The 144,179-nt window shown below is 45.0% G+C and overlaps 1 long non-coding RNA gene and 1 pseudogene across 1 annotated transcript; one reads left to right on the plus strand and one right to left on the minus strand.

The window, feature by feature from the left end:
- Nucleotides 1–10,039: 10,039 nt before the first annotated feature.
- On the minus strand, nucleotides 10,040–105,896 carry LOC134911760 (uncharacterized). Its single transcript, XR_010176822.1, has 3 exons — nucleotides 105,503–105,896; nucleotides 11,192–11,931; nucleotides 10,040–10,216 (listed from the first exon to the last, which is right to left on the minus strand). It is a non-coding gene; the product is annotated as an uncharacterized LOC134911760 (long non-coding RNA).
- Nucleotides 105,897–109,324: 3,428 nt separating this feature from the next.
- Nucleotides 109,325–109,443, plus strand: LOC134912666 (5S ribosomal RNA; annotated as a pseudogene).
- The last annotated feature ends 34,736 nt before the right edge of the window (nucleotides 109,444–144,179 follow it).

Genomic DNA, 144,179 nt, shown 5'->3' on the forward strand with positions numbered 1-144,179 from the left:
CTCTGTTTTAACCCTGTTTCTGTAGTGCAGTGCAGGGGAGAGCATGGGAGCCTTCCCCTCAGCCTTTCTGTGAGGGAAAATGGCGCTGTGTGCTGAGGAGAATAGGCCCCGCCCCCTTTTCGGCGGGCTTCTTCTCCGGAGATTGTGATATCTGGCAGGGGTTAAATACATCCATATAGCCTCAAGGGCTATATGTGATGTATTTTTCGCCATACAGGTATTCTACATTGCTGCCAGGGCGCCCCCCCCCGCGCCCTGCACCCTCCGTGACCGCTGTGTGAAGTGTGCTGACAGACAATGGCGCACAGCTGCAGTGCTGTGCGCTACCTGAGGAAGACTGAAAGTCTTCTGCCGCCTGGTTCCGGACCTCTTCAATTTTCAGCATCTGCAAGGGGGGTCGGCGGCGCGGCTCCGGGACGAACCCCAGGGCGAGACCTGTGTTCCGACTCCCTCTGGAGCTAATGGTGTCCAGTAGCCTAAGAATCCAATCCATCCTGCACGCAGGTGAGTTGAAAATCTCTCCCCTAAGTCCCTCGATGCAGTGAGCCTGTTGCCAGCAGGACTCACTGAAAATAAAGAACCTAAAAACTTTTTCTAAGTAACTCTTTAAGAGAGCCACCTAGATTGCACCCTACTCGGACGGGCACAAAAACCTAACTGAGGCTTGGAGGAGGGTCATAGGGGGAGGAGCCAGTACACACCATGTGATCCTAAAAGCTTGCTTTTGTGCCCTGTCTCCTGCGGAGCCGCTATTCCCCATGGTCCTGACGGAGTCCCCAGCATCCACTAGGACGTTAGAGAAAATGTAAGGGTCCCCCATATTTTTAATACCAGCACCGGGCTCCACTTGTCAGGGAGGTAATTCCACAACCAGGGAACACGTTTATATTGGTCCCTGCGACTGTAGCATTACCCCCCAAACTAGACAGCCCTAACTGGGGCACCCTGTGGGAGTGGGACCCCCCCAATAAGGCCCCACCTCTAGGGCACCCAAGGCCAGGACTGAAGACCGGTGCTATGCCCAGCACCACTGAGCTGTGGGTGCTGAGTTCATAGCTTTAAAGTGTAAAAAATAGATTTAATATTGTCTGTTACAGGTGGAACTAGAACTACAGGTCCCAGGAAGCTAATCCTGCATTCTGGTATTTGGAAAACCACAAGTACCAGCATGCAGGGCCTTAAAGTGCCCGCTTGTACCTATAGTCCCCCTGTAAAATAAATATTACAATAAACACAGACACACACCGCACAAAGTACAACTTTAATAAAGCATACAGTACATGTACACTCACATACGTACTCACATATACTTACCTACCCCAGTTGCCCTCTCGGTCCTCTTGTCCAGTAGAAATCCACGACACCTGTGCAGAAAAAAATAAGATTTTAAACCTACCGGTAAATCTTTTTCTCGTAGTCCATAGAGGATGCTGGGGACTCCATAAGGACCATGGGGATAGACGGGCTCCGCAGGAGACAAGGGCACTTTAAGAAAGACTTTAGGTCTAGGTGTGCACTGGCTCCTCCCTCTATGCCCCTCCTCTAGACCTCAGTTAGAGAAACTGTGCCCAGAGGAGATGGACAGTACGAGGAAAGGATTTTTGTTAATCCAAGGGCAAGATTCATACCAGCCACACCAATCACACCGTATAACTTGTGTATCAAGTAAACAGTTAACAGTATGAAAAAATAACGTAGCATCAGTCCAACCTGATGGAACTATAACATAACCCTTATGTAAGCAAAACTATATACAAGTCTCGCAGAAGTAGTCCGCACTTGGGACGGGCGCACAGCATCCTCTACGGACTACGAGAAAAAGATTTACCGGTAGGTTTAAAATCGTATTTTCTCTAACGTCCTAGAGGATGCTGGGGACTCCGTAAGGACCATGGGGATTATACCAAAGATCCCAAACGGGCGGGAGAGTGCGGATGACTCTGCAGCACCGATTGAGCAAACAGGAGGTCCTCCTCAGCCAGGGTATCAAACTTATAGAACTTTGCAAAGGTGCTTGACCCCGACCAAGTAGCAGCTCGGCACAGCTGTAGTGCCGAGACCCCTCGGGTAGCTGCCCTAGACGAGCCCACCTTCCTAGTGGAATGGGCCTTAACAGATTTCGGTAACGGCAATCCTGCCGTAGAATGCGCCTGCTGAATCGTGTTACAGATCCAGCGAGCAATAGTCTGCTTTGAAGCAGGGCTGCCAACCTTGTTGGCTGCATACAGGACAAACAGTGCTTCTGTTTTTCTGATCCTAGCCGTTCTGGCCACGTAAATTTTCAAAGTCCTGACCACATCCAGGGACTCGGAATCCTCCAAGTCACGTGTAGCCACAGGCACGACAATAGGTTGGTTCATATGAAAGGATGAGACCACCTTAAGTAGGAATTGAGGACGGGTCCGCAATTCCGCTCTATCCATATGGAAAACCAGATAGGGGCTTTTATGTGATAAAGCCGCCAATTCCAAAACTCACCTAGCCGAAGCCAAGGCTAACAACATGACCACCTTCCAAGTGAGATATTTCAACTCCACTGTTTTAAGTGGTTCAAACCAATGTGACTTAAGGAAACTTAACACCACGTTAAGGTCCCAAGGCGCCACCGGAGGTACAAAAGGAGGCTGAATATGCAGTACTCCCTTCACAAAAGTCTGTACTTCAGGAAAAGAGGCCAATTCCTTTTGAAAGAAAATGGATAAGGCCGAAATCTGAACTTTAATGGAGCCTAATTTTAGGCCCAAATTCACTCCAGTTTGTAGGAAGTGAAGAAAACGGCCTAGATGGAATTCTTCCGTAGGAGCATTCATGGCCTCACACCAAGAAACATATTTTACGCCATATTCGGTGATAATGTTTAGATGTCACGTCCTTCCTAGCCTTTATCAGCGTAGGAATGACCTCATCCGGAATTCCTTTTTCCGCTAGGATCCGGCGTTCAACCGCCATGCCGTCAAACGCAGCCGCGGTAAGTCTTGGAACAGACATGGCCCCTGCTGTAACAGGTCCTGTCGTAGAGGAAGAGGCCACGGATCTTCTGTGAGCATTTCCAGCAGATCCGGATACCAGGTCCTTCTTGGCCAATCTGGAACAATGAGAATTGTTCTCACACTCTTTTTCTTATTATTCTCAATACCTTGGGTATGAGAGGAAGAGGAGGAAACACATAAACCGACTGGAACACCCACGGTGTCACCAGGGCGTCTACTGCTACCGCCTGAGGATCTTTTGATCTGGCGCAATACCTCTGTAGCTTTTTGTTGAGACGGGATGCCATCATGTCTATCTGGGGCAGTCCCCACTGACTTGCAATCTGTGCGAAGACTTCCCGATGAAGTCCCTACTCCCCTGGATGCAGCTGACAGTGCGCTTACATGATTTTCCGCCCGGCGAAGAATCTTGGTGGCTTCCGCCATTGCCACCCTGCTCCTTGTGCCGCCTTGGCGGTTTACATGAGCCACTGCGGTGATGTTGTCTGACTGGATCAGAACTGGTTGGTCGCGAATTAAGTTCTCCGCCTGACGTAGGGCGTTGTGTATGGCCCTCAGTTCCAGGATGTTGATGTGAAGACAAGTCTCTTGTCCAGAGTCCTTGGAAGTTTCTTCCCCATGTGACTGCTCCCCACCCTCTGAGGCTCGCGTCCGTGGTCACCAGGATCCAATCCTGAATGTCGAACCTGCGTCCTTCCAAAAGGTGAGCACTCAGCAGCCACCACAGGAGAGATACCCTGGCCCTGGGAGACAGGGTGATCCGCTGATGAATTTGTAGATGTGATCCAGACCACTTGTCCAATAGGTCCCATTGGAAAGTCCTTGCATGGAACCTGCCGAAGGGAATGGCCTCGTATGTTGCCACCATTTTTCCCCGGACTTGAGTGCAATGATGCACAGACACTTGTTTTGGCTTCAATAGGTTCTTGACTAGAATCATGAGTTCCTGAGCCTTTTCTATCGGGAGAAAAACCTTTTTCTGGTCTGTGTCCAGAACCATGCCCAAGAAGCTCAGATGAGTCGTAGGAACCAGCTGCGACTTCGGGATATTGAGAATCCAGCCGTGTTGCTGTAACACCTTCACTGAAAGTGACACACTGTTCAGTAACTTCTCTAGTGATCTCGTTTTTATGAAGAGATCGTCCAAGTACGGGATAATTGTGACACCCTGCTTGCGCAGGAGCACCATCATTTTCGCCATCACCTTTGTGAAAATCCTCAGGGCCGTGGAAAGCCCAAACGGCAACGTCTGAAATTGGTAATGACAATCCTGTACCGCAAATCTCAGGTACGCCTGATGAGGTGGATATATGGGAACATGAAGGTATGCATCCTTTATGTCCAGGGATACCATAAAATCCCCCCCTTCCAGGCTGGCGATGACCACTCTGAGTGATTCCATTTTGAACTTGAACCGTTTTAAGTATAGGTTCAGGGATTTTAAATTCAATATGGGTCTGACCGAACCGTCCGGTTTTGGAACTACAAACAGGGTGGAGTAGTATCCCTTCCCTCTCTGAAGTAGGGAACTTCAACCACCACTTGTTGAAGACACAATGTGTGAATAGCATTTAACACTATCTCCCTTTCCAGGGGAGAAGTCGGTAGAGCCAATTTGAAAAAAACGTCGAGGAGGCACCTCTTCGAATTCCAGCTTGTATCCCTGAGAAACAATTTCTATTGCCCAGGGATCCACCTGTGAGTGAACCCAGATGTGGCTGAAAAGTTGAAGACGTGCCCCCACTGGGGCGGACTCCCCCAGCGGAGCCCCAGCGTCATGCGGTGGATTTTGCAGAGGCCGGGGAGGATTTCTGTTCGTGGGAACTAGCTGTGCTGTGCAGCTTTTTACCTCTGCCCTTACCTCTGGCAAGAAAGAACGATCCACACACTCTTTTGCTTTTATTTGAACGAAAGGACTGCATTTGATAATGTGGCGCTTTCTTATGTTGTGAGGGAACATAAGGCAAAAAATTTGATTTACCTGCCGTAGCTGTGGTTACCAGGTCCGAGATACAGGGCTGTTTCTAGCCAATTTGGCTCCCAGTGCGAGATTTCAAAATGCACCCCACCCCCCATTGACATAAAAAAAATGCGCCCCCCCATAGATATTTTTTTTTTAAAGTGCACTCCCGACAAGGGTGTGTGGCCTCGTTAAAATGAGCGTGGTCTCATTAAAATGGGCGTGGCCTCATCTGATCTCATCATCACGCCCACCACAGGAAAAAATAAAAAATAAATAAAAAGTCCCCATTTTACACATTACGGCAGGCTAGAGTCCCCATTTTACAAAGTACGACAGGCAAGAATCCCCATTTTACACAGTGCGGCAGGCAGGAGTTCCCATTTTACACAGTACGCCAGGCAAGACTCCCCATTTTACACAGTACGGCAGGCAAGAGTCCCCATTTTACACATTACGCAGGCAAGTGTCCCCATTTTACACATTACAGCAGGCAAGAGTCCCCATTTTACACAGTATGGCGGCAAGAGTCCCCAATTTACACAGTACGGCAGGCAAGTGTCCCCAATTTACACAGTGTGGCAGGCAAGTGTCCCCAATTTACAGTGTGGCAGGCAAGTGCCCCCATTTTATACAGTGTGGCAGGCAAGTGTCCCCAATTTACAGTGTGGCAGGCAAGTGTCCCCAATTTACAGTGTGGCAGGCAAGTGTCCCTAATTTATACAGTGTGGCAGGCAAGTGTCCCCAATTTACAGTGTGGCAGGCAAGTGTCCCCATTTTATACACTGTGGCAGGCAAGTGTCCCCAATTTACAGTGTGGCAGGCAAGTGTCCCCAATTTACAGTGTGGCAGGCAAGTGTCCCCATTTTATACAGTGTGGCAGGCAAGTGTCCCCAATTTACAGTGTTGCAGGCAAGTGTCCAAAATTTACACTGTGGCAGGCAAGTGTCCCCAATTTACAGTGTGGCAGGCAAGTGTCCCCAATTTACAGTGTGGCAGGCAAGTGTCCCCAATTTACACTGTGGCAGGCAAGTGTCCCCAATTTACAGTGTGGCAGGCAAGTGTCCCCATTTTATACAGTGTGGCAGGCAAGTGTCCCCAATTTACACTGTGGCAGGCAAGTGTCCCCAATTTACACTGTGGCAGGCAAGTGTCCCCAATTTATACAGTGTGGCAGGCAAGTGTCCCCAATTTACACTGTGGCAGGCAACTGTCCCCAATTTTTACAGTGTGGCAGGCAAGTGTCCAGTGGGGGGGAAGGAAGGGAGAGGGGGAGGAAGGGACAACTTACATATGAAGAGGATCTTCCCGCTCCTCGGGTCGGGCCGCCTCTTCTTCCTTGCGCCGGCCGCCTCCTCCTTCCAGCTTGGCTTCCCCTCCTCCGTCTTCCCGAGGGTACTCCCGCTCGGGGGGCGGAGTTTCACAGAATGACGCGTTGCGTCGTGACGTCACGATGCAACCGCGTCATTCTGCGAAACTCCACCCCCGAGCAGGAGTACCCTCGGGAAGACGGAGGAGGGGGAAACAGGGACAAGCAAAGTGCCGCGGCGGGCGCCCCGTGTGGTTGCACGGCTCGCCCGCCACAAGAAACGGCACTGCTGAGAGACCTTCCCCAAACAATTCCTCCCCCTTGTAAGGTAAAACCTCCATATGTCTTTTTGAGTCGGCATCACCTGTCCACTGCCGGGTCCAGAGGACTGGTCTAGCAGAGATTGACATAGCGTTTATTCTGGAACCCAGTAAACTAATGTCTCTTTGAGCATCCCTCATATATAAGACAGCATCCTTTATATGGCCTAGGGTCAATAAAATGGTATCCTTATCTAGGGTTTCAATCTCCGCCGATAAGGAATCTGTCCATGCTGCAACCGCGCTACAAACCCAGGCCGACGCAATTGTCGGTCTGAGTAATATACCAGAATGTGTGTAAATGGATTTCAAGGTAATCTCCTGCTTGCGGTCTGCAGGATCCTTGAGGGTAGCCGTATCTTGTGATGGCAGCGCTATCTTTTTTGACAAGCGTGTCAACGCTTTGCCCACCTTAGGGGATGATTCCCACTGTACCCTGTCCGTTGGCGGGAAAGGATACGCCATAAGAATCCTTTTGGGAATCTGCAGTTTTTTGTCTGGAGATTCCCAAGCTTTTTCACATAATTCGTTCAACTCATGTGAGGAGGGAAAAGTGACCTCAGGCTTTTTTCCCTTATACATGTGTACCCTCGTGTCAGGGACAGGGGGTTCCTCTGTGATATGCAACACTTCTTTTATGCAATAATCATATATCGAATACATTTAGCCACTTTTGGCTGTAACTTTACATCATCGTAGTCGACACTGGAGTCCGAATCCGTGTCGGTATCAGTGTCTGCTATTTGGGATAGTGGGCGCTTCTGAGACCCTGAAGGTCCCGGCGACATAGGGACAGACATGGGTTCACTCCCTGACTGTTCCTTAGCCTCAGCTTTGTCTAATCTCTTGTGCAATAAGTTCACACTAGCACTTAAAACATTCCACATATCCACCCAGTCAGGTGTCGGCACTGCCGAAGGAGACCTCACATTCATACGCTCCCCCTCCTCTCTAGGTGAGCCTTCTACCTCAGACATATCGACACACGCTTACTGACACACCACACACACAGGGAACCTCTTATCTGAAGACAGTTTCCCCACCAGGCCCTTTGGAGAGACAGAGAGAGAGTATGCCAGGACACACCCCAGCGCTGTATGACCCAGGACAAAAACACAATAATATTATGTTTACCCAGATAGCGCTGTTTACATATACAATATGCGCCAATTTTGTGCCCCCCCTCCTCTTTAAAACCCTCTGTCTACCGTGGTATAAGCAGGGGAGAGTCCGGGGAGCTTCCTCTCAGCGGTGCTGTGGAGAAAAAATGGCGCTGTGAGTGCTAACGGAGAAGCCCCGCCCCCTCGGCGGCGGGCTTCTGTCCCGCTGAAAATCTCAAAATTTGGCGGGGGCTCTTATATATGTACAGTGCCCAGCTGTACATATACTTATTTTTGCCAAAAGATGTCTATATGCTGCCCAGGGCGCCCCCCCTGCGCCCTGCACCCTTACAGTGAATGCCGTTTGTGAGGTGTATGGGAGCAATGGCGCACAGCTGCAGTGCTGTGCGCTACCTCAGTGAAGATCATGAAGTATTCTGCCGCCTCTGAAGTCTTCTTTTCTTCTCATACTCACCCGGCTTCTATCTTCCGGCTCTGCGAGGGGGACAGCGGCGCGGCTCTGGGACGGACGGCGAGGGTGAGACCTGCGTACCAATCCCTCTGGAACTAATGGTGTCCAGTAGCCTAAGAAGCAGAGCCTTGAAACTCACAGAAGTAGGTCTGCTTCTCTCCCCTCAGTCCCTCGATGCAGGGAGTCTGTTGCCAGCAGGCTCCCTGAAAATAAAAAAACCTAACAAATATACTTTCTGTCAGGAAGCTCAGGAGAGCTCCCTGAAGTGCACCCATCTCCTCTGGGCACAGTATCAAAACTGAGGTCTAGAGGAGGGGCATAGAGGGAAGAGCCAGTGCACACCCAGACCTAAAGTCTTTCTTAAAGTGCCCATGTCTCCTGCGGAGCCCGTCTATCCCCATGGTCCTTACGGAGTCCCCAGCATCCTCTAGGACGTTAGAGAAAAATATTTACCTAGTCCAGTGTAGATCATTCCTCTTCTTTCAATGTAGACACCCAGGGATTCAAATAAAAAAAATTCAATACCCACATCACCAGACTTAGGAGATCTATGTGAGACCACATAGATCTCTTTTTCCGAATGCCATCCTCCACATGACTTGGAGACCCACTAGCCAATCAGGGAGTGCTGCTCCCCTGATTGGCTATCTGTGCCTGTGCTATCAGTCACCTACTACCATAGACTTTCTTGTGTTTTAGTTTTGGTTCTGGTTCCATCCTCGTGCTTTGGATCTGGATTGGTGTTGCCAAAACCACTCTTTCGTGTTTTGGTTTTGGATCTGGATGATTTTTGAAAAAAAAACATAAAAACAGCTAAAATCACAGAATTTGGCGGTAATTTTGATCCTACGGTATTATTAACCTCAATAACATTCAATTCCACTCATTTCCAGTTTATTCTGAACACCTCATACCTCACAAAATTGTTTTTAGGCCTAAAAGTTGCACCGAGGTAGCTGTATGACTAAGCTAAGCGACACAAGTGTGCGGCACAAACACCTGGCCCATCTAGGTGTTGCACTACAGTTGCAGACAGGATGGCACTTAAAAAACCTAGGCCCCAAACAGCACATCATGCAAAGAAGAAAAAGAGGTGCAATGAGGTAGCTGTATGACTAAGCTAAGCGACACAAGTGTGCGACACAAACAACATGGGACGTGCTGGTATTTGCTCAGATGTAATACACGCACAATGGGGGTGATTCTGAGTTGTTTGCTATTCTTTTCGGTCGCACCACATATTCGCAAAATTGCGAATACGTTGCACAATAGCGAATATCCGCCCCAAAGTATTTTTGCTAATTCGTACGCAGTAGTACACAAAGTAGGCGTATGCCAAAAGACATCGCAGTAATGCGAACCCATCGCATTACCACAAACCTCATCGTAAAAATCCTAATTTATCGTAGATTTACACATTCTTCTTAAAATTGCACACGCTTTTGCTAAAAAACGCACAGCAATGTTTTTTTTTAAGTTAAATTACACCTTTCAGTTCAAACTCAACAAGCCTTCCTCAATTACGTTTCCAATTAGTGTAATGACTAATAATGGTCATGACCAATTAAGTCTTCAAAGAATACCTGCAGAACACTTTGTAGGCATAATTGGCCATCAATATTTTTTTGCTTTGATTTAAAAGAAATAGATGTAAATGTGCCTGGGCTAATGCTATTTTTTTTTTTTTTTTTTGGTGTAGAGGTGTAGTGTGTGAATAAATGTGTTTACATGTTTTTCAAATCAATAAGCTCCTAACTGTCATAAATTATTTTGTTTTGGTGTCATTTAAAATACTAATCTTAAGTAAGATGTGTGAACTGTTTTACGTCACCAATTTCTGCACGCCAATCTGCTGTTCTTTTATAGCATTAATAAACACAACACCCGCTTAACTTGAACAACATTGGTTTTTTTTTAACGAAAATTAACTTTTTTGGAATAAAATGTAAAATAAATTTTTAGAAAAATTATTCTAACAATTCAAAATCGGCCAGCACGGCCCTCAAATTGTTTTTAATCCTGGCCACAATTCCTGGCAAACTTGTGGGATCCCCAACTGCAACATCTGAAATGAAGAGGCAAAATAAACATTACAAACTTACTCACATTACCTATTATACAAGCAAGGCACAAAGCACACTTTAATGGCAAAGGGACTACATCATGGATGTTTGAATGTTAAAACAGTACCATACCAACACACAAGCATTCTCAGCAATGTTTGTTATTGTTAATTTACCAAATTAGAAAGTGTACCACACCATGATGTACATTTACTAAAATGGGAGTTCTATTTAAGATGGGACGTTGCCCATAGCAACCAATCAGATTACACATATCTTACAGAAGGTGCGAAATAAATGACAAGTTGAATCTGATTGGTTGCTAAGGGCAACATCCCATCTGGATTAAGACTCCCATTTTAGTAAATGTAACCCCATGCTGGGATTCATTCACATCTGGAGTGAAGCAGACTTGTATTTTTAGGTGTTTGCCCTGCATCATCACACTGCATATCAACATCTTCAGAAGGACAACATATCCTAGCATGCCCACACTCCCTGAAAGTCTGCCTTACTACATAAGGTCAAACAGGTTTTTAAAAATCAAATAATCATTTTGTGAGTGTAATTTTCACAACACAAATCATTGTGTCGTTAGCCTGGCTAACAAAGTGAAGCATGCGAGTTGAATGTGCAAATATTAGGAATACCCAGGCACAAGTGTAAAAGACCAACAACATACTAAACTCCACTCAGGTCTAACTGTTTCACTGACAACCTAGCACATATAAACCCTGTTGTCCTGGCAACCCTGTCGACCTAATGAGTGTCGACCTAGAGTGGACAGCCTAAACATTGCACACATAGACACTGTACATCTAATGATACTCACATAAATTTACAAGCAACATCTATACCATGAAGAAGAACACAAACATTTTTCCTTGGGCCAAGATTGGTAACAGTACAACACTGCATGTATTGTAATTGTAAGTGTAAATAGGTAACCAATACATTTTAAATGTTGAAAAACTTACTCTCATCTGTCACATGCGGACTCCCCGGAATCTCACCTGGGGCTTCTGCTGCCCATTCAGTGGGTGGGGAAGGCGGCTGGATGGGGGAAGGAGGCTGGATGTGGGTAGGAGGCTGGATTGGGGAAGGAGGCTGGATTGGGGAAGGAGGAGGGATTGGGGAAGGAGGAGGGATTGGGGAGCTGTTTTCAGAGGGTGGGTGTGATTGAGAGGGGGAGGGGGGCGGAGAGGGTGTTTGTGCAACAGGGGGGGAGGGGCCAAAGAGGGGGACTGGGAAAGAGAGGGGAGGTGGCCGGAGTTGTTGTTTGGCCTTCAGAGGGGGAGGGGGACAGAGATGGGTATTGGTAAAGAGAGGGGAGGGGGGCTGAGAAGGGGACTGGGAAGGAGAGGCGGATTGGGCCACAGAAGGGGAGGGGGGCTGAGAAGGGGACTGGGAAGGAGAGGGGATTGGGCCCCAGAAGGGGAGGGGGGCTGAGAAGGGGACTGGGAAGGAGAGGGGGATTGGGCCACAGAACGGGAGGGGGGCTGAGAAGGGGACTGGGAAGGAGAGGGGGATTGGGCCACAGAAGGGGAGGGGGTCTGAGAAGGGGACTGGGAAGGAGAGGGGGATTGGGCCACAGAAGGGGAGGGGGGCTGAGAAGCGGACTGGGAAGGAGAGGGGGATTGGGCCACAGAAGTGGAGGGGGGCTGAGAAGGGGATTGGTCGGGGCTCCAAGCAGCAGCAGCTTGCCATTGTGCTCGCCCTAGAATGACATATGTAATATTTTGGTTGTAGCATGAAAAATTATAACAACAGCATTTTTCTATTACACTGTTCTGTCCCATGTTAAAGACACAGGGGTAACATTAATAGGTTTTTGAAATTTTAAAACTGGTGATGTTGCCCATTGCAACCAATCAGATTATATGTAACATTTATTAAGCTGCTTCTATAATATAATAGATTGAATCTGATTGGTTGCTATAGGCAACATCACCAGTTCTAAAAACATCCCACCTTATTAAATTTACCCCACTGAGCAAGTTATTGGGTTCAGTTGACAGCCTGTGTAGCAACTCTGTACAACAACATGCACTTTTTCAGAAGCACCTTACTACACAGTCAGTACTGCTTGCCCTAACCACACACACTGTGTCATGTTTATTCTACAAGAGTTTATTGTCAGTGTGCAAATTTTCACACTATCACTTAGTGAAAATAGACAACGTTTATGCTAATAATCTCAGTGTTATTTAATGTAATATGAAACTTACTGCGCCTACGTATGTCACGAATTTGTTGGCGGAGCTCCGCCAACTGGACAGGCGTGCACCTGCGCCTCTCCAACTGAATGATGGTCCTCCTGCTCTGGGTGCGGGTTCGCAATAAGCGGCAGACCTCCGCGTAAGCCTCGCGCTTTGCCCTATTTGGGATAAAGGGCCCTGCGCGGCCTACGCGGCGGTCCATTACCGCTACCAAGACGCGCAGCTCGCGGCGGGTAAAAGCTGCTGCTCGCATGATGGCAATGGCGTTTTCCATATATGGGCATATATTTATAGTGTGTGGTGGCATGTGATTGGTTGTAATTGCATGGTGTCATCTGTAATAAACTTTATTGATATGTGTACATTAATGTGCAGGACAGTTTGTACAGTTCGCATGGGCGGAGATTCGCACCCGCGGGGACACACACACACACACACACACACACACACACACACACACACACATATCATTGAGATATGGCTGCAATTCATAAACATATAAGTCTATATATATATATATATATATATATATATATATATATATATATATATATATATTTATTTATATATATATAATTAAAACAACACACACACATTTTTTAAACCCTATTTTTGGACTTATAAAAAACACCACTAAGTGTAACAATCTGTTTACTCACCACATTTTGCTGGAACAAACAGCTACACAAAATCACAAATTTGTGGTTTTTTAGGATCAGATGGTGTGGCATTTTTATGGTAAACAGATGCACAAGCCAAACAGAAAAATAAAAAATAAATAAATAAATATTGTTGTTTACATTCAAAATTATAAAAGTAATTTTAAACAAAATTAAAAAAAAACATTGTATACAACAATCTTACACAGCATACATGATAAGGAGAACATTACAGAAAAAGTCTGTACTGAAACAATATAAAATACTCGCAAAACTCACTCAGAAATGTGCTCACTGAGAAATGTGCACCTTGCTTCAGTAATTTTCTGCATACTCCCACACACACACAGGCTGCATGCAGGGCGTTTATATAGCCAGTGCAACAATTACTGGACCAATTTGCATAATATACACCTGCGCGGATTTCCGCACCGGAAAACACATTCAGCTATAAATAGCTAGACACTCGTGCATACACACATGCCACCAGCAACATGGCTACTCGTGAGCAGATGGCAGCAGAGATGGACGAGGTGCAGCAGCAGATGGCAGCTTTAACACATCGAAACCTAGCACTGCGGAGGCAGATGCTTGAGTTTGGCACTGCTGAGTTAGAAATAGCAGGACCCAGTACTAGACAAACTCCATCTTCTGATACCCAGGAGTTAGGAGTGAATCCCCTTCCAGACATAGATAGTGGGGAAACTGAGGGTGATTCCGGACTAGCAGCTCAAACACAAACTAGACAAGCAGCTAGTGAAGAGGAAGATGGTGAGGAAGGACAGGACGATAGCTCACAGGCTACATCCAAAAAAAAGAAAAGACAGCCCGCCTTCACTAAGAGGGAGTTACGGGTTTTGGTCACACAGGCCATGCAAAAAATACATCGAGAACCCAAAAACATGGGTGCTGCAACCAAAGAGAGAATTTGGAGGGACATCACTGATTCTGTTAATGAAGTCGGCTCAATAGTCCGCACCTCGCAGGAAGTTCGAAGATGGTAAGTCTATATTGCCAGTCCATTTTCTGTGCCAAGTATTCTTAAAAAGTTAGTTAGATGTGATGTTGCCTAGAGCAACCAAATGCATAACATCTGTACTATATATTAAAGCAGGTATTTATAATTTTTCTCTACCTTGCCCCTATTTTTCCCCACATATGTAGTTGGGCTGACTTCAAATCCCGCCTGAAGGGCAAGAGGTCTGCGGAGTGGAATGCCTCGAGGGCAACAGGGGGAGGTCCAGCTGCCACTGTGGAATACACAGATCTTGAGGAGATGGCGATGGACTGTGTGAGCTACGAGGAGGGGGTTGGGGTGTCTCATATGGACACGGACCTGCCTGAAATACTCCATGCACATGACTTGCCAGGTAAGTTTACACACATATTCCTAAAGAAATATTTTTTTCGTTCCAAAAGTCTCATATTGTTTTTTTCTACTCTTTTTCCACTCATTCTTCTATTTGCTTTGAACATAACACAGCACAGGTGGGTGAGCAGGTAGAGTCACAGGAGGGTTATGTGGCTGAGGTGGGGGGACCTAGTGTCTGTGCCAGTGTGGGACCACACATTCCATCTGTCCAGATACCAACTGGCCCCCCCACCCAACCCTCTGCTATCCTGGAAATCCTGACTGAAATAGCCAGGTATGGTGAGAGCCTGAATGCTTTTCAGGACAGGATGCTCTGGGAGGTAAGCCAGATACCTGTCCGGCTCACTGAGCACAGAACCAGTGTGGAGCAAGGTGTAGCTCAACTCTGCCAAGGTCTGGCAGAGATCAGGCAGGGCCAAGATCAACTCTCCTCCTCCTTCCAACAACTTGCCAATTCGATTCGGCAAGGGCTCCAGGAGATCGCTGTCTCCCTTGCCCACAGTGGAAAGAGCCAGCCACATCGGCTCCCTCCCCTCCCCCTGCCCAGGAAGAACATCCCACTGGGCATGGCCCTCAAAGGTCGCTCCGCAGACCGAGCCATGAGAACTACATCAGGCGGAGAAAAAAAAAGAGAAAGTGATGTCTCTCCAGATGGGCAGCACCCATGTTTTACAAGTTGCCTCAATGTATTTTTTTATTTTGGCTTGTGTGGCCAGAATGTAGAACTCCCTCAAAGTGAAAGGTTTTCTTTAAATTGTAGCCTGTGAGTTATTTGGCCCTACACCTGAGCCATCTTCCTCTTCCTAGCATGCTGTGTATGTTTGTGTTTGTGTGTTGATTTCGGAATCTACCTCAGTTCCCCTAAAAGTTTAGTCTGGCTGGGGGTTCACTTAGTTAATTTAAAACATCATATTTTGTCAGAAGATGGGGTTACCATAGTACTGGGTTCTGCTATGTGCATTTTGCCACTGCCATCTGCTTGCTGCTATGTCCATCTCTGTATGTGATGCTCATTTGTAGCCATGTTGTGTTGGTGATTTTGTATTTTCTTTTAAGTAAAAAAAAATTACATTACAATTGTTTGTGTGTTTTATTAAAGGTTATGCACTCAGGAAAACTGTGCCCTGTAAACTTGAACATGGCATATTGACATTTGTGGAACAAGGGAACAATCAGAATATTAAGATAAACATTGCATATTGTAATTTAAAATCTGTATGCCTTGCACAACACTTAATTGGCCATATAAAAAAACAAAAAGTAATTAGGAACTTGGGTTACTAGGGGCAACATGCCATAGTATTAGATATGGACACATATTCCCACAAAAAAAAAAAAACATATTCAGTCAAATTAAATGTAGGCTGCATTATGTTGCTAATGTTATTTCGTATGTACAAAGGAATATGTCTATGTCGAGAAGATTTAGCTGATGTAGTTTATGTTTGTTTAGTCACATTTGATAGTATTAAACAAATAATTAAAACATGCATTTAACATCAAAGTATTTATATTTGTCCCAAAAATACAGTGCATTATTTGTGAGTGTGTCAGATTTATTTGTGGTAACAATACAAATGTTAAGTGGCCATATAATTGCTGTTTGTAGTATTGTGTAAGAGCAGTGTTTGGCGAGTAATTGCTCAACAGGTGAATTCAGTTGCTAATTAATTGCAAATTAGAGCAGACACACACTTGTAACAGTACTTCGCAAGTGCTGAGTAGCTGCAGACTTACTCTTCGGCTGCGTCAAGATAGCGAACATTTGTTATGTACTTTTACCATATGATACGCATTTTTGCCAAAAACACGCCTACTGCTGGTTGCATACTCCCACACTAGCCGCCCACTTTCACGCCCATTTCGTTGGATTGCGAAGCCGTGCCTCTGCCACGCCTCCGTCACTCCCTATTTTCGGTTATGTATTACGAGCAGATTTTCGTTTAGTAATTTTGCACAAGGGTCGTATCGCTCGCTTTGCGCATGCGCAGTTTGAGATTTTTTGCCGTTTGCGATGCGATGAACTGCTGCAAACAACTCGGAATGAGGGCCAATATTGGTGGCACAGGAAAGCGTACACCTAAACCACACACACACACACACACGGCAAAGCCTGTAAAATTAATTTGGATAATAATAACCCTTTTATTTGGAGCTATTATAATAATATGCAGCACAGACAAGCGTACCCCTACACCAAACAGGGCAAACCCTGTAAAAATTATTTGGATAATAATATAAGTAATGTATATAAGCCTTTTGTTTGGAGTAAATGATATACAGCCAGGACACCACCACTGGACTTATGGCAGCACAAGACACCACCACTGGACTGATGCAGCACAAGACAGCACCACTGAACTGGACTTATATGGCAGTACCCCTGGATTTATATGGCAGTACCACTGGACATATACGGCAGTATCACTGGACTGGATTTATACGTCAGTACCACTGGAATTATATGGCAGTATCACTGGAATTATATGGCAGTACCACTGGACTTATACGGCAGTACCACTGGACATATATGGCAGTATCACTGGACTGGACTTATACACCAGTACCACTGGAATTATACAGCAAGATCACTGGAATTCTACGGCAGGATCACTAGAATTATACGGCAGTACCACTGGACTTGATTTATACACCAGAACCACTGGAATTATTTGGCAGGATCACTGGAATTATATGGCAGTATCACTGGAATTATACGGCAGTACCACTGGACTTATACAGCAGTACCACTAGAAATATACGGCAGTATCACTGGACTGGACATATATACGCCAGTACCACTGGAATTATATGCCAGTACCATTGGAATTATATGGCAGGATCACTGGAATTATACGGCAGTACCACTGGACATATATACGGCAGTATCACTGGACTGGACTTATACGCCAGTACCACTGGAATTATACGGCAGGATCACTGGATTTATACGCCAGTACCGCTGGAATTATACGGCCGGATCACTGGAATAATACGGCAGTACCACTGGACTTATACAGCAGTTCTGTTGGACATGTACGGCAGTATCAATGGACATATACTGCAGTATCAATGAACATATACGGCAGTATCACTGTACATATACAGCAGTACCACTGGACATATACAGCAGCACAGGGACACCACCACTGGACTGATGCAGGATAACACAGCACCACTGCAATGGACTGGAATTATACAGCAGCACTGGACATATGGCAGCAGAGGACACCACCACTGTGACAGGACTGATGTAGCACAAGACAGCACCATTGGACTGATGCAGCACAAGACAGCACCACTGGACTGGATTTATACAGCAGCACTGGACATATGGCAGCAGAGGACACAACCACCGTGACTGGACTGATGCAGCACAAGACACTACCACTGAATTGATGCAGGACACTGATGACGAAGACACGTCCTCTCTCTACACTCTCCAATTCCGGAGTGAAAATGTCGGGGATGCGTGGCTCCTTATATGGAATCCAATCCTCGTAAGAATCCGACAGCGGGTTGATGACGTTTTGCCTCGTTCTGGTTTCCGAGTCAGGTGGTAAAACCGGAGCTGGGCTCGGTTCCGGGGTCGGGCGGTGAAGTTCGGGCGGGTTCGGTTCTTAGGGATCCGAATCCACTCATCTCTATTTCTATGGGGCGTATTCTCCCTTGTAACTCTGTTGTGGGAACTGCTGTTAGTGACATGCCTAGCCACCTCTGTAACCTCCCATGAACACCCACACCCACTAAAATCCACTCTCCCTGCATCCAAATTTGTTTTGTATCTCTGTGCGTTAGCTGTGTCTATGCACACAGTGTCAATGTGTCAATGTTTGTGCAGATGAGCGATTATTTGGTACTGCACAAGCACAAAATCTCATAATAAACTAGAGATGAGCGCCTGAAATTTTTCGGGTTTTGTGTTTTGGTTTTGGGTTCGGTTCCGCGGCCGTGTTTTGGGTTCGAACGCGTTTTGGCAAAACCTCACCGAATTTTTTTTGTCGGATTCGGGTGTGTTTTGGATTCGGGTGTTTTTTTCAAAAAACACTAAAAAACAGCTTAAATCATAGAATTTGGGGGTCATTTTGATCCCAAAGTATTATTAACCTCAAAAACCATAATTTACACTCATTTTCAGTCTATTCTGAATACCTCACACCTCACAATATTATTTTTAGTCCTAAAATTTGCACCGAGGTCGCTGTGTGAGTAAGATAAGCGACCCTAGTGGCCGACACAAACACGGGCCCATCTAGGAGTGGCACTGCAGTGTCACGCAGGATGTCCCTTCCAAAAAACCCTCCCCAAACAGCACATGACGCAAAGAAAAAAAGAGGCGCAATGAGGTAGCTGTGTGAGTAAGATTAGCGACCCTAGTGGCCGACACAAACACCGGGCCCATCTAGGAGTGGCACTGCAGTGTCACGCAGGATGTCCCTTCCAAAAAACCCTCCCCAAACAGCACATGACGCAAAGAAAAAAAGAGGCGCAATAAGGTAGCTGACTGTGTGAGTAAGATTAGCGACCCTAGTGGCCGACACAAACACCGGGCCCATCTAGGAGTGGCACTGCAGTGTCACGCAGGATGTCCCTTCCAAAAAACCCTCCCCAATCAGCACATGATGCAAAGAAAAAGAAAAGAAAAAAGAGGTGCAAGATGGAATTGTCCTTGGGCCCTCCCACCCACCCTTATGTTGTATAAACAAAACAGGACATGCACACTTTAACCAACCCATCATTTCAGTGACAGGGTCTGCCACACGACTGTGACTGATATGACGGGTTGGTTTGGACCCCCCCCAAAAAAGAAGCAATTAATCTCTCCTTGCACAAACTGGCTCTACAGAGGCAAGATGTCCACCTCATCTTCACCCTCCGATATATCACCGTGTACATCCCCCTCCTCACAGATTATCAATTCGTCCCCACTGGAATCCACCATCTCAGCTCCCTGTGTACTTTGTGGAGGCTATTGCTGCTGGTCAATGTCTCCGCGGAGGAATTGATTATAATTCATTTTAATGAACATCATCTTCTCCACATTTTCTGGATGTAACCTCGTACGCCGATTGCTGACAAGGTGAGCGGCGGCACTAAACACTCTTTCGGAGTACACACTTGTGGGAGGGCAACTTAGGTAGAATAAAGCCAGTTTGTGCAAGGGCCTCCAAATTGCCTCTTTTTCCTGCCAGTATAAGTACGGACTGTGTGACGTGCCTACTTGGATGCGGTCACTCATATAATCCTCCACCATTCTATCAATGTTGAGAGAATCATATGCAGTGACAGTAGACGACATGTCCGTAATCGTTGTCAGGTCCTTCAGTCCGGACCAGATGTCAGCATCAGCAGTCGCTCCAGACTGCCCTGCATCACCGCCAGCGGGTGGGCTCGGAATTCTGAGCCTTTTCCTCGCACCCCCAGTTGCGGGAGAATGTGAAGGAGGAGATGTTGACAGGTCGCGTTCCGCTTGACTTGACAATTTTGTCACCAGCAGGTCTTTCAACCCCAGCAGACCTGTGTCTGCCGGAAAGAGAGATCCAAGGTAGGCTTTAAATCTAGGATCGAGCACGGTGGCCAAAATGTAGTGCTCTGATTTCAACAGATTGACCACCCGTGAATCCTTGTTAAGCGAATTAAGGGCTGCATCCACAAGTCCCACATGCCTAGCGGAATCGCTCCCTTTTAGCTCCTTCTTCAATGCCTCCAGCTTCTTCTGCAAAAGCCTGATGAGGGGAATGACCTGACTCAGGCTGGCAGTGTCTGAACTGACTTCACGTGTGGCAAGTTCAAAGGGCATCAGAACCTTGCACAACGTTGAAATCATTCTCCACTGCGCCTGAGACAGGTGCATTCCACCTACTATATCGTGCTCAATTGTATAGGCTTGAATGGCCTTTTGCTGCTCCTCCAACCTCTGAAGCATATAGAGGGTTGAATTCCACCTCGTTACCACTTCTTGCTTCAGATGATGGCAGGGCAGGTTCAGTAGTTTTTGGTGGTGCTCCAGTCTTCTGTACGTGGTGCCTGTACGCCGAAAGTGTCCCGCAATTCTTCTGGCCACCGACAGCATCTCTTGCACGCCCCTGTCGTTTTTTAAAAAATTCTGCACCACCAAATTCAAGGTATGTGCAAAACATGGGACGTGCTGGAATTTGCCCATATTTAATGCACACACAATATTGCTGGCGTTGTCCGATGCCACAAATCCACAGGAGAGTCCAATTGGGGTAAGCCATTCCGCGATGATCTTCCTCAGTTGCCGTAAGAGGTTTTCAGCTGTGTGCGTATTCTGGAAACCGGTGATACAAAGCGTAGCCTGCCTAGGAAAGAGTTGGCGTTTGCGAGATGCTGCTACTGGTGCCGCCGCTGCTGTTCTTGCGGCGGGAGTCCATACATCTACCCAGTGGGCTGTCACAGTCATATAGTCCTGACCCTGCCCTGCTCCACTTGTCCACATGTCCGTGGTTAAGTGGACATTGGGTACAGCTGCATTTTTTAGGACACTGGTGACTCTTTTTCTGAGGTCTGTGTACATTTTCGGTATCGCCTGCCTAGAGAAATGGAACCTAGATGGTATTTGGTACCGGGGACACAGTACCTCCAACAAGTCTCTAGTTGGCTCTGCAGTAATGATGGATACCGGAACCACGTTTCTCACCACCCAGGATGCCAAGGCCTCAGTTATCCGCTTTGCAGTAGGATGACTGCTGTGATATTTCATCTTCCTCGCAAAGGACTGTTGAACAGTCAATTGCTTACTGGAAGTAGTACAAGTGGGCTTACGACTTCCCCTCTGGGATGACCATCGACTCCCAGCGGCAACAACAGCAGCGCCAGCAGCAGTAGGCGTTACACGCAAGGATGCATCGGAGGAATCCCAGGCAGGAGAGGACTCGTCAGAATTGCCAGTGACATGGCCTGCAGGACTATTGGCATTCCTGGGGAAGGAGGAAATTGACACTGAGGGAGTTGGTGGGGTGGTTTGCGTGAGCTTGGTTACAAGAGGAAGGGATTTACTGGTCAGTGGACTGCTTCCGCTGTCACCCAAAGTTTTTGAACTTGTCACTGACTTATTATGAATGCGCTGCAGGTGACGTATAAGGGAGGATGTTCCGAGGTGGTTAACGTCCTTACCCCTACTTATTACAGCTTGACAAAGGGAACACACGGCTTGACACCTGTTGTCCGCATTTCTGGTGAAATACCTCCACACCGAAGAGCTGATTTTTTTGGTATTTTCACCTGGCATGTCAACGGCCATATTCCTCCCACGGACAACAGGTGTCTCCCCGGGTGCCCGACTTAAACAAACCACCTCACCATCAGAATCCTCCTGGTCAATTTCCTCCCCAGCGCCAGCAACACCCATATCCTCATCCTGGTGTACTTCAACACTGACATCTTCAATCTGACTATCAGGAACTGGACTGCGGGTGCTCCTTCCAGCACTTGCAGGGGGCGTGCAAATGGTGGAAGGCGCATGCTCTTCACGTCCAGTGTTGGGAAGGTCAGGCATCGCAACCGACACAATTGGACTCTCCTTGTGGATTTGGGATTTCGAAGAATGCACAGTTCTTTGCTGTGCTGCTTTTGCCAGCTTGAGTCTTTTCATTTTTCTAGCGAGAGGCTGAGTGCTTCCATCCTCATGTGAAGCTGAACCACTAGCCATGAACATAGGCCAGGGCCTCAGCCGTTCCTTGCCACTCCGTGTGGTAAATGGCATATTGGCAAGTTTACGCTTCTCCTCCGACAATTTTATTTTAGGTTTTGGAGTCCTTTTTTTACTGATATTTGGTGTTTTGGATTTGACATGCTCTGTACTATGACATTGGGCATCGGCCTTGGCAGACGACGTTGCTGGCATTTCATCGTCTCGGCCATGACTAGTGGCAGCAGCTTCAGCACGAGGTGGAAGTGGATCTTGATCATTCCCTAATTTTGGAACCTCAACATTTTTGTTCTCCATATTTTAATAGGCACAACTAAAAGGCACCTCAGGTAAACAATGGAGATGGATGGATTGGATACTAGTATACAATTATGGACGGGCTGCCGAGTGCCGACACAGAGGTAGCCACAGCCGTGAACTACCGCACTGTACTGTGTCTGCTGCTAATATATAGACTGGTTGATAAAGAGATAGTATACTCGTAACTAGTATGTATGTATAAAGAAAGAAAAAAAAACCACGGTTAGGTGGTATTTACAATTATGGACGGGCTGCCGAGTGCCGACTCAGAGGTAGCCACAGCCGTGAACTACCGCACTGTACTGTGTCTGCTGCTAATATATAGACTGGTTGATAAAGAGATAGTATACTCGTAACTAGTATGTATGTATAAAGAAAGAAAAAAAAACCACGGTTAGGTGGTATATACAATTATGGACGGGCTGCCGAGTGCCGACACAGAGGTAGCCACAGCCGTGAACTACCGCACTGTACTGTGTCTGCTGCTAATATATAGACTGGTTGATAAAGAGATAGTATACTCGTAACTAGTATGTATGTATAAAGAAAGAAAAAAAAACCACGGTTAGGTGGTATATACAATTATGGACGGGCTGCCGAGTGCCGACACAGAGGTAGCCACAGCCGTGAACTACCGCACTGTACTGTGTCTGCTGCTAATATATAGACTGGTTGATAAAGAGATAGTATACTCGTAACTAGTATGTATGTATAAAGAAAGAAAAAAAACCACGGTTAGGTGGTATATACAATTATGGACGGGCTGCCGAGTGCCGACACAGAGGTAGCCACAGCCGTGAACTACCGCACTGTACTGTGTCTGCTGCTAATATAGACTGGTTGATAAAGAGATAGTATACTCGTAACTAGTATGTATGTATAAAGAAAGAAAAAAAAACCACGGTTAGGTGGTATATACAATTATGGACGGGCTGCCGAGTGCCGACACAGAGGTAGCCACAGCCGTGAACTACCGCACTGTACTGTGTCTGCTGCTAATATAGACTGGTTGATAAAGAGATAGTATACTCGTAACTAGTATGTATGTATAAAGAAAGAAAAAAAAACCACGGTTAGGTGGTATATACAATTATGGACGGGCTGCCGAGTGCCGACACAGAGGTAGCCACAGCCGTGAACTACCGCACTGTACTGTGTCTGCTGCTAATATATAGACTGGTTGATAAAGAGATAGTATACTCGTAACTAGTATGTATGTATAAAGAAAGAAAAAAAAACCACGGTTAGGTGGTATATACAATTATGGACGGGCTGCCGAGTGCCGACACAGAGGTAGCCACAGCCGTGAACTACCGCACTGTACTGTGTCTGCTGCTAATATAGACTGGTTGATAAAGAGATAGTATACTCGTAACTAGTATGTATGTATAAAGAAAGAAAAAAAAACCACGGTTAGGTGGTATATACAATTATGGACGGGCTGCCGAGTGCCGACACAGAGGTAGCCACAGCCGTGAACTACCGCACTGTACTGTGTCTGCTGCTAATATATAGACTGGTTGATAAAGAGATAGTATACTCGTAACTAGTATGTATGTATAAAGAAAGAAAAAAAAACCACGGTTAGGTGGTATATACAATTATGGACGGGCTGCCGAGTGCCGACACAGAGGTAGCCACAGCCGTGAACTACCGCACTGTACTGTGTCTGCTGCTAATATAGACTGGTTGATAAAGAGATAGTATACTCGTAACTAGTATGTATGTATAAAGAAAGAAAAAAAAACCACGGTTAGGTGGTATATACAATTATGGACGGGCTGCCGAGTGCCGACACAGAGGTAGCCACAGCCGTTAACTACCGCACTGTACTGTGTCTGCTGCTAATATATAGACTGGTTGATAAAGAGATAGTATACTCGTAACTAGTATGTATGTATAAAGAAAGAAAAAAAAACCACGGTTAGGTGGTATATACAATTATGGACGGGCTGCCGAGTGCCGACACAGAGGTAGCCACAGCCGTGAACTACCGCACTGTACTGTGTCTGCTGCTAATATATAGACTGGTTGATAAAGAGATAGTATACTCGTAACTAGTATGTATGTATAAAGAAAGAAAAAAAAACCACGGTTAGGTGGTATATACAATTATGGACGGGCTGCCGAGTGCCGACACAGAGGTAGCCACAGCCGTGAACTACCGCACTGTACTGTGTCTGCTGCTAATATATAGACTGGTTGATAAAGAGATAGTATACTCGTAACTAGTATGTATGTATAAAGAAAGAAAAAAAAACCACGGTTAGGTGGTATATACAATTATGGACGGGCTGCCGAGTGCCGACACAGAGGTAGCCACAGCCGTGAACTACCGCACTGTACTGTGTCTGCTGCTAATATAGACTGGTTGATAAAGAGATAGTATACTCGTAACTAGTATGTATGTATAAAGAAAGAAAAAAAAACCACGGTTAGGTGGTATATACAATTATGGACGGGCTGCCGAGTGCCGACACAGAGGTAGCCACAGCCGTGAACTACCGCACTGTACTGTGTCTGCTGCTAATATATAGACTGGTTGATAAAGAGATAGTATACTACTAATATTATATATACTGGTGGTCAGGTCACTGGTCACTAGTCACACTGGCAGTGGCACTCCTGCAGCAAAAGTGTGCACTGTTTAATTTTAATATAATATTATGTACTCCTGGCTCCTGCTATAACCTATAACTGGCACTGCAGTAGTGCTCCCCAGTCTCCCCCACAATTATAAGCTGTGTGAGCTGAGCAGTCAGACAGATATATAATATATATAGATGATGCAGCACACTGGCCTGAGCCTGAGCAGTGCACACAGATATGGTATGTGACTGACTGAGTCACTGTGTGTATCGCTTTTTTCAGGCAGAGAACGGATATATTAAATAAACTGCACTGTGTGTCTGGTGGTCACTCACTATATAATATATTATGTACTCCTGGCTCCTGCTATAACCTATAACTGGCACTGCAGTAGTGCTCCCCAGTCTCCCCCACAATTATAAGCTGTGTGAGCTGAGCAGTCAGACAGATATATATAATATTATATATAGATAATAGATGATGCAGCACACTGGCCTGAGCCTGAGCAGTGCACACAGATATGGTATGTGACTGAGTCACTGTGTGCTGTGTATCGCTTTTTTCAGGCAGAGAACGGATTATAAATAAAACTGGTGGTCACTATCAGCAAAACTCTGCACTGTACTGAGTACTCCTAATGCTCCCCAAAATTAGTAAATCAAGTGTCTCTCTAATCTATTCTAAACGGAGAGGACGCCAGCCACGTCCTCTCCCTATCAATCTCAATGCACGTGTGAAAATGGCGGCGACGCGCGGCTCCTTATATAGAATCCGAGTCTCGCGATAGAATCCGAGCCTCGCGAGAATCCGACAGCGTCATGATGACGTTCGGGCGCGCTCGGGTTAATCGAGCAAGGCGGGAAGATCCGAGTCGCTCGGACCCGTGAAAAAAAACATGAAGTTCTGGCGGGTTCGGATTCAGAGAAACCGAACCCGCTCATCTCTATAATAAACCCCTACTGCATTTCGCTGACTGTGCGACTACATATGCTATTGCCTATGGAATAGATGGCATTAGGATTGGTGAGGCAAACCATGGGCACTCTGGAGTGGTAACTGGGAGGTATCCTGAAGTGAACACAAGACAAGACCATCTCATGGGCAACCTGGTTTTGCCTTGTAAATGACTTACAGGAATTCCAGGACAGCCTGCATCTCGCAGTCTATTACATTTTGCCATATGTCTGCAATAGGCTGGTGCCAGTGGTGAGAGCAATAGTGGAGTATTTACAACCGCCGGCAGATTTACACTGTCCATGTGCATTGAAAGTGGGCCTCTCAGGGCTTGCACATTCCGCCATATGCAAGAACCCCAGGGTGAGCCTGAAACTAGCATTTGAATATTACTGCAGCTTTAATTCGGAACAAATGGAATAGCGAATGTAACTGCGTCCATCTCTGAATCGGGCCCTCTGCTCTTACTGGTATCTTTTCAGTAAGAGTAATATCTAAAACTAAATACTGATCTGAAACTGATTCTTTCTCTCTCGAATTATCACTTCGTCTCTCATCTCCCTTGCCCCTCCAAGCTTCTTGACTTTGACTACATTCACCTCACATCATTTCTTACTTAACACAACCTAGAGGACATGGACTTCACAACACTCCTATGAGACTGAACTGACAAAGGTGGTCGTTGACTTGTATAATGCTAAATATACTGTAAAGGCCATTACTCACTTCTAATTCTGTCTCTGCTGCATTTCAGCATCTTCTGCATGCATCGGATACTCAAATGTACTTAACTTTTCTTGCATACGCTGTGTTTGGCTGTTAGTGACTGACTGTCTTGCTGCAATATCATTTTGGGAGTCCTCTTGCCACCTAATACTCAATACAGTATTTCAAAAACAGCGCTAATAATATTCCCAGCAGTAGTTATTATCCTGACATATTGACAACACAACAATAAACCCTATGGGGTATATGCAATTCCGGGCGAATTGCGGCTTTTTTTCGCCCGTTTTTAAATTCGACACAATTCGACGGTCGAATTCCGGCCGGCGGGTGCCGGAATTCGACATATTCAATAAAAAACGGATTCGACAGTCCCGCTGTCGAAAAACGGACCAATTGACAGATAAGTGCGTCCTGAATTCGACTTTTCGGACGGCACAAAAATGGTTAAAAAACCCTAAAAAAAATTGCGTGGGGTCCCCCCTCCTAAGCATAACTAGCCTCGGGCTCTTTGAGCCGGTCCTGGTTGTAAAAATACGGGGGAAAAATGGACAGGGGATCCCCCGTATTTTTAGAACCAGCACCGGGCTCTGCGTCCAGTCCTGGTGCAAAAAATATGGGGGCCAAAAAGCGTAGGGGTCCCCCGTATTTTTTACACCAGCACCGGGCTCCACTAGCTGGAGAGATAATGCCACAGCCGAGGGACACTTTTATACCGGTCCCTGCGGCCGTGGCATTAAATCCCCAACTAGTCACTCCTGGCCGGGGTACCCTGGAGGACTAGAGACCCCTTAAATCAAGGGGTCCCCCTCCAGCCACCCAAGGGCCAGGGGTGAAGCCCGAGGCTGCCCCCCCCCCATCCAAGGGCTGCGGATGGGGGGCTGATAGCCAAGTGACAAATCAAAGAATATTGTTTTTTGCAGAAGAACTACAAGTCCTAGCAAGCCTCCCCCGCAAGCTGGTACTTGGAGAACCACAAGTACCAGCATGCGGGGGGAAACGGGCCCGCTGGTACCTGTAGTTCTTCTGCAAAAAAAATACCCAAATAAAAACAGGACACGCACACTGTGAAAGTACAACTTTATTACATACATGCCGACACACACATACTTACCTATGTTCACACGCCGACTCTGTCCACGTCTCCATGTAGAATCCTGGGTACCTGAAAATAAAATTATACTCACCTAAATCCAGTGTATCCTGTTCTTTTTTTGTAATCCACGTACTTGGCAAAAAAAACAAACCGCATACCCGGACCACGCACTGAAAGGGATCCCATGTTTACACATGGGACCCCTTTCCCCCGAATGCTGAGACCCCCCGTGACTCCTGTCACAGAGGGTCCCTTCAGCCAATCAGGGAGTGCCACGTCATGGCACTCTCCTGATTGGCTATGCGCGTCTGAGCTGGCAGACAGCGCATCGCAAAGCCGCTCCATTATATTCAATGGTGGGAAACCTCACCGCTGACCGCAAAGTTCCCACCATTGAATATAATGGAGCGGCTTTGCGATGCGCTGTCTGCCAGCTCAGACGCGCATAGCCAATCAGGAGAGTGCCACGACGTGGCGCTCCCTGATTGGCTGAAGGGACCCTCTGTGACAGGAGTCACGGGGGGCCTCAGCATTCGGGGAAAGGGGTTCCATGTGTAAACATGGGACCCCTTCCAGTGCGTGGTCCGGGTATGCGGTTTGTTTTTTTGCCAAGTACGTGGATTACAAAAAAAGAACAGGACACACTGGATTTAGGTGAGTATCATTTTATTTTCAGGTACCCCGGATTCTGCTTGGAGAAGTGGACAGAGGTCGGCGTGTGAACATAGGTAAGTATGTGTGTGTCGGCATGTATGTAATAAAGTTTTACTTTCACGGTGTGCGTGTCCTGTTTTTATTTGGGTATTTTTTTTGCAGTAGAACTACAGGTATCAGCGGGCCCGTTTTTCCCCCACATGCTGGTACTTGTGGTTCTCCAAGTACCCGCTTGCGGGGAGGCTTGCTGGGACTTGTAGTTCTTCTGCAAAAAACAATATTCTTTTATTTTAAACAAGGCTATCAGCCGTCCATCCACAGCCCTTGGATGGGGGGGACAGCCTCGGGCTTCACCCCTGGCCCTTGGGTGGCTGGAGGGGGGGAGCCCTTGATTTAAGGGGTCCCCACTCCTCCAGGGTACCCCGGCCAGGGGTGACTAGTTGGGTATTTATTGCCACGGCCGCAGGGACCGGTATAAAAGTGTCCCCCTGCTGTGGCATTATCTCTCCAGCTAGTGGAGCCCGGTGCTGGTGTAAAAAATACGGGGGACCCCTACGGTTTTTGTCCCCCGTATATTTTTTGCACCAGGACCGGACGCAGAACCCGGTGCTGGTTCTAAAAATACGGGGAATCCCCTGTCCATTTTTTCCCCGTATTTTTACAACCAGGACCGGCTCAAAGAGCCCGAGGCTGGTTATGCTTAGGAGGGGGGACCCCACGCATTTTTTTTCCAGGATTTTAACCCATTGCCACCCCTTCCCACTGAAAACCATGCTCTCTCTTTTTTAGTCAGTTAAAAAAAAATATTATTTTAAAAAATATATAAATAATAGTTGTGTGTCCTAATAGACAAACATAAGTACATAATCCCTTCTAATATAAATAGATTTGCTATTAGCAATTAAAAAAAACACAAAAAAAACATGTTTTTAATTTTTTTTATTAGATTCCGCCAGCAAAGTGAGGCGGAATGAAATTGACGAAATTACTGTCGAAAAGCACTGTTGTCGAATCGACATTCTTCAATTGAATATACTTTTGTCGAAAAGCCGCATTTTTACCATTGCAGACATGTCGAATTTGTGAACTGTCGAATTTCAAAAAGTCGAATCTGAAAAGTCATTTTTTTTGTCGAAAAGTACTGTATGGCATTGTCGAATTTTTTTTTTTTTGTGTCGAAAATGCCCCGTTTTTCGACATTTTCGGCACTTAGACCGCAATTGCATATACCCCTAAACCTTCAGATCGCTGCTTGGGTGTTACATTCAATCCTCTTACATACCCTTAAGAAACATCCAGAATATTATTCTCATATGCAGTAACTTTGTGCTCATTGGACCTGATACAGAGATGGGTGCTTCTACTGTTCCACCTAAGAGTTGGTATCGATATCCCAGTACATAGGACCACGATGGTCAGAATGCTGACAGTGCTACACCAAAGTTCAAAATCACAACAGATTTTGGTTAGTATTTTCATCCTGATCCTAACCATTAACCCCTTTCCCCGACTGCAACCTAACCCTAAACCTCCTTCTAGTGCCTAAACCTGTCCCCCAGTACTTACCGCCAGGATCCATCAGGATTCTGACTGTACGGAAGCTGCTGTCGACATTTTGACCATCTGGATCCTGAGCGCCAAGATATTAACTACATCCTGTGGCCAGAGTGGCAGCTGTGATAATATGCTACTTTCAGCCTGCCCCTAGTGTCTCAATTCACTCTTTCAGCATCTCTGCATGCCATAATGCCACCAGTGCTTCTTGACGTACAACCATCAGTGCTCCATCATGTGCCATCAACACTTGGACTTGTCCAGTGTCTCCATCCGAGTATGGCCTCCGTGGTAGAAGTTGTGTGCCTGGGAACACAGCCACTTTCATTAACACACCTGTAACACTGATATATAGATCAATAGCTGTTTTTGGGATGTAGTTCTGTGACCAAAGCTAGGATCCGCCCCTTAACAATCCCGATAGTCTACATGCCGACTAACAGGAACTATTCCCACTCGTGGGTGTCCATGACACCCATAGAGTGGGAATAGAACCTGTGATGAGCACAGCTCGCCACCGAGCCCGCAAGGGGCTTTTTTGCACTCACCCCCCTCCCACCGGGCATCTTGAAGCTGGTCACACATACCCAACCCCTCTTTTCTCCTAATTTAAATGCATTATGTCAGAATTTTTGGTACATTCACCAGGAAATCTTAGAAGTTGCCTTGTGCAGAAACAATCTGTAGGTCTGGTGCCTGCTCTTACTTACAAACGAATCCTACTTCACTGTACCCTTGAGAATACCTGGGACCACTACTTAGGTTACAGCAGACAGGGTAAGCAATAAGCAGAGATAGGATTACACTTTGGGTAGATACAAAGTACAAGGTACAACATATAGACAACAGATCCACAGATTATTCATCCTACCCAAAAGTATACCAGGTGAGCTACCTATCTTGTTCATACTACATATGTCACAACTGAGGGCTGGTGTTGGTGTGTGGCTACCTCAGTTGTAGGGGCTGGTGTAAAGGTGAATCTGGGTGGCTGAATAGGACTCCTAGACATAGAAGACTTCTACCACCAATGCCCGAAGATGTGACCACAACAACAAAGATAAAATAGAAACTTCTTTATTCAAACACAGTTCTGGTGGTACACTGGCAGTTGCATAGTATGGTTTGAGAAATGATTAAAAACAGTACACAGTTCCACAACAGTAGCAGTTGTAACTTTCCCCTAGGTGTGGTATCTGCACAAGACTAGCTTGGGAATAAGGAGATGGTCAGTTCTTACCAACACCTGGGTGCTGTAGAATGGATGAGAGCTGGAACTGGTCAGCAGATGGAATACAGAGGCTGAACGTACTGCAGAATGAATGGTATTTGTAAACTGCCGGTTTTGCCGGATGAAACGGATGTTTGAAGAACTGTGAAGAAATGCAGGTCCGGATGTAACGGACAATGAGGTTGAATAGTACTGTAGATGCTAGAGATCGAAGACTTGAGAAATAGATGACTTGATCCTGTAAATGTCCTGAACACCGATGGCGGAGCACCGATGATAATAGGGAGCTGAACACCACTGGAAGCCCAATGCTGGAAGCTGGTGTTTAATGAAGCACTGCCGACTGCAGAATACACTAGGATTGCTATGAAGTCAGGCTGGCACCGCAGGGTGGTGATTGGTGCAGGTCTCTATAGAACTGGAGACTTCAGGAGCTGGAATACCTGGAACACAGAAGGAAACTCAGAGAGCAGAGACAGGATACACTTGATGATGACAACCAAAGCACTGCCGATTTCCTGGTCTAGGATCAGTCTCTTTATACCCTCAGCAGTGCAGGGATTGGATCAGCAATCAGGCTGAGCTCAGCAGGACTATGGATTGGTAGAAACAGTATCACATGATCAGAACCAACATGGCTGCGCCCATACTGATTCTTGGAGGGAAACCCGGCTTGTAATTCTATATGGAACTTTCACAGTAATGGCGGCAGCAGCCGCAGAACCCAGAGAATGTCACAACTGTACAGTATGCTCTCGGCGCCAGCGGCCAAAGCTACAGTGGGTGAGAGGCACCGCACAGAGCCGTAGCACTTAACATAGTGATCGCGGCAAGCGGCCGCGGCTGACAGGAGACGCCAGGAGATCCGTCCTCACGCTGGGAGCGCAGCAAAGGCGGCAGAGGCCACAACCGTCAGTGAATGCTATGCAGAGCCGTCCCAATGCTGAGAGTCTGGTAATGGCGGCGGAGGCCGCAATGAGCCAGAGGCGCCATTCCATATAAGAGTTCTCTGTAACGGCAACAAAGAAATATGCTGTGCGCTCGGTGACTGGTGGTGTTTGCAGTTGTCAGCAGCAACTTGGAAAGGGAATGCCAATCCCTAGAGCAGCCATGGCCAACCTGTGGCTCGTGAGCCACATCCAGCTCTTTCTTTATTCAAATGTGGCTCCCGACACTCAGTCACCTGACCACAACAGATCCTGGAAACTGGTGCGCTCCAGCCAGACACACAGCAGCACTACGCTGACTGAAAACTGAGGGAGCCAGATACTGGGCTGTAGTGACATATGAGGGTGGGCTGGAGTGCAGTGGCGTGCGGTGAGGTCATTGGCTGGTGAGGCACTTCAGCCATAATGATCCGAAAAGTCCGGCATCGCCACTTGTGATGTCATGGAAGTAGGCTGACAGTGCCTGTCTACTTCTATTTTTCTATTTAAACATTTATATATTTTTTGAAGATATGTGTTTTAGGTAGCCCTTGATTTGAAATAGTTGGGGGATTTGGGATCAGAGTTAGGTACCCCTTTTTACACATTACGGCAGACAGCGTCTCCTTTTTACACATGACGGCAGACAGCGTCCCCTTTTTACACATTACGGCAGACAGTCCCCCTTTTTTTTAGACATTACGGCAGACAGCGTCCCCCTCTTTTACTCATGACGGCAGACAGTCCCCCTTTTTTACACATTACGGCAGACAGTCCCCCTTTTTTACACATAACGGCAGACAGTCCCCCTATTTTACACATAACGGCAGACAGTCCCCCTATTTTACACATAAAGGCAGACAGTCCCCCTATTTTACACATAACGGCAGACAGTCCCCTTTTTTTACACATAACGGCAGACAGTCCCCTTTTTTTACACATAACGGCAGACAGTCCCCCTATTTTACACATAACGGCAGACAGTCCCCCTATTTTACACATAACGGCAGACAGTCCCCCTATTTTACACATAACGGCAGACAGTCCCCTTTTTTTACACATAACGGCAGACAGTCCCCTTTTTTTACACATAACGGCAGACAGTCCCCTTTTTTTACACATAACGGCAGACAGTCCCCCTATTTTACACATAACGGCAGACAGTCCCCCTATTTTACACATAACGGCAGACAGTCCCCCTATTTTACACATAACGGCAGACAGTCCCCTTTTTTTACACATAACGGCAGACAGTCCCCTTTTTTTACACATAACGGCAGACAGTCCCCTTATTTTACACATAACGGCAGACAGTCCCCCTATTTTACACATAACGGCAAACAGTCCCCTTTTTTTACACATAACGGCAGCTTTTTTTTGTGTGTGTGTGTGTGTGTGTGTTACTCGCCTTGGGGGGCCACGGTCCGGACACTCTCCTTGGCTGCGCTATGATGGTCTCAGGCGCTGAGTAGGCGCAGCGGGACTCGGGGACGACGGCAGTGGCGGGACAAGGGGGAAGGCGCATCTCACACTCCTTCCACCGGCGGTACAGAGGGTTAGGCTCCCGGACAGTTCTCCTCCCGCGCTGCTGACTCCGGCCTGACAGGGCCAGCCGCCAGCCGCCCGCTCCACCGCAGCTGCTCACTGCTACAGGGGCGTGCTATGGGTTGAAAGCACGCCCCTGACACTCCTCTGTCAAAGCGGCACTTCCACAAAGTGCCGCTTCACGTGTATTTTTTCATGGGCTTTTACTGCCCAATTCTTAGCACCGCCTACCCGCTTCCTGCCGTTGCTATGACAGCGGGAGGCACCGACAGCGGTGCCTCCTAAACTGATTTAAAATGATTATTTTAAACTAAAAGAATCATTAAAATAATATAAAGCCTAAATCATATACTTATGACACAGTATATGTGTCATAAGTATTTTCTTTATATTATTTTAATGATTATGACAGGGGAGGCACTGCCTCCCCTGCCTCCCCTGACTGCACGTCCCTGCTGGAGTGACACAATGGGGAGCTGACTGGAGTGACAAAGGAGATTCCTGGCAGGAGAGACACAATGGGGAGCTGACTGGAGTGATACAAGAGGGTGCTGGCTGGAGTGACACATTGACACATGGGGAGCTGGCTGGAGTGACACAGGAGGGTGCTGGCTGGAGTGACACATTGACACATGGGGGAGTTGGCTGGAGTGACACAGGAGGGTGCTGGCTGGAGTGACACATGGAGGAGCTGAAGTGTATTATGTGAATATGGCTTTTTCAATATATTTTATGTGGATGTGGATTTTTAAATTATTTTATGTGGAAGTGTCTTTTTCAATGTATTTTATGTAGATTCTGGCTTTAAAATGTATTTTATGTGGATCTGGCATTTTCATTGTCTTTTATACCTGAGGTGTGGCCTAGCAGGCACAAGGTCACACCCCATTTTTGCACACTCGCCTTCGGCTTGATGTCGGCTCTTTGATGTACCTAACAAGATTTTTGGCTCTTTGTCTCTGACTGGTTGGCCACCCCTGCCCTAGAGAATGCACTGCAAACAACAAAAACCAAGTCGCGCTAAACTGTTATAAAATAAAAACATTTATAGTATAAAAATGTTAACAACAATTCTCCCGGGAGTATACTGAAACAATTCAATACAATTATAAAATCTGCTCAATACAATTCCCCTATACCTTAATAACTAATTGGTAGGGACTTTCTATCAGAAAATACCCAGTACTGTTAAGTACAGACCCCAAAAAATGTGGTTAAAAAGGAGGTTGAAACAATGATATAGGACTGTAGAAATGAACTACAAATCTGTGTGCAAGAGAGTGTAACTCACTTAATCCATACAGGAGAAGTCCCAAAGAGTCCTGAATCCACGTGTCAGTTCCACGTATCAGTTCCAATTATCCTAAATTGATTGGGGACTTTGTATGGATAGGTGATGTAATGATGGTAGACAAATGAGCTGTGCAAATGAACCCAACACCGCTGTGATGATAATAGCAGAGAGAGCCCGGAGTGATCTTATTGTAGTCAGCCGCTGTACCCCTGCGCGGGGACGGGAGAGCAAGGTCTGCACTGGCCGCCGGGCACCTACATACTAATAAGGAGAAAATATGAAATAAGAACATCAATGACATGACTGAGACCCGGCCCTGGAACACTGAGCCAGTCTCAGAAGACATGGGTGGGGTAAGCGAATGATGAACATGTGACCTATGATGCAGGAGAAACAAAAATGAGCCATTATATGTTTTAAATATGTGAAACATTTGTTCTTGAAAATGACCAGCTGTAAAGTTATATTTCTCACCTTCTGTATGTCATTTGTAATATCTGTTCCAATTTTTGTATTTTTATGTTACAGTGAACTACAGTACATGTAGCAAAATATTCAATACAGACCAAATGGAGGCCGATAAAGAATTCAGTAATTAAACAACAATATAAAAAAATAAAAAATTACCTATCCATTTAAAACGTGTTTAGCAGCAAGAATTCAAAAATATTGCTCTTTAAAATTAATATTTCACTTTAAAAGGCAGAAATGTTTACTACGCTGTTCAATAACTGCATCATTTTTTTAAATAAGATCTGTCTAGTGGCTTTCCATCCCTACTGAGAAACTACTCCTCACTATTATTACCTAAATCTTAAGAGAACCGTCCTATGCAGCTGTACACTCAACTGTGTATTGTATACATAATGAAATACCATTAAACTTATAAAATGCTGTCACATGACAGAGGAAATAGAGCTGTGATGCTTCTGGTTTATCACCTATGCTTTATATAATCATTTGTCTAAAACCTGCTTTTCTCTCTAGGATAAAAAGCACTATCCCCTCCTCAAAAACCTTTTTATTTCACTCTTATACAAATTAAAGTAATTTTCTCTTTATAACATAGTGTTTTGATGTGAAATTCAATTTTGAGAGGCAGCTATTCTTCAGTAAAAACAGCGTTGACAGAATCCCTATTGAGAAGATACTAAGGAAGGGGGAGGAAAGGTCTCTGTAACTGGATGCTGCTGCTGCTATTAGAATTGGTGGAAGATGGCACCCTGGTGCCCAACCACATCCTGTCTCCTTGGTACCAAAGCAGAGATTTGCTTCTGTCATGAGAGGCAGATGATTATCTAAACCAGGGGTCTCAGGAGTGCTCAAGGTATGCTGGCAATTGAGCTGAATGGCTACAACTGATGGGTTTTAAAAGCTGAGCAAGGCCGTGGGACCATTACCGGGCACTTGCGTTATGCAGCCTGTATGAGATGGGGGGTGGGTGGATAGTGTATCTTCTTTTTTCCGCACAGTGCATTTTTAGCTACAATGCCCTTGGTGAAGCATGGCAAGGTCAGGTCACTGTGTTCTAGGATTCTATTGATCAGAAACTAAAGATTTGTGTATTAGGTATAGCACATTAACTCATACTATTCCAGATACATCTTGACATGTGTACGCAAAAATATATTTAAAAAAAAAGTTACTGTAACTACGTGAATGGTGGTGTGAAAAATATAACATTAGTTGAAGTTTAAAGAAAGGCAAAAGTACTTAATATGGAGCTACTTTAAATTGGAGAAAGAAAAAGCTAACCCTCCTTTATGTTAAATTAAATAACAATGGCCCTCATTCCGAGTTGATCGGTCGCAAGGCGAATTTAGCAGAGTTACACACGCTAAGCCGCCGCCTACTGGGAGTGAATCTTAGCTTCTTAAAATTGCGACCGATGTATTCGCAATATTGCGATTACTAACTACTTAGCAGTTTCAGAGTAGCTCCAGACTTACTCTGCCTGTGCGATCAGTTCAGTGCTTGTCGTTCCTGGTTGACGTCACAAACACACCCAGCGTTCGCCCAGGCACTCCCACCGTTTCTCCGGCCACTCCTGCGTTTTTTCCGGAAACGGTAGCGTTTTCAGCCACACGCCCCTGAAACGCCGTGTTTCCGCCCAGTAACACCCATTTCCTGTCAATCACATTACGTTCGCCGGAGCGATGAAAAAGCCGTGAGTAAAATTACTTTCTACATAGCAAAGTTACTTGGCGCAGTCGCAGTGCGAACATTGCGCATGCGTACTAAGCGGATTTTCATTGCGATGCGATGAAAAATACCGAGCGAACAACTCGGAATGAGGGCCAATGTGATTAAAAGAACAGTAAGACCAGTTGTGAAAATGTACAAAAGTGATTTACGCTGCTTTTTCATTTTTATTGGATCATTTAAATTCAATTTATATTTAGGACTAAGATTTGCATTCACTTTATTTTTTTATAAGTTTATATTAAAAATTATTCTTATATTGGGGAGAATGTAATAGGGTTTGAGAATGAGAAAGTGAGAGATTTTGGGAGAATTCTCTTGATTTTTTTTAAAAGTGGCAATCATTTTCATGGCAAAACCAGGTTGATTTCGCCATGTAAATGATTGCCACTTTAATTAAAAATGAGAATTCTCCCAAAATCTCTTACTTTCTGATTCTCACACCCTATTACATTCCCCCCATGATCTTCAGAGAGGTCTAACATTTAAGAGTAAAGGTGGGTACACACTGGCCGATATATCGGCCGTTCTCTTGAACGGCCGATATATCGTGGGTCCATCGGCCAGTGTGTACGGCCGATACGTCTGTGAACTCCGTCGTTCACAGACATATCACGTCAGCCCCGCAACACAGCCGACGGCCAATACATCTAACAATATATTGGCACGTCGCTGTGTGTGTACGGGTGGTCGGCCGACCGCCCGTACACATGCTGTGATGGTCGGCGGTGATTGACAGCTGAACTGGGCGTTCGTGTGTACACGCCCGCCCAGTTCATGACGCCAGTCCCCGATGGATCGGGCAGTGTGTATGCTCAACACACTGCCCGATCCGTCCATAGATATATCTGTCGATCAATTGATCGGCAGATGTATCTACCAGTGTGTACCCACCTTAAGAGTAGGATCTTGGGGCACCAAATTACTTTATAACTACAAAGGGGGGCACAAGATCACTTTATTTTTATCTTGGCACCCACCAAACATGTATTCAGCATTATGCTGGTGATCTCCAGGTAAGGGGGTTCCCATGTTCATTTGGCCTCAGCCAGAGTATGGGATACGGGGGCTGCATGTCGCAAAGTAACAATGTTTGGTACTTTGTGCATGCGTCTGACCCATACTGCACATGTGCACTGCAGGTCCTGCGTTGTTTGATGCACTATGGCTGCAAACTGTCAGTGATTGACAGTCTACTGCTGTTTGGGGCGGGGAGGGGGTGGTGACGGCCGCCGCTTTCCAAAGTAGAGGTGTGAGTCATGCAGCCGGCTGATGGTTTTGCAGGTGATCCAGTGCTGCAGCATCTACTTATATCAGAAGCCTCCTGCTGCGTTACCGTACTAGTGCATACTAGCTGCACTCTCCAGGTACATCTGAATCAGGCCCCTGATATTGAAAATGACAGGCCTGTTACTTAAGGGGAGGTTGTAGGGCTATCAGTGGCGGCTGCTGCCAGTGGGATGCAGCACAGACCACACATGGGGGGGTTGTTAACACATATAAACATACCTGTAATGTTGTATGTAGTACAGGTTGAGTATCCCATATCCAAATATTCCGAAATACGGAATATTCCGAAATACGGACTTTTTTGAGTGAGAGTGAAATAGTGAAACCTTTGTTTTTTGATGGCTTAATGTACACAAACTTTGTTTAATACACAAAGTTATAAAAAATATTGTATTAAATGACCTTCAGGCTGTGTGTATAAGGTGTATATGAAACATAAATGATTTGTGTGAATGTACACACACTTTGTTTAATGCACAAAGTTATAAAAAATATTGGCTAAAATGACCTTCAGGCTGTGTGTATAAGGTGTATATGTAACATAAATACATTCTGTGCTTAGACTTAGGTCCCATCATCATGATACCTCATTATGGTATGCAGTTATTCCAAAATACGGAAAAATCCCATATCCAAAATACCTCTGGTCCCAAGCATTTTGGATAAGGGATACTCAACCTGTATACTGTATGTGCTAACTGTCTGCCCATACGCAACTAGTCAATGGGAGTCGGGGGAGGGGGGGGGGCTTATTACACAGGAAGAAAAAACTGGTCCCAAGTGTAGTAGCAGTGGCTCTGAAACACAGCACCGCTGCTGATTCCCATGGATAGGCAGCCAGAACATATAATACATACAACATTACAGGTATGTTTATATGTGTTAACTGCCCCTTCTATGTGTGGTCTGTGCTGCAGTTCACAGGCATCAGCCACCACTGGGGGCTATTCATTTTTTGTGTCTATTAGAATAACAGGTCAAGTTTTGGGCACTTGTTGGCGATTTGTAATTCCGTGCTTATTACATCCAGCAACTTGTATCGCTAACATAAAAGAAAATTGGAGTGGCGAATTGTGTTGACCCATATTAGATTTTTTTCACATCTGGTACCTTGTCACTCACCAGAAGAATCCCCAAAACAGTGCAAATTTAGCAAATCGCAGGCTATTACATTTCACCTATAATATCCGTATATTTAACAGCAGGGGGTGCATGATCAGGGCCGTTTCTAGAGCCGGGTGAGCTATGCGATTGCACGGTGCGCCACGGCCACTGTCTGCTGCTGTATCAAATGTGGACTGACTGTCCGCATGTAATAGAGCTGATAATTTCCCTGCCAAAATGTCCGCCGCCTGAGAAAAGACATGGTAGAGGTTCTACTGGACCTCTAGTAACAGGGAATTGACACAGGAGCTGAGAGCGGTACCTGGAAGTGCCAGGATCACGCTGACATGCCGGATGCCGGGAGAAGGGGTCGGGGAGATGCAGGCAACAACCACTTACAACGAGAAGTCACTTTTTAAAGTAAATTGCATATATGGGACATATTGTGGTGTCAGGGGCATAACTGTGGGGCATAATGTGTAAGGGGCATTATTGTGTGGGGCATAATATAGTAATATAGTATTATCGAGGCCATGCCCTCTTATTTTTTCACGCACAAATCCTTTTTTCATAATTTACTGGGGGGTGCATTTTTTAATGTTCACACTGGTAACCAGATTGGTTAGAAACGGCCCTGTGCATGATCCCATATATATATTTGACATACTACTGCTCCATGTTCATGACAAAACATTAATATACTGTACTGGATAATTTAGTAAATTTTTCAAATCTGTTTTCCTATAATACACAAGTCCTAATAAACTTATGACATCCTCATGTATACTGATATTACACAAAGGAAACAAAACTATACATTTATTATTATCACTTGTTCATTATATGATATCAATGTAAGTTCATGTGTTTTATAAATAAAGCATTTATCCAAGCATGTACACTGGCTGTAGACTGCTAGTTATATCTTAATGAGACATGTGCTCATTGATTGTATTTAATCACCTATTTGTGAGCTACCACTTCATTTCAAATAAGTCATATTAAGAATAATTCTAGTTTTGATTGCACTCCCAACACTATCAACCTTCAGCGGTATCACAAACTATAGCCGTATTGGTTACGCATGAACTGTTCTGAAATCTCAGAGTTTAAGGGTTTTTTCACCATTGTGCTTATGTAATTGGTTGTATTGCTAGTAAGTAGAGGAAACAGTTGGTTTCCTTGTACTTGTCTTTCCATGACCCGCATGTAACGCAACACTAAATGAAGACCACAGACATGTAGGGACCAATAAATGTTCCAATTACAATTTTGGCTTTTTACTATAAGTCAAACTGCACATACTTTGTATTATACCTACTAGAAATTACTAAGCTTTGCTATTTAATTCTGCAGAAAAAAAGTATACTTTTCATGTGGAATGTTTTAGCTTACACATGCTTGCAGCTTGTAGATGGCAGTGTCTCTTTAAATACACTCCAACCACAGTGATGGATCTTCTAACGAGAAAGTGCACATTTGGGAGGGTGGAGGGGTAATCCTGGGCAGGACCACCAAGAGTTGTGGGTGTATACAAAGTACCCAGGCCATTCTGTAGACCAGACAGGAGAGACCAGACCTGCCAGGGAGCTGTTTTGGGGCAGTGGACACGTTTTTCAAGAAGGGCTCTGTTTTCACATAGGTGTAGCTATGCCCCACACATTTGACCGTGCACCCTTGTTGCCAGGACCAGATAGATCTCTTGGTGGCCCTGATCCAGGGCTGATGTGTTTCTGAAGAGACATTTCAGTACTAGTATCCGGACTATAGATCTACACCAAAAAGGTCTACAGTCATTAGGCTACCACTAGTTATAGATACAGTATGTATTAGGTCAACAGGGTCAAAATGTCAACGGTCGACACACATATGGTAGACACAAGTTTTTTTAACTTATTTTAAATTTTCCATACTTTACCATACACGTGGACTACAATTGGGAATAGTAACTGCAGCTGTAGCGGAGCGAGGCACCTTGCCTGATGCAAGGGGACACAGTACACTAATGAAAAACCAACCAAACACTAACCAAAACAAAGGGCATCTACCTTTTTTTTTTGTCGACCTTCTGACCCTGTCGACCTTTTGACGCTGTCGACCATTCCTACTGTCTACCTATTCTATGTCAACCTTTTGACCCTGTCAACCTAGTGCATGTCTACCATTAGTGGTAGACCTATTAACTGTAGAGATGAGCGCCTGAAATTTTTCGGGTTTTGTGTTTTGGTTTTGGGTTCGGTTCCGCGGCCGTGTTTTGGGTTCGAACGCGTTTTGGCAAAACCTCACCGAATTATTTTTGTCGGATTCGGGTGTGTTTTGGATTCGGGTGTTTTTTTCAAAAAACCCTAAAAAACAGCTTAAATCATAGAATTTGGGGGTAATTTTGATCCCAAAGTATTATTAACCTCAAAAAACATAATTTACACTCATTTTCAGCCTATTCTGAACACATCACACCTCACAATATTATTTTTAGTCCTAAAATTTGCACCGAGGTCGCTGTGTGAGTAAGATAAGCGACCCTAGTGGCCGACACAAACACCGGGCCCATCTAGGAGTGGCACTGCAGTGTCACGCAGGATGTCCCTTCCAAAAAACCCTCCCCAAACAGCACATGACGCAAAGAAAAAAAGAGGCGCAATGAGGTAGCTGTGTGAGTAAGATTAGCGACCCTAGTGGCCGACACAAACACCGGGCCCATCTAGGAGTGGCACTGCAGTGTCACGCAGGATGTCCCTTCCAAAAAACCCTCCCCAAACAGCACATGACGCAAAGAAAAAAAGAGGCGCAATGAGGTAGCTGACTGTGTGAGAAAGATAAGCGACCCTAGTGGCCGACACAAACACCGGGCCCATCTAGGAGTGGCATTGCAGTGTCACGCAGGATGGCCCTTCCAAAAAACCCTCCCCAAACAGCACATGACGCAAAGAAAAAAAGAGGCGCAATGAGGTAGCTGACTGTGTGAGTAAGATTAGCGACCCTAGTGGCCGACACAAACACCGGGCACATCTAGGAGTGGCACTGCAGTGTCACGCAGGATGTCCCTTCCAAAAAACCCTCCCCAAACAGCACATGACGCAAAGAAAAAAAGAGGCGCAATGAGGTAGCTGTGTGAGTAAGATTAGCGACCCTAGTGGCCGACACAAACACCGGGCCCATCTAGGAGTGGCACTGCAGTGTCACGCAGGATGTCCCTTCCAAAAAACCCTCCCCAATCAGCACATGATGCAAAGAAAAAGAAAAGAAAAAAGAGGTGCAAGATGGAATTATCCTTGGGCCCTCCCACCCACCCTTATGTTGTATAAACAAAACAGGACATGCACACTTTAACCAACCCATCATTTCAGTGACAGGGTCTGCCACACGACTGTGACTGATATGACGGGTTGGTTTGGACCCCCCCCAAAAAAGAAGCAATTAATCTCTCCTTGCACAAACTGGCTCTACAGAGGCAAGATGTCCACCTCATCTTCACCCTCCGATATATCACCGTGTACATCCCCCTCCTCACAGATTATCAATTCGTCCCCACTGGAATCCACCATCTCAGCTCCCTGTGTACTTTGTGGAGGCAATTGCTGCTGGTCAATGTCTCCGCGGAGGAATTGATTATAATTCATTTTAATGAACATCATCTTCTCCACATTTTCTGGATGTAACCTCGTACGCCGATTGCTGACAAGGTGAGCGGCGGCACTAAACACTCTTTCGGAGTACACACTTGTGGGAGGGCAACTTAGGTAGAATAAAGCCAGTTTGTGCAAGGGCCTCCAAATTGCCTCTTTTTCCTGCCAGTATAAGTACGGACTGTGTGACGTGCCTACTTGGATGCGGTCACTCATATAATCCTCCACCATTCTATCAATGTTGAGAGAATCATATGCAGTGACAGTAGACGACATGTCCGAAATCGTTGTCAGGTCCTTCAGTCCGGACCAGATGTCAGCATCAGCAGTCGCTCCAGACTGCCCTGCATCACCGCCAGCGGGTGGGCTCGGAATTCTGAGCCTTTTCCTCGCACCCCCAGTTGCGGGAGAATGTGAAGGAGGAGATGTTGACAGGTCGCGTTCCGCTTGACTTGACAATTTTGTCACCAGCAGGTCTTTCAACCCCAGCAGACCTGTGTCTGCCGGAAAGAGAGATCCAAGGTAGGCTTTAAATCTAGGATCGAGCACGGTGGCCAAAATGTAGTGCTCTGATTTCAACAGATTGACCACCCGTGAATCCTTGTTAAGCGAATTAAGGGCTGCATCCACAAGTCCCACATGCCTAGCGGAATCGCTCCGTGTTAGCTCCTTCTTCAATGCCTCCAGCTTCTTCTGCAAAAGCCTGATGAGGGGAATGACCTGACTCAGGCTGGCAGTGTCTGAACTGACTTCACGTGTGGCAAGTTCAAAGGGCATCAGAACCTTGCACAACGTTGAAATCATTCTCCACTGCACTTGAGACAGGTGCATTCCACCTACTATATCGTGCTCAATTGTATAGGCTTGAATGGCCTTTTGCTGCTCCTCCAACCTCTGAAGCATATAGAGGGTTGAATTCCACCTCGTTACCACTTCTTGCTTCAGATGATGGCAGGGCAGGTTCAGTAGTTTTTGGTGGTGCTCCAGTTTTCTGTACGTGGTGCCTGTACGCCGAAAGTGTCCCGCAATTCTTCTGGCCACCGACAGCATCTCTTGCACGCCCCTGTCGTTTTTTAAAAAATTCTGCACCACCAAATTCAAGGTATGTGCAAAACATGGGACGTGCTGGAATTGGCCCAGATTTAATGCACACACAATATTGCTGGCGTTGTCCGATGCCACAAATCCACAGGAGAGTCCAATTGGGGTAAGCCATTCCGCGATGATCTTCCTCAGTTGCCGTAAGAGGTTTTCAGCTGTGTGCGTATTCTGGAAAGCGGTGATACAAAGCGTAGCCTGCCTAGGAAAGAGTTGGCGTTTGCGAGATGCTGCTACTGGTGCCGCCGCTGCTGTTCTTGCGGCGGGAGTCCATACATCTACCCAGTGGGCTGTCACAGTCATATAGTCCTGACCCTGCCCTGCTCCACTTGTCCACATGTCCGTGGTTAAGTGGACATTGGGTACAGCTGCATTTTTTAGGACACTGGTGACTCTTTTTCTGAGGTCTGTGTACATTTTCGGTATCGCCTGCCTAGAGAAATGGAACCTAGATGGTATTTGGTACCGGGGACACAGTACCTCCAACAAGTCTCTAGTTGGCTCTGCAGTAATGATGGATACCGGAACCACGTTTCTCACCACCCAGGATGCCAAGGCCTCAGTTATCCGCTTTGCAGTAGGATGACTGCTGTGATATTTCATCTTCCTCGCAAAGGACTGTTGAACAGTCAATTGCTTACTGGAAGTAGTACAAGTGGGCTTACGACTTCCCCTCTGGGATGACCATCGACTCCCAGCGGCAACAACAGCAGCGCCAGCAGCAGTAGGCGTTACACGCAAGGATGCATCGGAGGAATCCCAGGCAGGAGAGGACTCGTCAGACTTGCCAGTGACATGGCCTGCAGGACTATTGGCATTCCTGGGGAAGGAGGAAATTGACACTGAGGGAGTTGGTGGGGTGGTTTGCGTGAGCTTGGTTACAAGAGGAAGGGATTTACTGGTCAGTGGACTGCTTCCGCTGTCACCCAAAGTTTTTGAACTTGTCACTGACTTATTATGAATGCGCTGCAGGTGACGTATAAGGGAGGATGTTCCGAGGTGGTTAACGTCCTTACCCCTACTTATTACAGCTTGACAAAGGGAACACACGGCTTGACACCTGTTGTCCGCATTTCTGGTGAAATACCTCCACACCGAAGAGCTGATTTTTTTGGTATTTTCACCTGGCATGTCAACGGCCATATTCCTCCCACGGACAACAGGTGTCTCCCCGGGTGCCTGACTTAAACAAACCACCTCACCATCAGAATCCTCCTGGTCAATTTCCTCCCCAGCGCCAGCAACACCCATATCCTCCTCATCCTGGTGTACTTCAACACTGACATCTTCAATCTGACTATCAGGAACTGGACTGCGGGTGCTCCTTCCAGCACTTGCAGGGGGCGTGCAAATGGTGGAAGGCGCATGCTCTTCACCTCCAGTGTTGGGAAGGTCAGGCATCGCAACCGACACAATTGGACTCTCCTTGTGGATTTGGGATTTCGAAGAACGCACAGTTCTTTGCGGTGCTTTTGCCAGCTTGAGTCTTTTCAGTTTTCTAGCGAGAGGCTGAGTGCTTCCATCCTCATGTGAAGCTGAACCACTAGCCATGAACATAGGCCAGGGCCTCAGCCGTTCCTTGCCACTCCGTGTGGTAAATGGCATATTGGCAAGTTTACGCTTCTCCTCCGACAATTTTATTTTAGGTTTTGGAGTCCTTTTTTTTCTGATATTTGGTGTTTTGGATTTGACATGCTCTGTACTATGACATTGGGCATCGGCCTTGGCAGACGACGTTGCTGGCATTTCATCGTCTCGGCCATGACTAGTGGCAGCAGCTTCAGCACGAGGTGGAAGTGGATCTTGATCTTTCCCTAATTTTGGAACCTCAACTTTTTTGTTCTCCATATTTTATAGGCAGAACTAAAAGGCACCTCAGGTAAACAATGGAGATGGATGGATTGGATACTAGTATTGGATACCTGCCGACTGCCGACACAGAGGTAGCCACAGCCGTGAACTACCGCACTGTACACTGGTTGATAAAGAGATAGTAGTATACTCGTAACAACTAGTATGACACTATGACGACGGTATAAAGAATGAAAAAAAAACCACGGTTAGGTGGTATATATTATAATAATAATACAATTATGGATGGACGGACTGCCTGCCGACTGCCGACACAGAGGTAGCCACAGCCGTGAACTACCGCACTGTACACTGGTTGATAAAGAGATAGTAGTATACTCGTAACAACTAGTATGACACTATGACGACGGTATAAAGAATGAAAAAAAAACCACGGTTAGGTGGTATATATTATAATAATAATACAATTATGGATGGACGGACTGCCTGCCGACTGCCGACACAGAGGTAGCCACAGCCGTGAACTACCGCACTGTACACTGGTTGATAAAGAGATAGTAGTATACTCGTAACAACTAGTATGACACTATGACGACGGTATAAAGAATGAAAAAAAAACCACGGTTAGGTGGTATATATTATAATAATAATACAATTATGGATGGACGGACTGCCTGCCGACTGCCGACACAGAGGTAGCCACAGCCGTGAACTACCGCACTGTACACTGGTTGATAAAGAGATAGTAGTATACTCGTAACAACTAGTATGACACTATGACGGTATAAAGAATGAAAAAAAAACCACGGTTAGGTGGTATATATTATAATAATAATACAATTATGGATGGACGGACTGCCTGCCGACTGCCGACACAGAGGTAGCCACAGCCGTGAACTACCGCACTGTACACTGGTTGATAAAGAGATAGTAGTATACTCGTAACAACTAGTATGACACTATGACGACGGTATAAAGAATGAAAAAAAAACCACGGTTAGGTGGTATATATTATAATAATAATACAATTATGGATGGGCCGACTGCCGACACAGAGGTAGCCACAGCCGTGAACTACCGCACTGTACACTGGTTGATAAAGAGATAGTAGTATACTCGTAACAACTAGTATGACACTATGACGGTATAAAGAATGAAAAAAAAACCACGGTTAGGTGGTATATATTATAATAATAATACAATTATGGATGGACGGACTGCCTGCCGACTGCCGACACAGAGGTAGCCACAGCCGTGAACTACCGCACTGTACACTGGTTGATAAAGAGATAGTAGTATACTCGTAACAACTAGTATGACACTATGACGGTATAAAGAATGAAAAAAAAACCACGGTTAGGTGGTATATATTATAATAATAATACAATTATGGATGGACGGACTGCCTGCCGACTGCCGACACAGAGGTAGCCACAGCCGTGAACTACCGCACTGTACACTGGTTGATAAAGAGATAGTAGTATACTCGTAACAACTAGTATGACACTATGACGACGGTATAAAGAAAGAAAAAAAAATACCACGGTTAGGTGGTATATATTGTAATACAATTATGGATGGACGGACTGCCTGCCGAGTTCCGACTGCCGACACAGAGGTAGCCACAGCCGTGAACTACCGCACTGTACTGTGTCTGCTGCTAATATAGACTGGTTGATAAAGAGATAGTATACAATACATACAACAATATACTACTATACTGGTGGTCAGGCACTGGTCACCACTAGTCACACTGGCAGTGGCACTCCTGCAGCAAAAGTGTGCACTGTTTAATTTTAAATTAATATAATATTATGTACTCCTGGGGGCTCCTGCTATAACAACCTGCAGTGCTCCCCAGTCTCCCCCACAATTATTATAAGCTTTGCCTTTTATACATTGATGTGCAGCACACTGGGCTGAGCTGAGTGCACACAGACTGAGTCACACTGTGTGACTGGCTGCTGCTGTGTATCGTTTTTTTTCAGGCAGAGAACGGATATAGCAGAGAACGGATATATTAAAATAAATAAAAGTTAACTAACAACAACTGCACTGGTCACTGTGGTAAACTCTGTCTGACTCTGCACAATCTCTCTCTCTCTTCTAATCTAATTTCTAATGGAGAGGACGCCAGCCACGTCCTCTCCCTATCAATCTCAATGCACGTGTGAAAATGGCGGCGACGCGCGGCTCCTTATATAGAATCCGAGTCTCGCGAGAATCCGACAGCGTCATGATGACGTTCGGGCGCGCTCGGGTTAACCGAGCAAGGCGGGAGGATCCGAGTCTGCTCGGACCCGTAAAAAAAACATGAAGTTCGTGCGGGTTCGGTTTCAGAGAAACCGAACCCGCTCATCTCTAATTAACTGTAGACCTTTTTAGTGTAGATCTAAAAATCCACACCCTTCAGTACTGCATAAGCCATTGTTCATTACATATCCTTAATAACCAGACATTATTTATTTATTTATTTATTTATTTATTAATTAACAGTTTCTTATGTAATGCGAGCATTTTCCATTGCGCTTTACAATTGAGAACAAAATAGTAATACAACAAGACTGGGTAATAATAATAACAACAGAAAGGCATATGTAACGTTATGTGCAGACTGTATAGATGGGATGTAATTGAGTAGGATAGCTTATGGAGGTTACATGGGTGTTTCTGGAAGTTTCCCTGAAGAAGTGAGTTTTCAGGTAATGCTTACAGTAATGTAAGTAATGATCACTACTGTGCCGTGTAATGTGAGTAACCGATGTTAATGTGCATTGTAATTTGAGAAACAGACGCTACTGTGTGGTATAATGTAATGGACGCTACTGTGCGGTGTAATCTGAATAACGGATGCTGCTGTGCGGTGAATGCGACTAACGGACTCTACTGTGCAGTGAAATGTGACTGATGGACACTACTGTGCGGTGTAATGTGAGTAACGGACGCTACTGTGTGGTGTAATGTGACTTAAGGCCCGTACACACTGGCCGATATATTGGCCGTTCTCTTGAACGGCCGATATATCGCTGGTCCATCGGCCAGTGTGTATGGCCGATACGTCTGTGAACTCTGTCGTTCACAGATGTATCGCGTCGGCCCCGCAGAACAGCCGGCGGCCAATATATCTACCGATATATTGGCGCGTCGCCGTGTGTGTAGTGACTACTGGACACTACTGTGCGGTGTAATGTGGCTAGTGGACACTACTGGGGGTCATTCCGTCCCAATCGCTCGCTGCAGTTTATCGCAGCGCAGCAATCAGGTCGGAATTGCGCATGCGCTGGCGCACTGCATGCCGGACGGCCGAAGTCTGTCGTTCAGTAGCGATCGCCTCTGCCTGATAGGCAGAGGCGGTTGCTGGGCGGGAGTGGGCTGGACGGCGGCGTTAAGCCATCGTTTAAGGGGCGCAGTCTTGCCAACGCAAGCGTGGCCGGACCATTGGGGGGGCGGCCCTTGGCGGCTGCATGATGTCTCACGCAGCCGCTGCGGCCAGTGGCAGCAACAACCAACTCCCGGCCAGCCGCAGGAGCTGCGCTGGCTGGGAGTTACTCCACAAATACAAAAGCATTGCCGGACTGACATGCGGGGTGGACTAGCCCTGTGCTGGTCCCCCCCCCCCCCCCCCCCGCATGTCAGGGAAGATGATCGTAGCTGTGCTAAATTTAGCACAGCTACGATCAACTCGGAATGATCCCCACTGTGCGGTGTAATGTGACTAATGGAGACTACTGTGCGGTGTAGTGCGAGTAACGGATGCTACTGTGAGGTGTAATGTTAATAACGGATGCTACTGTGTATGCAATGTAACAGACGCTACTGTAGGGTGTAATGTAATGTACGCTTCTGTGCTATGTAATGTGAATAATGTGCGCTACTGTGCTTTCTAATATGAGTAACGGACGCTTCTGTGCGGTGTAATGTAATGGACGCTACTGTGCAGTGTAATGTGAATAAAGTGCGCTACTGTGCTGTGCAATGTGAGTAACTGATGCTACTGTGCGGTGTAATGTAATGGGCGCTACTGTGTGGTGTAATGTAATGGACGCTACTATGCTGTGATATGTGAATAACGTGCGCTAGTGTGCATTTTAATGTGACTAATGGACTGTTCTGTGAGTGGGGAAGCCACATAAGGGAAAATACGTTGCATGGGGTCAAATGTTGGAAGATACACTGTACTGGGGGTGAAGACCACATGAGGGAAGATGTGCGCTGTATGAAGGGAGATAAGCTGTGTCAGTCAGGGGAGAGAGCTGTGTAGAGATAAGCTGTGTCAGTCAGGGTAGAAAGCTGTGTGGGGATAAGCTGTGCCAGTTATGGGAGAGAGTTGTGTGTGGTATAGGTTGTGTCATTCAGGGAAGAGTGCTATGTGGGGATAAGCTGTGTCAGTCAGGGAAGAATCCTGTGTAGGGTATAGGGCGGCTGTGTCAGTCAGTGGGGAGAGCTGTGTGGAAAAAAGCGTTGTCAGGGGGAAAGCTTTATGGGGTATAAGCTATGTTATTCCGGAGAGAAATCTGTGTGGGGTATAAGCTGTGTCAATCACGGGGGAGAGCTGTGTGGGGTATAGGCTGTATCAGTCAGGGGGTAGAGCAGTGCTGGGATAAGTGGTGTCAGTCAAGGGAGAGAGCTGTGTGGGGAAAAGCGGTGTCAGGAGAGAAAGCCGTGTGGGGTATAAGCTTTGTCAGGGGTGAGAGCTGTGTTGCAATAAGCTTTGTCAGTCACAGGAGAGAGCTGTGTGGGGTATAAGCTGTGTCAGTCATGGGAGAGAGCTGTGTAAGGATGTGTTGTCAGTCAGGGGAAAGAGCTGTGTTGGGTATAAGCTGTGTCAGTCAGGGAAGAGAGCTGTGTGGTATAAGCTGGGTAGACGGGAGATAGCGGTGTGAGGATAAGTGGTGTCAGTCACGGGAGAGAGCTCTGTTGGGTATAAGCTGTGCAGTCAGGGGAGAGAGCTGTGTTGGGTATAAGCTGTGTCAGTCAGGGGAGAGAGCTGTGTTGGGTATAAGCTGTGTAGTCAGTTGAGAGAGCTGTGTGGCATAAAGGCTGTGTCTTGTGTCAGTCAGGGGAGAAAGCTGTGTGGGGTTAAGGTGTTCCTGGAGGGAGAGCTGTCCCCTGCTGTCCAGTGTAGATCTGGCCTGCACATAATACAAGTCTAGCCAGATTGCAGTGGTGTTTGGTGGGCTGTATGATCCAGTTACCTTGTTGGCCTAGGGACGGCGGGATGTATGAGTGTAGAAAGAGAAAATATGTAAAGTTATGTGTGGACTGTGCGGAAGGTAATTGAGCAGAATAGCTTATGAAGGTACAGTAATGATGGTTCTGGATTATGGTAAGCTGCCTGAAGAGGTAATTTCTCAGGGAACGCTTAAAGGTTTGGAGAATAGAGGAAAGTCTTGTGCATGCAGCAGGTGCTGCATAAAAAAAGGCCTAACCATGACTGAGTGGAGGTAATGCGTTTGTATGAGAGATGCAGATCTTGTGCATAATGGAAGAGGGAGCTGGGAGATATTGTAAGATAAGCGAAGAGATGTACGTTGGTGTAGTTTTGTTAATAGAATTACAGTATGTGTCAGTTGAAGTATTTTATGTGGAAATTGGCAAAATACCGAATCTTTTGCAAGGTGGGCAAGAAGGGGAGGGACTAGTGACGTGGCAACCACAGGGTACGGGGTGAGTTCCACCACCTCTTCCAGACCACTATAAGCACTGTGGCCAGGACTGGTTTAAGCCTTCGGGGTGCCCGGGGCACTTAAGACAGCAGGGCCTCGGTGGAAGGTGGGTGGTGTATTTTAGATTGTGCATACCTCCCAACATGTCCTATTCCAGGAGGGACAAATTGCTCTCTACCTGGACTTCCCACTTAATATACTGTATGATTGGCGTCACCTGTATTGAACTATTTAATTGATAAGAAAGGTATTTCAACACAGGTGATTGCAATCATAAATTAAGAAGGAAGCAGAGAGCATGTGTTCCCTCCTGGAATGGGTCATGGTGGGAGGTATGGATTATGTATATTAAATTTAAACCAATGGTGCATATTAGTTTTAAACTAATAGTTTTATAATGGCTGGGTACTGTTTATAGCTCCTCCTAAATGAAAGAAAACTATTTTATAATATTTTCTTGTAGAATAACAAAGACAACTTAACCTTAAAATACACATAGAAAAATAAAATTATTTACCTTGTCACATGCAAGAATAGCAGCGGTCTCTGTGCTACTTACACACTGGAACAGGACTCAGGAGGACTCTGTGTTTGTGTCTCTATCCCTAGACCGAAATGGTTTAGTTGCATAACAGTTTACACAGGACTCAGACACCCAAGCATGGAGGGGAAGAAGCTGGGATCCCTGTATCACTTACAGTTCTCCCCACCCTCCTATCTCTCCTGTGGTCAGAAAGCTCTGTCGGTAGCTCAAGAAACATGATATTCCTGTGTCTCTGCCTGCATTGCATACTGTCCTGCTCACATTCTGGCTGCTGGTTATGCTGCTGCTTAAGAGGGGAAGCTAGTGATGTCAGTGTGATCTGGCTGTGGGGCCCCCTGACAAAGGGGGGCCCGGAGTACAGTATACACAGCATCCCCCCCCCTTAATCTGGCTATGACTGTTTTGGTCACCTCTGCTTTAGCAGGAGCCGGGCAGCATGGGCAGGACAGTAGGTAGTCTGCACTTATGTGATTAGCCTGTGGTCTATTTAGACACACAGGCTGATCACAGACACCAACTCTGGGTTTTTCACGAAAACTGTTCCAAAAGCCCTTTAATACATTTCAGTGAAACTAAAATAATGTGAAAAGGGTGTGAAAATACCTTTTTTCCACATTACTTAAGTAAAAAGAATATAAATAAATGTTGCCAAAAAATGCAAATTTGAAAGATATTTGCAACTTTTTACATAGCGGTTACTACAAATCAAAAAAGGGATACATTTGCTCCTGTACATTTTGCGAAGGGGTGCAAATGCAATTATTTTTTCCATGCAGGAAAAATATGGGATGCTTTTATATGTAGCCGTCAAATACTGGACCATTTTGTATTTAGACTGAAATCTAGGGCCTAAGTCAGACCTGGACACTGCTAGGATAGCAGTCGCAGGCTGAAGGCCGGTCACTTGCACACATGCAGCAGCCGCACTGCGCGCGCATACACATTGAGATGCGACGGCATTAAAGGGGTTTGACAGGCAGAAGCGTTCGCGGGGCAGGAGGGGGTGTTGCGGTGGTGTTAAAGGGGCATCAACTAGGCGTTGGGAAGCGCGGCCCAGACAAAACAGGTGTGTCTGAACCGCTTGCGGGTGACATCACATGCAGCCGCTGTGACCCAAAACAGCTAGGCTGCGTGGGTAGAGGGCTACTTGAAACATGCAAAAGCACTGTCATTATGCGATGCTTTCACATGTCTGCGGGGGAGGGGGGTAATTGCGTCTGGATCCGGCATGCAGGGTGGACTTACCCTGTGCTGCCCCCCCCCCCCCCCCCCCGCATGTCTAAGAAGTTGATAGTAGATGTGCGTTTTTTTGTCTGCGGTATCTGAAACAACAGGATTTTAATAGCTACCGGTAAATCCTTTTCTCCTAGTCCGTAGAGGATGCTGGGGTCCACTTCAGTACCATGGGGCATAGACGGTTCCGCAGGAGCCATGGGCACTTTAAGTCTTTTTCAAAGTGTGAACTGGCTCCTCCCTCCATGCCCCTCCTCCAGACCTCATTATAGGAACTGTGCCCAGGGAGACGGACATTTTGAGAAAAGGATTTACTTTTAAGCTAATGGTGAGATTCATACCAGCTCACACTTCAACCATGCCGCACAACATGGCATTCAACAAAACACATGCCAACGAGCATGAACATTACAGCAAATGTGCTGAAAACCTTTTTTCAACAAATTAACAACTGCAGGTAAAGTACGCACTGGGTTGGGTGCCCAGCATCCTCTACGGACTAGGAGAAAAGGATTTACCGGTAGGTATTAAAATCCTGTTTTCTCATACGTCCTACAGGATGCTGGGGTCCACTTCAGTACCATGGGGTTATACCAAAGTTCCAGTACGGTCGGGAGAGTGCGGATGTCCCTGCAGCACCGATTGACCAAATTTTAGGTCTTCATCTGCCAAGGTGTCAAACTTGTAAAACTTAGCAAACGTATTTGTCCCTGACCAAGTAGCTTCTCGGCAAAGTTGTTATACCGAGATCCCCCGGGCAACCGCCCAGGATGAGCCCACCTTTCTAGTAGAATGGGCATTCACCGAATTCGGTACCGGCAATCCTGCCGTGGAATGAGCGTGCTGAATCGTACCTCCGAACCAGTGCTCAATAATCTGCTTAGAAGCAGGACACCCAATCTTGTTGGGAACATACAGGACAAACAGAGCCTCTGTTTTCCGTATCCGAGCTGTTCTTGCGATATAAATCCTCAAAGCTCTGACCATCTCCAGAGACTTCTAACCAGCGAAGGTGTCAGTAGCCACTGGCACCACAATTGGTTGGTTTATATGGACAGAAGAAACCACCTTTGGAAGAAAATTCTGATGAGTTCTCAACTCAGCCCTATCTTCATGGAAGATCAAGTAAGGGCTCTTGTGAGACAAGGCCCCTAACTCAGACACCCTCCTTGCGGATGCCAATGCCAACAGCATAACCACTTTCCAAGTGAGAACTTCAACTCTAACTCCTGGAGAGGTTCAAACCAATCCTATTGAGGGAACTGCAACACCACGTTAAGATCCCATGGTGCCACAGGAGGCACAAATGGAGGTTGGATGAGCAGGACCCCTTTCACGAACGTCTGAACTTCTGGAAGGGAGGCCAATTGTTTCTGAAAGAATACGGACAAAGCCGAAACCTGGACCTTGATTGAACCCAATCGTAGGCCCGCATCCACACCCGCCAGCAGAAAATTGAGAAAATGTCCTAACTGACAACCTTCCGTTGGAGCCCTCTTGGTTATCACACCAAGACACCTATTTTCTCCAAATACGTTACTCCTTTCCTGGTCTGAATACGAGTGGGAATGACATCTATAGGAATACCCTTTCGGGCTAGGATCCGGCGCTCAACAGCCATGCCGTCAAACGTAGCTGCGGTAAGTCTCGATCTTGAGAACTTTCGGTATGAGTGGAAGTGGAGGGAAGACATAAACGGATCGAAACACCCACTGGGTCACTAGTGCATCCACTGCTATTGATTGAGGGTCTCTCAACCTGGAACAATATCTTTGAAGCTTCTTGTTGAGACGAGATGCCATCATGTCTACTTGAGGAACCCCCCAAAGATTGGTCACCTCTGCGAAGACATCTTTGTGGAGGCCCCATTCTCCTGGATGGAGATCGTGTCTGCTGAGGAAGTCTGCTTCCCATTTGTACACTCCCGGAATGAAAATTGTCGACAGAGCTCTTGCATGTCTTTCTGCCCAGAGCAGGATCTTTGTCACCTCTGCCATCGTCGCTCTGCTTTTCGTTCCCCCCTGATGGTTTATGTACGCGATTGCTGTTACATTGTCCGACTGGATCTGTACGGGTTGATCTTGAAGAAGATGCACCGCTTGTAGAAGGCCGTTGTAAATGGCTCTCAACTCCAGAACGTTTATGTGAAGACAAGTTTCTTAACCTGACCATCTTCCTTGGAAGCTTTCCCCCTGTGTGACTGCTCCCCAGCCTCAGAGACTTGCATCCGTGGTTACTAGGACCCAGTCCTGAAACCCTAACCACCTGCGTCCCTCTAGTAGGTGAGAACTGTGTAGCCACCACAGGAGCGAAAATCTGGCTTTGAATGACAGGATTATCCTCTGACGCATGTGGAGATGGGAGCTGGACCACTTGTCCAACAGGTCCCACTGGAATACTCTGGCAAGGAATCGGCCAAACTGTATGGCCTCGTAGGCCGCTACCATATTTCCCAACAACCGAGTGCATTGATTAATCGACACTCTTGTTGGTTTCAGAATTCGTTTGATCATTCTCTAGATTTCCAGAGCCTTTTCTACTGGGAGAAATACCCTCTGTACTTCTGTGTCTAGTATGTTCCCAAGAAAGGACAATTTTGTCGTCGGTTCCAACTATAACTTTGAAAAATTTATGATCCAACCGTGTTGTTGAAGTACTGTCAGGGAGAGTGCAATGTTCTGCACCAACCTTTCCCTGGACCTCGCTTTTATCAGGAGATCGTCCAGGTAAGGTATTATATGGACACCTTTCTGTCGAAGGAGGAGCACCATCTCCACCATCACCTTGGTGAACACCCTCGATGCCGTGGAGAGTCCGAACGGCAGTGTCTGAAATTGGTAATGACAATCCTGTATCGCGAATCTCAGATAAGCTTGATGTGGAGGATAAATGGGAACATGTAAGTAGGCATCTCTTATGTCCACCGACACCATGAAATCCCCTTCCTCCAGACTGGAAATCACTGCACTCAGAGATTCCATCTTGAACTTGAACCTTTGCAGGTAGAGATTCAGAGTTTTCAGGTTTAGAATCGGTCTGACCGAGCCGTCCAGCTTCGGAACTGGGATTAGGCATGAGTAAAACCCTTCTCCTTGTTGTAAGAAGGGAACCAGGACAACGACTTGATCCTGACACAATTTTTGTATTGTTGCTGCTACTACTTTCCTGTCTGGGATAGAAGCTGGTAAGGTCGATTTGAAAAAATCGGCATGGGAGAATGTCTTGAAACTCCTGTTTGTACCCGTGGGATACTATTTGCAAGACCCACGGGTCCAGGCCAGATTGAACTCAGAACTGACTGAAGAGTTTCAGACTAGCCCCCATCTGAGTGGACTCCCGCAAGAGAGCCCCAGCGTCACGCTGAAGATATGGTAGAGGCAGAGGTTGATTTCTGCTCCTGTGATCCTGGAGACGCTGTGGACTTTTTTCCCTTTTCCCCTTTCTTTACCCGCAAAGAAAGGGGAACCTTTACTCTTTGTAATTATTGGGTCGAAAGGACTGCATCTGAGAGTGATGTGTATTTTTCGCCGGCGCAGGAGCATTAGGCAAGAATGTCGACTTACCTGCGGTAGCCGCAGAAAATAACATATCCAGCCCATTTCCAAACAAGGCCTCACCGTCATACGGGAGAGCCTCCATATTCCTTTTGTAATCTGCATCAGCATTCTATTGGAGAATACACAAGGCCCTCCGTGCTGAGATCGCCATGGTAGCGGCTCTTGATCCCAAGAGACTAATAGCTTTCATGTCTTTTAGCATGTATGCAGCAGCGTCTTTGATATGACCTAACGTTAGGAGTATCTCGTCTCTATTGTGTCAATGTCTGACGACAAGTTTTCTGACCACTTTTCAATAGCACTACTCACCTACGCACAGGCAATGGTAGGCCTGAGTAGTGTCCCATTGGCCACATAAATAGATTACAACGTATTTTCCAACTTGCGGTCTGCTGGCTCCTTAAGTGAAGCTGTCCCAGGCGCAGGGAAAATCACCTTGTTACCGTGACAGGACACTGTCTAAAATGGGGGGTGACTCCCACCCTTTCCTGTCCTCTGCAGTGAAAGGGTAAGCTGTCTTAATTCTTTTGGGAATCTGAAATTTCTTTTCGGGTTAAACCAGACTCCCTCAAAGAGACTGTTCTGCTCATGAGATGGAGGGAAAGTTACATTAATTTACTTTTCTTTATTAAATTAAGCCTTCTCCTGTGGTAGAGGAGGGGGCTCTGTAAATTCTAACACCTCCTTTATAGCAACAATCATGTATTGAATGTTTTTCGCTAACTTTGGATCTATTCCCCTGGAATCACTAATGTCGACACCGGAATTAGAGTCCGTGTCGGTATCAGTTTGTACTACTTGTGCAAATGACCTTTTATGTGACCAAGAGGGGTCCCCTGTGGATGAAAAGGCAGAACTATTAAAAATCACATCTTCAACAGATTTTTTTCAGTTTTCTGCATGAGACTCAAACTTATCCAATCTCTTACTGATATGATTTACACTATCACATAATTCTTTCACCCAGTCAGGCTCTTCGTGTGACGGCAGCGCCACCACATTATAACTCTGTGTCCCTAAAATGGCTTCCCCAGAGGAAGAGCTCCCTGCCTCAGACATGTCACACATGTGCACAATCACACCACAGACACTCCGGGGCTTATAGGGGACAGAAAGGAATTGCCAGTACACAACTCAGTGCCTAAAGAAAAAATCCCTGTGCCGTGTACTTTGTGCACAGAGACAAAAATCCCTGTGTCACGTACTTTGTACACAGAGACTTTCTGCACTATATATATTGCCAATAATAGGTTATAGTACCACAATATACACTTTCCCCCCTTATTTGCACCCTGATACTAGAATCAGAAGTTGAGAGGAGGATCAGCATTTCTTCCCCTGCTTTTTTCTGGAAGAAAATGGCGCTGAGCAGTGTGCTGGCTGCCTGAGGAAGAAGCTCTGCCCCCTGCAATGGTGCGTTTTTCCTCAGGTATTGAACTAGATATTTATACTGGCTGGGGTGTAGGACTGTGCCACAGCATCATATACCACATTTTGCCAGTGAGAGTAGGTTTCATGCTGCCCAGAGCGAGCCCCCCCCCCGCGCCCTGCACCCTGCTGTGCACTGTGTTATGGATAGCATGTTCGCGCAGCGTTCCCGCTCACTGCGTGGTACCTTAAGGCATCACGATGACCGGAGATCCCTCTCTGCAGACCTCCGGTAATACTACTCACCAGTCTTCTGACTTCTGGCTCTGTTAGGGGGGTGACGGCATGCTGTGGGAGTGAGCGCATAGCCACAGCTAGTGTTCAGTACCCTTCAGGAGCTAATGGTGTCCTGTCAGCAGAAGCAGAGCCATGAAACTCTTTAGGAAGTTGGTTTCTACTTCTTCCCCCTAAGTCCCACGAAGCAGGGAGACTGTTGCCAGCAGCCTCCCTGAAAATAAAAAACCTAACATAAAGTATTTTAGTGAAAACTCAGTAGAGCTCCACTAGAGTGCGACCAGTCTCCCTGGCCACATTTTCTAAACTGAGGTCTGGAGGAGGGGCATAGAGGGAGGAGCCAGTTCACACTCTGAAAAAGTCTTAAAGTTCCCATGGCTCCTGCGGAACCGTCTATACCCCATGGTACTGAAGTGGACCCCAACATCCTCTAGGATGTATGAGAAAGAGGTGCCCTCTGCTGTATCTGAAAAAGGGGTGCTCTCTGCTGTATTTGAAAAAGGGGTGCTCTCTGTCTGTTATATCTGAAAAAAGGGTACTCTGTCTGCGGTATCTGAAAGGGGTGATCTGTCGGTCCATCCAGGGGCTCTGCCCCAGTGTAAAATTAAAATAATAAAAGCTAAAAACAAAAAGCCTAAAATTATAATTATAAAAAATATATATTTTTTGTTGTTTGTGCTGTACCCCAGTGTACTACACAATTTTTATTTTATTTTCATAAGTACTGTGACATTGCCGATCAGACCACAGTATATTATTTCCTACTTATACACGTACTGTGAGAGGCTGTCGGTGAAGTCAACTGCAGTGTGTCATTATTATATACATTTCTGATTCATTTGTGCAACGCCGTCGGTGAATACAACCACAGCGTGTTATTATTATTTATATTTCTGACTCATTTGTGTGACACTGTCGGTGAAGTCAACCGCAGTGTGTAATTATTATGGAGGACAAATAATTGAAAGAACAGGAACCACTTCCTACTACGAGTGTTGAAGCTGCAACCATTAGTCATGACAACAATGCAATTCCGTCAACGTCATCGGCTAAGGCCGATGACCTATGGCGTACAGGGCATGTAAAGTCAAAGAAGCAATATTTTAAGGTGATAAAAAAAAGAGAAACGTAAAATTGACACTATGAAATTCAGTACACGAAGTGACAGGGAAAGGCTCTGTTTATGACTGGTGGTTCTGCAGCTCATAATGATAATGTAAGCCCTCCTCCCTGTAGAAGAGCTAGAAAAACGGCAACTTCGAGGCCCTTACACAAACTGGCTATGTTTTACCTAAGTTACCCACCCTCCAGTGTGTACTCAGAAAGAGTTATTAGCACAGTCGGGCACCTTGTCAGCGATCCCATAATGTGGAAAAGATGATGTTCATCAAAATGAATTACAAATTCCACGAGGAAGACTTTTACCAGCATTTACCTCCAAAAAGTACAAAGAGATCTGGGATGGTGGATTCCAGCGGGGACGAATTAATAGTCTGTGAAGAAGAGGATGTAGACACTGATGTGGGTGAAGAATCAGATGATGATGATGATGATGATGATGATGATGACAACTATGACATCGTGGCAGTAAACTGAAGCCAGTTTGTGCACTATCCATTGCCAGCTTGTTTTGTGGGGGCCCAAACAAACCAATCATTTCAGCCACAATTTAAGTGACAGTCCCTGTCACTTAAATGATTGGTTTGTTAAACTTTGCATGTCCTGTTTAATATACAACATAAGGGTGGGTGGGAGTGCCCAAGGAAAATTTCCATCTTGCGCCTTATTTCTTTGTGTTATGTGCTCTTTGGAGCATTTTTTAGGCATAGTTTATAGAACTGCCATCATGTCTGCCACTGCAGTGCCACTCCTAGATGTGCCAGGTGTTTGTGCCACCCACTTCTGTCGCTTAGCTTAGTCATCCAGCTACCTTTGTGCAACGTTTTGGCCTAAATTGGATGCAAACAATATTGTGAGCTGTGAGGTGTTCAACATAGACTGGAAATGAGTGAAAATTAATGTTATTGAGGTTAACAAACTGTGTGATTTTAGCAATTATTTTTATTTAAAAAAAAAAAAATTAGAACCAAAACACACAATAGTGGATTTGGCAAAACCAATACAATACAAAACCTGAAAAATGGCTAGGCACACATCTCTAGTACAAATAGTACTATCCTCTAACAGAATGGATAAGCTACATCATGAAACCTTGGCTGGTAACCTGTGCTAACGTTTAAAATCATAGTGCAAGGGTAGGCCCAGTCCTCTAGAGAGCTTTCCCATAATTTTCTCCCTTTTTTCCATGAGAATTGAGCTCATTGTCTGGAGTCATCTTGCCTGAGAGGTCAAAGATTCGTAATACCGTACACTTGAATCCAGTCTATAGATCTACACTAAAAAGGTCTATAGTCAATAGGTTGACCACTAATGGTCGACACGCATTAGGTCGACAGGGTCAAAAGGTTGATGGGGTTAAAAGGTCGACCTGTAAAAACTCGACAATTCAAAAGGTCGACAGGATCAAAAAGTTGACAGGATCAAAAGGTTGACATGAAAATGGTTGAGACACATATAGGGGGTAATTCTGAGTTGATCGCAGCTTCAAGTTTGTTAGCAATTGGGCAAAACCATGGCCGTCATTCCGAGTTGTTCGCTCGCAAGCTGCTTTTAGCAGCTTTACACACGCTAAGCCGCCGCCTACTGGGAGTGAATCTTAGCTTCTTAAAATTGCGAACGAAAGATTCTCAAAATTGCGATTACACACCTCTTAGCAGTTTCTGAGTAGCTTCAAACTTACTCGGCATCTGCGATCAGTTCAGTGCTTGTCGTTCCTGGTTTGACGTCACAAACACACCCAGCGTTCGCCCAGACACTCCTCCATTTCTCCAGCCACTCCCGCGTTTTTCCCAGAAACGGTAGCGTTTTTTCGCACACACCCATAAAACGGCCAGTTTCCGCCCAGAAACACCCACTTCCTGTCAATCACACTCCGATCACCAGAACAATGAAAAAACCGTGAGTAAAATTCCTAACTGCATAGCAAATTTACTTGGCGCAGTCGCACTGCGGACATTGCGCATGCGCACTAAGCGGAAAATCGCTGCGATGCGAAAAAATTTACCGAGCAAACAACTCGGAATGAGGGCCCATGTGCACTGCAGGGGAGGCAGATATAACGTGCAGAGAGAGATAGATTTGGGTGTGGTGTGTTCAATCTGCAATCTAAATTGCAGTGTAAAAATAAAGCAGCCAGTATTTACCCTGCATAGAAACAAAATAACCCACCCAAATCTAACTCTCTCTGCAAATGTTATATCTGCCCCCCCTGCAGTGCACATGGTTTTGCCCAACTGCTAAAAAAATTCCTGCTGCGATCAACTTGGAATTACCCCCATAGTCTACACAAGTTTTGAACTTTTTCATACTTTACCATCCACGTCTACTACGATTTGGAATAGTATTCGGACGAGCCATGCGAGGGGACGCGGTACACTAATGGGGCTTGTTTATGGTAGAAAAGTGACAAAACACATAAAAAGTCAACTTTTTTGTGTTAACCATTTCCATGCCGACCTTTTGACCTTTTCTACTGTCTACTTGTTCCATTTCAACCTTTTGACCCTGTCGACCTAATGCATGTCGACCATTAGTGGTCGACCTAATGACTGTAGACCTTTTTAGTGTAGAACTAATAATCCACATCCCCGTACTCTCTGCTGAAGTAATGTACCAAGCAGGGTCATCCAGGCCTTAAAGCCACCAAGTGCAGAGACATGGAATGGCTACATTTGTCCACTATGGGCCTAATTCAAGGTTGATTGCAAAATAACATTTTCACCTAATGGACAAAACCATGTGCACTGTAGGTGGGACAGATAAAACATGTACAGAGAGAGTTAGATTTGGGTGGGTTATATTGTTTCTGTGCAGGGTAAATACTGGCTGCTTTATTTTTACACTGCAATACGGATTTCAGTTTGAAAACTCCCCACCAAAATCTGCAGTGAGAGTTAGATTGTGTGTGCGTTGATTCTAACACCGGAGGTACAGCTTTTGACGTCACACATCCTCCCAGCGAATGCCCAGCCACGCCTGCGTTTTTGCAAACACTCCCTGAAAACGGTCAGTTGCCACCCAGAAACGCCCACTTCATGTCAATCTTCCTGCGTTCGGCCGTGCGACAGGAATGTTCGTTAGACTCTGTGCAAACCGCTGATGCTCATTGTACCTGTACGACGCGCCTGCGCATTGCGGTGAATACGCATGCGCAGAAATGCCAATTTTTAGCCTGATCGCTGTGCTGCGAACAACGGCAGCTAGCGATCAACTCGGAATGATCCCCATTGAGAGAGAAGACTCCATATGTGGTCCCTGCAATGCTTTCAAAGCACATCAGCCAAAGGAATCTCTGCACCTACATGAGGTTCCTCACTTGCCCTGGTCTGTCATTACTGTAGATGTCTTTGAAAGGAGAGGAAAGGAATATCTAGTCTTGGTGGACTCCTATTCAGGGTGGTTTGAGAACAATTACCTGTCTAATCACACCAGTGATACTGTTATTGACAAAGGGGGTCATTCCGAGTTGATCGCTCGCTAGCTACTTTTAGCAGCCGAGCAAACGCATAGTCGACGCCCACAGGGGAGTGTATTTTCGCTTTGCAAGTGTGCGAACACCTGTGCATCCGAGCGGTACAAACACATTTTGTGCAGAACAATACCAGTCCTGTAGTTACTTATTCTGTGCAATGATTGCAGCGACGAAGGTCCCGGATTGACGTCAGATACCCGCCCTGCAAACGCCTGGACATGCCTGCGTTTTTCCAAACACTCCCAGAAAACGATCAGTTGACACCCATAAACTCCCACTTCCTGTCAATCTCCTTGCGGTCGGCTGTGCGACTGGAATCGTCGCTATAAGCAGTGCAAAACAATGATGCTCTTTGTACCCGTACACTGCGCGTGCGCATTGCGCCCCGTACGCATGCGTAGTTTTGCCGGTTCTTTAAATGATCGCTACGCAGCGAACATCGGCAGCTAGCGATCAACTGGGAATGACCCACAAATTCAAGAGGCACTTTGCTGAACATGGCATCCCACAACAACTCATCATGGACAAGGTCATGCAATTCACGGGTATAGAGTTCAAAGAGTTTGCAAATACCATTAGTCCCCACTATCCACAATCCAGTGCATTAACAGAAAGGGCAGTCCACTCAGCTAAACACCTATTGGAAAAATTAACAAGTGATAACACTGTTATCTTTGCAGCATTGCTTAATTTAAGAAACACACCACGGGTTGGTTTTTCATAACCTGCCCAGAGGTTATTGTCGCGATGCAACAGGATTTTCATTCCTGACACAAAGCAACAACTGCAACAGCAAGAACATACATGATTACAAACAGTACTTACCTCGAAGTGGCTGTCTAACAACAGAAGTTATGACAGAACACCGCATAGTCTTCCACATTTTGTTACAGGACAATCTGTCTAAAAGCTTGTGGATATGATAGACATGCTACTGTACTCGGAGAAGATGTTCATCCCAACAGTTACTTGATACAAGCTGATGGTGCTACCTATTGGTGTAACTGTCATTACATGCTGAGTGTCCCTAAGAAAGTTCCTCCTGCATCCAACCCCACCATGGGTGACCCAGAACTCATTCACACCCCACAGGAGTCAAGATCCGAAGGGCCCATGACCATACCTTCAGGCTCAAGAACATCACTTGACGTGCCTGATGTCACGATCCGGGTATCTGGACGCCATTACTTACCCTTCGGATGCCTCCTGGGGCTGGCTCGGCGTTCCAGGACCGGATTCCGCTGTTCCTGAGTTTCCACATGCAGAATGTCAGAGTGGTGATTTCATCAGCCGCGGCCTCCGCTGTGCCCGCGTGGTTAAATGTGCGCTTGTCAGTCTGGCGTCTCCTGTCTCCTGTGGCCGGCGTCGCCATTACTGTTTCAATTCTCACATGGATTACAAACCAAACTTCCCTCCAAGTGTCTGCATGGGCGCAGCCATCTTGGATTTTGTCATCTGATTATTTCCACCAATCTGCTGTCTGTATTGTTGATTTGCATAATTGCCTAGCCAACCCCTTCCTTGCTGCAGGTATAAGTATGCTGTGCCTGAGCAAGGAAGGCGTCAGTGCTTTGGTTGTCTAACCTAGTTCCAGTTTGTCTCTCTCCTGTGGTTGTCTTCCAGGTTCCAGCTCCTGTCTCCAGACTTCTGCTATAGAGACCCGCACCAGCATTCCATCTGCGGTGTAGCCTGACTCCCCGATCCATTCTGGACTCACCTGTTTCCAGCTACAACAATCACCTGCTTCCAGCCCAGCTTCCAGCAGTGTACAGCTTCTCTTAAAGGGCCGGTGTCCTTTCTGCAGTTTACCACTCTCCACCGGTATTATTATTTCACCGCTCTCAAACAATCACCTGCTTCCAGCCCAGCTTCCAGCAGTGTATAGCTTCTCTTAAAGGGCCGGTGTCCTTTTCTGCAGTTTACCACTCTCCACCGGTATTATTATTTCACCGCTCTCAACTCCAAACTTCATTATTATTTCATCGCTCTCAAGTTCGTTTATTATTTAACTGGTTCCAGCCAGTATCCACTCCGTACCAACAACAGTCTGGTTCCAGCCAGTATCCACAGCAGCCGTTTTACCTTCAGCAGCCCAGCCTTTCCTGGAACATCAGCTGGTACGATCCTGTGTTCTCTCCATTGCTACAGTCAGGCCTGGTAAGGACTTTCCAACTAGAAGATTATAAGAACTGTCTCACACTACCAGTGCCTGTGGCCCTTGCCACCCTGTAGTACCCAGGAATAGTATTTATCCTCTGTTGACTTTTATGTTTCCTTTTACTGCTGCTGTGTTACGGAGTTTGTCATAATAAACATCATTGACTTTTATCCTGGTTGTCGTGGTCACGCCTTCGGGCAGTTATTCTACATGTTACTTACATGTCTAGGGGTCTGATACAACCACCCAGGTTCCGTTACATCTCAGCCCCTACAACTGAGGCTGCCTCCCGTCAGCTCAGGCCCTCAGTTGTGACAGTAAGCACTGACCTAATGAATCCAGCCGGAGACCAGGATCAAGCGGCCAGGCCGATGCAAGAACTGGCAGCCCGACTTGAACATCAGGAGGCTGCACAGGGCCACATCATCCGCTGTCTCCAGGATCTCTCTACACGGCTGGATGGGATTCAAACGACCCTCCGTGGACCTGGCACGTCCGGTGCGTCCACTACAGTGACACCAGCTGTAACCCCACCCACCTTACCCATTTCCAGTCCACATCTTCATCTTCCAACGCCAGCAAAATTTGATGGATCTCCAAGGTTCTGCAGGGGATTTCTCAATCAATGTGAAATCCACTTTGAGCTTCTACCTGGCAATTTCTTCAGTGACCGTACCAAAATTGCCTATATCATCTCCCTTCTCAGTGGCTCAGCCCTTGACTGGGCATCACCTTTATGGGAGAAGTCTGATCCCCTGCTATCCTCCTATACTGACTTTGTAGCTACATTCAGGCGCATCTTCGACGAGCCAGGCCGGATAACATCTGCTTCATCTGAGATTCTCCGTTTACGCCAGGGAACACGTACTGTGGGACAGTATCTTATACAGTTTAAAATCCTGGTATCCGAACTGGCATGGAACGACGAGGCCCTGTATGCTGCATTCTGGCATGGCTTATCAGAACGCATCAAGGATGAGTTAGCTACCAGAGACTTGCCCTCTAAGTTGGATGAGCTAATTTCTCTTTGCACGAAGGTTGATCTACGTTTCAGAGAGAGAGCAACCGAGCGAGGAAGATCATCTACTCCTAAATCTTCTGCTCCTCCTCCTCGTCAACCATCTCCATCCAAGGATGAGCCTATGCAAATTAGTCGTTCCCGTCTATCTCCCGCTGAGCGCCGAAGACGTCTCTCTGAGTCTCTCTGTCTCTACTGTGCAGCTCCGTCGCACACTATCAATGCCTGTCCCAAACGTCCGGGAAACTCCAGATCCTAGCTCGCCAAGGAGAGGGCCGGCTAGGAGTAATGATCTCCTCTCCATCTCCTCATGACTGTAACCTCCCAGTGTCGCTCCAAATTGCTCAACGTTACAGGAACGTCATTGCCCTCCTTGATTCCGGAGCAGCTGGGAATTTCATAACCGAAGCTTATGTTAAACGGTGGTCCCTACCCACCGAGAGACTGTCCTCGTCCATCTCTTTGACTGCCGTGGATGGCAGCAAGATTTTTGACGCAGTCATTTCCTTAAGGACTCTTCCAGTTCGTCTGAGAGTGGAAGTTCTTCATTCTGAGTATATTTCTTTTTTAGTGATTCCAAGAGCCACACATCCAGTGGTTTTAGGCCTTCCATGGCTCCGTCTCCACAACCCATCAATTGACTGGACGACTACGCAAATACTGGCATGGGGTCCCTCCTGTGCTGAGACTTGTTTAGCCAAAGTTCTTCCTGTTTGTTCTTCCTTCCCCAGGTCATCTGATGTTCCGCCTCCTCCATATCAAGACTTCACGGACGTGTTCAGTAAAGCCTCTGCTGATATCCTTCCTCCTCATAGAGAATGGGACTGCCCAATCGACCTCATTCCAGGGAAGGTTCCACCGTGAGGCCGAACTTATCCGTTGTCTCTGCCTGAGACACACTCCATGGAAGAGTACATCAAAGAGAACCTGGCGGAGAACCTGGCGAAGGGTTTCATCCGACCATCTTCTTCTCCAGCCGGCGCAGGCTTCTTCTTTGTTAAGAAGAAAGACGGTGGTCTGCGTCCGTGCATCGATTACAGAGGTCTGAACGACATTACCGTCAAGAACCGATACCCTTTACCCCTGATTACCGAGCTCTTTGATAGAGTTAGTGGTGCAACTATTTTCACAAAGCTGGACTTGAGGGGTGCCTACAATCTCATCCGAATCCGTGAGGGTGACGAGTGGAAGACTGCCTTTAACACCCGTGACGGACATTATGAGTACCTCGTCATGCCCTTCGGATTGAGCAACGCTCCAGCAGTCTTCCAGCACTTCGTGAATGAGATTTTCAGGGACATCTTGTACCGCCATGTCGTGGTTTATCTAGACGACATCCTCATCTTTGTTAATAATCTCGAAGATCATCGTTTCTGGGTAAAAGAGGTTCTTTCCCGTCTCTGTGTCAATCACCTCTATTGTAAATTGGAGAAGTGTGTGTTTGAAGTTAAAACCATTCCGTTTCTAGGTTACATTGTGTCCGGTTCCGGACTAGAGATGGATCCTGAGAAACTCCAAGCAATCCAGAATTGGCCTATACCCTTAAGCCTCAAAGGGGTCCAGAGGTTCTTAGGGTTCGCCAATTATTATAGAAAATTTATACGAGACTTTTCCACCATCGTGGCGCCTATCACTGCATTAACCAAGAAAGGTGCTAATCCGTCCAACTGGTCCGAGGAAGCTACACAGGCCTTTCACCTTCTGAAGCAACGGTTCATCTCTGCACCAGTTCTGAAACAGCCCGACACCGACTCTCCTTTTATCTTAGAGGTAGATGCCTCCTCCGTTGGAGTAGGAGCGGTGTTATCCCAGAGGGCCAAAGATGGACATCTACATCCTTGCAGTTTCTTCTCCCGGAAGTTCTCCCCAGCTGAGCGCAACTATGCCATTGGCGATCAGGAGTTGCTAGCCATCAAGCTCGCTCTGGAGGAGTGGAGATACCTGTTGGAGGGAGCTTCCCACTCAATCACCATACTTACCAACCACAAAAATCTTTTATATCTCAAAGGCGCACAATGTCTGAATCCTCGTCAGGCCAGATGGGCACTTTTCTTTTCTAGGTTTGACTTTAAACTCCAGTTCTGTCCGGGTTCTCAGAATCGTAAGGCCGATGCCCTTTCCCGCTCATGGGAGCAAGAAAATGAGTCCGAGTCTGCAGACAAGCATCCTATTATTAATCCGTTGGCATTCTCCACGGTAGGGATGGACTCTACGCCTCCACCAGGGAAAAGTTTTGTTAAGCCAGTTCTAAGGAAGAAGCTCATGCATTGGGCCCATGCTTCCCGTTTTGCTGGACATACAGGCATTCAGAAAACCCTTGAATTTATTTCTAGGTCCTACTGGTGGCCAACTCTGAAGAAGGACGTTACGAAATTTATTGCCTCCTGCCCAAAGTGTGCCCAACACAAAGTCTCCCGCCAGTCGCCTGCGGGGCAACTGGTTCCATTATCTGTTCCCCGTCGACCTTGGACCCATTTGTCGATGGACTTTGTTTCCGATCTACCTATCTGCAACAAGTTTAATACCATCTGGGTGGTAGTTGACCGGTTCACCAAGATGGCACATTTCATCCCTCTCACCGGTCTTCCATCAGCTTCCAAGTTGGCTCAAGTGTTTATACAAGAGATCTTCCGACTTCACGGTCTTCCTGAAGAGATCATCTCGGATCGTGGAGTACAATTTGTAGCCAAATTTTGGCGAAGTTTGTGTCAAGCCCTCCAAGTCAAGTTAAAGTTTTCCACGGCTTACCATCCTCAGACCAATGGTCAAACCGAGAGGGTTAATCAGGACTTGGAGGCCTTCCTCCGTATATATGTGTCTTCCTCTCAAGATGACTGGGTTCAACTCCTTCCTTGGGCCGAGTTCAGCCACAACAATCAATACCATTCCTCATCTTCTTCTACACCATTCTTCATTAATTATGGATTCCACCCTAAAGTCCCAGAATTCCAACCGCTTCCCGCAACTTCTGTTCCAGCAGTGGATGTCACCTTGCGTCAGTTTTCAAATAACTGGAGGAACGTCCGCGCAGCCCTGCTTAAAGTCTCATTCAGGTATAAGAAGTTTGCCGATAGGAAGCGTAGAGCGGTTCCTGCTCTCAAGGTGGGTGATCGTGTGTGGCTGTCCACGAAGAATTTGAGGTTGAGAGTTCCCAGCATGAAATTTGCACCTCGCTACATCGGACCCTTCAAGATTGAACAAGTCATCAATCCTGTTGCCTACAGGTTACAGTTACCATCCTTCTTGAAAATACCCAGGACATTTCATGTTTCTTTGTTGAAACCGCTGATCCTGAATCGGTTCCATTCCGCACTTCCTCCAGCTCCCAAAGTTCAGACTCAACGGGGAGTCGAGTACGAGGTGGCCAAGATTTTGGACTCACGTTTCCGTTACGGTCAGTTACAATACCTCATTGACTGGAAGGGCTATGGTCCTGAAGAACGCTCTTGGACTAATGCCTCAGACGTCCATGCTCCTGCCTTGGTCCGAAATTTCCACGCAAAGTTTCCTTTAAAGCCTAAGAAGTGTCCTGGGGCCACTCCTAAAGGGGGGGGTGCTGTCACGATCCGGGTATCTGGACGCCATTACTTACCCTTCGGATGCCTCCTGGGGCTGGCTCGGCGTTCCAGGACCGGATTCCGCTGTTCCTGAGTTTCCACATGCAGAATGTCAGAGTGGTGATTTCATCAGCCGCGGCCTCCGCTGTGCCCGCGTGGTTAAATGTGCGCTTGTCAGTCTGGCGTCTCCTGTCTCCTGTGGCCGGCATCGCCATTACTGTTTCAATTCTCACATGGATTACAAACCAAACTTCCCTCCAAGTGTCTGCATGGGCGCAGCCATCTTGGATTTTGTCATCTGATTATTTCCACCAATCTGCTGTCTGTATTGTTGATTTGCATAATTGCCTAGCCAACCCCTTCCTTGCTGCAGGTATAAGTATGCTGTGCCTGAGCAAGGAAGGCGTCAGTGCTTTGGTTGTCTAACCTAGTTCCAGTTTGTCTCTCTCCTGTGGTTGTCTTCCAGGTTCCAGCTCCTGTCTCCAGACTTCTGCTATAGAGACCCGCACCAGCATTCCATCTGCGGTGTAGCCTGACTCCCCGATCCATTCTGGACTCACCTGTTTCCAGCTACAACAATCACCTGCTTCCAGCCCAGCTTCCAGCAGTGTATAGCTTCTCTTAAAGGGCCGGTGTCCTTTTCTGCAGTTTACCACTCTCCACCGGTATTATTATTTCACCGCTCTCAAACTCCAAACTTCATTATTATTTCATCGCTCTCAAGTTTGTTTATTATTTAACTGGTTCCAGCCAGTATCCACTCCGTACCAACAACAGTCTGGTTCCAGCCAGTATCCACAGCAGCCGTTTTACCTTCAGCAGCCCAGCCTTTCCTGGAACATCAGCTGGTACGATCCTGGGTTCTCTCCATTGCTACAGTCAGGCCTGGTAAGGACTTTCCAACTAGAAGATTATAAGAACTGTCTCACACTACCAGTGCCTGTTGCCCTTGCCACCCTGTAGTACCCAGGAATAGTATTTATCCTCTGTTGACTTTTATGTTTCCTTTTACTGCTGCTGTGTTACGGAGTTTGTCATAATAAACATCATTGACTTTTATCCTGGTTGTCGTGGTCACGCCTTCGGGCAGTTATTCTACATGTTACTTACATGTCTAGGGGTCTGATACAACCTCCCAGGTTCCGTTACATCTCAGCCCCTACAACTGTGGCTGCCTCCCGTCAGCTCAGGCCCTCAGTTGTGACACCTGAATGCTTACTGACTGAATTCCCTACCATGTATTAGGGTCCAATGTTGTCAATTAGCTTACCAGCCTGCTTTTAGATCTATTGGGTGGAACCTGGAATAACTCATGTAAATATGTTGTGGAGATATAAACTCCACACAGATACAGTGTGCCTACACTTGGAAAAGAATCCAGGATGCGATTACTGGGATTCATTTAACCACTGACATACAGTGTATTTGCAAAATAAACAGAACCTGTCTAGAGCAGACAGTTTGACAGAGCTAGTTTCATGCTGCACCCATTTACTGTAGGTGTGTTATACTAACCCTGTGCTCAGGAAAAATCCTTGAGGCTAAAAGTAACTTGGGCTAAAAGTAATAGCATGCAAGAGGCAGGAAGTGCAGGATTTTGTGCAAGCTGGATTTTTAAAATGGCAATCATTTACACTGCAAAAACAACCTGGTTATGTAATTTAAATGTTTGCCGCTTTAAAAATCCAACCAGACCCATACAAAATACCACACTTCCTGCTTCTTGCAGGCAATTACATTTATCTCCTTGTGTATTTTATTTACATTGTGCACAGCCTTGAAATATTAATCTCATATCAGCTAAAATAGAATGCATACATTTGTCTTTAAACATATTATGTCAGTCACACACCCACTTGCAGATGGAGGAGTGTAACTGAATGGTAATGGACTGTTTATGGTTAAGCTTAGCAAGGGTGTGTTAATGGAATTACAGACTGAAAACCGAACCTCCCCGAACTTCACTACCCGAGCCCGGATCCGAATCAGGATTGGGTTTTCCCACATGACTCAGAAACCAGAACGAGGAAAAACGTCATCATCCCGCTGTCGGATTCTCGCGGTATTTGGTTTCTATATAAGGAGCTGCGCGTCCCCCACATTTTCACTCCGGCATTGGAGATTGTAGAGAGAGTGTCTCCGTCCTCAGTGTCCTGCATCAGTACAGTGGTGGTGTCTTGTGCTGCATCAGTCCAGTCACAGTGGTGATGTCCTCTGCTGCCATATGTTCAGTGCTGCTGTATAAGTCCAGTGCAGTGGTGCTGTGTTATCCTGCATCAGTCCAGTGGTGGTGTCCCTGTGCTGCTGTATATGTCCAGTTGTACTGCCGTTTATGTCCAGTGATACTGCCGTATATGTCCAGCGGTACTGCCGTATATGTCCAGCGGTATTGCCGTATAAATCCAGTCCAGTGATACTGCCATATATGTCAAGTGATACTGCCGTATATGTCCAGTGGTACTGTCGTATAATTCCAGAGGTACTGCCGTATAATTCCAGTGATACTGCCATATAATTCCAGTGGTACTGGCGTATAATTCCAGCGGTACTGGCATATAAATCCAATGGTACTGCCGTATAATTCCAGTAATACTGCCGTATATGTCCAGTGGTACTGGCTTATAATTCCTGCGGTACTGGCGTATAAATCCAGTCCAGTGATACTGCTGTATATGTCCAGTGGTACTGCCGTATAAATCCAGTGATACCGCCGTATATTTCCAGTGGTACTGCCGTATAAAACCAGTGGTACTGGCGTGTAAATCCAGCCCAGTGATACTGTCGTATATGTCCAGTGGCAGTGCCGTATAATTCCAGTTATACTGCCGTATAATTCCAGTGGTACTGGAGTATAAATCCAGTGGTACGGGCGTATAAATACAGTTCAGTGATACTGCCGTAAATGTCCAGTGGTACTGCCATATAATTCCAGTGATACTGCCGTAAATGTCCAGTGATACTGCCGTATATGTCCAGTGGTACTGCCTTATAAATCCAATCCAGTGAAACTGCCGTATATGTCCAGCAGTACTGCCGTATAAATCCAGCGATACTGCCGTATATGTCCAGTGATACTGCCGTATATGTCCAGTGATACTGCCGTATAATTCCAGTGATACTGCCGTATAAATCCAGTGGTACTGGCATATAAATCTAGTCTAGTGATACTGCCGTATATGTCCAGTGGTACTGCCGTATAAATCCAGTAATACTGCCGTATATGTCCAGTGGTACTGCCGTATAAATCCAGTGGTACTGGCATATAAATCCAGTCCAGTGATTCTGCCGTATATATGTCCAGTGGTACTGCCGTATAATTCCAGTGATACTGCCGTATAATTCCAGTGATACTGCCATATAATTCCAGTGGTACTGCCGTATAAGTCCAGTCCAGTGGTGCTGCCATATAAATTCAGTGGTGCTGTCCTGTGCTGTATATTATTTACTCCAAATAAATGGGATATTAATATTTAATCCAAATCATTTTCACAGGGTTTGCCCTGTATGGTGTAGAGGTACGCTCTCCTGTACCGCATATTGGTCCTCATTCCGAGTTGTTCGCTCAGTAATTTTCTTCGCATCGCAGTGATTTTCCGCTAATTGCGCATGCGCAATGTTCGCACTGCGACTGCGCCAAGTAAATTTGCTAAGAAGTTTGGTATTTTACTCACGGCATTACAAGGTTTTTTCTTTGTTCTGGTGATCGTAGTGTGATTGACAGGAAGAGGGTGTTTCTGGGCGGAAACTGGCTGTTTTATGGGAGTGTGTGAAAAAACGCTACAGTTTCTGGGAAAAACACGGGAGTGGCTGAAGAAATGGGGGAGTGTCTGGGCGAACGCTGGGTGTGTTTGTGACGTCAAACCAGGAACGACAAGCACTAAACTGATCGCACGGGAAGAGTAAGTCTCGAGCTACTCAGAAACTGCACAGATAAATCTTTTCGCAATATTGCGAATCTTTCGTTCGCAATTTTGCTAAGCTAAGATTCACTCCCAGTAGGCGGCGGCTTAGCGTGTGCAATGCTGCTAAAAGCAGCTTGCGAGCGAACAACTCGGAATGAGGGCCATTGTTATATAACTCCAGAAAAATAATGGGGAACAAAAATTTGGAGAATAAAATAGGGAAAGATCAAGAACCACTTCCTCCTAGTGCTGAAGCTGCTGCCACTAGTCATGATATATACAATGAAATGCCATCATCATCGTCTGCCACGGCTGATTCCCAATGTGATAGTAGAGGGCATGTAAAATCCAAAAAGCCAAAGTTCAGAAAAAAAAAAATAATAATAATAATTTGAAATGGTCTGAGGAGAAACGTAAACTTGCCAATATGCCATTTACGACACGGAGTGGCAAGGAATGGCTAAGGCCCTGGCCTATGTTCATGGCTAGTGGTTCAGCTTCACATGACGATGGAAGCCCTTATCCTCCCGCTAGAAAATTATAATAGTTAATCTGGCAAAAGCACAGCAAAGAACTGTGCATTCTAAGATGTATCACAAATCCCCAAGGAGAGTCCAAGTGTGTGTGGCGGTTGCGATGCCTGACCTTCCCAACACTGGTCGGGAAGAGGTGGCTCCTACCACCATTTGTACGCTCTCTGCAAGTGCTGGAAGTAGCACCCACAGTCCAGTTTCTGATATTCAAATTGAAGATGTCACTGTTGAAGTACACCAGGACGAGGATATGTTGCTGGCGCTGAGGAGGAAGTTGACGATGAGGATTCTGATGGTGATGTGGTTTGTTTAAATCAGGCACCGGGGGAGACGCCTGTTGTCCGTGGGATGAATAAGCCTGGGCAAACTACCAAAAAGGCCTCCCCCTCGGTGTGGAATTATTTCTCCACAAATCTGTACAACAGGTGTCAAGCCGTGTGTTGCCTCTGTCAATCTGCAATAAGTACGGGTAAGGACGTTAACCACCTAGGAACATCCTCCCTTATACGTCACCTGCTGCGCATTCATCAGAAGTCAGTGTCAAGTTGTGAAACTTTGGGTAAGAGTGTAAGCAGTCCATTGACACCTAAATCCCTTCTTCCTTTTGTACCCATGCTCCTGCAAGCTACACCACCAACTCCCTTAACATCAACTTCCTCCTCAGTCAGGGACATCAGTAGTCCTGCAGGCCATGTCACTGGCAAGACTGAAGAGTCCTCTCCTAAGCGGGATTCCTCCAGAGGACCCGTGAGTGGTACGCCTACTGCTGCTGCCGCTGCTGTTGTTGCCGCTGGAAATCGATCATCATCCCAGAGGGGAAGTCGGAAGACCATTTGTACTACTTCCAGTAAGCAATTGACTGTCCAACAGTCCTTTGTGAGGAAGAAATATGACAGCAGTCATCCTGTTGCAAAGCGGATAACTGAGGCCTTGACAGCTATGTTGGTGTTAGACGTGCATCCGGTATCCACCATTAGTTCAGTGGGACTTAGAGAATTGATGGAGGTAGTGTCCCACCGGTTCCAAATCCCATCTCGGTTCCACTTCACTAGGCAGGCGATACCGAGAATGTACAGAGACGTCAGAAAAGGTGTCCTCAGTGTCCTAAAAAATGCAGTTGTACCCAATGTCCACTTAACCACGGACATGTGGACAAATGGAACAGGGCAGACTAAGGACTATATCACTGTGAGAGCCCACTGGGTAGATGTATGGTCTCCCGCAGCAACAACAGCAGCAGCACCAGTAGCAGCATCTCACAAATGCCAACTTGATCCTAGGCAGGATGAAACTGAGGTACATCATCGCACAATGGCTTACCCCAATTAGACTCTCCTGGGGATTTGTGATAACGGACAACACCACCAATATTGTGCGTGCATTACATCTGGGCAAATTCCAGCACGTCCCATGTTTTGCACATACAGTACAAATAATTTGGTGGTGCAAAATTTATTTTTAAATGACAGGGGCATGCAGGAGATGCTGTCGGTGGCCCTAAAAATTGCGGGACACTTTCGGCATTCAGCCACCGCATGCTGAAGACTGGCGCTCCAGCAAAGACTCCTGAACCTGCCCTGTCATCACCTGATGCAAGAGGTGGAATTCAACACCCTATATGCTTCAGAGGATGGAGGAGAAGCAAAAGGCCATTCAAGCCTATATATCCACCTACAATATAGGCAAAGGAGGGGGAATGCACCTGACTCAAGCGCAGTGAAGAATGATTTACTTCTTGTGCAAGGTTCTCCAACCCTTCGAACTTGCCACACGTGAAGTAAGTTCAGACACTGCCAGCTTGAGTCAAGTCATTCCCCTCATCAGGCTTTTTCAGAAGCAGCTGGGAAAATTAAAGGAGCAGCTAAGATGGAGCGATTCTGCAAAGTATGTGGGACTTGTGGATGGAGCCCTTCATTCGCTTTGCCAGGATTCAAGGGTGGTCAATCTGTTGAAATCAGAGCACTACATTTTGGCCACTGTGCTCGATCCTAGGTTTAAAGCATATGTTGTATCTCTCTTTCAGGCAGACACAAGTCTGCAGAGGTTCAAAGACCTGCTGGTGAGAAAATTGTCAACTCAAGCGTTAACAGCTCCTCCTTCATTTTCTCCCGCAATTGGGTGCTGCGAGGAAAAGGAAAAGATTTCCTAGCCCACCCGCTGGCGGTGATGCAGGGCAGTCAGGAGCGAGTGCTAACATCTGGTCCGGACTGAAGGACCTGCCAGTGATTACTGACATGTCTACTTTCACTGCATATGATTCTGTCACCATTGAAAGAATGGTGGAGGATTATATGAGTGACAGCATCCAAGTAGGCATGTCAGACAGTCCGTACATATACTGGCAGGAAAAAGAGGCAATTTGGATGCCCTTGAACAAACTGAGTTTATTTACCTAAGTTGCCCCCCCTCCAGTGTGTACTCCGAAAGAGTGTTTAGTGTAGCCAGTAACCTTGTCAGCGATTGGCGTAGGAGGTTACTTCCACAAAATGTGGAGAAAATGTTGTTCATCAAAATTAATTATAAATTCCTCCGGGAAGACCTTTACCAGCAATTTCCTCCAGAAATTACACAGGGACCTGTGATGGTGGATTCCAATGGGGACGAATTAATACTCTGTGAGGAGGATGTACACACTGAAAGGGGTGAGGAATCGGAGGATGAGGATGAGGTCGACATCTTGCCTCTGTAGAGCCAGTTTGTGCAAGGAGAGATTGATTGCTTCTTTTTTGGTGGGGGCCCAAACAAACCAGTCATTTCAGCCACAGTCATGTGGCAGACCCTGTCGCTGAAATGATTGGTTTGTTAAAGTGTGCATGTCCTGTTTATACAACATAAGGGTGGGTGGGAGGGCCCAAGGACAATTCCATCTTGCACCTCTTTTTCTTCTTTGCATCATGTTCTTTTTGGGGACTAGTTTCTTAAAGTGCTATCCTGTCTGACACTACCGTACAACTCCAGGGGTACTGCCATATAAGTCCAGGGGTACTGAAGTATAAGTCCAGTCCAGTGGTGCTGTCTTGTGCTGCATCAGTCCATTGGTGGTGTCTTGTGCTGCCATAAGTCCAGTGGTGGTGTCCTGTGCTGTATATTATTTACTCCAAATAAAAGTCTTATATACATTACTTATATTATTATCCAAATAATTTTTACAGGGTTTGCCCTGTGTGGTGTAGGGATATGCTCACCTGTGCTGCATATTATTATAATAGCTCCAAATAAAAGGGTTATTATTATCCAAATTAATTTTACAGGCTTTGCCATGTGTGTGTGTGGTTTAGGGGTACGCTCTCCTGTGCCACCAATATTGTGCGTGTATAACATCTGGGTACATTTCAGCATGTCCCATGTTGTTTGTGCCTCACACTAGTGTCGCTTAGCTTAGTCATACAGCTACCTCATTGCACCTCTTTTTCTTCTTTGCATTATGTGCTGTTTGGGGCCTAGTTATTTTAAGTGCCATCCTGTCTGCAACTGCAGTGCCACTCCAAGATAGGCCAGGTGTTTGTGCCGCTCACTTGTGTCGCTTAACTTAGCCATCCAGCTACCTCATTGCACCTCTTTTTCTTCTTTGCATGATGTGCTGTTTGGGGCCTAGTTTCTTCAAGTGCCATCCTGTCTACCATTGCAGTGCCACTCCTAGATAGGCCAGGTGTTTGTGCCGCACACTTGTGTCGCTTAGCTTAGCCATCCAGCTACCTAATTGCACCTCTTTTTCTTTTTTGCATCATGTGCTATTTGGGGCCTATTTTTTAAATCTGCCATCCTATCTACCACTGCAGTGCCACTCCTAGATGGGCCAGGTGTTTGTGCCACACACTTGTGTCGCTTAGCTTATTCATCCAGCCACCTCGGTGAAACCTTTTGGCCTAAAAACAATATTGTGAGGTGTTCAGAATAGACTGGAAATGAGTGGAAATGAATGTTATTGATATTAATATTTTTATGTTGTTTTTAAAAATCATCCAGATCCAAAACCAAAACATGAAAGGGTGGTTTTGGCAAAACCAATCCAGATTCAAAACACGAGCATGGAACCAGAACCAGAACCAAAACACAAAACACGAAAAGTGCCCACCACACATCTCTAATAAATACGCTTGTTAGTGATGACAGCTATGAGACCATGTGTAGGGCAGTCATATCGATGTTTGTCTAGTACAATAGTAGGCATACTAATGACTCAAAATGGCTGCCACACAATTGTATTATCTTCATGGTTTCTGTATTTCATGCAAATCTAAACCTTTGTATTATGTTTATACTACAGGTTGAGTATCCCATATCCAAATATCCGAAATACGGAATATTCCGAAATACGGATTTTTTGAGTGAGAGTGAGACAGTGAAACTTTTGTTTTTTTGATGGCTCAATGTACACAAACTTTGTTTAATACACACAGTTATTACAAATATTGTATTAAATGACCTTCAGGCTGTGTGTATAAGGTGAATATGAAACATAAATGAATTGTGTGAATGTAGATACACTTTGTTTAATGCACAAAGTTATAAAAAATATTGGGTAAAATTACCTTCAGGCTGTGTGTATATGGTGTATATGTAACATAAATGTATTCTGTGCTTAGATTTAGGTCCCATCACCATGATATCTCATTATGGTATGCAATTATTCCAAAATACGGAAAAATCCGATATCCAAAATACCTCTGGTCCCAAGCATTTTGGATAAGGGATACTCAACCTGTATTTGTTAATCACCTTGAGTCCTATTGGAGGGAAGAATTATATAAATAAAATAATAATAAGAAAAATAATAATAGGAAAAATATTAATAATATAAAATTATTATTATTATTATTATTATTACTACTACTACTACTTAGTGTATTAACATAAATGTATTATGTATATTAGCTAATTGCCCTTATTACTAGCAGTGACATAACACAAGTAGGCTTCCAGTGAGGACATATAATTGTGAAACTGAACGCCATGCCTATGTGGGTAAAAAATGTGTCCATTTTGATATTTTCATCTATATAAAGGGTTTCTTGTTCCTGTATTTTTTGTCAGCAGTTCAACCATGTTTTTACACATAAAAAACAAGCATGAGGGGATAAAAAAAACCTGACATTTTTTTCTAACATATTTCCAAATATATGGAATAATGAGCTTGGTTGCGTAAACCACTAATTCAAAACAGTCTACAGGATGGTGTGAACTACAGTAAAGTAAACATGTATGTACGGTTGACCACAATATATAACTTCTACAAAATACAATGACTGAGCCAACTCACAATTTTTTTCCAAGTTTCAATTTGTGTGCAAGTGTGTGTTAAGTGCCGTTGAAAAATAGTGACCTTTAATAAAGGATTGTATCCTGAGACTATTTTCCCAGACACTAGGTGACCTTTCAAACCAGACTGGGGTGAGGGGGTGTGGCGTTTGGACTTTGAACCGGCCAGTTCCCGCTGTGTTGCTGTTGTTTGCCAAGCTACTTTTTTTATGGTGTAACAAGGGAGAGGTTCTTTATGCAAAGCAAGCTGAGCTGCCAGCCTCAACCTTTGCAAATCAATTTGTCTGTGAAGACGAGCCCAGTGGAGTGAAAGATAGAAGAGGAGGACATACTTCATCTCTCATTGTGATATCATCGCTTGTGGCACTTTTGTCACTCACATCAATGTAAAAAGGGTTACAAGGAGGGGGTGGGGGTGGAGAAAAAAAAAGTTTTTAACCCTTTCTTTCCAGTTGCATAATGATGAAAGACGTAGTTTTTCGCTATTCTCCCCATAGTGAAAGCCTGACTGTCTTTTGCAAATCCTTTAAATAAGCACAGCTGCCCTCGGTTTCTGGACATTTGGCTATTTTCAGTGCCAGCATTTCAATATTAAATTATTGTGCTAAGTATGCCCTGAGGCTGTTAGACCACTTAAATATTGGAGGAGAAAAGAATGGAAAAATCTACACATTTTGTTTTTAAATAAATTAAAAAGCAAAACAAAAAAGCGTTGTTTGTTCACGGTGACAAACACAGTATTTTTTATTTTCTGGTTTGTTTTTTGAAATAAAAAAATGGCTTTTTTTTTCTTGATTTTTAACCTTCTTTATTTCAACAGACTTATTTGAGAACTGAAATCTGATTGCCAGTGTTTGGTATTACTGAAACAGAAATACTAACAAAAAAAAAAGCAACAAAACCAGTTATTGCATGTACATATACAATTTAAAAAAATTCAAAGTAATTCATTTTTTAATAAATTGTTTGATTAGAAATATACCCATGTGCATTGATATTATACAACCAATTAATATGCTTTATGTGTATATAAAACATGATGTTAAATTATTATATATTATATACTACACATGTTTGCTGCAAGAAAATAATGAACACTGGGCTTATCTAAAAAATCTAAAGGTTATGGAGCACTTACTCCCTGCAATTAAAAGAAACAAAACAAAGGTCTAGGAGATGTAAGAGCATCTGGGTGGCGGGTAGCAGAATGGTATATTTTTATAGGATTCATTAATGTTCCAGACGCGCGGACACTTCAAGGGAATAATAACAAAGGAAACTCATGTAAATTACCTGTTTTGGTGTAATGTATTTGTGCATGAATTAAATATGTCTAAACTGAAATTCTGCAGAAAATTAACCCCTTTGCAACATAAATGGTCAAAAGTAGAAATAGTTAATGACGCTGATATTGAAACATGTTTTAGAAAAAAATTAACAGTGCTACAAATCAAAGGCAATTTTATCTGAGGTCAATCTACATAGTTTAGGATTCATTGATATGAAAGATTTCTATTGTGTTTGGCCAGTTATCATGTTAATACTCTTATTGTCAATGAATGCTGTAGTTTTTGTTACTGGGTATATGAGGTGGATCCCATTAGTTGGTGAGCTTAGTGCTACAGTATGGTGGTGTTGATTGGTCACATCTGTGAAGCATGTAGCTTGGAAGGTAAACTCATAGCAAGATATGCTCTCAGTGTTTTGTCTGCTCAGCTAGCATTTAATGTTTGCCAGTTGTGATTAGCAAGTAACGATCATGTTTAACTTACGTCTGAATTGCTACAAGATATACAAGGGCCATTTATCAAAGATAGTTCAATAGGATACAAACCAATTTTATTCCTTGTGGGTCCTTTAACATCTCAATTGCATCCAAATGTGGATGGAAAATCTTGGAAGGGGTTTGTAGTTCTAAAGCACTGGAACAAACTGATTTGCTATATTGATTAATGTGGATTACATAGCACCCACTGGATGGAGCATGCAGCCATAGCAAGCTACTGTATCTTCATTGTTGATGGTTAAAGTGACTGGCTGATTGTTCTTCAGTAAATTCTGGTTGGTTGCGATAGTTCAATGAAGGACAAGAAACCATGCACAGCTCAGATTGCTTCTTCTGGCTGATCATCTATAGAAGGGGTACTCTGTGTTTCACAGGTTTTCAATCTGACAGTGGTTAGTTTCTATTTCGTGCCAGCTATCTTCAAGTCCTAGGAGGCAACTCAATTCAGCAAAATGTGCCACCACGATGTCCTGTTGTGCACAATACCACTTAATACGGCAGTCAAACATCACACATTTTCCTGTGAGCCTAAAAAAAAGTGCCTTCTCCCAACCATTCTGGAGGCACTTCACGTCCATTGAATTCCCTCCTTAGAAATTAGGAGATTGTAAAGGGTGGTACACACTGAAAGATCCATGCTTAAATTCGAAGCAATCTTACTAGATTGCTTAGAAATGAAGCACAGATCTCTCCGTGTGTAGGGTGCCGTCGACAGCAATGCACGGCACCACGCGTAGCTATCGACGGCTCTAGATTTGGCATGCATTCAGGCACAATCTAGTGAGATCGCTCATTTCCCTGCTGGGCTATAACTAGATTAGGCATGCATGCAGCGCATCGCTGTCGCCGGCATGCTACACACGGAGAGATCCGTGCTTAATTTTTAAGCAATCTAGTCAGACTGATTAGAATTCAAACACGGCTCTCTCTCTAGGTGTATACCCCCCATAAGTACCAGCCAGTCCACTCCTAACTACCATGTTACAGCCTGTGTTTGAAATATTACAGCTAGGCACTGGTTGGCTGTGTGTCTGTGTGTCTGTGTGTCTGTGTGCTCAGTCATGGCACCACAGAGAGAATTTGGCAAGTTGCTTACCCTAATCATTAGGCCTGCATATGTCTCATGTACTGTACTACATAAACTGCACTTTGTTTGGGGCAGACCATAGCTTGTTACACACTAATTATGAATCTTTCATGGGCTGGCGACAATAGCTCTAAAGTTAAACATTTGGAAATCCCCCTCCAGAAATCCTGCATTTGCCCCTGCACTCCCTTAGAAACATAACTTTTATTAAAATGTTTCACTTCTGATAAGTTTGTTTGCATATACTGTACCTATTACAGTACATGTTCTTTGTGACTTGTGCACAGAGCCGCCAAGAGGGAGGGTAAGCAGATACTAATTACCCGGTACTGGCCAGCACAGAATATAGTATCAGTATCCTAACCTACTGCAAATTCAAGTTGCAACAGTATCCTAAATCTGCATAACTATAGCTTTTTCCTGAATTTCATCCTCAGCAAATCAGGTACCCAGAGACCCACTCCTCTTCGCGTAGCCATGCATCAATGCTAGTACAATCATTTTCCATAAGTGCATATTTTTGCAAATGGCATAGGATTATGCTGTCTACTCAAATTATAAGTGTGATAAAATTTCTAATATTAGGCATCTAATATTGTGCAGTTTCTGTCCTGCTTCATCTCCTGTTTTCTCCAAGCCCTAACTTTACCTAGTAACCTTAACCATTCTGCTCTATCCAACTATGACCACCGCTTGCAATGTTATTTATCCTACCTCCTCCAATCTCTGACCTCAGCTAGTCTGTTCAGCTATTCTTGCTTGGATAATCTACTTGGATCATCAAACAATACCCAGTTTAGGTTATTTCAGTATCTACCTGCGTCTTATTCCTATCTGTAATGGAAAATGTTGTACTATGTCTCCTACCAGGCAAAGAGCTAGAGCATACATCTACACCTTTACATCTTCAACAAAACTAGGTATTGATGTATCAAGTAGTGAAAAGAGTGGACAAGTGGACAAGAGGAGAAGTGCCCATAGCGACCAATTCACTTCTACCTAACATTTTATAGAATGTCCTTGATAAATGCAACCTTCAAGCTAATTGGTTGCTATGGGCAACTTCTCCACTGGTCCACTTCACCACTCTTTCCACTACTTGACACATCAATCCCTGTGTCCTTTCATTGATATCTAACATCTTGGTTCAAGGGAGAACTACTGGTCACAGTCTATACAGTATAAATGAAGTAGGATTAGCCATCCAACAACCTACTGTAGCTGCCTCACAGTACTTAGGGGTCTCTTCATGAAGCAGTGGAAAGAGTGGAGAAGTGAGCCTGTGGAGAAGTTGCCCGCCCATGCAACCAATCAGCTGCTCCGTACAATTGAATACTATGATAATTATAAATGTTACTTCACAGCTGATTGGATGCCATGGGCAACTTCTTCACTGGCTCACTTCTCCACCCTTTTCACTGCTTCATGAATAAACCTCTTAAAGAACAAGAGAATAATGAAACACATAGCCTAAAGCAGGGTACACACTACAGAGATGTCGGCACAATATGCCGTTTCGTAACAACATATTGCCTACATTGCTTAGTGTGTATGGGTGATTGTACGCTCCTGCGATGCTAGCGACGAACGCTTGTCTGTATGTTCTGCACATAAAACCAAGCGTGGTCGCTATCGTCCTGTAGTTTGCTAATGAAGGATGGAACATGTTTGTTCCGACCTTCATTAGCATCGCCCTAGTGTGTACACACGATTTAGGGCTGACGGGGATTCGTTTCAACGTCGGAACAAATCCCCGTCGCTCTAGTGTGTACCTGGGGTTGCCATCTCATCCCTTTAATTCTGGACACATATTAATTACACAGGTTCTGTGGCTAGCTTACTTCAAGGCTCCTTTTCACCTGGTTTTAATCAGCTACAGAACCTGTGTAATTAATATGTGTCCAGAATTAAAGGGATGAGGTGGCAACCCTATGTGTACCCAGCTTTAGAGCACCATTGTTCTCCATGCACTTTTAGAAACACAGATTTTTTTAGAACACATGCGGATTGAAAACAAAAACAGTTTGCCTTGTGATGCTCTACATTACATACTCTGCATAATGTGATGACATTTTATTTAGTAAATGATCAATTCCTGTACTGTATTGACTCATCTACCTTTACCTTGTCTACATTATTCTTTATTAACCTCACTTAAACTAAATAGACTTACTAATGGAATTAATTGTATCAGTATAGTATACATCAGCGGCAAAAATTTAGCTTACAGTAGTTAACCACGTGTTACTGTACACACACAAATACATTTTCCTCATGTGAACTTTAGCTTATCTCTTTTTTCCTAGCCTGCCTCATTTCACAGGGAAGCCTGTACATTAGATTACTGTAACTGTTTGTTTAATAAAACACATAATGTAACAATATTAATATCACTTGTTTTTCACAAAAGGTCACAGGCTTCCTTCTTCCCGTATAAATCTAATATATACAAAATAAATGCAATTTTATGTAAATTTCACCTTATGCATAAATTATGCACTATTTATGTGAACTGTACATGTAAATATGATATTAAACTTGAAAACACCTTTTGTATTGGTTTCCAGAGTTGAGATCCTTATAATTTAAATATTGGTGATTAATGAAGTTAGCATTTTTCAATATTATTCAAAACCATCACTGACATAGTGTCTCCACAATCTTTTACATCTGTAGAAGAAAAAACTTGCCATTGACAGTCGGAATGGAATCACTATATATGTTCTAGAAAATGTACAATATATTCTAATATATTAGGTAAACTTAACTCAAATGTTCATTTTTAAGCTTAATTTTATGATTGTAATCTTTTTGCAGGTACATTTGCAAAATACATGAGGTTTGGGATGATAATAAAGAAGTGAAAATTATGATACTGTATGTAGACATGGGCCAAAAATGATGGACAGAGAGAGTAATAAGTATGCTATACATTAGGAACTATGAATATATTTTCCTTTGTTAATACACATAGGGAATTGAGATGTTGGATTGGGAGTGTATGATATATGCAGGGTGTGTTTTATATACTAGCATGTGATTAGTTAGTGACGTGATGGGACTATATTTAATAATGGCATTACAATGTATATTATCCTGGCCGGGGACTGTATTATAATTTGTAATGGTACTATATTATATGGTGGTTAAGAAGCTTACAATATGAATGGAATGTATTGCATGCTTGCTTGTAGCTATATTATACAGTACTGCATGTTGGCCTTCCACTCTTCTATATGCAGGCTTTTATCAACAGCAATATATACACTAACTGCAAGGGACTGTATAGTATGCTACAGTATATGTACTATATATATATATATATATATATATCAGAGACGTAACTAGACTTTTTGGTGCCCTGTGCCAGAGAGAGAACTGGTGTCCCCCCTCCCCATTTTTCCAATAGGGACATAAGGTGCATGCCTCATGGGTAAGGGGCATGACAAGATTGATCCCAGAGAAAGCCCATTCTATGATACACCTTCCCACATTTTTATATTTGTATAATATAATACACACACATTTATAGACCACTGCAAGAAAATGGATTTGGACACAAATCCTCTTTATACCACATTCCTGCACTTTACTTGAGAGCTTGTGGTTATTCAGTTATAATACCCTTTATTACATGACATATTTCAATATACTGCCATACTCAGGATTCAAACCTATAACCTGTTGAATTCTAATCAAACACCCTACCCAGAAGGAATCTTTAGTGGAGTTCATGAATGTTGTATAGGTATTAGTGACAGAAGTGGTGGGGGTAGGAGACAGGGGCGGTTAGGAGATGCTGGGATTCAAAAAGGGGGGAAGCAGCAAGTGAAAGTAATTAAAACAGGTAATTGAGAAGTGCTGCCAACAGCGCCCCCTACCCTGCAGCGCTATGTGTGGTGCCCCTTCCGCACACACCTAGTTACGGCCCTGATATAGATAGATAGATAGATATATATAATATATATATATATATATATATATATTAGAGATGTGCAGCGGGCATGTTTTGTGTTTTGGTTTTGGATTCGGTTCCACGGTCGTGTTTTGGATTTGGATGCGTTTTTGCAAAACCACCCTTTCGTATTTTTGTCTGATTCGGATGCGTTTTGGATTCGGGTGGTATTTTTCAAAAAACCCTCAAAAACAGCTTAAATCATAGAATTTGGGGGTAATTTTGACCCTAAAGTATTATTAACCTCAATAACCATATTTTCCACTAATTTCCAGTCTATTCTGAACACCTCACACCTCACAATATTATTTTTAGTCCTAAAATTTGCACCGAGGTCGCTGGATGACTAAGCTAAGTGACACAAGTGGGCGGCACAAACACCTGGTCCATCTAGGAGTGGCACTGCAGTGTCAGACAGGATGGCACTTAAAAAAATAGTCCCAAAAAAGCACATGATGCAAAGATAAATAAAAAAAGAGGTGATGGAATTGTCCTTGGGCCCTCACAGCCACCCTTATGTTGTATAAACAGGACATGCACACTTTAACAAACCCATAATTTCAACGACAGGGTCTGCCACACGACTGCGGCTGAAATGACTGGTTGGTTTGGGCCCCCACCAAAAAAGAAGCAATCTATCTCTCCTTGCACAAACTGACTCTACAGAGGCAAGATGTCAACCTCATCCTCATCGTCCGATTCCTCACCCCTTTCACTGTGTACATCCTCCTCCTCACAGAGTATTAGTTCGTCCCCACTGGAATCCACCATCACAGGTCCCTGTGTATTTTCTGGAGGCAATTGCTGGTAAATGTCTCCACGGAGGAATTTATAATTCATTTTGATGAACATCATCTTCTCCACATTTTCTGGAAATAACCTCCTACGCCGATCGCTGACAAGGTGACCGGCTGCACTAAACACTCTTTTGGAGTACACACTGGAGGGGTGGCAACTTAGGTAAAATAAAGCCAGTTTGTGCAAGGGCCTCCAAATTGCCTCTTTTTCCTGCCAGTATACGTACGGACTTTCTGACATGCCTACAGTGATGCTGTCACTCATATACTCCTCCACCATTCTTTCAATGGTGACAGAATCATATGCAGTGACAGTAGACAACATGGCAGTAATCGTTGGCAGGTCCTTCAGTCCGGACCAGATGTCAGCACTTGCTCCTGACTGCCCTGCATCACCGCCAGCGGGTGGTGTTGGAAATTTGATCCTTTTCCTGGCAGCTCCAGTGGCGGGAGAAATTTAAGGAGGAGCTGTTGGCGGGTCACGTTCCGCTTGACTTGACAAGTGTCTCACCAGCAGCTCTTTGAACATCTGCAGACTTGTGTCTGCCGGAAAGAGAGATACAACGTAGGCTTTAAACCTAGGATCGAGCACGGTGGCCAAAATGTAGTGTTCTGATTTCAACAGATTGACCAACCGAGAATCCTGGTTAAGCGAATGAAGGGCTCCATCCACAAGTCCCACATGCCAAGCGGAATCGCTCCGTTTTAGCTCCTCCTTCAATCTCTCCAGCTGCTTCTGCAAAAGCCTGATGAGGGGAATGACCTGACTTAGGCTGGCAGTGTCTGAACTGACTTCACGTGTCGCAAGTTCAAAGGGTTGGAGAACCTTGCACAACATGGAAATCATTTTCCACTGCCCTTGAGTCAGGTGCTTTCCCCCTCCTTTGCCTATATCGTAGGCAGATGTATAGGCTTGAATGGCCTTTTGCTTCTCCTGCATCCTCTGAAGCATATAGTGTTGAATTCCACCACGTTACCACCTCTTGCTTCAGCTGATGGCAGGGCATGTTCATGAGTGTTTGCTAGTGCTCAAGTCTTCGGCACACGGTGGCTGAATGCCGAAAGTGGCCCACAATTTTTCAGGCCACCGACAGCATCTCTTGCACGCCCCTGTCGTTTTGTAAAAAATTCTGCACCACCAAATTAATTGTATGTGCAAAACATGGGACGTGCTGGAATTTGCCCACATGTAATGCACGCACAATATTGGTGGCGTTGTCCGATATCACAAATCCCCAGGAGAGTCCAATTGGGGAAATAATTCACACCGAAGAGGTGGGGTTTTTTTTTGTATTTTGACCAGGCATGTCAATGGCCTTATTCATCCCATGGACAACAGGTATCTCCCCCGGTGCCTGACTTAAACAAACCACCTCACCATCAAAATCCTCCTTGTCAATTTCCTCCTCAGCGCCAGCAACACCCATATCCTCATCCTGCTGTACTTCAACAGTGACATCTTCAATTTGAATATCAGGAACTGGACTGTGGGTGCTCCTTCCAGCACTTGCAGGGGCGTGCAAATGGTGAAAGGAGCCACCTCTTCCCATCCAGTGTTGGGAAGGTCAGGCATCGCAACCGACACAATTGGACTCTCCTTGGGGATTTGTGATTTAGAATAACGCACAGTTCTTTGCTGTGCTTTTGCCAGCTTAACTCTTTTCATTTTTCTAGCGGGAGGATGAGTGCTTCCATCGTCATGTGTAGTTGAACCACTAGTCATGAGGAACATAGGAGAGGGCCTTAGCTGTTCCTTGCCACTCCGTGTCGTAAATGGCATATTGGCAAGTTTACGCTTCTCCTCAGTCGATTTTAATTTAGATTTTTGGGTCATTTTACTGAACTTTTGCTTTTTGGATTTTACATGCTCTCTACTATGACATTGGGCATCGGCCTTGGCAGACGACGATGGCATTTCATCATCTCTGCCATGACTAGTGGCAGCAGCTTCAGCACTAGGTGGAAGTGGATCTTGATCTTTCCCTATTTTACCCTCCACATTTTTGTTCTCCATTTTTTAATGTGTGGAATTATATGCCAGTAATATATCTGGAATTAGACTGCGGTAACGTCTGGAATTAGATACCACTAGATAGATACCAGATACCACTGTGACTGGAATGATGATGACCTATGCACAGTGACAGGTCACTACCACAGCACCCTACAGCAGCAAGATGCAGCACAAGACACTGGACTAGTATATTAGTAATGTACTGTAGTATTACTGAGCACCACAATGCAGCACAAGACAATGAGCAGTGGTACTGAGCACTGATGATGATAATACTGAGAACTGACACTGAGCAGCAAGATGCAGCACAAGACACTTGACTAGTATATTAGTAATGTACTGTAGTATTACTGAGCACCACAATGCAGCACAAGACAATGAGCAGTGATACTGAGCACTGATGATGATACTACTGAGAGATACTGAGCACTGATGATGATACTACTGAGAACTGACACTGAGCAGCAAGATGCAGCACAAGACACTGGACTAGTATATTAGTAATGTACTATAGTATTACTGAGCACCACAATGCAGCACAAGACAATGAGCAGTGATACTGAGCACTGATGATGATACTACTGAGAACTGACACTGAGCAGCGAGATGCAGCACAAGACACTGGACTAGTACTGTATATTAGTAATGTACTGTAGTATTACTGAGCACCACAATGCAGCACAAGACAATGAGCAGTGATAATGAGCACTGATGATGATACTACTGAGAACTGACACTGAGCAGCAAGATGCAGCACAAGAGAGACAATGGTGGTCATTCCGAGTTATTCGCTCGCAAGCTGCTTTTAGCAGCTTTGCACACGCTAAGCCGCCGCCTACTGGGAGTGAATCTTAGCATAGTAAAATTGCGAACGAAAGATTAGCAGAATTGCGAATAGACACTTCTCAGCAGTTTCTGAGTAGCTCCAGACTTACTCGGCAACTGCGATCAGTTCAGTCAGTTTCGTTCCTGGTTTGACGTCACAAACACACCCAGCGTTCGCCCAGACACTCCCCCGTTTCTTCAGACACTCCCGCGTTTTTCCCAGAAACGGCAGCGTTTTTTCACACACAACCATAAAACGGCCAGTTTCCGCCCAGAAACACCCACTTCCTGTCAATCAAATTACGATCACCAGAACGAAGAAAAAACCTTGTAATGCCGTGAGTAAAATACCTAACTGCATAGCAAATTTACTTGGCGCAGTCGCAGTGCGAACATTGCACATGCGCAATTAGCGGAAAATCGCTGCGATGCGAAGAAAATTACCGAGCGAACAACTCGGAATGAGGGCCAATGTACTTGTATTACTGAGCAGCAATAAGCAATGATACTGAGCACTGATATTGAGATTTGCCACTGAGAGAACGTAGCCACGTCCTCTCTGCTCTCTCTACAATGCACGAGTGAAAATGGCAGTGACGCGCGGCTCTTTATATGGAATCCGAATCTCGCGAGAATACGACAGCGGGATAATGACGTTTTGCCTCGTTCGGGTTTTCCGAGTCAGGCAAGAACAACCGAGCCTGCCTCGGACCCGTGTAAACCACGTTGAGTTTGGGGGAGTTCGGTTCTCGGAGAACCGAACCCGCTCATCTCTAATATATATATATATATATATATATATATATATATATATATATAGAGAGAGAGAGAGAGAGAGAGAGAGAGAGAGAGAGAAGCTATGTAGTGGACTTCTTCATTATGGCTTTACTTCGTCAGGATGACCGCAGACCAGTAATCATTACACAGTAAATATTCATGGCCCTGTCACTAGCTAACAAAGAACTACTCACTAGTCCAGTGATGGCTTACCTTGATACTCCAGCTGTTGTTGAACTACACATCCCAGCATACCCTGCATCAGTTTTAGCAAGGCCAAATAGCAAAACTGTAGCAGGGCATGCTGGGATGTGTAGTTCAACAACAGCTGGAGTGTCAAGGTTAGCCATCACTGCATTAGTCACTGGTCAGCTTTTTCGGCTTCGGTCATTAACATAAATCCCCCAAACAGACTCCTCCTCCCATTCCCAGACTAACAGGCAAATGACACTCCCACCTTGATTTTAAAAAGGAGCTCTTCACAGCTACTCTGATTGATTAATCACATACTTTCAGCTACCCCAGGCTGGAGAGAAGAAGTGCACTGAAATTAATCAAGCAGGTAAGACACACATTTCCTATCCTCCAAATGCATGGTTTTTCTGGACTTAACAGATAAACAACCCTGATTCCTTTGTAGCACACTGCCCCTATTACCACAACATATATAAATATATGAGAAAATGGTCACTCAAAAAAACAAATATTTGAAAAAAACGGTCACTCAAAAAAACATGTTAAAAAGGTAGGTGTTGGAAAGGTTAAAGGCCCCATCTCTTCGATGGAATAAATAAAATATGATTTTATACTATAATAAGGTTATACAAGTGTCGGACTGGGGATTAAAGGGCCCACCAGGGGAATGCAGTGGCAGGGGACCAACCTCCAGAGGGGGTGTGGCCAGCTACCAGAGGGAATGTGGCCAGCTACAACAAACACTTGGCTAATAATTAGAGTCCATGGTCTGGTCCCTTCATAAATATTTATAGCGATAGAATGATAATGTACCACATTGATAAAAGCAATGCACTGTAGTGAATACACCATAGTCCTGGGAATGCAATATGTTACATATGTATAATACAGTAATTAAGCACATTATGATCCTGTTTATACAGTAGTTACCACATTAATGCACTGTATGTGTGATAAAGGACACCGTTACTGACCGGCCAGTCTCTAAAGCTAAATGAGAACTGCATTAGGTCTAATAAAGGCAAAATACATGGGCTTGTAAAAAAAAAAAAAAAACCCGAAGCTTTTGGCACTGGGATGACTTCATTGTATTTTATACCCCTTTCAGACAGAAGCCCATTTTCCAACTTATGTTCGACTGTCATTTCATCTTGGATGTCATCTCACCACCTCAAACTTAATATCTCCAAAACAGAATTAATTATATTTCCACTGGCCAATAATAGTTACCAACCTGATATCTCTATCACTTTGATAACTCAACAATCAACCCTACCCCACAAGTTCGGTGCCTAGGTGTCATTCTTGACTCTGAACTGTCCTTTGTTCCCCACATTCAATCTGTATCAAAATCATGTTACATACATCTAAGAAACATTTCCAAAATAACACCATATCTTACATAAGACTCTGCAAAAACTCAAAAACATTCACTTATTACCACATTGATTATTGCAATAGTCTCCCTACTGGTCTTCCAAAAATAGGCTCTCATCACTACAATCCATTTTGAATGCAGCTGCGAGGCTGATTTTCCTCGCTAGATATTCATCATCTGTAGATCCGCTCTGTCAGTCCCTCCACTGGTTACCGGTATTCTACCGTAGTCAATATAAAATAGTTTTACTTACATACAAGGCTATTAACCAAACTGCAGCAACATACATCTCTTCACTCATTTTAAAACATATCCCTACCTGATCGCTCTGCTCTGCACAAGATCTACATCTCTCATCCACGTGCATTACTTGCTCCTACTCAGAATTACAGGACTTTATCTGAGCTGCACCCACTCTGTGAAATGCCATCCCATGCACAATAAGACTCACCTCTAGTCTCCAGACCTTTAAGTGTTCCATGAAAACTCACTTCTTTGGACAAGCTTATCAAATTCCAGACCCACACATATAAACTTCGATTCTTATTTACATCCTCTGTGTACAGTACTCACATAACCTCCCTTATTTTGTCTTTCTTCACTTTCACATCCTCCCGAACCTTGAAAAAAATTGCTGTGTGATCATATCATACAGCCCATTAAGAACCTTTGCAATCTGGCAGGACAATTATGCAATATGTAGCACCTACACTGCCTATTTCCCAGTAGATTGTAAGCTTGCAAGCAGGGCCTCCTTATCTCTATGTTTTGTCTGTTATTATTATTACCCACTTTTTTGTTCTTTTCTTGATGTTCCATTTGTAAAGTGCAATGGAATATGCTGCGCTATATAAGTGGAACTGGCGTATAAATCCAGTGGTGCTGCCGTTTAAGTCCAGTGGAACTGCCATATAAGTCCAGTGGTACTGCCGTATAAGTCCAGTGGTACTGCCATAGAAGTCCAGTGGTACTGCCATATAAGTCCACGAGTACTGTCGTATAAGTCCAGGGGTACTGCCGTATAAATCCAGTCCAGTGGTGCAGCCAAATAGGTTCAGGGGTACTGCCGTATAAGTCCAGTGGTAATGCCGTATAAGTCCAGTGGTGCAGCCGAATAAGTTCAGGGGTACTGCCGTATAAGTCCAGTGGTACTGCCGTATAAGTCCAGTGGTGCATCCGTATAAGTCCAGGGGTACTGCGTATAAGTCATGGGGTACTGCCGTATAAGTCCACCAATATTGTGCGTGCATTACATCTGGCCAAATTCCAGCACGTCCCATGTTTTGTACATACAATTCATTTGGTGGTGCAGAATTTTTTGAAAAATTACAGGGGCGTGCAAGAGATGGCCAAAAAAATTGCGGGCCACTTTCGACATTCAGCCACTGCGTGTCACTCCTAGATGGGCCAGGTGTTTGTGCCGCTCACTTGTGTCGCTTAGCTTAGCCATCCAGATACCTCATTTCACCTCTTTTTCTTCTTTGCATGATGTGCTGTTTGGGGGCTTTTTTTTAAATCTGCCATCATGTCTGCCACTGCAGTGCCACTCCTAGTTGGGCCAGGTGTTTGTGCTGCACACTTGTGTCGCTTAGCATAGCCATCCAGCTACCTCATTGCATAGCCAGATTAAGGGGGGTGCAGGGCATACTGTACTCTGGGCCCCCCTCTGACAGGGGCCCCCCCGACCAGAGCACACTGACATCACTAGCTTTCCCTCTTATGCAGCAGCAGAACCAGACAGCCAGAATGCGAGGACAGTATGCAGTACAGGCAGAGACACAGGAGTATCAGATTTCATCAACTATCGACGGAGCTTCCAGACCAGAGGAGAGATAGGAGGGTGGAGAGAGCTGTGTCACTTACAGCTCTCTCCACACCCTGGTGCCTGAGTCCTGTGTAACTTGTTATCTAATGAGGGTCTAGAGAGAGAGAGAGAGAGAGACACACACACGCGCACACACACACACACACACACATACAAACACACACACACACACACACACACATACTCACAGAGTCATCCTAAGTCCTGTCCCAGTGTGTAAGTAGTACAGAGGCTGCTGCTATTTTTGCATGTGAAAAGAAATTATATATATATATTTTTTTCTAATTGTATTTTAAGGTTGTTTAAGTTGTCTTTGTTCCATTACAAGAACATTTTATAAAATAGTTGTCTCAATTAGGTGGAGCTATAAACAGTACCCAGGCATTATTATACTATTAGTTTAAATCTAATATACACCATTGGGCTGAATTTAATATACACAATCCATACATCACAACATTACCCATTCCAGAAGAAACAAAATGCTCTCTACCTGGACTTTCATCTTAAGTTATGACTGCAATCACCTGTCTTGAAACACCTTTCTTATCAATTAAATAGTTCAACAAAGGTGACACCAATCCTATATTAAGAGGGAAGTCCATGTATTGAGAATTTTGTCCCTTCTGGAATGGGTCATGTTGGGAGGTATGCACAATCCTATATACAGCTCCCCTCCCCCCCCTTACACCAGGGCACCTCTGTCTAAAGTGGCACCCCCAAGGCTTAATCCAGCCCTGCCTCATTGCACCTCTTTTTCTTCTTTGCATGATGTGCTGTTTGAGGCCTATTTTTTAAAACTGTCATCCTGTCTGCCACTGCAGTGTTACTCCTAGATGGGCCAGGTGTTTGTGCCGCACACTTGTTTCGCTTAGCAAAGTCATCCAGCTACCTCGGTACAACCTTTTGGCCTAAAAACAATATTGTGAGGTGTTCAGAATAGATTGGAAATGAGTGGAAATTAATGTTATTGAGGTTAATAATACCGTATGATCAAAATTACCCCCAAATTATGTGATTTTTGCTGTTTTTGTGTTTTTTTCAAAAATCATCATCCAGATCCAAAACCAGAACCCGAAAGGGTGGTTTTGGCAAAACCAATTCAGATCCAAAACCAAAATACAAAACACAAAAAAGTGCACGCTGCACATCTCTTTTAATAAATAAACACGGGTCATAGCAAGGGCTTTGGATGTACTTACACTTTCACACCACCTTGGTTATACCATGGTTGTTACTGTTCACACAGAATGCTTGGAGACGTACTCTCCAAGTGCTCCAGAGCCCACCAATCCGCAGTCTTTTAGGCATGAAGTCATGCTTTTCACACTGCAGCCAACTCAGGTATATGCCTGGTCGCAATCTGGGTAGGGGACCCGGGTCAGACTCAGTATGTACAACCCAGGTCGACCCTTTCACACAGAGTCGGGACTAAGGTCGTGATTGTTTGCCCTGGGTTCTAGGGTCAGTGTGAGAGGGGTTTTAGTGAATGAATGCAGAGCTAAAAATGGCATTCTAGTCACTGGCAGGAACTGTGTGCCTTATGTTAAAGCCCACAGTCAACAGGAGCATGTGGCAGTGGTGTGTTGTGACTGACTTACCGCAGCTAAAGGATTCTTCCGGGGCTTTCCAATTACCCCTGTAAACCGGCACTTATCGGGATTATGCTTCGCGTGCAGTGTCAGACTGGGGCATGAAGGGCCCACTGGGAAAAAGCAATGGTAGGGGCCCATGCTTAGAGGTTTGGCTTGAATAAATATATATATATAGTAAATACTGCTGGTACATGCATGATAATGTACCAGATTTATAACAACAATGCACTGTAGAATATACACCATAGTCCTGTGCAGTATAATATAACATATGCATAATGTATAATTCAAGTCCACAATCTGGAACCTGATACTAGAAGATCCTCACCCAAAGCGCGCAAAGTAGAATTCCCGAAAACCAGTCCCAGGATATCCGTTATCGGACAACAACACATGGGTCTGCGATCATATCACGGATCCCAAGTGTTATGGGCCGATAACATGCGATTTACCATACTGTTAAAATGCGCTGTAATTGGGTAGCTCAATAGCATTATCTGGCTAAAAAGCTCGTTATTACAGTGTGGTAAATCACTGCATCTAATAATATACTGCACTTAATATCTAAATGAATAATATCAAAATAAAAATTAAATACATTTTCAACACACATGAATTTAACACATTTATAACACATTTTACACATTACAGCAGACAGCGTCCCCTTTTTTTACACATTACGGTAGACAGTGTCCCCTTTTTACACATTTCAGCAGACAGCGTCCCCTATTTTACACATTACGGCAGACAGCGTCCCCTTTTTTACACATTACGGCAGATAGCGTCCACCTTTTACACATTACGGCAGGCAGAGTCCCCCTTTTACACATTACGGCAGGCAGAGTCCCCCTTTTACACGTTACGGCAGGATAGGTCCCCCTTTTACACATTATGGAAGGCAGAGTCCCCCTTTAACACAGTACGGCAGGAAGATTCCCCCTTACACTCTCCCCCCACCCTTAGAGTGTAGTGTAGTGAAGTGTACTGTGGTGTAGTGTAGTGTACTGTAGTGAAGTGTAGTGTAATATACTGTAGTGTAGTGTAGTGTACTGTAGTGAAGTGTAGTGTAATATAGTGTAGTGTAGTGTAGTGTAGTGTCTGTGTAGGCACTTACGTGATGTGTACGTTCTTCCAGCACTGTTGCCGGCTCCTGACTCCTCCTGACAGAGTCCACTTCACAGGCAGAACTCAGCCGCAGCGCTGCCAGGACCTCAGCAGCAGCGGCGGCTTCAGCGGACACAGGTGCGCGGGGCGGCGGCCTCAGCGGGCTAGTGGGCGGGCGGCAGCGGCTTGGCTGGGAGAGGAGGTGGGTGGGTGGATGACAGACATTGCAGCTTCACGCGCTGCAGCACTATAAGCTCCGGCTTGGCTGGGAAAGGAGGCGGAGATCATCGCGGCTCTGTGTTGGCGGGGGCGGGCATTACTCGCGGCTTCATGCAGCTGCACTGCTAGCTCCGGCTTTGGGGCGGGGGGAGGCGGAACTGACAGTTACTCATCACCTGAGAGAAGATTGTGAGGCCGGCTAATTATGCCCCAGGTCATCCTGCACTGTATGCAAGGCACACAGCGCACATATCTAGTTACGGCACTGATACTGAGCACTGATGATACTACTGAGAACTGACACCGAGCAGCACGATGCAGCACAAGACACTGTACTAGTATTAGTGAGCAGCACAAAAGCACTCTTGAATTGTAACCCCCCAGAGACCACTGTGACTGGAATGATGATGACCAATGCACAGTCACAGGACACTACCACAGCACCCTACTGCAGCAAGATGCAGCACAAGACACTGTACTAGTATTACTGAGCAGCAATAAGCACTGATACTGAGAACTGACATTGAGAGAACGTAGCCACGTCCTCTCTGTACTCTCTACAATGACCGAGTGGAAATGGCGGCGACGAGCCTCTCTTTATATGGAATCCGAATCTCGCGAGAATCCGACAGCGGGATGATGACGTTTTGCCTCGTTCGGGTTTTCCGAGTCAGGTGGGAATAACCGAGCCGGGCTCGGAAGCGTGTTTGACACGTAGAGTTCGGTAGGGTTCGGTACTCGGTGAACCGAACCCGCTCATCTCTAATTATTAGCAGCTAAATTAAGCACAAGTTATTACCACACTAGGTGCATTGCTTGGCTGGGATGCATGCAGATGGTGGTCATGATGAAGCTGGACTGTATGCGGATTTGGGCCCTGTCAGGGATCAGAATTAAGGTTTGTAGTAGTCTGAAACCAGGAACTGTATCAAGGATAGATGTAACTGTATAAGGAAACCAAAGCAGGAACATAAAGCACTTCAAGCAGGAAACATAGAAGCTATAAAATGAAATAAACCAGGAACATACAGTACAGGCACCAGGAAATGCAGTAGCTGTAGCAGAAAACAAAATCGAGAACATAAATCACAGGAACCAGGACACTACGCTGGGAGCAAACACTATCACTGGCAGAGGTGGAGTGCCAGCACAATTCCATAGCAGAAACTGACATTCTGTCCCTTGCAGACAGCACACCCGCATTGCAGATCAGATTGATTGAAAGCACACACATATGGAAAGTCAGTGACTGACACTGACAACTAGGGACACCCGGGATTGGTTCTTTTTCAATGTCCTCCCCCTTCGCTCACTGCCCAGTCCACATAATTTACCCTCATCCGGATGGGAGGGAAGTTGGGTCATCCTGCTGCAAGGAGGTGAGGTGCAGGTTCTGAGGTCCGAGGCGGCGGGCGGCTGGCTGCACAGCGTGACCTCTGACTTCATGTCACGCTGCACAGTGCACACAGTCGGGGGAAGGGGAGGTGAGCAGAGGGAGCCATGCAGCATCTGAGCCTCCCGAGGACGCTTAACGCTGCCAGGCATTGAAAAAACAAAGGGGCTTCTTAATCCCGAAATCCCCGGGATTGAATCCCGGCCAATTTGTGGGCAAAATCCTGGGATTTTGCCGATCCCAATCCCGGGATTGGCCACGCTACGGACAACAAAGCAGAATCCTAATAGCAATGGTGGGTGTACTGATTAGACTCAGAAGTAATTACTAGAAATTCTATTTCTTGTACTTTGTACTGTATGTATAAAAATAAGATTTTACTCACCGGTAAATCTATTTCTCGTAGTCCGTAGTGGATGCTGGGAACTCCGTAAGGACCATGGGGAATAGCGGGCTCCGAAGGAGGCTGGGCACTCTAGAAAGATTTATGACTACCTGGTGTGCACTGGCTCCTCCCACTATGACCCTCCTCCAAGCCTCAGTTAGGACACTGTGCCCGGACGAGCTGACATAATAAGGAAGGATTTTGAATCCCGGGTAAGACTCATATCAGCCACACCAATCACACCGTACAACTCGTAATACTATATCCAGTTTGACAGTATGAAAACAACTGAGCCTCTCAACAGATGGCTCAACAATAACCCTTTAGTTAGCAATAACTATTTACAAGTATTGCAGACAATCCGCACTTGGGATGGGCGCCCAGCATCCACTACGGACTACGAGAAATAGATTTACCGGTGAGTAAAATCTTATTTTCTCTGACGTCCTAGTGGATGCTGGGAACTCCGTAAGGAGGACCATGGGGATTATACCAAAGCTCCCAAACGGGCGGGAGAGTGAGGATGACTCTGCAGCACCGAATGAGAGAACTCAAGGTCCTCCTCAGCCAGGGTATCAAATTTGTAGAATTTTGCAAACGTGTTTGCCCCTGACCAAGTAACAGCTCGGCAAAGTTGTAAAGCCGAGACCCCTCGGGCAGCCGCCCAAGATGAGCCCACCTTCCCTGTGGAATGGGCTTTCACTGATTTAGGATGCGGCAGTCCAGCCGCAGAATGCGCCTGCTGAATCGTGTCACAGATCCAGCGAGCGATAGTCTGCTTAGAAGCAGGAGCACCCAGCCTGTTGGGTGCATACAGGATAAATAGCGAGTCAATTTTCCTGACTCTAGCCGTCCTGGAAACATAATTTTTCAAGGCCCTGACTACGTCCAGTAACTTGGAATCCTCCAAGTCCCTAGCAGCCGCAGGCACCACAATAGGTTGGTTCAAGTGAAAAACTGATACCACCTTAAGGAGAAACTGGGGACGAGTCCTCAATTCTGCACTATCCATATGGAAAATCAGATAACATGACCACTTTCAACGTGAGATATTTTAGATCCACGGTTTTTAGTGGTTCAAACCAATGTGATTTTAAGAAACTCAACACCACGTTGAGATCCCAAGGTGCCACTGGAGGCACAACTGGGGGCTGAATATGCAGCACTCCTTTTACAATGTCTGAACTTCAGGTACTGAAGCTAATTTTTTCTGGAAGAAAATCGACAGAGCCGAGATCTGTATCTTAATGGAGCCTAATTTTAGGCCCATAGACACTCCTGCTTGTAGGAAATGCAGAAATCGACCTAGTTGAAATTCCTCTGTTGGGGCCTTTTTTGGCCTCACACCAAGCAACATATTTCCGCCATATGCGGTGATAATGTTTTGCAGTAACATCTTTCCTGGCTTGAATCAGCGTAGAAATGACTTCCTCCGGAATGCCCTTTTCCTTTAGGATCCGGCGTTCAACCGCCATGCCATCAAAACGTAGCCGCGGTAAGTCTTGGAACAGACAGGGCCCCTGCTGTAGCTGGTCCTGTCTGAGCGGCAGAGGCCATGGGTCCTCTGATATATTTTCTTGAAGTTCTGGGTACCAGGCTCTTCTTGGCCAATCCGGAACCACGAGTATCGTTCTTACTCCTCGCCTTCTTATTATTCTCAGTACCTTTGGTATGAGAGGCAGAGGGGGGAACACATAAACCGACTGGTACACCCACGGTGTTACCAGAGCGTCCACAGCTATCGCCTGAAGGTCCCTTGACCTGGCGCAATATCTTTTATAGCTTTTTGTTGAGGCGGGACGCCTTCATGTCCACCTGTGGCCTTTCCCAATGGTGTACAATCCTTTGGAAGACTTCTGGATGAAGTCCCCACACTCTCGGGTGGAAGTCGTGTCTGCTGAGAAGATCTGCTTCCCAGTTGTCCACTCCGGGAATGAACACTGCTGACAGTGCTAACACATGATTTTCCGCCCATCGGAGAATCCTTGTGGCTTCTGCCATCGCCATCCTGCTTCTTGTGCCGCCCTGTTGGTTACATGGGCGACTGCCGTGATGTTGCCTGATTGGATCAGGACCGGCTGGTTTTGAAGCAGAGGCCTTGCCTGACTCAGGGCATTGTAAATGGCCCTCTGTTCCAGAATATTTATGTAGGGAAGTCACCTGACTTGACCAAAGTCCCTGGAAGGTTCTTCCCTGTGTGACTGCCCCCCAGCCTCAAAGGCTGGCATCCATGGTCACTAGGACCTAGTCCTGTATGTCGAACCTGCGGCCCTCTTGAAGATGGGCACTCTGCAGCCACTACAGTAGCGATACCCTGGTCCTTGGAGACAGGGTTATCAGCCTAATGCATCTGAAGATGCGACCCGGACCACTTGTCTAACAGGTCCCCCTGAAAAGTTCTTGCATGGAACCTGCCGAATGGGATTGCTTCGTAGGAAGCTATCATTTTTCCCAGGACTCGCGTGCAATGATGCACCGATAACTGTTTTGGCTTCAGGAGGTCTCTGACTAGAGATGACAGCTCCTTGGCTTTTTCCTCCTGGAGAAACACTTATTTCTGGTCTGTGTCCAGAACCATCCCCAGGAACAGTAGACGTGTCGTAGGAACCAGCTGTGACTCTGGACTGTTTAGAATCCAACCATGCTGTTGTAGCACTTTCCAAAATAGTACTACCCCGACTAGCAACTGCTCCTTGGACCTCGCCCTTATAAGGAGATTGTCCAAGTACGGGATAATTAAAAAACTCCCCTTTTTCGAAGGAGTATCATCATTCCGGCCATTACCATGGTAACACCCTCGGTGCCATGTACAGTCCAAACGGCAGAGTCTGGACTTGGTAATGGTAATCCTGTACCACAAATCTGAGGTACTCCTGGCGAGGATAGTAAATAGGGACATGCAGGTAAGCATCCTTGATGTCCCGGGATACCATGTAATCCCCCTCATCCAGGCTTGCAATAACCGCCCTGAGCGATTCCATCTTGAACTTGAATTTTTTATGTATGTGTTCAAGGATTTTAAATATAAAAAAGGGTCACACCGAACCATGCGGTTTCGGTACCCCAAACCGTGTGGAATAGTAACCCCGTCCTTGTTGGAGTATGGGCACCTTAAGTATTACCTGCTGGGAATACAGCTTATTAATTGCCTCTAGCACAGCCTCCCTGCCTGAGGGAGTTGTCGGCAAGGCATATTTGAGGAAACGGCGGGGGGAAGACATATCGAATTCCAGCTTGTACCCCTGAAATACTACTTGAATGAAACAGGGATCCACCTGTGAGCGAGCCCACTGATCGCTGAAATTTTTGAGACGGCCCCCCACCGTACCTGGCTACACCTGTGGAGCCCCCGCGTCATGCTGTGGACTCAGAGGAAGCGAGAGAAGAATTATGATTCTGGGAACAGGCTGACTGGTGCAGCTTTTTCCCTCTTCCCTTGTCTCTGTACAGAAAGGAAGCGCCTTTGACCCGCTTGCTTTTCTGAAGCCGAAAGGACTGTACCTGATAATACAGTGCTTTCTTAGTCTGTGAGGAAAACTGAGGTAAAAATATTTCTTCCCAGCTGTTGCTGCGGATACGAGGTCCCAGAGACCATCCCCAAATAATTCCTCACCCTTATAAGGCAGAATCTCTATGCGCCTTTTAAGGTCGGCATCACCTGTCCAGTGACAGGTCTCTAATACCCTCCTGACAGAATGGACATTACATTCATTTTGGATGCCAGCCGGCAAAATATCCCTCTGTGCATCCCTCATATATAAGACGACGTCTTTAATATGTTCTCATGTTAGCAAACTAGTATGTTTGACAGGGTCACCGACCACGCTGCAGCAGCACGCTCTGCAGGTTTCAGTCTAGTACCTGAGTGTGTAAATACAGACTTCAGGATAGCCTCCTGCTTTTTATCAACAGGTACCATCAAAGTGGCCGTTCCTAAAACGGCAGTGCCACCTATTTTGACAACCGTGTGAGCGCCTTATCCACCCTAGGGGATATCTCCCAGCGTAACTTATCCTCTGGCGGGAAAAGGTACGCCATCAGTAACTTTTTAGAAATTACCAGTTTCTTATCAGGGGGAACCCACGCTTTTCACACACTTCATTCATTCATCTGATGGGGGAACAAAACACTGCCTGCTTTTTCTCCCCAAACATAAAAACCCATTTTTAGAGGTTAATGTCAGAAATGTGTAACACATTTTTTATTGCCGGGATCAAGTCACGGATGTTCCTAGTGGATTGTGTATATGTCTCAACCTTGTCGACACTGGAGTCAGACTCCGTGTCGACATCTGTGTCTGCCATCTGAATGAGCGGGCGTTTTTGAGCCCCTGATGGCCTTTGAGACGCCTGGGCAGGCACGGGCTGAGAAGCCGGCTGTCCCACAGCTGTTACGTCATCCACCCTTTTATGTAAGGAGTTGACACTGTCGGTTAATACCTTTTACCTAACCATCCACTCTGGTGTCGGCCCCACAGGGGGCGACATCACATTTATCGGCATCTGCTCCGTCACTATATAAGCCTCCTCCTCAAACCTGTCGACACAGCTGTACCGACACACCGCACACACACACAGGGAATGCTCTGACTGACGACAGGACCCACAAAGCCCTTTGGGGAGACAGAGAGAGAGTATGCCAGCACACACCAGAGCGCTATATAATGTGGGGATTAACACTATAACTGAGTGAATTTTCCCCCATAGCTGCTTGTATATACAATATTGCTCCTAAATTTAGTGCCCCCCCTCTCTTTTTAACCCTTTGAGCCTGAAAACTACAGGGGAGAGCCAGGGAGCTTCCTTCCAGTGGATCTGTGAAGGAGAAATGGCGCCAGTGTGCTGCAGGAGATAGCTCCGCCCCTTTTCCGCGGCCTATTCTCCCGCTTTTTTTAGGATTCTGGCAGGGGTATTTTCCACATATATAGCCTCTAGGGCTATATATTGTGGTATTTTTGCCAGCCAAGGTGTTATAATTGCTTCTCAGGGCGCCCCCCCCAGCGCCCTGCACCCTCAGTGACCGGAGTGTGAAGTGTGTGTGAGGAGCAATGGCGCACAGCTGCAGTGCTGTGCGCTACCTTGGAGAAGACTGATGTCTTCTGCCGCCGATTTTCCAGACCTCTTCTTGCTTCTGGCTCTGTAAGGGGGACGGCGGCGCGGCTCCGGGACCGAACACCAAGGACTGGGCCTGCGGTCGATCCCTCTGGAGCTAATGGTGTCCAGTAGCCTAAGAAGCCCAATCCGGCTGCAAGCAGGCGAGTTCGCTTCTTCTCCCCTTAGTCCCTCGCTGCAGTGAGCCTGTTGCCAGCAGGTCTCACTGAAAATAAAAAACCTAAGTCTATCTTTCTTTCTAAGAGCTCAGGAGAGCCCCTAGTGTGCATCCAACCTCGGCCGGGCACAAAATCTAACTGAGGCTTGGAGGAGGGTCATAGTGGGAGGAGCCAGTGCACACCAGGTAGTCATAAATCTTTCTAGAGTGCCCAGCCTCCTTCGGAGCCCGCTATTCCCCATGGTCCTTACGGAGTTCCCAGCATCCACTAGGACGTCAGAGAAACAATTGTATTCTATCAAGCTAGGTGTATTCAGTATGTCAAATTGTCCTGTGAAATGCATCAAAATGGCTAACATGCTGAGTGAGTCCTGTATGTGACCTGTTTGCAGGGCTGCAGAAGGGTAATTTGTAAAATGATGGTTTATGGGATACTCTTTGAGTCTCAAGAAAGTGAGATAACAATCTTTGACCAGTCATAAAAAGTTTGTATGTTTAATGTATCTGATCCATACCCAGATAACTATACCTACTTTCAAAGACCAGTTCAAGAAAGACATACATCTCAAAGAGAACAGAAAGGACTTGGCGCTTTTTGGATTTAGGCAAGACTAATTACAAACCAATTAAGAGCAATGGTATAATTCACAATACAATTTTCACACGATTCCTTCAGCTGCCGTAATATAGAGGCTATTCTACCCCTGATTCACAACATAGAACAAAAACAAAAAAAACAGCGCTTTCCAGAAATCGTGTATATTTTATTTTCTACACATAAAATTTGAAAAACATTAAAAACTACATACAATACCGGCCAGTAGTAATCTACAATTCAAATCCAGTTAGGAAGGAGTACTTAACCACTTATAAATCCATGCAGCTAGAGGACCTTTAATTCATGCGGCTTTTTAGTAGCCAAATTAGTCCTGCTCAATCAGTGTATTAGTCCTCATGTTAGTAGCGCTCATAACAATCTTAGAGTTATTGCATGCAATAAAATCAGTGCACTGACACAGGAAGTCCAGCTGTATTGATTTTGCTTAGCTTTTTGGGGAATATCACCTGATTAACCAGTCTCTTACATAGACTCCACAAGTTTCTCCCGGCTCCTGGTGCTTTTAACTTTTTCGGTGCCATATCTGGAGTGTCCCACTTTAAAGCTGCTGATGACAATGTAGTATGCCGTGCAGGCTCGGCCAGTACTGGGCTTAGGATGTCATCTTATGCGTCTCACGGCCTTCAGCAGCAATGCTTACATCGGCGGCTTCCTCAGAGACAGTATAGACATGTGTATCTGTGCTGCCATTTAAACAGCGGCACCTTCCCGCTTCCTTCTGCATCCTGCGTGTGCTCTCCAAGCCTCGTTTTCAGGCGAACCGCAGGCGCATGCGTGATGGTTAGCTATGACATCTTTCAGTCATGTGACCGCTTTCCAAGCCTCATTCTCATAATGGTATTTTCACTGTTTAGATCAGAGGTTCTCAAACTCGGTCCTCAGGAGCCCACACAGTGTATGTTTTGCAGGTAACCCAGCAGGTGCACAGGTGTATTAATTACTCACTGACACATTTTAAAAGGTCCACAGGTGGAGCTAATTATTTCACTTGCGATTCTGTGAGGAGACCTTCAAAACATGCACTGTGTGGGCTCCCGAGGACCGAGTTTGAGAACCACTGGTTTAGATCCTCATTACGAGGAAATACCATGCGTTCCACATGATTTTAGTTATCATTCCTATGTAGCTATATACGTACTCTTTATATAATTAAACATTTTCAGCACAGAGACACATTTAATATACATAGAATAAATTAAATAAAATAAGATAAAATTCCAACACATTACCATTGCACATAGTACTCGATGTGTCGACATGTGGACGTTATTTCATAGCCGTTTCAAATTAAATTCTAAACCATACATTATAGCCATAGTCCAAATCCAGACACAGCGAGCGCTACAAGGTTCTTTCATTCATTGTCAGATAAAAACTTAATTATATATACTTATCACTCAGGTGTATCGCTACTAAACAATACATTTAAAAATATATATACATTCATATAGGGAAATGTGCAGATACATATACACATATCCATACACATACACATCTATATATATATATATATATATATATATATACATGTGCATGCTACGCATTACTATTAATCATCTATAGTTATTATTACTTCAGATACCTATGGTTCATTTCTAGCCAGTATGGATCACTTAATAATCGTTCCATTACATTGGCAGCTGTTACAGAACGCCAATATAGAGACATACATATTTATTCAAGGATCTCAACTATTTCAAATAATTCGCCGGAAGGTCGACTTTTCGACACCAACTTATATGTGAACCCATTTTCTCGAATGTTATCCTATACCAACAATCCCAAAATATAAAACAAAAAAAGAGAGAGAGAGAGAAAAAAGAAGAAATAGATCGCAAGGGACAGAGAGGGAACGCATTGAGGATATTAATCTTTCAAAAGAGAGTGTGGATTTCTAGAGAAAGCATGTCAACTTTATATTAACACTTATCCATCCACCTGGATCCACATTGGAAATAATGATCTTTCAAAGGAGAGTGTATATTTACCGAGGAACATAAATAACATGTCAACTTTATATTAACACTTATCGATCCATCTGGATCCCTAGACATTATTCAACTCAACCGTATCGTTCAACCCCCCAGGTGTTAATGTCCCCAGTACGTATATCCAGTATGCTTCTCGTTTGCACAATTGTTTAAATCTGTCACCCCCTCATTTTGTAATTCCTATTTGCTCTATCGCCTTTACTGTTACATTAGCCATTGTCTGTTTCTGACAACTGGAAATGTGGGATGAGAGGGGATGCAGTTTCAAACCTTTTTGGATATTTCTTCTGTGTTCTGAGAATCGTACATGGAGAGTACGAATTGTACGCTCCACGTACTGTTTCCCGTAGCCACAGGTGATAGGATAGATCACATAAGCTGATTGGCAATTAAGAAATTTCTTGATCGGATATGTTACTCCATTAGTATATGAGCAAAAGTTAGTACTTTTTCTAGAGGAATGTTTGCAGGTAGTACAATTGATCTTCCCACAGGTATGAAATCCAACTGGTTTTTCTGGTAACCAAGTTTTCTTACACGTATTTTGCATGGCAGGATTGACAAAGTGACTTTGCACTAATCTTGATTTCAGATTCTCCGACTTTCTGAAAATCACCCTACCTTCTAGATTGATCTCATTTTTCAAAATGTCATCCATACATAATAAAGAGGTGTTCTTCCTGATGATCTTTTTAATTTCATTAGCATGGCTATTGAATTGGGTGACAAAAGTAGCTGATTTAAGGTCTATATCTTTCTTTTTAATCTCCAAATTAGTGGGGTCTCGACCTAACTCTAGAAGTTTAGTTCTTTCTAACTTTTCTACCTCCGCAACTGCTTTTATTAATAAATCTTTAGGGTAACTTTTGTCTTTCAAAAGAAATAAGCATATCGTTCGCTTGTTGTTTAAAGATGGCCTCTGTGGAACAATTTCTTTTAAGTCTAACCAGCTGACTCTTTGGAATATTATTTTTCCAACTTCTTAAGTGTGAGCTATTATAATTAAGATACCGACTTTGATTGACAGGTTTTATATACGTTTCAGTAACTAAACAGTTATCCTTTACTGTATGTGTAATGTCCAAAAAATTTATAGTGACAGTGCTAAAAGAACAAGTGAACTTTAAACCAAACAAATTCTGATTCAGACTTGTAGTGAACTCATGCAGTGAAGATAATCCCCCATCCCAAATCCAAAATAAATCATCAATATATCTGCCATAGAGGACCAGGTTCTCCCCGATTCCTGCCCCCCACACATGTTGCTCCTCGAGGAGCCCCATGTAGAGGTTCATGAAGCACGGGGCGAACCTGGTCCCCATGGCAGTCCCCCATGTTTGTAAAAAAAATAGAAGAATCAAAAGTAAAATAATTGTGAGTATGAATCTAATTGATTCTAATATGAAACAAGTAAGTGTATCGGTTATATTTTTATCATTTTTTAAATATTGCTCTATCACCTAGATAGATTGGAAGTGAGCAAGCCCGCAGGACGGGTGAAACGCGTTTTCCAGCATGACCTATCCTTTCCAGCATGACCTATCCTAGTATTCCAGTATGAATTAAGGACCTGAGGAGTACACCGTGCATTCTGTTACATAGTGACTGACCCAGGGACCTGGGCAGGGATCGGTACCTGTTTCTATCACTTTTTTCTACTATTATTTATACCATTATTATTTATAATATATTTTTTTTTGAGATTTTCTCTATATTTATACAAGCAATACGTGATTTTTCCCTTGCTTTTGCTCTAAGCAGGACAGTCCAGGGAACTGGACCAGGATTTTTTTATATATCCAAAATAATCATCCTTTCAATAGACAAATAGTTTATTTGTGTCATAAACAGCATCTGGTCGCCTTTTTTGCAGACATTTACCTTTCTAAACAGAGTGATCACAGGGTATATCCAATATTGATAGCCAATCTGGCCTAATTCTAATTACCTTTGTTTTTCTTTGACACTCTGATCCTGAGTGATCACGGAATGTATCCAACATTGCCAGTTAATCTGGCCCATGTCTACTTGCTGATCATTTTTGACAATCCTGCAATTTGATACCAGATGATATCTGTTATCTTTTCTATTCTTTCTTTCCCTTTCTTTGTTCCATTCCTCCCTTTTCTTCATATATTTCTGCGGACTCTCATCCATGATCCACAGGTTTATCCTGTGCCTAACATAGACAGCAGATCCGCCCTTTTTTTCTCTCTGTCTCCACCCACCTATACCTTTTCCCTTCCCCCATTTTAGGTGCACTCTCATTGGTGAGTCGGCTATAAGCAGGCCTGAGGAATTACTACCATACCCCTCTGATAGAGCCCGATCTCGTCCGATCTTGGAAGCAAAACAGTGGTGGGCTGGGTCAGTATCTGTAAGGGTGACCCCCAGAGAATACCCAGTGTTGTAATTCATGACCTTCTCGACTCTAAGCCAACAGCAGGATCACCATTTTCTTCTTTAGTCATCCCTTTCTTCCTTCCAAATCAATGTTCACCTTTTCTCAGTACCGTCTTCCCTGATATGTTTTAGATTGGAATTGGTCCAATACCAATAAGGATCTATATTCCTAACATTTCAGTATATTGACCCCTTGTGGTCCCATTAATACAAGCAGAGCTTGTGCTGGTTGGATAGGAACAGGATGTAGAGCAACAGTGTCTACATCCCTCCCACAGTCTAATATTATAGACTAACCAGAACATTTCCAATTTTTTTCTTTATTATTTTAACCTTGCTTGTGTCCTACATATACCCTAACCTGGTAATTCTGATCAGTCACAACAATAGATATGACATCCTCTAGAGAGGTTGGTGGGCTGAATCATATCTGTATGTAGTATATAAAATGTTATGAAATATTTGTGGTGAATTATAAAAGTGTGGATTTTTTCTTAAATGAATGATTAGCAAATAAAAGTTATGTTTTAATAATCTCATATTTCAAAAAAGAGTGCACCCACACAAGAGTCTTCTGTATTTTTCCTTTTTTTCTTTTTTTCTTTTTTTTTGATTCTAATATGAAACAAGTAAGTGTATCGGTTATATTTTTATCATTTTTTAAATATTGCTCTATCACCTAATACCTAATTCGTGCGGAATGTTTGAGTACAGTGACTCTACTCATATGTAACCAAGTAATAACTTGGCTTCCATATCACTTTATTAACCATATTTAAAAAAAGTTTTTGTATCTTTGATGTATGATTTCAACTGTCCTACATATCCCTGTAAGTGATGATCAACAAAAAAGAAAGATTATTAGTAAGTGAACCCACTCCCAAAATAATAGGTCTCCCAGGGGGGTGACAAGTGATTTGTGAATTTTGGGTAAATAATAAAAAGTGGGGGTGACGGGGTGTGTACAAAAAAGAAAGTTTGAAACATCCTTGGAGATGGCTCCTGACTGCAGTCCATCATCCAGTAGATGCCTCAATTGGCTTTGGAAAAGGGCGGTGGGATTGCCTGTGAGCTTTTTATAGAATCTTTCATCACTTAACTGTCTATATGATTCTTTAACATAATCCCCAGTGTAGAGGATGACAATCCCACCGCCCTTATCTGCAGGCTTTATCACAATGTCTTTATCAGCATACAAACATTTGATCGACCTCCTCTCTCCCTGAGTAAGGTTATCTCTAAAACTCTTCTCATCTGCCTTTTCACACATTGTCCTAAAGTTTTCTAATGTCACTTTATAGAAACTGTCCACAAATGGCCCCTTATGTTGTAATGGGAAGTTGGATTTATTTCTAAATCGATTTTGGTCATAGAGTTTGGCCGGACTACTTGTACTATCAGCTTCCTGCCCAGATTCATCAACTAATGATTCTAAAATGTTAACTATTTCCATATCTTCCTTATCTAGAATTATAGCCATACCCTCAATTTCATTATATTTTAAAGTTTTAAGCGCAAAATAACGTTTCCGGCAAAGAGTTCTTACAAAGCGGTTTAAATCTATGAAAAGATTAAAAATGTTAGGTTTTGTTACCAGTGAAAAATTCAAACCTCTCTCCAGGAGTTTTTTCTCATCGTCAGTGAGCACCTTGGAAGAGAGGTTGAATACTCCCTTATTCTCACTACTTATCTTATGCACAGATTTTTTGTTTTTGTTTTTACCTCTCCTCCCTCCTCTGACTCCTCGTCGTCTCTTATTTTTCCCCGTTTTTGTGAGCCCTTCGGGGTTTCTTTGTACCACCTGTTGGAAGGGCGGATTCCTAAAAAAGAATGGCCTGCAGGTGAAATCTCTAACTCCTCATCACCCTCTAGTTCCCTCCCAAATTTTCTGCTGTTTCTTCCCATCTTATTAGTCTCATAATTGGGGGAATTATATTGCGCAAGGGATTCATATCTATTTCGATGTACTACCCCATATCGACTTTGATCATTAAAGCTAGAATTTCTTTTTCTAGCAGCAGTTTGGTTCATACGGATGACATTTTGAAAAATGAGATCAATCTAGAAGGTAGGGTGATTTTCAGAAAGTCGGAGAATCTGAAATCAAGATTAGTACAAAGTCACTTTGTCAATCCTGCCATGCAAAATACGTGTAAGAAAGCTAGGTTACCAGAAAAAACAGTTGGATTTCATACCTGTGGGAAGATCGATTGTACTACCTGCAAACATTCCTCTAGAAAAGTACTAACTTTTGCTCATATACTAATGGAGTAACATATCCGATCAAGAAATTTTTTAATTGCCAATCAGCTTATGTGATCTATCTGATCAACTGTGGCTGCGGGAAACAGTACGTGTGGCGTACAATTCGTACTCTCCATGTACGATTCTCGGAACACAGAATAAATATCCAAAAAGGTTTGAAACTGCATCCCCTCTCATCCCACATTTCCAGTTGTCAGAAACAGACAATGGCTAATGTAACAGTAAAGGCGATAGAGCAAATAGGAATTACAAAACGAGGGGGTGACAGATTTAAACAATTGTGCAAACGAGAAGCATACAGGATATACGTACTGGGGACATTAACACCTGGGGGGTTGAACGATACGGTTGAGTTGAATAATGTCTAGGGATCCAGATGGATCGATAAGTGTTAATATAAAGTTGACATGTTATTTATTTTCCTCGGTAAATATACACTCTCCTTTGAAAGATCATTATTTCAAATGTGGCTCCAAGTGGATGGATAAGTGTTAATATAAAGTTGACATGCTTTCTCTAGAAATCCACACTCTCTTTTGAAAGATTAATATCCTCAATGCGTTCCCTCTCTGTCCCTTGCGATCTATTTCTTCTTTTTTCTCTCTCTCTTTTTTTGTTTTATATTTTGGGATTGTTGGTATAGGATAACATTCGAGAAAATGGGTTCACATATAAGTTGGTGTCGAAAAGTCGACCTTCCGGCGAATTATTTGAAATAGTTGAGATCCTTGAATAAATATGTATGTCTCTATATTGGCGTTCTGTAACAGCTGCCAATGTAATGGAACGATAATTAAGTGATCCATACTGGCTAGAAATGAACCATAGGTATCTGAAGTAATAACTATAGATGATTAATAGTAATTTATGCGTAGCATGCACATGTATATATATATATGTATATATATATATATATATATATATATATATAGATGTGTATGTGTATGGATATGTGTATATGTATCTGCACATTTCCCTATATGAATGTATATATATTTTTAAAATGTATTGTTTAGTAGCGATACACCTGAGTGATAAGTATATATAATTAAGTTTTTATCTGACAATGAATGAAAGAACCTTGTAGCGCTCGCTGTGTCTGGATTTGGACTATGGCTATAATGTATGGTTTAGAATTTAATTTGAAACGGCTATGAAATAACGTCCACATGTCGACACATCGAGTACTACGTGCAATGGTAATGTGTTGGAATTTTATCTTATTTTATTTCATTTATTCTAAGTATATTAAATGTGTCTCTGTGCTGAAAATGTTTAATTATATAAAGAGTACGTATAAACTGAGAGTTCTAGAATATAGCTACATAGGAATGATAACTAAAATCATGTGGAACGCATGGGATTTCCTCATAATGAGGATCTAAACAGTGAAAATACCATTATGAGAATGAGGCTTGGAAAGCGGTCACATGTCTGAAAGATGTCATAGCTAACCATAATGCATGCGCCTGCGGTTCGCCTGAAAACAAGGCTTGGAGAGCACACGCAGGATGCAGGAGGAAGCGGGAAGGTGCCGCTGTTTAAATGGCAGCACAGAGACACATGTCTATACTGTCTCTGAGGAAGCCGCCGATGTAAGCATTGCTGCTGAAGGTGGAGAAACGCGTAAGTGGACATGCTAAGCCCAGTACTGGCCGAGCCTGCACGGCATACTACATTGTCATCAGCAGCTTTAAAGTGGGACACTCCAGATATGGCACCGAAAAAGGTTTAAAAGCACCAGGAGCCGGGAGAAACTTGTGGAGTCTATGTAAGAGACTGGTTAATCAGGTGATATTCCCCAAAAAGCTGCCCATGTTACGCTGTGCTACACTGCTACTAACCCTGTGAAGCAAATGCTTTTAAAAGTATCGAACTAAGCAAAATCAATACAGCTGGCCTTCCTGTGTCAGTGCACTGATTTTATTGCATGCAATAACTCTAACATTGTTATGAGCGCTACTAACATAAGGACTAATACACTGATTGAGCAGGACTAATTTGGCTACTAAAAAGCCGCATGAATTAAAGGTCCTCTAGCTGCATGACTTTATAAGTGGCTAAGTACTCTTTCCTAAATGGATTTGAATTGTAGATTACTACTGGCCGGTATTGTATGTATGTTATTTTTTAATGTTTTTCAAATTTTATGTGTAGAAAATAAAATATACACGATTCCTGTAAAGCGCTGTTTTTTTGTTTTAGTTAAACATCTTAAAGAAGTTCTGAAATGGGTTAGAGAGGTGTCCCAAGACCAGCAGTTTCAGATTGCCGTTTCTGGGTACTGAGTAGCGGTTGCTACCGCTCATGCCTGAGAAACTACTTTTAGAGGCAAAATAAACAGTCATTTTAGGTGAAATAATATATCACTATAAAATATATCAAGAATATTATGCTTACTGTTCAACAAGTGTTAATTTCTTATAGAAAAATATCATGCATCACAGGCACAGTACACTCCTCCATCCATATGACTCTACATCCCCTAATGCTGTCAACATAAACGCAATACAAAGTGCTGCTGCCTGTACTGCTTTAATGGTAACAAGACTAACCACGGTATGGGGTGGTCTTCTGTATGCCGGCGGTCGGGCTCCCGGCGCTCAGCATACCGGCGCCGGGAGCCCGACAGCCGGCATACCGACACTTATTTTCCCTCTTGGGGGTCCACGACCCCCATAGAGGGAGAATAAAATAGTGTGGCGCGCGTAGCGTGGCGAGCGCAGCGAGCCCGCAAGGGGCTCATTTGCGCTCGCCACGCTGTCGGTAAGCCGGCGGTCGGGCTCCCGGCGCCGGGATGCTGGTCGCCGGGAGCCCGACCGCCGGCCAGCCGTAGTGAACCCACGGTATGCATACTCAATAACAAGTCACCACTTCGCCAACTGGAAAGTGATGTTAGTGTTCTGTGTACTGCTGTAACTGGACTGATGTCATGCCTGAGGACCGGTGATGGCTGGGATAGGCGTGAGTGGCTGGAGCAAGCTTGGTAGAGGTATGGAGGTAGATGTGTGGTCTGATCCAGCACTTGCTCATGGAACAATGAGGGCTGGGAGGAGCAGCTAGGACCACTGGGAAACTGTAAAGGTGGGTACACTTTTAGTGATAAATTAAGCGACGTAGCTCATTTTACTAAGTGTGTATGCCGCTGAGCAATGTGCGGCCCAGCAGGTCGTTAACAACCCTCGCTGTCGGCCGTGCATGCAGCTCAATTTGGACTGTTGTCCAAATACTGAATGCACGGCCCGGCCGCAGCATGACTTCACTGAGCGATATCGTTTGCACATCGCTGAGTGTGTACGCACTGTCACAGGAAAGGGAACACACTAGGTGATGTTGCCCACCTTATGTCTCAGTAACCGTAGGTGTTCTAGTGGTAGCTAGCCAGAATGCGTGATCAGGAGCAGTAATGAGAAAATAACTTTATTGTATGAGAACAAAGTTTGAAGAATCTGGCAACTGGACTAGAGTCGGAGACAACTGGAACTGGCTAGGCAACTGGAGTGGAACTACAGGCAACTGGACTGGGACCAGACAGCGCCGTTGCTAGACACTTGGTGCCTAGTGCCAGAAAAATAATTGGTGCCCCCTCTCCCACCATATTTAAAATAGGGACAGTGCGCACCTAAGGTGTGCGTCAAAAATATAGGGGCATGGCTTTGTGGGGCCGCACCCCATGATATTACCTATTCACATTAAACGGCACGGTAGTGTCCGTTATTCACATTATACCACATAGTAGTACCCCTTACACACATTACACCACAGTAGAGGTCCTTATACACATTACATCACAGTAGAGCCCCTGATACACATTATGCCAGGTAAAGCCCCTCATACAGATTATGCCATGTAAATTCCACATTATGCCAAGCACAGCCCCTGATAGACATTTTGTCAGGTAGACCCAATACACTTTATGCCAGGTAGAGCCCCTGATACACATTATGCCAGGTAAAGCCCCTCATACAGATTATGCCATGTAGATTCCACATTATGCCAAGCACAGCCCCTGATAGACATTTTGTCAGGTAGACCCAATACACTTTATGCCAGGTAGAGCCCCTGATACATACAGTATTATGCCAGGTAGAGCCCACATTTTGCTAGGTGGTGTCCCTGACACAAATTATGCCAGGTAAAGCCCACATTATGCCAGGTATAGCACCTGATACACATTATGCCAGGTAGAGCTCACATTATGCGAGTGAGAGAGTGTGTGTCTGTATCCTTGGAGCGCATTTTACTTCACAGTACATGCTGCAGGAGTTGGAAGGCGCAAGAAGACAGCGCTGCCCAGCTGTAACAAGTAGCCGCTCTCAGCAGCTAAGTACTGCGGAAAGCCAGGAGGACTACAGACTGTGCCCTCCAAACTACAGAACTGCATGGCCGTAACAAGTAGCCACCCACAGTAGCTAACTAACATGGATACATGGCAGTGCTGAAATGCGGGTGTTGCCAGCAGTTCTGCCCCCACAGTGCATATGCACTGTGTGCCAGGCATCACACATCTAGTTATGGGCCTTGGACCAGATAAGTAATCGGACTGGAACCAGATAGGTAACCAGACTGGACAATAGGAAAGGGAGCAGGGCTAAAAATGAAATGATTGGATTGATGTAATAATAATATAACAATTTATTACGTTAAAAACAATAAAAAAAATAAAAAAACAATTGTCTCCTCATATGTCAGAAAAGACAGATAATCAATAATTACACCTTTATAGCTCTCATATAGATCTATTTGCAATTAGACCGATTGGTGTCTGTTACTTAATGTATACCCAGGTATGTCCAATTGTCCCAATGAGCTTATAATTGCACTCAGCACAATTTGGCAGTTGAATAGTTACCGGTCACCGTGTATTAGAGGTGGAAGGGCTTCCATAAGTTAGAGTCCACAATAGGCATCTTTGTCCTCATTAAATGCGGTGGGTGCTGTAGTTTTCCTCTTTGTGTTGTAAAAACAGGCTGATGGTGGATCCGGGGTAGGTTCAGACCAGTGGCGGAACCAGCGAGTGGTGGGCCCATGTGCGACAAAATGGCTTGGGCCCCCCCCCACATCCCATCCAAGTCCACCCCCTCACCCCTGGAGAGGATCTGGTGAGGGGGGACCTGCTCAGGGAAGTGGATACCTAACAACAGTGCCGTAACTAGACATTTTAGCACTGTGTGCAAGAAACGGCATTGGAGCCCCACCCCTGCATGCAAAACAGGGGCAGTGCGCAAAAATACATAGTGGCATGGCTTTGTGGGGAAGGGGTGTGGCCACAAAATAATACCAATTCATAAAACGGTGCACAGTAGTCTCCATTATTCAAATTACGCCGAACAGTAGCACCACTACACCAGGTAGAGACCCTTTGACACCTTACGGCGGACAGATTCCTCTTTTTACACATTACAGCAGACAGCGTCCCCTTTTTACACATTACGGCAGACAGCGTCCCCCTTTTTTACACATAACGGCAGACAGCGTGCCCTTTTTACACATAACGGCAGACAGCGTGCACTTTTTACACATAACGGCAGACAGCGTCCCCTTTTTACACATAACGGCAGACAGCATGCCCTTGTTACACATAGCGGCAGACAGCGTACACTTTTTTCACATAACGGCAGACAGCGTGCCCTTGTTAAACATAGCGGCAGACAGCGTACACTTTTTCACATAAAGGCAGACAGCGTACCCTTGTTACACATTACGGCAGGCAGATTCCCCCTTTTTACACATTACGGCAGACAGCGTGTCCTTGTTACACATAGCGGCAGACAGCGTACACTTTTTTCACATAACGGCAGACAGCGTGTCCTTGTTAAACATAGCGGCAGACAGCGTATACTTTTTTCACATAACGGCAGACAGCGTGCTCTTGTTACACATTACGGCAGGCAGATTCCCCCTTTTTACACATTGCGGCAGACAGCGTGTCCTTGTTACACATAGCGGCAGGCAGATTCCCCCTTTTTACACATTGCGGCAAGCAGATTCCCCCTTTTTACACATTGCGGCAGGCAGATTCCCCGTTTTTACACATTACGGCAAGCAGATTCACCATTTTTACACATAGCGGCAGGCAGATTCCCCATTTTTACACATTGCGGCAGGCAGATTCCCCGTTTTTACACATTGCGGCAGGCAGATTCCCCATTTTTACACATTGCGGAAAGCAGATTCCCCATTTTTACACATAGCGGCAGGCAGATTCACCATTTTTACACATTGCGGCAGGCAGATTCCCCATTTTTACACATTGCGGCAGGCAGATTCCCCGTTTTTAAACATTGCGGCACACAGTCCCCCTTTTTTGTAGGAAAGAAAAAAAGAAAGAAAGAAAGAAAGAAAGAAAGAAAGAAAGAAAGAAAGAAAGAAAGAAAGAAAGAAAGAAAGAAAGAAAGAAGAATTATACTTACCCTCTCCGCTGGCTCAGGCTCCCCGGTGCAGCTTCTGACGATTCCCGGGCAGTAGAGAATGAGGAGGAGGGAGGTGGAGGAGGGAGCCGCAGCAGCGCTCTGTCATTGGTGGAGGCGCTGCTGCTGCTGCTGCCCCTCTGCTTCACTATAGGCTGTTCTCGGAAGACAGCCTATAGTGAAGCAGAGGGGCAGCAGCAGCAGCGCCTCCTCCAGTAACAAAGCGCTGCTGCGGCTCCCTCCTTCACCTCCCTCCTCCTCCTTCCCCCGTCCGTGCCGCTGCTCCTCTCCTCTGTGGGCGGCTGTGCGCTGCGGGCAGCGGTTGCCCGCAGCGCACAGCGGCATGTAATGAGTCAATTTGACTCATTACATGCTTGGGCCCCAGGACATAGGCCCCAGTGCAATGCACTGCTTGCACTGGCGGTAGTTCTGCCTCTGGTTCAGACACTCAAATTAACGGTCACAAGCACTGAGGAGGGGATGAAGGGGGAGTTCTGACGCGTTTCGCTGCACCCCAAAAATTGCAGCTTTATCAAAGGATACCTTGCAGTGTGTGGATTGGATTTATATACCCATACTAATGAGGAGAATTGCTAACACCTGTAGTGGGAAGTCAATCCAATCACTTCAAATACAATGTAAAATATCTAGGAGTTTAGAGTTTTAGATAAACTTTATATGTACACCTAAAAATATTTTGTTTTTCAAAACTATTCACTGAATAAACCTTTTATTTTTTTTGGTGCATAGGAAGTAAAGATGGATAGATCAATTTTGCACCAATCAGATAACCGGACTGGAACTGTAGAGTGACTGGACTGGAACCAGATAGTGATTGGACTCGAACTGGATAGTGACCAGACTAGAACTGGAGATGTACTACAAAAGAGCTTCTGAGGCAACCAGACTAAAACTATAGGACTGGATCCAGATGAATGCAAAGCATCAGGGAGCATAGTACAGAGCTGTGACTTCAGGAGAAGCAACGTTGCACTGGCGGCTTGAGGGTGTCTCGGATTCTCCCTTTATAGGAACTACTGTCCTACCATTGGATGTTGCGGTCAGCTGACTGGGAGCAGTGTGCTGATTGGCTGAGAATGGTCAGGTAATTGCATCCAACATGGCTGAGCCCTTACACTGACTATGGACGGAACTAACAGATGGAGTGACAGGACACTGTGTGTGGTGTAGTATGGTTTGCCGGCGGTCGGGGTCCCGGCGACCAGCATACCGGCACCGGAATCCCGACCACCGGCATACTGACAGCTGAGTGAGCGCAAATGAGCCCCTTGCAGGCTCACTGCGCTCGCCACGCTGCGGGCACGGTGGTGCGCCACGCTATCTATTCTCCCTCTTTGGGGTCGTGGACCCCCAAGAGGGAGAAAAGATGTCAGTATGCCAGCAGTCGGGATTCCGGCGCCGTTATGGTGGTCGCCGGGAGCCCGGCCGCCGGGAACCAGAAGACCACCCCACTGTGGGATGTGATATGCAGCAACAGCATGAGTAGATTTCACCACCAGCCGGGAAAGACACTGCAGCGGTAATGTCAGGTCTCTAGGTTTGTCTGTCCCCGGGGGCGCTAGTGGGTCAGTGTTGGTATGATGGATAAAACGTGGAGGCAATATAAAAGTCCTGCGCATAGGCGCTGATGTTTTATTATAACTGAGCAGATGGGATAACACAGAGTGAACAGAAAACCGGTAATGGAATGACAATGATTGATAACTGAATTTGAATAACTGAGGTCTCTTGCCATGGAAATATGAAACAACAAATACTGAAGGCAGATGATATAAACTAAAGTCCAGTAGTACTTGATAGCACACAGTCTCGGTATAACATAAGATAAAGTAACTTGGAAAGCAGAACTCCGATATGCATAAGAAACACACAGTCTCTATAAAGCACAAGTCCAGGTAGCCTTACTAGGCTCAAGCAGGAGACAGTCTCTAAGCAACTAGTTGTAATACTGCTGAAATGCACAGATGGAATACTGATAGCAAGTGCACAGGTAAGATGGTAATACGAACACCTGAGGAGAGTCTCTGCTGCTGGTGGATTGTGGCTGGATGTAATTGAAGTCCGGAGTAACAGGAGAGCTGTGAAGGTGAAAACTGGAACAATGGAAATAACCACGGGGAACGCTGGAAACAGGAACACAGGAACCAGGAGAACTTAGGCACACGGTATGTGACTCGTCCGAGACAATTTGAGTGAGCCACGGGCTGGAAGTTATACCCCTTGCTCAGCAGTGATTGGACACAGAACGGCAGGCGGAGACACAGCGCTGGATGAACACCAGGATCAGCTGAGTGCAGGTGTCATGGCAACGTCCACACAGGCCGGACACCGGCACGCAGCAAAACCCACACAGGACCATACTCAGGGGTACTCAGCAATGCGGAAGATGACGCTCGCGATCACTGCACCCATGCAGCCGCAACTGGGGCCATGACCTCCGGAGGCCTGCACACCAGCATGCTGGTAAGTGAGAAGCAGCAGAGCGCCGATTCCTGACAGTATCCCCTCCTATATGGGTGGGCACCGAAGACCCACGAGGCTTGGCAGGGAAGAGTCTGTGGAAGGCTTGAATCAAACGTGGAGCATGAACATCCGTGGCGTTGACCCAACTCCTCTCTTCAGGACCATATCCAGACCAGTCAATGAGATATTGCAGATGACCATAACGATGTCGAGAGTCTAAGATCTTTTCCACCTCGTATTCCACGCCCCGATGAGTTTGTACCTTTGGAGCCGCTTGAAGCGTTCTCTGGAAACGATTGAGAATTAGTGGTCTGAGGAGAGAAATATGAAATGAGTTGGGTACTTTCAAAAAAGCAGGCAGTTTTAACTTATAAGCCACCGGATTAATAACACTTTCTACCGGAAATGGTCCAATAAACCGTGGAGCAAATTTCATTGATGGAACTCTGAGATGGAGATTTCGGGTAGATAACCAGACTTTATCGCCCGGTTTCAAACTAGGGACTGCTCGTCTCTTCCGATCAGCAAAATTTTATACTGTTGAGAAACTTTTTTAAGAGATGAATGGATCTTCTTCCAAATTTGAGCGAACCGCTGAAGAGCAGAAGCAGCCGCAGGCACATCTATGGCAGGTAACTCTTGGAAATCTGGTACTCTAGCATGCTGACCATAAACTGCGAAAAAAGGAGTTGTATCTGTAGAAGTATGATAAAGGAAATAATGAGCAAACTCCGCCCAGGGCAATAAATCTACCCAGTCATCCTGTGAAGAAGAAATATACAGTCTCAAATAGGTCTCAAGTTCTTGATTTACCCTCTCTGTCTGCCCATTTGTTTGAGGATGATAGGCCGTAGAGAATTTCAGTTTTACCTGCAGCGCTGAACACAGAGCCCTCCAAAACTTGGCCACAAATTGTACACCACGTTCAGATATGATTTCTGTTGGAAGTCCGTGTAACCTGAATATTTCGTGAAGAAACAACTGTGCCAATTTTGGAGTAGAGGGTAACCCCATGAGTGGAATGAAGTGCGCCATTTTTGAAAACATATCGACTAGTACCCAGATGGTGTCATACCCTTTGGATGGAGGGAGATCAGAAATAAAATCCATCGACAAATGGGACCAGGGGCGCCTGGGAATGGAATTGGGTATCAATTGGCCTGCGGGAGCCTGACGAGAAATTTTATGCTGAGCACATTTGGGACATGATGCTATGAATTTTTGAATATCTACCTTCATACGAGGCCACCAATACGTTTGAGACAGAAACTTAAAAGTCTTTAGAACTCCAGGGTGACCAGTAAATTTGGACGTATGAGCCCAGGACAGAAGGTTTGGATGAAGCTCTGGAGAGACAAACATCTTGCCTGGAGGCGGAACTTGCGACATCCCTGTAGCTGCGAAAACCACCGGATTTAATACTGGTCGAGCAGCCTGTTCTGAGGATTCCTCGTTTGAGCTCATAGAGCGAGACAAAGCATCTGCTTTGACGTTTTGTGAGCCAGGTCTAAACATTAACTTAAAGTCAAAACGAGAAAAGAATAGGGCCCACCTTGCTTGCCGAGGATTCAGGCACTGCGCGGCTTTTAAGTAGAGAAGGTTCTTGTGATCCGTGTAGATGGTAATGGGGAATCTCATACCTTCCAGCAGATACCTCCATTCTTCAAGGGCCAATTTAATTGCCAACAACTCCTGGTCGCCGATGGTATAGTTCATTTCTGCGGGCGAGAACCTACAAGAAAAAAACCCACAGGGGTGAGTCTTACCATCAATGCCAATCTGGGACAGGACTGCGCCCACGCCAACTGTTGAGGCATCAACTTCCAAGATGAAGGCCTTACTGACATCCGGCTGTTGTAACACAGGAGCTGAAATAAAAGCTTGTTTTATTTTATGAAAAGCAGACAGTGCTTCGTCAGACCATTGGGAAGGATTTCCCCCTTTCCGGGTAAGGCAGGTAATTGGAGCTATTAACGTAGAAAAGCCTTTAATAAACTTTCTGTAGTAATTAGCGAAGCCAATGAAGCGTTGAACTGACTTGAGTGTTGTTGGAAGAGCCCAGCTTTCTATAGCTTCCAGTTTAGCTGGATCCATTTGAAGGCCTGTTCCGGAAATGATGTATCCTAAGAAAGATATTGAAGAAGCTTCAAATGTGCATTTAGACAGCTTGCCATACAGATGATTCTGTCGAAGACGTTGAAGAACCTCCTTCACCTGTTGGCGATGAGAAACTAAATCACGGGAGAATATCAAGATGTCATCGAGGTAAACTACCACACATTTATACAGGAGATCTCTAAACACTTTGTTGACAAAGTTTTGAAACACGGCCAGGGCGTTACTTAAACCGAAGGGCATCACTAGATATTCATAGTGGCTGTCACGAGTATTGAAGGCGATTTTCCACTCATCACCCTTCGAATCCTAATAAGATTGTAAGCCCCGCGAAGATCTAGTTTTGTGAAGATGGAAGCCCCTCTTACTCTGTCAAACAACTCTGTGATGAGAGGTAACGGGTAGCTATTTTTGATCGTGATGTCATTTAAACCCTGGTAATCGATACAGGAGCGAAGTCCTCCATCTTTCTTCTTGACGAAGAATAATCCAGCACCAGCTGGGGAAGAGGATGGACGGATGAATCCTTTCTGTAAATTTTCCTTTATGTATTCACTCATTGCTTGAGTCTCTGGGACTGAAAGAGGGTATGTACGCCCTCTAGGCGGCTTGCTCCCTGGAACCAGATCGATGGGACAATCCCACTCTCGATGGAGAGGCAAGACATCCGCTGCTTTCTCACTAAAGACGTCAGTGAATTCCTGATAGGCCTCCGGAAGTCCGGACTGGGACTTTACACTTGAAGACTTTATTGGAAATATTTGAGCAAGACAAGACTGATGACAGTAGCAACTCCATGATGTTAACTGTAATGTAGACCAGTCGAATTGTGGATTGTGCAGTTGGAGCCAAGGCATACCCAGTACAATCTCATAGCCCGCTTTAGGTATAACCAGGAACTCAATGAGCTCGGAATGCAGGAAGCCTATTCCCAGAACTACCGGCTTGGTTTGCTGAGAGATGGAACCCTCAGGAATACGGCTTCCGTCCACGGCCGTGAGATACACTGGACGACACAGCTTAGACACTGGTAGATGAAGTCTATCCACTGCAGCTTGCGTGATAAAATTCCCAGCAGCACCACAATCCACTAAGGCAGAAAAAGACTGGAGTCCCTCTGGCCTTTCCAAGGTGACAGGTAATATCAGATCTTGAGATGAATGAGCTTTATTCAAGGTCCCTAACTTGACCCCTCCTCTACAAGTTAGGACCTGGTGTTTCCCGTCCGAGCAGGGCAGGAACCAATCAGATGACCAGCAGCAGTACAATAGAGACACAGTATTTCCTTTAATCTTCTGGACCGCTCCTCAGGTGTTAAACGAGATTTGTTTACCTGCATGGGTTCATCAGCAGTAATAGGTAGAGACTGTACAGGAGGCATAGCTCGGTGCTTGCGAAGATCACCTCGAGAGCGTTCACAGGCTCGCTCGCGTAAACGTAGATCCAACTTGACACATAGGGAAATTAGAGCTTCCAGTTGCTCTGGTAAATCTCGAGTAGTCAACTCATCCTTTATGCTGTCAGACAGACCATGCCAGAAGGCGGCAACCAATGCCTGGTTGTTCCACTTCACCTCTGATGCCAATGTCTGGAACTGGATAACGTACTGACCCACAGTACGTGTTCCCTGGCGGATCTGAAGGAGGTCTGAAGAAGCAGAGGTCGTACGCCCAGGTTCATCAAAGATGCGTCGGAATGCGGTAACAAATTCAGTATAGTTGTTCAATAATGCATCTGCTCGCTCCCACAGTGGAGAGACCCAGTTCAGAGCAGAGCCAGCTAGAAGAGAAACAATATAAGCAACCTTTGATCTGGGTGTTGGAAAGTTCTGTGAATGCAATTCAAACTGAACCTCGCATTGATTTAGAAATCCACGACACATCTTAGCATTACCATCAAATTTACTTGGTGTAGGACATGGGTCTTCATCCTGTGGCCCTCCAGCTGCTGTGAAACTACACATCCCAGCATGCCCTGCCACAGTTTTGCTATTAAGGTATGCTAAAACTGAGGCAGGGCATGCTGGGATGTGTAGTTCCACAGCAGCTGGAGGGTCGCAGGTTGAAGACCCATGGTGTAGGAATATGGATGCGAGACATTGAAACAGAAGCAACTGGAGAGTTACAAACTGAGGAACTAGGAATAGGAACTGGAACTGAAGAGGACACTGGGGAAACTGAAACTGGAAGTGATTGTTGCAGAGTATCTAAACGTGAAGACATTCCTTGCAGAAATTGAATAATCTGCTGCTGCACAGCCTCTTGACCATCCAGTCGTGACACTAGGTCTTGGAGTGTCCCTGACCCCACACTCTGACCACCGTCTGGGTCCATGGGCATCGGACAAACTGTCAGGTCTCTAGGTTTGTCTGTCCCCGGCGGGGGCGCTAGTGGGTCAGTGTTGGTATGATGGATAAAACGTGGAGGCAATATAAAAGTCCTGCGCATAGGTGCTGATGTTTTATTATAACTGAGCAGATGGGATAACACAGAGTGAACAGAAAACCGGTAATGGAATGACAATGATTGATAACTGAATTTGAATAACTGAGGTCTCTTGCAAAGGAAATATGAAACAACAAATACTGAAGGCAGATGATATAAACTAAAGTCCAGTAGTACTTGATAGCACACAGTCTCTGTATAACATAAGATAAAGTAACTTGGAAAGCAGAACTTCCAATATGCATAAGAAACACACAGTCTCTATAAAGCACAAGTCCAGGTAGCCTTACTAGGCTCAAGCAGGAGACAGTCTCTAAGCAACTAGTTGTAATACTGCTGAAATGCACAGATGGAATACTGATAGCAAGTGCACAGGTAAGATGGTAATACGAACACCTGAGGAGAGTCTCTGCTGCTGGTGGATTGTGGCTGGATGTAATTGAAGTCCGATGTAACAGGAGAGCTGTCAAGGTGAAAACTGGAACAATGGAAATAACCACGGGGAACGCTGGAAACAGGAACACAGGAACCAGGAGAACTTAGGCACACGGTATGTGACTCGTTGTCCGAGGCAATGTGAGTGAGCCACGGGCTGGAAGTTATACCCCTTGCTCAGCAGTGATTGGACACAGAACTGCAGGCGGAGATACAGCGCTGGATGAACACCAGGATCAGCTGAGTGCAGGTGTCATGGCAACGTCCACACAGGCCGGACACCGGCACGCAGCAAAACCCACACAGGACCAGACTCAGAGGTACTCAGCAATGCGGAAGATGACGCTCGTGGTCACTGCACCCATGCAGCCGCAACTGGGGCCATGACCTCCGGAGGCCTGCACACCAGCGCGCTGGTAAGTGAGAAGCAGCAGAGCGCCGATTCCTGACAGGTAAGACTCTCTGTTTAGAACTCCGGAGCATGACAACTGAGCACTGTAAACTCAGTATGCATTTCCTTGTTATTACCTTACATATGTAAATTCCATGTTTTCATGAGCACTGTCTGAGTCCAGCTATACTAGCTTTTATAATGATGTTGTCCAAATGGAGAGGTGATCACATGAAAACACTTTGTCCAGTGCATGGGGACTTGCTACCAACTGCCCCCATTTCACTCTACACCTATGCAGAATGAGCGAGGTGCTCAGTAGAATATTAGTTAAAAATATTAGTTCACCAGCAGACAGCTGGTGAACGGGCCACTTCAAAGTCATCAAGCACTGCAGCTGGCCATTGTAGGACTTGATTGGCAGATCATCCAGGAGCCACCCCTAATGGTAAATGGTGGGGATATAAAGCAGTGGTCCACACTGGGGATTCCCTCAGTCTCCTGCCAGGCCTAGCTGACCTTGTATGGAGTCACTAATGTTGGTTGCACTAATTAAGCAAAAGCAACTGGAAATTGTGAAAAGGTTTATTTGTGACTATCTGTTTTCCCTGTTACTGTATATACCAAAAGAAATCAATATTTGTAAAAAAAAAAAAAAAAAATGGAGAGGTCGCCCTGTTGCATAGAAACATAGAGACATAGAAACATAGAATTTGTCGGCAGATAAGAACCACTTGGCCCATCTAGTCTGCCCCTTATTTTTTTTATTTTTTTTATATTATTTTTTAACACTAACCTTATTTGATCCTTATTTCTTTGTAAGGATATCCTTATGTCTATCCCATGCATGTTTAAATTGCTCTACTGTCTTAGCCTCTACCACCTCTGATGGGAGGCTATTCCACTTGTCCACTACCCTTTCTGTGAAATAATTTTTCCGCAAATTTCCCCTGAACCTCCCCCCCTCCAGTCTCAGTGCATGTCCTCGTGTCCTATTGCTTCTCTTCATTTGGAGAATGTTTCCCTCCTGGACTTTGTTAAAACCCTTCATATATTTGAAAGTTTCTATCATGTCCCCCCTTTCCCTTCTCTGCTCCAAACTATACATATTGCGATTTCTTAGTCTTTCTGGGTATGTTTTGTGATGTAGGCCATGCACCATTTTAGTTGCCCTCCTTTGTACAGTTTTTAATGTATTAATATCCTTTTGAAGATATGGCCTCCAGAACTGAATACAGTATTCTAGATGAGGCCGTACCAATGACCTAAACAGTGGCATTATTACTTCTTTCTTTCTGCTGCTGATTCCCCTCCCAATGCAGCCAAGCATCTGACTAGCCTTCCTCATTGCCTTGTTACATTGCTTACCTGCTTTTAAGTCATCTGAAATAGTGACTCCTAGATCCCTTTCCTCCTCAGTAGTTTCCAGTATAGTGCCATTAATACTGTATTTAGCTTTAGGATTTTTGAGACCCAAGTGCATGATTTTGCATTTTTTTGGCATTAAACTGTAATTGCCAGACTCTTGACCATTCCTCTAGTCCACCTAGATCCTCAATCATTTGTTTTACCCCACCTGGTGTGTCTACCCTGTTGCATACCTTTGTGTCATCTGCAAAAAGGCATACTTTCCCTTTAATGCCATTTGCAATGTCACCAATAAAGATATTAAAAAGCACTGGTCCAAGTACAGATCCCTGGGGTACTCCACTGGTAACATTTCCCTCCTGTGAATGCACTCCATTTACCACAACTCTCTGTTTTCTATCCTTCAACCAAGATCTTATCCATTTAATAATCCTAATATCCAATCCCAAACTTTCAAGTTTATTTAGCAATCTGCGATGTGGAACTGTGTCAAAAGCCTTACTAAAGTCTAGATAAGCTATATCCATGGCTCCACCTTTATCCATCACTTTAGTCACACAATCAAAAAAGTCAATAAGATTTGTTTGACATGATCTCCCCCCAGTGAATCCATGCTGTTTGGGATCCAGTAAATTGCCGGATTTGAGATAATCTACAACTCTTTCTTTTAAGAGTGTTTCCATCAATTTCCCTACTACTGATGTAAGACTCACTGGTCTGTAGTTGTTTGCCTCTTCCTTGCTTCCACTTTTGTGCAGTGGGACTATGTTTGCTCTTTTCCAGTCCCCTGGAATTTCTCCTGTAGCTAATGACTGGTTGAATAATTCTGTCAATGGTGCTACCAGCACCTCTTTAAGTTCTTTTAATATCCTTGGATGTATCCCATCTGGCCCCATAGATTTGTCCACTTTCAGCTTTGAGAGTTCTGTTAGGACCTTCTCCTCTGTAAATGTACTTGTTTCATTTTCCTGAATATCCCTGCAACTTAACTGTGGCCCCTTCCCCTCTCTTTCAGTAGTAAATACTGAGCAAAAATAATCATTAAGATGATCTGCTATTAAATTGTCTCCTTCAACAAGACTCCCAGAGTCCGTCTTTAGTTTTATAATTCCGCCTTTTGTTTTTCTCTTTTCGCTTATATACCTAAAAAAAGTTTTGCCTCCTTTACCCACTGACTGGGCCATTTTCTCCTCAGCTTGTGCCTTTGCACATCTAATTACCTTCTTTGTCTCCTTCTGTCTAACAAGATATATCTTTTTGTCTTCATTATTTTGTGTCTGCTTATATTTCCTAAAAGCCATCTTTTTTGCTCTCACAATATTTGCTACTTCTTTTGCAAACCACACTGGCTTCCTTTTCCTTGTGTTTTTCCTAACAGTTTTGATACAAAGGTCTGTTGCCTTCAATATTGCACATTTGAATGTTTCCCACCTCTCCTGCACTGTTTCCAAGTTCCTCCACTCTGCCAAAGAATCGCTTACACATTTTCCCATCCCTACAAAATCAGCCTTCCTAAAATCCAACACCTTTGTTTTTGTATGGGACGAGTCAGTCTCTGTCTTAATGCTGAACCATACTGCTTGATGATCACTGGATCCCAGGTTTTCACCAACTTTTACGTCCGATAATCTGTCTCCATTTGTAAGTATTAAGTCTAATATTGCGTCTTTCCGAGTGGGCTCCCTCACCAATTGGTGGAGGGATGCTCCCTGAAGGGAATTTAAAATGTTCCTACTTCTAGTGGAACTAGCAACAGACACCTCCCAGTTTACATCAGGAAGATTAAAGTCTCCCATGATTATTACCTCTCCTTTTAATGCCATTTTAGTTATGTCCTGCAATAGGTTCTTGTCAAGTTCCTCTTCCTGACCTGGTGGCCTGTATATCACGCCAATACGAATAATCAACTTTTCCCCTGTTTCTATGGTCACCCAAAGGGCCTCAGTTTTTTCTTCAATACTTTGTATTAATGTAGTATTTATGGCATTTTTTGCATACATTGCTACCCCTCCTCCGATTTTTCCAATTCTGTCCTTCCTAAATAAAGTATATCCCGGTATAGCTATGTCCCAGTCATGATTTTCATTGTACCATGACTCTGTAATTGCCACAATGTCTAGATCATCCCTTGTCATTATTGCAGTTAGTTCTGGGATTTTATTTCCTAAGCTCCTAGCATTTGCACACATAGCTTTTAGAGTTTTGTTTGTGCTTTTTCTGTTCCTAGCTATGTTCTTCTCTCTGCCTATTTTTATTTGGTTTTGATCTGAATTATCTTCTGTTGCTGTGGATATGCTTCCTATTCCCTTTGCCTGCAGAAACAATACCTCTGTGTTGGGGGAGCAGATTTCTTTATTCCTATTTGGTTCACTGCCCCCCTTTGTTAGTTTAAATAGTTCTTGATGAAGCATCCAAACTGTTCAGTTAGTATTCTCGTTCCCCTTGAAGATGGGTGCAGGCCGTCACTTTTGTATAAGCTCCTATCTTGCCAGATGGTGTGACTATGGCCTATAAATCCAAATCTCTCCTCATTGCACCATGTCCTTAGCCAAACATTGAAGTTTCTGATGCAATGAGTTCTGTCTTCCCCTCTGTGTACTGGCAATACTTCTGAAAAAGATACAGTGGTTGCCACCTGCTTCAGAGCAGTCCCTAACTTCCTAAATTCATCTTTTACAGCCATGAGTTCAGCATTTGCCAGGTCATTTGTCCCTAGGTGGACAATGACATCCACCTCCCCATCTTTTCTTGCTGCCTTCACAATTCTTAGCATGCGCTCTTTATCCCTTGGAGCTGTGGCTCCAGGTAAGCACCTTACTTGTTTCTCTACTTCATTTGCATTTCCCAGATGTATTCCTCTAATAATGGAATCTCCCAAGAGAAGTGCAGTCCTTTTTGGAGATTCAATTTTCCTGTTCCATTTCCTGTTCCTATAGTTGGTAGATATCCCCATATCCTCCTGTTCTGTAGTGCCTCTATTAGTTGTATCTTCCAGCCCTGCAAGAGTAGCATACGAGTTTTGCAGTGTCACCGCTTGCGGGAGGTGTCTGTGTCCCTCTGGAAATCTCTGCCCTTGAGAGCCCACAGTAGTCCAGGCAGAATGTCTTCTGGTGGCTCTCTGAGGCAGTGGAGGCTTCAAAGACACAGACATCCTACAAATCTCAGCATGCAGTTTTGCTATCTCCTCCTTCAGCAGAGAAAATTGCTCACAGATTGGACAGCAGCTGAGTCTCCACGCTGCCTCTTTCCAAACAAATGCTTTACATCCATTGCACTGCACAAGGCCAAACATTGTATCAGATGTTAATGGTATTGCAAATTTGTGTGTTACTTGGTGTATTTTAAAACTCACCTGTTGCTGTATTCTAACTCACCTGCTGCTGTTTCAAACTCACTTAATAAGCCAAGCCTCACTTTATAATGCACGCCTCTCACAAAGAGCACGCTCTCTGAGTCTGGTCACTGTTTATATAGTTTCTCAGATAGCTGTTCTATTCAGCCCCTCCTCCTAATCACTTCACACCTAGATTCAGCCACTCCTCCTCCTAGTTTCTCTTCACACTCTAAGAAAGCACAAGTGAAAGCACAGAGACAAACACAGCCAAATTCTCACTCCCATGAATCAGAGTTGTACACATGTCAGCAGCATTGGGGATCCTCATTTGTTTTCACAGTAAGCTACATCTACAGTATGGGATTGTACTGCCCTTATTCGTCAACGTGTGAAAGTAGCCATCATCATCATCATATCAAGTGCATTTATACCAGCCTATGGTGGTCATTCCGAGTTGTTCGCTCGTTGCCGTTTTTCACAATGCAGCGATTAGGTGGAAAATGCGCATGCGCATGGTACGCAGCGCACATGCGCTAAGTAATTTAACACAAAACTTTGGAGAGTTACACAAGCTCGAGCAACGTTTTTTCAAAGCTCGAGTGATCGTAGTGTGATTGACAGGAAGGGGGTGTTTCTGGGCGGCAACTCAGCGTTTTCAGGGAGTGTGCTAAAAAACGCAGGCGTGCCAGGTAAAAACGCAGGAGTGGCTGGAGAAACGGGGGAGTGGCTGGCCGAACGCAGGGCGTGTTTGTGACGTCAAACCAGGAACTAAATGGACTGAGGTGATCGCAATCTAGGAGTAGGTCTGGAGCTACTCAGAAACTGCAAGGAATTATTTAGTAGTAATTCTGCTAATCTTTCGTTCGCTATTCTGCTAAGCTAAGATACACTCCCAGAGGGCAGCGGTCTAGCGTTTGCAATGCTGCTAAAAGCAGCTAGCGAGGGAACAACTCGGAATGACCACCTATGTTAGGTGCAAATGATATGTCTGTAAACAAGCATGTTAACACTTTCATCCAGCTCTGCATAATTTGCAGTTCAGATAACACCACAATACCGAACTAAGGGGGTCATTCCGAGTTGATCGCTCGCTAGCAGTTTTTAGCAGCCATGCAAATGCATTGTCGCCGCCCACTGGGGAGTGTATTTTCGCTTTGCAGAAGTGCGAACGCTTGTGCAGCAGAGTGCCTGTAAAATCTTTTTGTGCAAAACAAGACCAGCCCTGTAGTTACTCTTAGTGTGCGTTGATTCTAATGATGGTGGGACGGCTTTTGACATCACACACCCACCCAGCCATGCCTGCGTTTTTTCTGCCACGCCTGCGTGTTTCCCTACACCCAGAAACGCCCACTTCATGTCAATCTTTCTGCGTTCGGCCGTGCGACAGGAATGTTCGTTAGACTCTGTGCAAACCCACAATGCTCATTGTACCTGTACGACGCGCCTGCGCATTGCGGTGCATACGCATGTGCATAAATGCTAATTTTTAGCCTGATCGCTGTACTGCGAACAACGGCAGCTAGCGATCAACTCGGAATGACCCCCAAACTCTCCATCACACATACTTGCTCAGTTTCGAAAGCACAGTGCAAAAAATGCGGTTTGCCATTTGTGTAAATGGCATAGTACAACTCAGCGTCAGGCTCATCGATTATATAATCTGTAAAAATAAATAAATAAAAACATAAGGTTTATTTTTCGTTAAAAACTACATAAAAAGCAAACTATTAGCTTAATAAAATCTATGGTAGATGGGCATTTGGGTTTTAAACTAGAGATTTGCTCGGACCCTGTGTTTTGTATCTAATTCATCATCGTGTTTTGGTTTTGGTTTTGCAAACGACCCTCAAGTGTTTTAGCTTGGATTCAGTTTTCGGTTTGGTTTAGTATTCCCTTAAAATCAATAAAACATTGATTAGAAATTGGTATAAACAGCTAAAATCATGTAATTTGAGCCTCTTTACATGCAATTCAAAACCCAAGTTCAGTTTTTAAATCCACATTCCGAGCGGAAAACAAACCTGCTGCAGGACTCTGTTCCACTCGGAACCCCAAAGTGATTCTGGACTGGGACTAGATTCAGCTTGGAAACCCTAATTTTGGGTGTGTTCGTATTTCAGGAAAACCGAAACGCTCATCTTCAGTTTAAACTAGCTTTACACGGGTCCGAGCCATACTCGGATTCTCCCGTATGGCTCGGGTAACCCGAGCGCGCCCGAACGTCATCATCCCGCTGTCGGATTCTCGCGAGATTCGGATTCTATATAAGCAGCCGCGCGTCGCTGCCATTTTCACTCGTGCATTGGAAATGTTAGGGAGAGGACGTGGCTGGCGTCCTCTCCGTTATTGTTGAACTTGATTGTGCTGTGCACTATTGCTTAATTGCGGGGAGGGCTGGGGAGCAGCTGTATATAGGAGGAGTACAGTGCAGAGTTTTGCTGATCAGTGACCACCAGTTATCCGTTCTCTGCCTGAAAAAAACGCTCCATATCTGTGCTCACAGTGTGCTGCATATATCTGTGCTCACACTGCTTAATTGTGGGGACTGGGGAGCAGCTGTATTATATAGCAGGAGTACAGTGCAGAGTTTTGCTGACAGTGACCACCAGTATACGTTGTCTGCCTGAAAAACACTCCATATCTGTGCTCAGTGTGCTGCTTTATTGTGGGGACTGGGGACCACCAGTATAATATTATATAGGAGTACAGTGCAGAGTTTTGCTGACCAGTGACCACCATTATATAATATATAGCATTACGGTACAGTAGGCCACTGCTGTACCTACCTCCTTGTCGTCATTAAGTATACTATCCATCTACATTCTATACCTGTGGTGCATTTTAGTTTTGCAGTTTGCTGACACAGTGACCACCAGTATACTATATATAGCAGTATGGAAGGCCACTGCTATACCTACCTCTGTGTCGTCATTAAGTATACTATCCATCTACATTCTATACCTGTGGTGCATTTTAGTTTTGCAGTTTGCTGACACAGTGACCACCAGTATACTAAATATAGCAGTACGGAAGGCCACTGCTGTACCTACCTCTGTGTCGTCATTCATTAAGTATACTATCCATCTACATTCTATACCTGTGGTGCATTTTAGTTTTGCAGTTTGCTGACACAGTGACCACCAGTATACTATAGCAGTACGGAAGGCCACTGCTGTTCCTACCTCTGTGTCGTCATTCATTAAGTATACTATCCATCTACATTCTATACCTGTGGTGCATTTTAGTTTTGCAGTTTGCTGACACAGTGACCACTAGTATACTATATATAGCAGTACGGAAGGCCACTGCTGTACCTACCTCTGTGTCGTCATTAAGTATACTATCCATCTACATTCTATACCTGTGGTGCATTTTAGTTTTGCAGTTTGCTGACACAGTGACCACCAGTATACTATATATAGCAGTACGGAAGGCCACTGCTGTACCTACCTCTGTGTCGTCATTCATTAAGTATACTATCCATCTTCATTCTATACCTGTGGTGCATTTTAGTTTTGCAGTTTGCTGACACAGTGACCACCAGTATACTATAGCAGTACGGAAGGCCACTGCTGTACCTACCTCTGTGTCGTCATTCATTAAGTATACTATCCATCTACATTCTATACCTGTGGTGCATTTTAGTTTTGCAGTTTGCTGACACAGTGACCACCAGTATACTATATATAGCAGTACGGAAGGCCACTGCTGTACCTACCTCTGTGTCGTCATTAAGTATACTATCCATCTACATTCTATACCTGTGGTGCATTTTAGTTTTGCAATTTGCTGACACAGTGACCACCAGTATACTATAGCAGTACGGAAGGCCACTGCTGTACCTACCTCTGTGTCGTCATTCATTAAGTATACTATCCATCTCTTTTATCCGCCTCTTTTTTTCTTTGCATCATGTGCTGTTTGGGGACTATTTTTTTGAAGTGCCATCCTGTCTGACACTGCAGTGCCACTCCTAGATGGGCCAGGTGTTTGTGTCGGCCACTTGGGTCGCTTAGCTTAGTCTCACAGCGACCTTGGTGCGCCTCTTTTTTTCTTTGCATCATGTGCTGTTTGGGGACTATTTTTTTTAAGTGCCATCCTGCCTGATACTGCAGTGCCACTCCTAGATGGGCCAGGTGTTTGTGTCGGCAACTTGTGTCGCTTAGCTTAGTCTCACAGCGACCTTGGTGCGCCTCTTTTTTTCTTTGCATCATGTGCTGTTTGGGGACTATTTTTTGGAAGTGCCATCCTGCCTGACACTGCAATGCCACTCCTAGATGGGCCACGTGTTTGTGTCGGCCACTTGTGTTTGCTTAGCTTAGTCACACAGCGACCTTGGTGTGCCTCTTTTTTTCTTTGCATCATGTGCTGTTAGGGGACTATTTTTTTGAAGTGCCATCCTCTCTGACACTGCAGTGCCACTCCTAGATGGGCCAGGTGTTTGTGTCGGCCACTTGTGTCGCTTAGCTTAGTCTCACAGCGACCTTGGTGCGAATTTTAGGACTAAAAATAATATTGTGAGGTGTGAGGTGTTCAGAATAGACTGGAAATGAGTGGAAATTATGGTTATTGAGGTTAATAAAACTATGGGATCAAAATGACCCCCAAATTCTATGATTTAAGCTGTTTTTTAGGGTTTTTTGTAAAAAACACCCGAATCCAAAACACACCCGAATCCGACAAAAAAATTTCGGTGAGGTTTTGCCAAAATGCGTCCGAATCCAAAACACGGCCGCGGAACCGAATCCAAAACCAAAACACAAAACCCGAAAAATGTCCGGTGCACATCACTAGTTTAAACCAGTAATATACAGTATATCTGGAATTCAGACTCTTTAGCTTATAAAACCTCAGATGCTGTGCAGACTCTGTGTGTGGGCCCCCTCCTCTCCCGTAGCCGTTGCGCCGCTCCTTTCGCTCTCAGAGCTGTTGACTCTGGCACAGTGCCAGAGTCTACAGCACATGCGCAGGACTCCGAAAAATGGCCGCCGCGAGAGGAGGGGGCCCACACTCAGAGTCTGCACACAGGTCCCCTCCTCTCTAGAGACACCCCTGCTAACGGCGTCTGTATGCTGGAGGAGGGGGCCCACACACGGCCAGCAATGGACTTCGGAAAGGTAAGTATAAGAGAAATGGGTGCAGTGTGTGCGGTGCTGCACAGATCATGGGGATGCATGCAGCTGTGAATATGGACACAAGTTGCGACTAATTGTATGCATAAAATGCATCTCGTAAAAAAAACCCATTTTGCTACTGTACCTATACAGACCTGGTCACATCTCATGTTTACAGCCAGATTTGTATAATGTCTATAACTCTTTTTATAAATAAGTATGATGATTCCCACTAGTAAACAAATGTGTATATGAACACTGTCCCTACCTTGCCATCACAGTTCATACAATGATTTCTTGATCCTCCACTTGTATCTGGAGGTATTCTTCAGTGCTAATATCCCATCCTCTGGAAGGTAAAGTCAGATATCCTGCAGAGCGCTTCAAGATGACTGTAGTTAAATGGGGAGCAGACAGTCAGCAGCCTTGACACCCACAATGGGTGCATGCGGCTGTACCTGCCAGTGTATGGGTGGTGGATGAGCTGTCATTTTTCACAGACAAAGTGACTGTTACCTGGATTATTTCTTCACAGAGGGCCTTTAGATTCCAATATGTTGCAGCGTGTCTCAAAGTTGGTGGTAGACCTTACCTCCTGTCCTGCTCTGCTACTAAATCTGCAACGTGGCTTTTAAGGGCTTCATTCAGAGCTGATCGTAGATGTGATAAAATTAGCACATCTACGATCAGATTCTCTGACATGCGGGGGGACGCCATGTTTTTCGGTCATAGCGGCTGCGTGTAAAAGGTGAGAGCAAAATTAGAAAGCAGAGGAAACTACTGGACTACTGTGTAATTCAGGAAATATAACTAAGAAAGCCCCATTTGTAGAATTAATAATAATTTTATTTATACTGTATAGCGCTCTTTCTCCAACAGGACTCAAGGTGCAATTAGACAGGAATGTGGGTAAAGAGGGTGAGTTTACAATGTTCAGGATAATGGGCAAGAAAATGAAAAAAAATTAAATAGGAAGTGGTAATTCCAGCTAGTGCACCCAGGGTCGGACTGGCCCACAGGGGTACCAGGGAAACCACCAGTGGGCCCCACTGCCTGAGGGCCCACTCCTTCCTCTAGGGATCAGGTTCCAGACTGTGCACTTGTATTATACATGGCAGATATGTTGCATTACACTGCACTAGACTATTGTGTATTTCAAGCCTCTGTGGAGGGTGGCCATCGCCCATCATGTTCCGGAGACTAATTTCACTACTGCGCATGCGCAGCATCTATTTTGGGTGCGAGTTTTGATGCGGCTGCAGTACCCGACACGGGACTCCGGAAAGGTCAGTATTTATAAAGGGGTTCAGTTTGTGCAGTGTGGACCGTCCTGGACCCAGGGGCCCATGTGCACCTCATGCATTGAACCCATTATAGAAGCACCAATGCCAGACATTCAGTATTACATGGGTTTGAAATGCTCTTTTTACTAAATTCCTGAATCAACATGATTTTTCAGTGAAATATTGTATAGGGTGAAAAATCTGTACAAGACCCAAAAATCATATTCAGTAAATTAAATCTCAGGAGTTGTTTTCATCTCTGTCAACTACAAATAAACCTCCATTAACTCAACCTCCATTAACTCAAATGTAAAAAAATATATATTGTGTTTTCTCTTCCCTACCTGATTTAAAAGCTATCCCCTGGTATGGGTACACTGCAAAAAAAATCTTTATGGTTTAAATACTGAAAATAGAACCACAAGATGAAACTAGTTAAGAACACAGGTAGACTGAAGTTGGAAAGAAAGGAGATAAACATGACTCAAGTGTATTAAGGTTAACAGAAACACAGAAAGGAATCAATAAAAATGAAAATGTATGTTGAAAAGTGCAGCACTTTGTTTAAGCATCATAGGGAAAGGAACGTTGACTTTTACACAAAATGATGAAATATTTCTTGAATTCCATTAGCAGATCTAAAGGAAATGTTAAATTTTTTAAATCAAACAGAAAAAAAATGAATACCCCGAAGAAGTTTACATATACTGTACTTTGGGGGTCATTCCGAGTTGATCGCAAGCTGCTGTTGTTCGCAGCGCAGCGATCAGGCTAAAAATCAGAATTTCTGCGCATGCGTATGCACCGCAATGCGCAGGAGAGTCGTACAGGTACAATGAGCATCGTGGGTTTGCACAGAGTCTAACGAACATTCCTGTCGCACGGCTGAATGCAGGAAGATTGACATGAAGCGGGCGTTTCTGGGTGGCAACTGACCGTTTTCAGGGAGTGTTTGGGAAAAATGCAGGCGTGGTAGAAAAAACACAGGCGTGGCTGGGTGTTCGCTGGGCGGGTGTGTGACGTCAAAAGCCGTCCCTCCATCATTAGAATCAATGCATACGAAGAGTAACTACAGGGCTGGTCTTGTTTTGCACAAAAAGATTTTGCCGGCGCTCTGCTGCACAAGCGTTCGCACTTCTGCAAAGCAAAATACACTCCCCAGTGGGCGGCGACAATGCGTTTGCACGGCTGCTAAAATCTGTTAGCAAGCAATCAATTCGGAATAACCCACTTTATGTGCAGTGGGAGCCGGAGAACCCCCCCCCAATGGCTCCAACTGCAGCAAGGACAGACTCTAGCCTAACCATAGTGGATGGAAAAACCACTGGGCACAGGTTAGTATGCAGTCGCAGGAGGAGGAGGCCGGTTGGAGTGGGAGTCTGAGCGGGTGGCGTACGGAGGTGACCTGTCATGTGCAGGGTACAATGTACTAGATAATAAAATGTAGTACCCCCATTTGACATCAAGAAAAATGTCTACTTACCTGTTTCACCGTTCCTGGCTTAACCTTATATATTTCAAAGGACTTTAAAGAATAAATAAATATATAGAAATAATGCAACCTGCTTTGAAGAGTCCTGTCTGCACAGTGAATTCAAATTAGACATTAAATAGCTAGACAGCCTATCAGAGGCTTTGTCTTTTCTCCAAGATAAGACAGTCACACAGATAATTAGTTCAGTAGCTCTAAAAAATAATCATCATCCCTTCAATTATTACTACTGATCAAGAATATGGGAAATTATGGGGATTTAGTCTTAGTTTAGCATACCACTGGAAAAACAATAGAGCACATATCAAAAATCTAATACCCAATCTTTGAGAGATACAGTGGAGTAGTTTCCTATAGCAATCAATCAGCGTTTACCTATCATATCTAGCACAGCATATAAAATGACAGTTAGAAGATGACTGGTTGCTATGGGGAACTACACCACTTTATCTCTCTTGAAGGTTTGATACCTCTACCCTAGGAGAATACTATGAGAATAGATTGCATAAATTGCATTTTATTGGGTAGGGTAGTATCGCGATTGGCTTTTAATACTAAGAAAAATATTAATTAATTGTCATCTTAAGGTGCATACAGACGGTGAGATATTGTCTATGCCCGATCTTGACTATGCAATTTCCCTTGAACTCCCCCAGAGCCCAGCAGCACCAATATTGTCTATACTCACGGTGCGATTTTGACTATGGCATACTTTGAACTAGAGATGAGCAGGTTCGGTTCTCCGACATCCTAACCCCCCTTAACTTCACCTATTTTACACAGTTCCGAGGCAGCCTCGGATCTTCCCGCCTTGCTCGGTTAACCCGAACGCGGCCGAACGTCATCATCCCGCTGTCGGATTCTCGCGAGATTCGTATTCTATATAAAGAGCCGCGCGTCGCCGCCATTTTCACTCATGCATTGGAGATTGAACGGAGAGGACATGGCTACGTTCTCTCCCTGAAAAGCTCCATATCTATGCTCAGTGTGCTGCAAATATCTGTGCTCAGTGTGCTGCAAATATCTGTGCTCAGTGTGCTGCAAATATCTACGTGTAGTACAGTACAGTAGTCCATTGCTGTATCTTGCAGCTCCGTATCACTTCAAGTATCCATATCTGTGCTGCATTGTTGTGAGCAGTATATAGTAGGATAGTGCAGCATTTTGGTGACCAGCAGTAGTAGTACAGACAGTACAGTAGGCCATTGCTATTGATATATTACTGGCATATAATTCCACACATTTAAAAATGGAGAACAAAAATGTGGAGTGTAAAATAGGGAAAGATCAAGATCCACTTCCACCTCGTGCTGAAGCTGCTGCCACTAGTCATGGCCGAGACGATGAAATGGCATCAACGTCGTCTGCCAAGGCCGATGCCCAATGTCATAGTAGAGAGCATGTAAAATCCAAAAAACTAAAGTTCAGTAAAATGACCCAAAAATCAAAATTAAAAGCGTCTGAGGAGAAGCGTAAACTTGCCAATATGCCATTTATGACACGGAGTGGCAAGGAACGGCTGAGGCCCTGGCCTATATTCATGGCTAGTGGTTTAGCTTCACATGAGGATGGAAGCACTTATCCTCCCGCTAGAAAAATGAAAAGACTTAAGCTGGCAAAAGCACAGCAAAGAACTGTGTGTTTTTCTAAATCACAAATCCCCAAGGAGAGTCCAATTGTGTCGGTTGCGATGCCTGACCTTCCCAACACTGGACAGGAAGAGGTGGCGCCTTCCATCATTTGCACGCCCCCTGCAAGTGCTGGAAGGAGCACCCACAGTCCAGTTCTTGATAGTCAAATTGAAGATGTCACTGTTGAAGTACACCAGGATGAGGATATGGGTGTTGCTGGCGCTGAGGAGGAAATTGACAAGGAGGATTCTGATGGTGAGGTGGTTTGTTTAAGTCAGGCACCTGGGGAGACACCTGTTGTCCGTGGGATGAATATGGCCATTGACATGCCTGGTCAAATTACAAAAAAAATTATTGGAATTATTTTAACAGAAATGCGGACACCAGGTGTCAAGCCGTGTGTTGCCTTTGTCAAGCTGTAATAAGTAGGGGTAAGGACGTTAACCACCTAGGAACATCCTCCCTTATATGTCACCTGGAGCGTATTCATCAGAAGTAATTGACAAATTCAAAAACTTTGGGTGACAGCGGAAGCAGTCCACTGACAACTAAATCCCTTCCTCTTGTACCCAAGCTCCTGCAAACCACACCACCAACTCCCTCAGTGTCAATTTCCTCCTTAGACAGGAACGCCAATAGCCCTGCAGGCCATGTCACTGGCAAGTCTGACGAGTCTTCTCCTAACTGGGAATACTCCGATGGATCCTTGAGTGTAACGCCTACTGCTGCTGACGCTGCTGTTGTTGCTGCTGGGAGTCGATCGCCATCCCAGAGGGGAAGTCGGAAGACCACTTGTACTACTTCCAGTAAGCAATTGACTGTCCAACAGTACTGTGCGAGGAAGATGAAATATCAAAGCAGTCATCCTGCTACAAAGCGGATATCTCAGGCCTTGGCAGCTGTGTTGGTGTTAAACGTGTGTCCGGAATCCACCGTTAATTCACAGGGAATTAGAGAATTTCTTGAGGTAGTGTGTCCCCGGTACCAAATACCATCTAGGTTCCACTTCTTTAGGCAGGCGATGCCGAGAATGTACATAGACGTCAGAAAAAGAGTCACCAGTGTCCTAAAAAATGCAGTTGTACTCAATGTCCACTTAACCACGGACATGTGGACAAGTGGAGCAGGGCAGACTCAGGACTATATGACTGTGACAGCCCACTGGGTAGATGTATTGCCTCCCGCAGCAACAACAGCAGCGGCGGCACCAGTAGCAGCATCTCACAAACGCCAACTCAATCCTAGGCAGGCTACGCTTTGTATCACCGCTTTCCATAAGAGGCACACAGCTGACAACCTCTTACGGAAACTGAGGAACATCATTGCAGAATGGCTTACCCCAATTGGACTCTCCTGGGGATTTGTGACATCGGACAACGCCACCAATATTCGTCCTATGTTTTGCACATACATTGAATTTGGTGGTGCAGAATTTTTTTTAAAAATGACAGGGGCATGTAAGAGATGCTGTCGGTGGCCCGAAGAATTGTGGGCCACTTTCGGCATTCAGCCACCGTGTGCCGAAGACTGGAGCATCAGCAAACACTCCTGAACCTGCACCGCAATCAGCTGAAGCAAGAGGTGGTAGCAAGGTGGAATTCAACCCTCTATATGCTTCAGAGGATGGAGGAGCAGCAAAAGGCCATTAAAGCCTATACATCTGCCTACGATATAGGCAAAGGAGGGGGAATGCACCTGACTCAAGAACAGTGGAGAATGATTTCAACGTTGTGCAAGGTTCTGCAACCCTTTGAACTTGCCACACGTGAAGTCAGTTCAGACACTGCCAGCCTAAGTCAGGTCATTCCCCTCATCAGGCTTTTGCAGAAGCAGCTGGAGAGATTGAAGGAGGAGCTAAAACGGAGCGATTCCGCTAGGCATGTGGGACTTGTGGATGGTGCCCTGAATTTGCTTAACCAGGATTCACGGGTGGTCAATCTGTTGAAATCAGAGCACTACATTTTGGCCACCGTGCTCGATCCTAGATTTAAAGCCTACGTTATATCTCTCTTTCCGGCAGACACAAGTCTGTAGAGGTTCAAAGACCTGCTAGTGAGACACTTGTCAACTCAAGCGGAACGTGACCCGTCAACAGCTCCTCCTTCACATTCTCCCGCAACTGGGGCTGCGAGGAAAAGTCTAAGAATTCCGAGCCCACCCGCTGGCAGTGATGCAGGGCAGTCAGGAGCAAATGCTGACATCTGGTCCGGCCTGAAGAACCTGCCAACGATTACTGACATGTCGTCTACTGTCACTGCATATGATTCTGTCACCATTGAAAGAATGGTGGAGGATTATATGAGTGACCGCATCCAAGTAGGCACGTCAGACAGTCCGTACGTATACTGGCAGGAAAAAGAGGCAATTTGGAGGCCCTTGCAGAAACTGGCTTTATTTTACCTAAGTTGCCCCCCCTCCAGTGTGTACTCCGAAAGAGTGTTTAGTGCAGCCGCTCACCTTGTCAGCAATCGGCGTATGAGGTTACTTCCAGAAAATGTGGAGAAGATGATGTTCATCAAAATTAATTATAATCAATTCCTCCGTGGAGACATTCACCAGCAATTGCCTCCAGAAAGTACACAGGGACCTGAGATGGTGGATTCCAGTGGGGACGAATTAATACTCTGTAAGGAGGGGGATGTACACAGTGAAATGGGTGAGGAATCAGAGGATGATGATGAGGTCGACATCTTGCCTCTATAGAGCCAGTTTGAGCAAGGAGAGATTGATTGCTTCTTTTTTTGGTGGGGGCCCAAACCAACCAGTCATTTCAGCCACAGTCGTGTGGCAGACCCTGTCGCTGAAATGATGGGTTCATTAAAGTGTGCATGTCCTGTTTATACAACATAAGGGTGGGTGGGAGGGCCCAAGGACAATTCCATCTTGCACCTCTTTTTTTAATTTATTTATCTTTGCATCATGTGATGTTGGGGCCAATGTTTTTAAGTGCTATCCTGTCTGCCACTGAAGTGCCACTCCTAGATGGGCCAGGAGTTTGTGCCGACCACTTGGGTCGCTTAGCTTAGTCATGCAGCGACCTTGGTGCAAATTTTAGGACTACAAATAATATTGTGAGGTGTTCAGAATAGACTGGAAATGACCAGTATATTTTTGGATTGTGGGAGGAAACTGGAGAACCCGGAGGAAACCCGCGCAAGTATGGGGAGAATATACAAACTCCGCACAGTTAGGGCCATGGTAGGAATCGAACCCATTACCTCAGTGCTGTGAGGCAGTAATGCTAACCATTACACCATTCGTACTGCCCCAGTGTACGTATAATGAATATTACGCTTATGTTTGTGCACCAACCATACAATCTCAGCTGCCCCCTTTACTTGCACTGCTCACTATACTTCTAAATGTGCATACACACAGTGCGATGTAACCTTACGATTTTGACTACAGTATATAGTCATAATCGTAAGGAAAGTTAGTACAAATCACACCTTGGGGTATATTTACAAAGATTCGTGTTTTTGCAGTTTTTAAGGGTGTTTGAACTCGAATGGTATCGGGTGCATTTTACTGCAACTTTTTGAATTCTGATACGATCATTCACTAAGCTACCGATTTTTCCAAATTCGTATTTTCCGATATCTATGTGATTCGTAATGTCAGGCAGTGTTTTACGGGAGTGATGAGTAAAACACTGCCTGATTAAACACAAGGAATCCCGGCCGGATCTGTGAGATTCGTGCAGGGCTTCATTGTGTACCTTATGAAGGTGTTTAAAGGGTTAAAAAATCAGAAAAAAATTGCGTGGGGTCCCCCCTCCTAAGCACAACCAGCCTCGGGCTCTTTGAGCCGGTCCTGGTTGACAAAATATGGTAAAAAAAATGACAGGGGTTCCCCCATATTTCATCAACTTGCACCGGGCTCTGCGCCTGGTCCTGGTTAAAAAAATACGGGGGACAAAAAGCGTAGGGGTACCCCGTATTTCTTAAACCAGCACCGGGCTCCACTAGCCAGGTACATAATGT

Source organism: Pseudophryne corroboree, chromosome 4 (assembly GCF_028390025.1).
Source record: "Pseudophryne corroboree isolate aPseCor3 chromosome 4, aPseCor3.hap2, whole genome shotgun sequence".
Classification (NCBI taxonomy): domain Eukaryota; kingdom Metazoa; phylum Chordata; class Amphibia; order Anura; family Myobatrachidae; genus Pseudophryne; species Pseudophryne corroboree.